The following is a 144,179-nucleotide window of genomic DNA, read 5'->3' as shown; positions in this document are numbered from 1 at the left end:
AGACTAACTGCAAAGTTTCATTCAGATAGCTTCAAAACTGAGAGACTAGTTTGCGTAGAAACGGACAGACGGACAGACTGACATGGCTAGATCGACTCGGCTTTTGGTCCTGATCAAGAATATATATACTATACCCGTCTTATTACATATGCACATATGGATGTGTACTACGTTGCAAGACACAATATTTGTATTTTTGTTTTTTTTTTAGGTAAAGGTAAATAAAATAATGACCAAACAGCCCTTGGCCTTTTGTAACGACTTTTCAGGCGCAAGAAATTGTCTTTTGGGTAATCATTTTTATGGGTGTTGTGCTGGTGGAAGTTAGTGGAAACTTGCCTTTAAACGACCAGCTGTCTGCACTTCATCACTGCTAGTGGCATTTCTATAACAAGTGCGCGTCTTTCTCTCTTGCACACTATGCTGTTCCTGATGGTATTGTTTTCCTGTGTGAGAAACAAAGGTGTCCCCGTCCCTGTCCTTATTCGGGCAGACTCCTTCTATCTCTCCTTCTATCGGTATCCCTGTTGCTGGCTGTCGGCTGGCTGCCTGGCGACGACAGGTGTGCAGCCGAGGAAAATTATTATTTATAAATTGCTGATTTTGTCTCTGTCGCACACAAGGAAAACCCTTGGAATGGCCCTTTGAATAAGTTTCATGGCCCAAGTACCACCCCAGTTGCTCTTTCTGAAGCTACCACCTTTCCATTGGCCTTTTGAGCCTATTGTCTGGTATTTGAAAGCATTTTGCACACCTTTAGTGCTTTGAAAATTTTGGCTTCTGTATCGCTATCTCATTTCAAATGCAGTCCTCCTGCTGCAGAAGAAATGCAGATTTATCTCCTGAATTTTCAATTTAATAAATAATATTACAAACAAGCACTTTGGGCTTTGACGTGAGCGATTAATAGTAACATGAGCCATTAATACTAGTGGAAACCTGTAGTTCCAAGGCTCAATACATCGCAGCTTAGTTTCGAAAACAGCTATCTTAGAAGACTATTTTATGGCTTTAAATGGAAGCCTTCTTGCGCTCCACTCTAACGGTGCTCAACGCCACTAGGCACTGTAAGCCAAAAATAAAATTTCCTTTTAAAATGTTTATATCAGAACAATTTCTTAATCGAACAGTAAAAGAAACAAAGAGGCCTATAAGAATATAAATATGGAATAGAAATGGATGAACTACATATATAATACATTTTTGTGTAATATTATCTCGACTGATTGTTTTAAAATAAGTTATTTAGCATCAACCAAATAGAAGGTTATTTTCTACATGTGACAATTAAAGCAGCATAAACAGATACGACCCTATTAGGGTAATGCCAATTTCCTGCTATTTTTCAGTTAAATTCCAAATCTTATATAATATGGTCGTCCGATTAAGCCTCTACCTTAATTGGAAGTATTTTTTGCCTCTCCGCCGATAAAGGACCGTCCGCTGTGCTACATGGAATGCCGTCCATTGTGATTTATCTTGCTAATGAATTTTCGTTTTATTAAGAATGAAACTCTGACAGGATAATATTGTTTTAAGAAAACTCCAACATATTTTTTGAATTTTGTAATTGGCCATCGTTCCTAACTCCGGAGCCTTGTTTGGAGACGAACTCTATCATAGTTTAAATGTTCAAGAAGTATGTTTCATATATATATTTTTTATGGAGGAGACCTCCACTTAAGTTTCCAAATTTGGGGTCGAGCATTAAATTCCAAATTGAATATGTATGTGCGGAAAGGACGGGAGCCGGATAAAGTTCGAGGATGAACGTCCACGAACCGAAGGAAACGAGGCGCACTCCCACTCGGCCCGGGGCTATAGTCCACGCTGGCGTGTCGTGGGCATCCAATTGAAATTGGCCGAATCCTGGCCTTGTCTGAACTCGAACAGCGAACAGGTCCAGGTCTGCATCAGCTGATGGCGCAGAGCAGGAGTCCTTGCTGCGTCATTATTGCTTGCATTTTCCGCATGAAATTGACGTTTCATTTGTTAAAACATGCACTCAGGCAACATTTCGATACTCATAAATATTTAACAGACATTCATCTGTTTGGAAATGCGATAAGGGAACCACTGCGCCGTCTGCATGGGGAGCTGTGTGAAGGCTTCGCCGTGTCGACTGGATTACAGCGAGCTGGTCGACTCCGAATCGAATGCGGCTGGCAGACGGTAATACGTGTGCTGGCACAGAATGGCAATATTAATGGAAGCACTTCCAAAAGGAGCACCAGATGAGGCTTCTGTAATAGACATGGCATTGACACTTACAAGAATGACCCCTGACCAAATGCAGCCAAGAACCGAAGTAGTGTGGCATGGAGGACAAGATATAAAGAAATAACCCACAATGCCGGTGGGCAAAAAATCTGCATCCACTACCAATGTCGCACTACCCCAATGGGTCAAACAAAATACATACATATGTAAGCAAAAAATGAGTCGGCCAATACGCATGATTTATTTTCACAATGTCCAGAGAGCGTAGTTGAACCATTTTTGTCGCCTCTCTGACAGCATATTCCAGTCGCATTATTATTGTAAAGTTTTCACGATCACTGAACGCAAGAAATTACCGTCCGAGACGATTTGCTGGCGACTTTCAACAACTTAACGTTACAAGAACAAACGCTAACTTAACAACGCCGAAGTTTGAATTCGCTTGGAGTTTGCAATTGTAACATTCAAAATTGATCAATTTTTGGCTCTCTCTCTCTCTCTCTGAACTTCTGTTGATGAACTTATGTTGATTTTTTCGTGTTCTCAAATAACCCCGTTTTCTAAAGTTCAGAGTAAGTTTTCTTGAACTAAGAAAAAATGTTGTTAAATTTAGGGTAATTAATTATGAATGAATGAAATGAAAGAGTAGCTACACCGTATCCATATGTATCTAAGAGTTGGTCAGCAACCGTAACTAATACCAGGGATGATAGCACTAGTTAGAAAATCTGTGCGCACAAATTTAAAGACAAATTCGCCACGGTTTCACGAATTGGATTGAATAACCAACCATCAAATCAAATTCGCCAGTAAATAAGAAAATAATCTAACTAAATAAAATCAGAAAAAACGACCTAAATATACAAATTTAAGAAATCAAACACTCAAAACTTTTATTTATGGTGGCTTGATTTTATGGTCCAGGAGACATGTATCTGGGAGAACTTGACGAAAACTGAAAAGGGTTCATCCCTTGAACCTTCCAAGGAGGAAGATTTATTAAACACTGTTCAAACTCCCTGCCACTTCTTACACCCATTACCCCACTTATAACCCTTACACTTTTGTAAATTTTCATTAAACTCCCCAAATTATTGTTTTAGTTGCTACACTACCGTTACACACAATAATAAATTAAATTCAATCTTAAATTGCTTAAATTCATGGGAACTTTTATAACTCTTGAAAAAAAAAAATGGTTTTTCGATTTAGGGCGATTTAACTTAAAATTGAAAACTATTTTTATGAGTGTATGTTGATAGTATTGGCTACAAAAGTATATAATTATATTAACTGTATCAGAGTGCTTCTACGGAAAATAATACAGCAATTGATTATAATTTCTATATGCTACTTGACTCCTTTTGTGCATACTAAATCAGCCCGGCATCTGAATCAGCAGAATCATCCACGATTGAGGGCAAAGGGTTCCAACAATGGCCAGCAATGCGAGCCATCATAAATACATACATATGTACGTACATATATGTAAGTATGAACAAGCATTTCAATTGCTTTATGATGCAGAATTCGGCGGACCACACACAAAAAAAAGAAGCACTTGATCAGAGGGAGTAAAATATTCAAACAGCTCAGTACTGGAACCCACAATAATACACAGAGTATTGGGCGATTTGCAGCGCGACTGTGGAGCATATGTCATCAAAAGGCACATGGAAACAGGCAAAATTTGCAGTGCATTTAACAAAGCCCACACACAACCATGGTCCTGTTTATGCTGCACACAATAATTCTTCAAAGCTCTTGAAGCGAAGGTTCATGTATCTATTGTTGAAATTACAATTCCGATTCATCAAAAATAGATTAGGTTTTCAATGCAACAATGCATACCTACAACGACATCGATACGCTGCAATCCACAGATAACCGAACACGGTCCGGGTTGTGTTTGCTCCCTCTACTTCCTGGGCGCGTATGTACATACATATGTATCTATAGGATATGTGTCAGCGGTCGGAGGTCGCAGTATCCAAACAATACGCGCTTTAAAATAAATAAAATATTCAGCTCTACCGGACTGGGGAGCCCAGGGCAGTGCCATTCGAGCTTCCTTTGGCGCCTAAAAATTCGATAATTTCATCGACGATGAATTCTCTTAATATGTAGGTGCTCGGCAGTTTTTATGTCACGACCGCGGCAGGCCTTAAATATCGGAGCGCAGGCAGTACAGCAAAGAGCCATACAATAAAATAAAAGGAGAAAACTTGAACTTAAATTTGTTTGACTTTGCCCTGCAAAAGTTCTTAAATAAAATGGAATATGAAAAAGTCAAGAAAAGCCCTGGTGGCAAAAGAGAGGGAAGAAAGGAGACGGAAACGGCAACAACTAGCACTCTATGTGCAACAGAAAATTCGCTGAAATAATGGCCCAGAAGCCGGGGCATTAAGTTGGCCTTAAGCGAGCAGCAGAAGCAGTCATCCAGATACGTACATATATGTATATGTGCTCTGTGCTTGCGAGAATGTGCATAAAATTGAATGCCACTGCCCCCCACTTGCTGGTAAGTTTTGCCAGCAGTTTCTGGAAGGAATATGTCAAAGAGGACGGAACATCCTCGACTCTGTTGCATTATGAATGCCGCATAATTTAAGCGCAAACACTGCAGCATGGCGCGGCACGAGAACTTTGCTCCAACTTAAAAGGGGCAACTTCGCTTTAAGGCGCCGGGCTGTCGCGTCTCGTTGGTATCCGTTGGACCAGGCTATTTGCAACTCATCTTGCCCCATCCAGAAGTCCTCCGAAGTGTTTGCTTGACGCTTCGAAATCTCTACAGGAGCACCCCGACCCTCTTGACAGCTGCAACTTGGAAGCCTGCTCAACGGAAAACTTTGCTTTCCGAGGCGGCCACAAGTGTCCTGCGTGCGTGCCGTGTCGTGTTCCGGTCAATCGCTTTGTAATGTCCTGCAGTTCGACGGGCAAGTGTCTGGAATAGAGTTCCAAGGACGTGCCTAGAAGCAGGATATTAAGTCCACAAGTGCGCAGTGTTGGACGGCAGTTCCGACAGCAGCGTAAGGGGTATCGGATCGTGGACGATCCTAATGTTTTTCGACGAGAATTCTTAATGCTTTCTAGTCGCAATTCAGCTTTGATTCAACGATTAAACAGATTTCTATTTCCCGTCAATCGGCTCTGGCTCCGGCTTGTTCCGCAGTGGCCCACATATTCAATCATCATCGCCGCTGGGAATGGCTTCGCACTTACTAAGGTACTCTCATTGACGGTGTCGTCCGTGGCACCTAGCCACCTCCTCCAGCGGCTGAATTCTGTGCTGACAGTTTTTCTCTAGTTTTACGCGCCGTTGAAAGGCATGAAAAAAAGGGCGCACGTGTGTCTTTTGAGGGCTCCGGCTTAGTACCAGCATCAGTATCTATGGCCGTCTCAGTTACTGCCGGCAGCTTTGCATACTAGTTTGCTCAGATACCACGGGTTTGAGCACGTGCTACACGTAAAAGTTAAAAATGCCGCAGCACCAGCTGCCACCCATTTTTGCAACTTCTCGGCAGAACAACAGCAACACTGCTCTGCTCACCAAATGCAGCTGTTGCTATACACAAAAAAAGGACGAGTAGTTGGAACATTTATAGCGATCCATAATGACAAGTCACTTTTGTAACACTGTAAATCACTTACACATTAAATAAAAATTCAGTTTTGATAAAATTTCAGCAACATTTTGTTTTCCCACTCTGGTGCCCAAGAGCGCCTCTAGACGTGAAATACGACAGCTCGTTTTAAAGTTAAGATTGAGAAAACTTTGAATTCGATTGATTTTGGCATTGATACTCATGATGGCGTGGCAACGCTTTCTAGCAATTAAAAGAGCTATAAATATGTCGTATTCTTTGTTTATGCTCCTGAGTTGTTACCCACAATTATAGATCTGAAATCTCGGCTTTTAAAAATGATGTTGAGACGGCCTACATACACAGATTTCTTTTACCGCTTGAGCTTTTTAAAAAAGCATCATACGCCATTTAAGTGTTTTATTTACTTTTAAATGATAGTATCATTGAGCGTTTTACCCAGAAAACAAATTTCTATGCTACCCAAAATGATTTTTATACAAATTTTTAACAACCATTTTGGAAATTCGCAAATTTTCTTTTGGCATTTTACATTTTGCGTCAGTTTCAGCGTTTGAAACATTTCAGACACACAATGTAAAAAAAATTCCTTTAAAAAATAAAGCAAAGTAATTTACTTTTAAACGATTCTAGTACTATTCTGATACCACCATGCTTCATTTAAAATATGGCCTATCATAACAAACATCACTTTAATGAGAAGTTTCTGGCAGTTCCGATGAGCTTTCTCCTATGTGTGGAAGGTAGAGGTGCAAAAACATGACTAAAAATTTCGATGAGTCTTTGATTTCTAAAGCGGTCTTCTAAGAAAAAAATAAATAAATTTAATTACTGTGATTGTACGAATAATAATAATTTATGGTTTTTTTATGGTTTTTAATACATTCAATTTATTTTGTATTTTTAACCGTATTATAAGACTTAGCAAAATTTATTCAATAATATGATCAACTTAAATACCTAACTTAAACTATATTATTAAAGTCAAAAACAATGTTTTTTTAATAAATATGCTGCTTAAGCATATTCCGGCCATAGGCCGTTCCAACCAAACCAACGCATCTGGCATATATGTTCCTGGTATGCTAAGCAAATCTTTACATTTTTCATCTAAGTTTTATAATAACAAAATATTAATATATATCATAATATACTTAATACTTACACATCCAACTTGTTTTAAAATATCGGTCAGCTGCTTTAAATGTATTAATTTTTAATTTGTGCTCAGCTGGCGTCAGAGAATATGTATAAGTATTTTTGAAAAAACATTTCTTTAATTTCAATTATGAGTTTTAACACAACAATATAGTTATGGTGTTTATTATACGAGAGTTTATAACTTATTATGGAAAACGACCTTGAGGCACCACGCAACCAAGCTACGCAAGTGCAAATTGTTGTTTTGGTGTGTCAAGGCTTATCAACCTTTTTTAAAATCCTTTTTTATAATAATATAGAGGTCTCGAAGATGTCACTACCATATGTAGCTTCCTTTCTTGTTTAACATAAATATTTATAATTTATATTGTATTAATTCCTAGTGATCGAAGTTCTTTATGCAAGCGTATATAAACTTCGCTGTCCCGAAGTTATCCTTCTTTCTTTTTTGAATTTGATATTTTCGCTCTAAACATTTGTGAGAAAAACATACCTTTTATGGAAGCAGAAAATAACCTATATAAGAAATATGTACATGTTTTAAAAAATCGACACTATCGATATTTAATTTGTAAAAACATCGAAAAACCGATAGTGGAAAACAATGGTTCCGTTCAGCAGAACAACATGATCACTAATCAATGATGGATCAGTAATAAGTATTCAATTTGTTCTGCTGAACGCTTGTGATCATTACGCTGTCTCAAAAATAATCTAATCTGAAAACTATCAGTATCGTTCGGCTTCCCGCCAATAGTTATTTGATATTCAGTAGAAGAAAAAAGCTTGGTTTTCAAGTTTATTTTTCCATTGCCGCAATTACAACACTATAGAAAACTAAGTTCTAAATATTACAACCTAATTATTACAAACTAACTAAGGATCTTACTGATTTTATAAGCAATAATTTATATTTCCTTTGGCTTGCATTCCTTTTATTCTATTAATAATATTAAAATAAGATTTTTTTCTCGAAAAAAAGTTGAATTGCAGTGCCAATCATAGCTCGGTGCCGGATCATCGGAAATCAAAAAATCCAAATTCATTCGTTAGGTTATAAAATACCCTAGGTAACGCTGTCAAGTTTTTAGGGAAAAATCGCCTAATTTGTCATTGTAATATCAAAATTACTCATAACTACGTAAATTTTGCGTTAATTGACTTGAAATTTTGACACAACATTCTTAAGGTATTATGCATTTAATTAAAAAAAACTTAATAACCTTACCTCATATACCCTTGCAGATAGCATTTCGATAACCAGGAATTAATACAATATAAATTATATATATTTATTTTAAAAAACAATGAAGTAATGCCTGCTTTAATTTCATTCATCTATACATATTATATTTACAGTTTTATATTCACAGAATTGCATTTCTTCTCTACATCTAACGGATTGTTTGTATGTCACCTGTATGATATACATAGATGTCCGATTTTCACAAAATTGTACACAAAATTGTAAAATAATATAAAGTGGCTATATCTCAAAGTTGATAAATGTTGGGAACTGAAAAAGTTTTAATTTTTAATTTTATGATTTTCTAGATCGTTTCTATGTCAGCTGTATGATATAGTAGTCCGATTTTTATAAAATTGTACAGCAAATTTTAGAAAAATTAAAAATGGCTATAGCTTAAATCAGATGATAATCTGTCTAGACGGACAGACGGACGGACATTACCCTGCAAGGGTTTAATAATACTTACAGCTAATAATTCATTTGCGGAAAGTTGCAGTAAGCCTGTGTCACAAATGACTTCGGAGTGCATTGTCAGAAGAGTCTTAAAGAAGGCTCCGTTCTGAAAGGCGCCTTACAAAGCAGCACGATTTGCAGGCGGATCTGCAATGGTTTGGGGAGCCTTGTTTGAGATAATTCAAAAGAGCAGACTAAAGTTTCAAAATCATCGATGTATGGAGACATCGAAGTTTTCGATGTTTCTTTCGTCAAAACATCGAAGTTTTAAAAAATTGAAATTTTTCTAAAATATTGAATTCACACTTATGGTTGTATTAAATAATTTATTTTAAGAACAAGCTCAATCCACGCGGGTATTGAGAATCCCAATCCTTTTATTCCCATCCAGTCAAATATATTTATTCTTTCCGTTTTCCTTGGATTTCGCCAGGAATTAATTAAAGAAACGCGTTTTCTTAGTTTCACGAATTCAACGAAAAGAATACCATACGAAAAAATATGTGATGTGATGCTATAAAAAATTCGGAAGACATCGATGCATCGAGATTTTTACCTTCTTCTTTTTGCACCTGTAGCAGAGACCCGGCCTTTTATATTGACCGATAATGCGATACCCTTCTTCCTATGCAAAAATATCCTTGATCATCGTTTATAGTATTTAAAGTATTAATGATGGACTCTTCCTTCTTCATCTTAACACTGATCAGAAATAAAACATATAATAAAATAAATATTAATTTAATTAATAAAATTAATATTGATTGATTACTATTGCCATCGTGCTTCCGTGACCTAAACCCAATTCAGACCATATATTTAAGTTAATCTATTTTACGTCAGTAACAAACAGCGAAAACCTCACAAATGAAGTTTTGGGTCAATGGTCATCATACCTAAATTTACTTATAAATCTAGTAATTTTAATGCCTATGAGACTTTTTGAGGTAGTAAAGTCTCAAGGCAGCCCTACTAATTATACAAAATTGTATAAGTTCCATTTTGAAAATAAAATATTAAACATATATAATAAATTGTAATGTGTCTTAAAGCTTTGATATAGTTTCAGGCATGACAAAAACCAAACTTGTAAACAAGGTCCAAGATGAAAACAAAGATAAGAACTTTATTATTTAATCTGCATAATTAGGCTTTCATTCCCAGTGGAGGAAGTGAATTTCAAAGTGTTGGGTTTAGCCATTGTAGTCAAGTCCTTGGGATTAATCAAGCTACATACATACATATGTACATCAAAAACATTGTTGTCTGAATTTATACCTGACAATTGAAGGCATTTTGGAGGAATTTAAAGTTTCTAGGAGGAAAGTGGTATAAAAAAGTTAGGAACTCAGAGCTACAGGTATTAGGCTTGCCAAATGCACAAAAAATTAAGAACAAAATAATTCTAGAACAAAACGATTTTTCTTCCCGCTTGGACAAAGGGGTTTTGATAAGTTCAGTTAATGCGAAGACCGTAATATGGGATATGGGAAATCGAATTATTGTATTGTGAAAGTTTATTTACGAAGATCAGCTGGAAAAGCGTGTTTGTGTGACCCTTTTCATAGGTTTTATTTAAATTTAAAATTTAAAATTTTTCCGAACGAATAAATATAGAAATTTGGTCCAACATTTTTAAAGGGAATTTATCTTATTTTACTACTAGTCTAATTGTCTAAATTAGTATATATATGTAGGTAAAAGTTGGATTTTATAAATTTTTAGTGATCACCATGAGCAATTATTGGATGACGTGCAGACTGTTCCAGAAGTAAAAGAAGATTCTGATAAACTTGTCAAATTAATTTTGAAATGGACAACTTGGAATACTTTTACTTTGTTTACCGTTAAAGAACGATATTTTAATTTTTATTTTGGAAACGTAAATCTCAAATCCCAAAACTTGTGTGCTCTGACACAGGTTGTATTTGCTTCACCGACTACTCAAGCATTTTCAGTCGTTTCATAGATAGATAAATTAAACAAAATGTTAAATCATAAATAAATTTTATATATTTTTGCCTTGCTAAAGAGCAGTTCCGAATCGCACGACTCGGTTGACATCTAAAATAAGACAATATATATTTAATTGAATATTTAAATAAAATATGTCTTAGTTTATGAACTTTTACCTCCGAATACGCAAGGGGATCGCACTGAATCTGCCCGAAGAAGGTAAAAACGAGTACGTTCCCCTGTTCCCCTTCAGTTCTTGCTGCAAAGCATTGGCCGCTTCTTCCAAGTTTGGCTGAGAAATACCTGCCTTTTAAGAAAGGATCAAGAATGGTGGCGATGCATGGAATGCTCCTTGTCTCATACGGAAATAATCCTTCCCGTAAACGGGTCTTCTTAAAATCCGAGGCTAGAATTCCGTCCTTTGTTTTTAATTCCAAGCCATGAAATTATTAATGAAATGAATACCTTTCAGGTGTTATATTAACACACTTACGTTTCAGGTTGTTTGGAAAGCCAGCATCGATGTTGGCAACGAAGTTTCTCCACCTTTAGCGGCAACGAAAAAATACTTGGTAGCTGTCGGCAGTTATTTAGGGTAGTAAAATAGATTTTCAAAATAAATAAAATGTGGGTAACGCATTACCAGGAAGCAACGCTATGTATGTATGTATGTAAACACAAGAGCATAGTTCTATCAACTTTTTCTTAATTGTGAAAATTGTATTGCAGTAACCAATTTAAGCTAATTTAGGACCACCTCAGCCGAAAGCCACAGAAGCTATGCATGGCTGATATTTATCCTATAGTTTAACTTATAATTAATTAGGTATACAGTGTAAAAATAATTTAGAGCCAAATGTACTTAAATTATAAACATGGTTTCGAATTACACTTTAATATGGATTTCGCTTGGTAATGGCAACTTGAAATTTAGCCTATTGCTGGAGAATTCCATTGATATTAGTGTAACATTTTAAATTGGTAAATATTACAATAAATTACTTTTAAATTGAATTATAAAATATAAATATAATATTACTTACATGTAATATCTGATTTTGTAATAATTGTTAATATGAACGCAAGAAGTTTAGATTAAATTGATAATAGGTATACTGGCATATTTGAAATAAAGTTGAACATCTGATAAATTATAAGTATATATTTCTAACATATTTTTGATGAGTGCTTTAAACCTGGCGTCACTGATCGTCTCATAGCTCATTGTGCAATGTACGGTAGAAGAGCGTCTCACGAATGGTTCATGAAGAGGCAAGGAACGAAGTCTGCTGCTCAGAGAGAGAACGAGGGTCTTTACGAGTTATGTTTTTAATCGCAGATATAAAAAAACTTACTAATTGATAACTGAAACACGATTAACTAAATTCTATTAACCCGTTCTCCTCAATTTGTATCCACCGCAAGGCATTTGGGGTCAGGCAAGTAAAAAGTAAGTAAGTAAAAATATTTTTGTCGCACAACTTACAAACCCCTAAACCTCTTAATGGAATTATCCACACTTATCGGGCTATTCGCAATGGTAGGTGACCGAAATTTCAAAACCGAAGGAAGTCTGTAACCACTCCCTGGCTCACTGTTCCTTGCCTTGCCAAGTGGCCCGCATGCAACCAGAGTGCGGACTATTTTGCGTTCCTGCATGGCACTCCCACCTCCCCTTCCTTTTTTCGTTGTGCATCCTGCGGAGGTTGCCACCGTAATTTACCAACTATATCCGCTCTGCTGCCTGCTGGCTGCTGCCTACCACCTAACCCTCTCCCGAGCCCATAGGCGCTGCTGCTAGCAAGAAGCCGTCTTCGCTGGCTGGGCCCGGATGCGGAAACGTTCCATAAAAGTGGCATATTTGCCGCATCCTGTTTACAATACCTGGTCCATAGATGTGCCCAACTCTTTCTTTCTGCCACTGCTGCAAACAATGTGAAACTTTTTGTGGTGGGCTGGTAACTTTGTTTCCCGCTTCTACGTAGCCTCTGATAGGTTTTAAGCCATTGTGGCAGGGGTCCTCTTCATTAGCAAGGACTAAGTTTGGCATGTGAATGAGTCAATTTGATACTCTGGTACTTTTGGCTTTCACCTTATAATGCCCAACGTATATTATTCTCTTGACAATGATTAATTTTTACTTACGGTAACACAATCTATAGGCTTTCCAATATTATTATTAAACCACAGTTTTAACATTTTTCCTGTCGTTCGTGCATCGTCAATCAATCAATGTTATGTTCATTTCAATTATTGTTGTTAAACTATTATCTTAGGGTCTTAACCTTCTTGCCAGCACTCTGCACAGTGTAAAGTTATGCAAATGGGAGGGCATTTAATTCAAATGCAATTGTATTTTAATACCCTTGCAGGGTATTACAATTTCAGTCAGAAGTTTGCAACGCAGTGAAGGAGGGACCTCCAACTATAAAAAGTATATATATTCTTCATCAGGATCAACAGCCGAGTCGATCTAGCCATGTCCATCTGTCCGTCTGTCCGTTTCTACGCAAACTAGTCTCTCAGTTTTAAAGCTATCTGAATGAAACTTTGTAGTTAGTTATATATATATATATAATATTTATATAATTTATTTATATATATATATATATATAATATTTATATAATTTATTTATATATATATATATATAATTTCTATTGCATTAATTCCCAGTGATCGAATTTCAATCTGCAAAGGTATACAAACTTTGGCTTGCCGAAGATAGCTTGACTTCTTTTTTTAAATGCCTCTGCAATGATTTTTCTTAAAGTTACTGCCTTTTGAAAATCATCTTAAATTTTGGCATATTTTTGATCCCTTGATTTTCCTTTAGTGTATTTTGCTCTTGTGCTACTTAGATACTATTATTTCTATAAATACCTTACTTTATTAAGTATAATAATAAGAATAAAATAGGAGTTAGGAGAATAGTTAAATTTAAATAATTGTTGCAGGTCTGAAATACTACAATGTATAGGATTCCTTAGGTAGTTCTCCCCAGTTTGGGTTTGATTTTATTTTTAGTTGCTACACGAAATACGCTTAGGCCTTATGTACATGTGGCCGGGAAGGTGGATGGAATACAGCTAGATTGGACCCATTTTCTAGTTCTTTTTTGCGTGAGAAATTTTCAATTAATATGCGCAATTGCAGACGAGCAGGGGCGCGATTGCAGGCATGAGAGTTTTTGCATTTTTCGCATAGAAATTTGTTGCTTTGCAAGTCCGCCTCACGATAAAGCTCACTGCATCCCCAATCGCTCGCTTTCCGCTTCAGGTTAGCAGTTGCGTGTCCTTTTTTATGGCTGGAACGACATATGCAACATTTCATATTCAAGTGTAAATTGCATCGCAGTTGCAGAGGCGATGGAAATTTCGAGAGATTCCACATTTTTAGTGGAATGAATGAATGCAAACAGAAAATGGAGAATGCCGGATGTTCTATTGGGCGGAGTGGAGAGCCGAATTGGAACGACCGTGTTGGGCCTGGTGCCGTCAGTATGGCGTCACATTTGACAAAGGAGCTCCCATGTAGTTTGCAATACTTGGTGAACACCCATCTAGCAGTCGCCTTCCATCCATCCAAACAGCCGGCAATCCCTTCATCTGCTTCGTCCGGGCAGTCTTTTCTTCGCCGGTACTTGACGAGCGAAATTTACAATTCAAAAAGCCGCACAATTGTCTTTCACTGCCACCATTGCTGAAGGACGCCATGCCGGCCTACGTATATTTGCAGCTGCCAGCGGCTGAATATTCCTAACCGCTCTCCGTAAAAGGGGCTGAAATGGACATGAAACGCGGTCGCACAGTGGGGTATTTAACCCAAAAAGTGGGCATCTTTTGAATGCATATTAAGTTATATAAACAAATTTATAAACATTATGAAAGGAAGCTATTTCTGCACTCCGAAGTTTGTATACCTTTTGTATAATTCTTGAAATGTATATTGTAATTCTCACAAAATGTTATTAATGTCAAATAACTATATTGTGTAAAAACTAAAAAAAATCTATATATAAAATTTAATAAACAAAAAAAAAAACATGAAAATAAAATATATTAATTTACAGATGTTTTCTGAATCTCAATTATATGTATGACCAGGTACTTGTAATAGGAACAATATTAAACTAAATTGAAAATAATTATTTAAAAATCTGGAAGAAACTATGAACATAATACAGTCGTCTGATTTAAAAAAAAGCGACTACCGTTTGGGAAAATGATAGCTACCCAACAGAATACTGGCAATAATAGTACGACAAATATTTCCTTATTCTTAAAAAATAAATGACCCCGTTCTAAAACAAAAAAAAAAATTCAAGGGTAATGAGGCTTCTTATAGGGCGATTTTAAGAAAAGGAGTTGGAAAACCATGAGAAAACCCATTTAGATTTATATTAAAATTTTTTAGGAAAGTACGAAATACAGCTGTACTTTGAAAACATTTAAGTTTTACTTAGTATATATATATATATAAATTTTTTGTTTAAGTGACGAGGTAAACATTAAAAAAACAATGTATTTTTACCGTAGCTTCACTGTAAACTATTCCACACAACGTGGTTCACCCGTAAATATTTTGAAATAGTCGAGAAATCAGGAATCAATTTCAAATAATTATACAATGTTTTAGGACCCCTAATTACTGTACCATAATCAGCTATTTGTAATTTTATACAAGAATCTAGAAAAATTGCCAATACCGTTGGTCTGGCCAAATGCAAACTGCAAGGCATACAAACATTGGGTTTTCACAGTTAGTTAGCTTTATACTACATTTTCCCTCCTACGAATTAGTCCTCTCATTAGAAGTGGCCAGTACCTGGTGTTTTAAATGTTAACATCCCGCGGAGATGCTTTCAGCAAAAGGACGCCACAATTTCATCAAGTTAGACCCCACCCTTTCAGACCTGGGTACATCACCATTTGTGTACAGTGTAATCACCTCAACAGCTGCCAATCATCATTAAAGATGAATGGGGTTGTGTGAGGGAGTACAAAAGTGTCGGATCCCGCATGGGTATCGTGATGGTGTTCAACTCCTCTCAGGTCGGCAGTCTTGCGCCTGTCGCAATTTCAAAGGAATTAGAAGCTTTAACTATAAAACCGCCAATTAGCAATGCGCTGCTAATAAATAATAAACAAGGTTTGAGAGCTGGAGAGCCTTGCAAACTTCACCCCAGGACCACTTCCAGCATCCGAATCTTTCATCAAACGTCATTTGAGCTGGATTGGACCCCGGGACTTGGAGTAAATTCTCTGGACTAATCAGGACCTCTTGAGAGCAAAGGTTTAGCGACGATTACAAATTTCGGTCCTCTGTATTGATATTTACGAGTCTCATCAAACTGCTTGAAATCATCGGACTGGAAAACAGACAGGACCAGCAGGCGGTTGAAAGTTTGTGAAATAGGTGCTCTGACTAGCGTCACTGAAAGGATTCGAGTTTCTGAAGTTTTCGAGGGCGCGGTTCAACTTTGGTGGCCATATGTCAATTTGCCGTACAAACTCGATGAATGTGGCTGAGCTAGAGAATGTATGGAGTAGGAAAATTCTTGCGGATTTCTCACTTCATTTTAAATTCGTGTCCGATTTCTGGTTCTGCCAACAACGGCGAGCAGACTGAAAAGTTTTAAACAACTTGGCCGGTTAAGTCAGGCCATAAGTGTTCCCATATTTTGGGTGGGTGGAAAGGACTGAATTCCATTTTCGTTTGTAATTTCTGCACAGGGCCTTTTGTTGTGATTCGAGAGACACGCAAGTGTTTACTTTCCCACTATTGGCACAGGCTCAGGACCCACATGAGTCTTTGCAAGATGGTTCATCTGTCTATTGGAAGGAGCTCACTGCCGGGGTGACTGGGCTTAGACTCGACTTGTGCAGAAAGTCAATAAAATGTTTGACTACTCACTGACTGGGGAGGATTAAGATTGTGTTTGTCAATGGTTTTGTATGACTTGAAAAGGATGCTGTGAAACCAGCCTCACATTAAAGTGTTAAATTTATAGACATCTTATCGTAAGAATATTATGCTGAACGGAGAAAGGTCCGCTGAAAAACCAATGTCGGGTAGTAAATTATACTCAAGAGCAGCGAACCGCTCATCGGTGCCCTTTTAAGATTATTTCTACAATTTATCGCTTAGTGGCACATGCAAGACAAACTTTTGCTGTGGCCATATATCTTTCATCACCAAAGCTTGCAGCGAAATAACCCGATTACAACGAATGAACTCCTTAAAGACTTCAATAGTGTAATGGATGAAACATGTTAGACCCCAACCCGGCCAGCGGCTCCCCGCCAACTTTCAAAGTTATTTTTTGAAAAACGCATTTCCACAAAACCGCAAGCAGCTCACAGACATTTATGGTAATTGTATGACGGCGATGATACGAACTTTACGGCCAACTGTTGTTAAAAATGACAATTAACTGCATGCCCCTCTTGAACGCGTAGTAGAGATGGAGGACTACCACGTCGTATGCGTAATTTATCATATTCTTACACGCATTTTTATTTGCATTTTCCGCCATGGTGAACACTTTTTTCATACTTAAAATTCGATTTATAACAATTTGTGGTAAATAAACTTTTTACATAAACTGCATTGGATATGGGCGTTGCAATGGGGAATGAGGACTGCAAATATTCATCTCTGTCAGACATTTTTATGTGGCTGCATTTAAGTTCAATGGACTTTTAATTTTTTTAATTGGTAGGATGCTGTTTTCTGGTTTAATTAAGTAAGAAGTGCGGAAAACACCGTTTTCTCTTTTTTATGCATTTATTATGTTCTCCATGTTTTTCTCATTTTTAGACAGAAGGCAGTTAATGTATGCAAGTTGAGTTCTGCAATTGTATCACGGCATTTACTAATTAACGTACTAACCTAATTTATTATCTATGTCTGGGAAATTTCTTGACAAATCTATCTTAATAGGAAATATTGAAAACATTGGGTCGTTTGGGATTCAGTACCACTTTATATAGCCTTGTTTATAAAGTTGGTTGTATGGAATGGATGATAGCAGTATTTACATTATCAATTGAAAGACCAACTTTCCAAGTCACCTTAAAACAGTCAGGCAAACGAGGGCTTAGCTGGGATATTATACAGGAGAAAAAAATTCGATTTGTGCTTTGCAACAACAGAGGGAAATTAAATAGAAATTCCACATACTATCAAAAGAAATTCGTGATTGGAACAGAAAAAAGAATAAAGGAAACAAACTAATGCCGAAGCTTATATACCTTAGCAGTTTCCAAAGGGATTAATTGAAATCGATGAACAAACATAAGAGATATAAAACTTATATTTTATATTTACATTTAAAAATGTGTGCGATTCGCATACAGTTAAAACCAGGATTAAAAAAAAATAAAAAAAATCTACGTTTCAGAATATTTAATAGATTGTCTAAAATGAGCAAGGTTTCCTTTTCTCCAATAATTTTCCTATGGTTCCTATGTCGACGTATCCAATAGAAAGTAGTTTATTTGAAAAGTTTTATTGAAATGGTACAAAATCTGAGAGACTAGTTCGCATAGTAACTGACAGACGGACATGGCTAGCTATCGGTTGTCGATGTTGATAAATAATATATACATACATATACTATATATTGGAAATAACTTCTCCTGCCCTGCAAGTCAAACATTTGGTCTAAATTAAAATACCCCGCAGCGGCATAGAAATTGTGACGCGAAATTTGTAACCTCTCCGATGTAAAACACATACCCAACATACATAAATGATGTTTGAGCAAGCTAGACTGAATAAAATAAATGTAACATGAATAGAAAACTTCAAGTGAATGCAAAAAAGAGAAAGTAATGGCAAAGAAGCAAAGCAAGTCTCGTGTAGCAAGGACGTCTGACAACGCAACCACGCAATGGACCCTTTGGGCAGGCGAAGGACAATGCAGTCGTGTTGAGTTCCGGGTCGCGTCGGGTCGGTTTGTTCATTTTCACACTTTCTACATACATATCTGCACTTGCCTTAATTAGATTGTGCCTTGGGTGCATATTTACTAGGAAAAAGGTCGGATAAAGGAGGAGAGTCGACACAAATGAGATAACAAAAGAATTTCACACGGTACAAAAAAAGAAATGGGACGGAAAAAGTTAAAAATACAAAAGTCGATGAAAGGTCCTAAGAAAAATAAAACTAATAAAAAGGGAAAAATCTCCTTAAATGTAAAGAAACAAGAAGGAAGCTAACTTCTGCACGCCGAAGTTTGTACACCCTTGCAGAAAGCAATTCATTCATTACAAATTAATTAAATATTAAATTTATATATCTGTGTTAAAAGAAATCGAAGTAATGCCTACTTTTTTACATTCACATTTAATACTATATTTACAGTTAAATAGTTACAGTTTTATATTAAAAGTTTTGCATTTTCATCTACATTTAACGATCTTATCTACGGCAGCTGCATATATGATATAGTCGACGGATTTCCAAAAACAATCCAAAATTCGAAATGTTAGAAGAATATAAAATTAGATGAAATTATGTTAAAAACAGGAAAATAAATACTTCCCATTGTTCCTATGCCAAATATATGATATAGTAGTCCCTATATACCTATATATGGGTGAGAGCATATCGAAGACTAACTGTTTCGATAAGATAGTTTTAAAACTAAGAACCTAAAAACGGACGGACAAGGCTTTATCGACTCGGTTGTTGATGCTGATCAAGAATATATATACTTCATATCACTGCGTTGTAAACTTCTAACTAAAATTATTAAACCCTGCAAGAGTATAAACAAATGAAAAGTTATAGGTTCTATGCTAAGCTTTCTGCTTTCTGTTTCTGTTTGTTACAATATTCTTAGTTAAAATTGCATGGCAGGCAACTACAAGAAGTCCTTAACCGATTTGAGTTGCCAACCTTTCTCTGTCAAATACTATTACTGATAAAGCATTTTTGTCAAACAAATAATACCATGGACCTTCTTCAGAACGAATGGAACTCAATCCGATCTTAAAGATGATTTCAAAATTTCCGTCTCTTAAAATGCATTTATTTCAAAAGAGCTCAGCAGAAATATATTGATGAAATCTATGCAATAAAAAATAAACAAATTATATTATCAAGCTTCGTTCACATGAGAAAGGAGTTGTTGATGGAGTTGGAGCACTTATAAAACGAAAAGTTTGATATGTGACAGTATCAACAAGTATTTTTTACCGGATTCATTCTGTTTTTATCAGCAGTCTATTATGTAAAGGGAGTAAAACTATTATATATATATGTACATATGTATATCTCTACAGGAGAAATTGGAAAAAAAAAAATTTTGAAAAATAAACGAAAAATGAAATATGTTCCCCTTTTTTCCGTTTTTCCATGCCATTTTTGCTTAAGCAGTTTTAAAATTCAATAGAATTAAAATTTAAAATGAAATCAATTAAAGCAAAAATTCGCCACCTTTACATTAATTTTTACTTTCCCTTTACGGATTGCTTTGGTATAATTTAACGCGACAAAAATATTTAAGGAATTTGGTCAACAACAAGAATTAGAACTAAAGGATCTTGGGAAGTGGAAATAATTGTTCGTTGTGTAAATACGTTTGACTATCTCTGTGTGAACTTCCAAGTCATATTCCAGAGCAGACTCACAAAATAGACAGCAGTTAGTTAGTACCATACCGAATTTCACAAAATTGTATTATTTTGCAATACACTTGGCCCTCGCTTAACACGGGGGTTACGTTCCTAGAAAATGTCGTGTTAAGCGAAATCGTGTTAAGCGAATCATGGATTCAGTACAAAATAAGGGGTTACGTTCTCAAAATTCAAAACTGGCAGCAATTAAAATTTTTGATTGTTCAAATTTGGTCGGTTTTTATTAAAGTTTTATTTTACAAATTACAAGTTAATATTTAACTAAAAAAGTGGCTTCATGTAATTAATAATTAATTAATAATAATAATTAAACTTAAAAATGGTAAAAACAAAGGAGATCATTTCATTCTATTAATATCATTCATTGTTTAAGCCAGTTAATTTTATTTTTTAATGGCTCTTTATAAAAAAAATCAGTCATTTTCGACTGTTTTGTAACCTTTAATGCTTCTTTATAGCACTCCTTATAAGGCATAAGTATTTTTTCCAAATCGTTCTTAAACTTAAGTCGTCGTTCGATGACCGGATCTGCATTTATAAAGCACGATTCTAAGTTACTAGCATATGCGAATCCTTCTTGGAGCTTTTCTATTGTTAAACTAGGAACGGTTTCTTCAGAGCTGCTGTCATCTGATTTCGAATTGTTTGCTTCATTCACAGCAATCTCAAGCAATGATTCGTCATCGCCTGATGCATTACTACACAGCAAAAGTGTAAAACGATCTTTTTGTGCCTTAAAGCCGGGAGCTACTTTTTCATTCTTTGATAAAAAAGTTCGACTTGGCATTTTTTTCCAGCAAAGTCCAGTTTCATCCGCATTAAAAACTTGGTCGGGCAGGAATTCCTCTTCTTTAATGAACCCCTGAATTTCTTCTGGGTATGTGGTAGCAGCTCCATCATCGGCCGATGCCGCTTCGCCCTTAAATTTGAGGCTATGAATGGAGAACCTTTTTTTAAATTTGTCCATTACTAGCAACAAAATCTATGCTGGAAGACGGCTCTCCATTTCGCTCGAGCAGTCCATAAATCCTGAGTGCCTTTTCTTGAATGATCCGCTGACTTAAGGGGATCTTTTTTTCGTAGCTGTCGTCAATCCAAATGCTAAGTGCTCTTTCCATTTTCTCTAAAATTGGTGCACGTGTTCTACTGGTAAATTTTGTAGAGATAGATAACCCAAGGCTCCCTGCACGTCGTATTTCAGTTTCATTCCTTTTGATAGTGCGAACTGTTGCCTCATTTAAATCAAGGCTTCTTGCAATATCCGTGGCAGTTTGCCCATTGTCTAAACGGTTTAGAATTTGTATTTTTGTTTCTATAGAAATGACTTTTCGTTTTAAAGGAGCCCTGTTCCTTTTTTCTGCCATTGTAAAAGCTGAAACTAATTTATTTTCATTGTGTATTCACTCTTTGATTTAATCAAGCTGTACTTACCACAAAATCTTTGACTTTTTATTTACGCGTCTGCAAAGCTCAAGATTTTTGCACCTACTACAACACGCGTACATCTGACAGATTATATGTTGGATTTCCCTTTTTCGACAAGTAACCCATGCGTATGACACAGGCACAAAGGCACTAACGCGATAAACGCAGTAAAAAAAATACATATCGATATTTTGCAATCGTGTAAGAACGAGGTTTTTAGCGTGTTAAAGGGGGAATGGGTGCAAATTTGCAACCGTGTAAGACCGAGTTAGTGCTAAAAGAGTTCGTGTTAAGCGAGGGCCAAGTGTATTTACAAAAGCAAAAAATAGTAATCATAATATTTACATATGCTAAGAACAAATTAAGTCCCCACGAATTCGCAGGACCAATCCAATTTAAATGCAAATAACTTAACATTTGAAGTTATCAATTAAGTCCAAAAATATGGTCGTATACTTTTTATAGTGCGTCTCTCGTAAATGTTTCATATCTTTGATAAAAATAATATTATTTAATTAGTTAGTAGTTTAATGTTGAAATGCATTAAAACCCCCCGAAGGAGATTTGCTAATTATTTCTGTAAGAAGTTCGCTCGGGTACAGAAAGATAGCAAATGTAATATTAATATGACCTCAACGTAAGTTTTTCGAAAAGCTCAGCTCGAATGGCTTAATTTGATGTAAAAAATTTTAATTGCATACATTGTGCAAATCAAAAATTTAAAGAGTTATATGTACGAGAAACATCTTCCCTCCTTCATTACTCTTGTTACTCTTTTGGTTCTGGTTGTTGACTCCCCGCGGGCAACTTGCTCTGATTATGACAGTCGGGCTTACATGCCAGAAACAATAAGACCAACATTTACTCTCCCGAAAAGGCATAGTTCTTGTTATTATGGCTTGGTCAATGACATACTTTGTCATTTGTCTTCTACAAGGACAGAAGCGCACAGAGCATTATCACATATAATTCCTGGGGTAATTCTCATGTTAAACCGAAGATACTCAAGAAATCATGGTCCTGTTTGTCTCAACTAACAATTTTCCCATTTAAATGCTGATGGTAACCGCAAAAGCACGACTTTGCTTTCCCCGTCGCCCCAGCTATTCCATTCCGACCTGGATCCCTTCACACGAGAGTGCGCCTTCTTGGCATGTCCTCTGGTAATTACTTGGGCAGTTCCTGCTGCTGGCTGGGGCCGTGATTGTTGAGTGAGAAGTAGTTGTTACAGTTGTCTGTAGCCTGCACGGAACATGTCAGCTTTTCCCCGAGGGAGGGTCCTTTACTTGCATCACCCCATCCGTCCCGTTGCTTCCCCTTCCGGGTTGTCAGTCGCTAGCTGACGCAACTTCCCTCAACCAGCCCTACTTGACCTGGGGGTCATCATCGGTCCCGCGGTGGCGCAGACGTTGTTGTAGGTTTCTGTGTTTTCGTGGCTGAAATGTTGTTCTAAATTGTTAATTAGGTTTTTGTATACTCGTTTTCTAACAGACATGTGGGACCCACAAAAACACAACCGCTGCGGCACTCTTCTAGTTAAAAACTTTAAGGTTTCGGTGTTTCAGCTCAAACAATAATCTCTAGCATTTTAATGCCCTTGAAGAATAATTCAAATACTACTCCTTAGCAGAAAAATCATTCTATTTTATAACCTTGCAGGGTATTATAATTTCAGTCAGAAGTTTGCATCGCAGTGAAGGAGTCACCTCCGACCATATAAAGTGTATATATTCTTGATCAGCATCGAAGTTCTATCTGCAAGGGAATGTAAACCTCGGCATGCCGAAGTAAGATCTCTTCATTTTGAAAAAGAATCAATTAATTTAACTACACAATGTGTACGTACTCAAAATACATTCATTATAATGTAAATGGATTAAGCTACTCAGATTAATACATTTTAAAATTTCAATAACATTTTCTCAAAGTTAGTTTTGCAAATAACTAAATGGGCAGGCAAAAGAAATTAGTTCTTCAACATTATTTGATTCAAAGTTTCCAATGTGTTTTTTAAGGAATGTGGTGAAAAGAAACTGTACTGTACATGTTGAATCTTTGATAGTTCCAAGAGTGATCTTCCAATCATGACATGGGATGTACCGTTATAAAGCCCGAACAATTAATTCTACGTTATTATTTATTTTTATCCATTTGAAATTCCCTTGACACGATGCCACAAATTGAACAGGAAGTTCGGAAAAAACAATTACTAAACCAAAAATCCTGTTTCATACAGAACATTGGCAAAACGTCACTAAGTCAGTGTTAATAGTGTAAAAAGCATTATTAACAAGTTTGGCGAGACTTTTTCTATTTAAGATTTTCCAAGAGTGGGAGAAAAAGAGGTCCAAGGGATGAAAGTGTTGACAATAAGGTATTGACCTTAATCCACAAAGACAGAACGATATCCGTTCGAGATTTAGCAAAAAGATCAACAATTTCAAGTCGAGTACAGAAAAATTAAGAATCATCACAATTTAACAACCGTTTGATACCGTAACATGAAAAAACTGATCCGAAAAAACACACACAAACGACGACAACGACTGTATACAATAAATTTAATGTATTAACTCGAAGAAAAGAAATAATTCCTACATTTACAACTGTCACCTATGTATATTTAATTTACAGTTGTATAATTACAGTTTTACATTCACAGTTTGCACTTTCCCTTATTTGTAACGATCGTTTGTGTGGCAGTATATAGATATAGTCGTCCGATTTTCATAAAATTTTCAGTAAAAATTTAGAATATTATAAATTTCCGATTTTTTCTATGGCAGCTGTATGACATAGACCTCCGTTCCGACATGAGTGTATATAAAAGACTAACTGCAAGGTTTCATTCAGATAGCTTAAAACCTGAGAGACTAGTTTGCATAGAAACGGACAGATGGACAGACGGGCATGGGTAGAACGATCGGCTGTTGATGCTAATCAAGAATATATATACTTTTACTGCACTGCTTACTTCTGAATGAAATTAAAATACTCTGAAAGGGTATTAAAATAGGGCTCTGTAAAGTTCAGTTCTAGAAATGTTAATTAAAAGACTCGTGTTAAGTCTATCGATTGTTAAAGTCATTGTTGAAGTCAAAAGGTAGGGATGGGAAATCAATATATCAATTATATAAAATAGAGGCCGCGTTCGATATTTTCGATGTTTTGACAGCTAAAATTCGATAGTATTAATAGTATCGGTGTTTGCACGGTTATTTATAAAAATTAAAGTTAAAGGCAATTTCGAATGTTTTTCCCCATATTTAATGGGTGATAATCGAGATCAAAATAATTTTATCAGTTCATAGGGAATTAAAAATTATAAAAATAACAAACAAAATGTTTACTTAAAAAGTAGATATTTAGTTTTTGTTTTTGCTTTTCTAGATTTCTACAGATAAGGCATTGCAGACATGTGTTAAAAACTATTTGTGTGTATCCGCCACCTCAACGGAAAGCAATAGAATGTTTAGGAAGGCACAACTGAAAAACAAAGCGCATTAAAATACAAAAATTTTGATAAATTAGCTTTTGTTAATCCAAATGAATGGATCTCATTTAACGCTTAAGTTATAGGTTTATTTAGTTTTCAGTTTTAAAATACATGTGTTTAGTTACTATAACGTATTGATTTACATGTTATAAGGTTTTAGATTTTGTATTAAATATTGTTGAAAATATATACTGTTTGGTTTTAATGGATAACGTGAATAAAAAAATTTGAAAATGCTAGTAACAGGTTTTAAAAAATTGCATGGCAAAAAGGCGATACATGTTTTCCCACACAAGCTTCGAAACATCGATGCAGGTAAACTTCGATGTTTTTCAGCTCTATTGCTCGTTTCTCAGACGCTTTATCGATGAGAAAAATAAAAACATCGATGTTAAAAAAAAAACATCGATGTTTTAAATGTTTTTCGCCGGTCTAATAAATATGATTTCACCGCTGAACTTTCAATTTAAAATGCTGGCTTCAACAACGTTTTTCTTTTATTTTTAAACGACTTATGGTTTATCGTTGCTCAGCCAATGTGGGTTTTCAAATTACGAAGTAAAATAATCGGAAATCCAACCTTCAATTGTAAATGGTGGCATGCCTGGCAAATCAAGTGAGTTACAAAATACTGTTGGAAAATTTTGAAGCTTCGCTGGCATCGCAAACTGTATCTATAGATTTGTATAATACCAAGCTTCCTAATAATTGAAGTCTAATTTTTTCAGTTTGCAAATATGTTTTATTGTGTTATTTGCAATAAATTTGAATCACTTTTTTAGTTGAAATAGACATTTTTATCTTGTCAAGGGAGAGCGGAACCACGCCCTTGTTTTAAAAAACTATTCAGTCTTCTGACTTAATATTATTGTGTAAAATATTCTAAAAATCGGACTACTATATCATATAGCTCCAAAAGGAACAATCGAGAAATTAATACAATTAAAAATTATAACTTTTTCAGTTTTCAACAGATTTTTATCAAATTTAAGTTACAGCCAGTAACTTTACAGTTATTATTCTACAATTTTGTGCCAAATTTTATGAAAATCGGACGACTATATCATATAGCTGCCATACAATCGATCGTTAGATATAGAGAAAAATTGTTAATATTTTAAGCAAGGCTTATAATTTAATCATGAATCGTTAAACAAACGAAGAATGTTTGCAAATTATTGAATTTTACTATCAAAAAATAAATAATAGTTAAAAAAAAAACTTAAAAAAACACGCTTTTATAAATAACAGAACTAAGAAAATAAATAATTTATAATTACAAACGAAATTATTAAATTCAGACCAATAGTATATAAGTATAAACAAGATCACTAAATTCAGAGTTAAAAGCGTGGGGGGCACCCGGAGACACGGTAGTATCTCGCGCCAAGTACCTGTTATTTTTTTTTCTTTAATTAATTATATCAATCATTTTTTTAACATGTATTCAGTTCGACTATTGCTATGAATTTGTCATTTGACTGATATACATAATGCTGTCCACTAAGCACAACGTTTAAATACATACGTGACGAGATATTCTACAGCTGCACTGTTTTTGTTAATCTAATAATTTTTTGTAAATATCAGAGATTTTCTTTTATATTTTATGTTTACAGAAATACATTTATCATTGTTTGTAACAATAGTTAAACATGTACTTGGCAAAGCATTGCACAGTGAAACTGTTATTTGTAGGATTTTTCTATAATTTCATAATTCCTTCCTTCCAGATATTTGTTCCAGATAGATGTTCCAGATAGTTGTCCCACGCTTTAAACTCTGAATTTAGTGATCTTGTTTATAATTATATACTATTGCTCTGAATTTAATAGTTTTGTTTTGTAATTATAAATTATTTTCTTCTTTTTAGTTCGGTTATTTATTTATAAAAGCGTGTTTCTTTAGTTTTTTAAAAATATTATTTATTTTATATTTTTTAGTGTGGGTACCTATAAACGCGTGTATATGTAATAGTTATTTTTCGTATTTTAGTTTGATTTATCAATAATCAATTTTTGCGGACATGTAATTATGAAATATCTTACGAACTATTTCGTAATCTCATTATTTCATATAAGGCCTCTTTGTTGGATGGGGATCGCGAGATAGCTCTGTCTCTCTTACTCCTTTAAGGAGGATCTATAAATCAGAAATTATCAATCCTGACGATCCTAATCAGGATAATAAAAATTTTTTATGAAATTATTGCATTGTTATCGGTCCTTGAGAAGTATGCAAAGTTTCAAGCTTCTCAGATACATATATGGAAACCATTGAAAATAGTGTTCTAAGATTCCGTTACATACATATGTATGTACATACGTCCCAAACTATTAAAAGCGTATTAAAAAGTGTTCGGTTTCCTCGAAGGTCGAAGCTTTCATTAGCGAGATACCGGCAGAAATGTTGAAAAAAGTATGCCAAAATTAGACTAAGCGGATGGAGCATTTAAGGCGGAGTCGCGGCCAACATTTAAATGAAATTATCTTTAAACATTAAATTATATTGACCATACTATCGACTCAAATCAAGATTTCATTAATTTAAATTTTATCTGAATTTTATGAGTTTTTTTTCTTTTTAAAGTGGGAAAGCTCTTAAAAAATCACCCTTTATTTTGTTTTTATACCCTTACAGCTAGTCACTATTTTGCAACGCAGTAAAGGAAACATTTTCGACCCTATAAAATATATCTGTATGTATGTATATACAGTCGAGTCCCAATAATACGAAATGGCAAAGGGATCACTTTTTTTACGAATTAGACGGGAATTCGATTTATCGAGATTTCTATTGGCCGGGGCTCAAAAATGAAAGAGTTGAATAAACGGGGCTTTTAATTAAAATTAAATTAAATTAAAATTAAACAAACATAAGAATAGAAGGAAAATAAAACAATAACATAAAATTATATTAACAAAAAATTAAACAATTAAGCAGAAACATTAAATTATAAAAAACAAAAATTCAAGCTTTAAAATAATTGGTAATTTTTGATTGCTTGGTGTTTTTTTCTTTTATTTTTTCCATTGCGTTTTCTAAACCTATTAGGTTGTCAAAGACACTTTTTGGCACATCATGGGTCGAAAAATAATGTTTAAGTTGAGGAATTAATGCTCTGGCTTGTAAATTCGTTAAAATTTCTTCTCCATCGGCGTCATCATCCTCGCCACTTTCAGAATTGTTGGGCAAAACTTCCTCCAAAATTGGCTTGCATTATAAACTCTTTTTTCTGTAGAATTGATGTTATTGTTGATGGAGCGACATCGAATTGTTTTGCCACCTCAATTTTCTTTGTTCCATTATCAATCGCCGAAATAATGTTTTTTTTTTTCGCGATTGATAACGTCTTTTGCGTACGTTTTTGTGACATTTTCACAGGACGATGTTACTCTCCGAAAAAAATCAGAAAACTTAAAGAAAACAGCGAGAGAAACACAAAATTCATAATTCATAGCGACATAAAGGCTACATAGCTGTCTGCAAAATCTAACGGTCTTTACTACAAAAAAATTCGCATTTCGAATTATCGAGATTTTCGATTAAGCGGGGAACGAATTATCGGGACTCGACTGTATATACATATATTCTTGATCAGCATCGGAGCATCAGAGTCGGTCTAGCCATCTCCGTCTGTCCGATTATATGTATGTATGTACATATGTATGTATGCAAGACTGGACAGTCAGTTTTGAAGCTTTATTTATGAAACTTTATAGTTAGTCTTATCACTAAGCAAGAAACACATAGAGGAGTCAAACAGTACCAAAAAGTACTATCACAAAAATGGCTGAGCCTGGAACCCCAAAGCACCGGAACGATATGTCTAGAACCCCAGAGTGCCTTCGGCTTTTTCGAGTTCGAAGCAGTTGTTCGAAACCGAGCACAACAAGAATTCACTTTTCAGTGTAGTGTTGGAGAAACATCGATAGTGATCACTATCGATGTTTTCGATAGTGATAGTTGAAAACATCGATAGTATCGATAGCTTAAATACAATTTTTTTTTGTTTACAGAGACCATTTATTTTCAATTAAGTCCATATTTTTGTTAATAAATAACAACATATTAACGTTTTTAGCCTTTAAAAGGCTTCGTTTTTTTGAGATCAGTTCCCCAGCTTTGCTGAAGCACCTCTCAGACTTCGCTGAGGTTGCTGGAATACATAAGTATTTCAGGCACAATTTTTGGAGCTCCTTCATATTGTCTGGATTTCTCTAAAAAAAATGAAATGATTAATTACACATGTTTTAATGTCGTAATAAACACTTACCTTCTAGTAATCAAGGGGGTCGGAGTTTTGCGCTTCGAGCGGCTTTTCAAAATATTGTCTAAGGCATATAATTGCATCGGCTTTATTTGACTGGATTTTCGCATCGAGTTTGCTTTGCATAAATTTAAACATGGCTGGTTGTGATTGGGGAAGCGAAGGCGTCTCTGGAGGAATTTTGGATTTCTCGTTGTAAACTTCAAGTTCCAGAGCCTTCCCTGCAATTTCAGCATTGGTACGCGTGGCGAAGCCTTCCTTTTTCAACCTGGGGTCCAATATTGTTGCCATTCGTGTACTTGTGCGTTGATCATATTGGCAAAGACGCTCAGGGAACCTTTTTTTCAAATATTCACACACTTCGATTGCAGCCTCCGATTTTAATTCTAATGTAGCAATGTGGTGCTGCATTTCACAGATTGATGGGATAATGAGCGACGAAGTGGCATATTTATTTCCAGAAACTTGCACTGTTACATCATGAAATGGTCGAAAAAGGTTCGACAGATCCTTTAGTATATCCGTATCTTCGACGGATAATGTCTGCGGCGCTTTGGGAGTGTTTAATAGAACTGCATTTATAGAGTCGAATGTCAATCAAATTCGATCTATCAGTAATAAAGCACTATTCCATCGAGTGGGCACTTCTTGAATAAGGCTGTATGGTTTTTCACAGTTCTGTGCTTCTTTAAATTTTGCAGTGGCCACAGTGCTACTTTTAAAAAAAAGTCAAAATTTTTTTACATTTTTCCAAAATGTGCGAAATAGAATGAAACTTTAAGGCATCTTGCACCAACAAATTTATGGTGTGTGCGAAGCAAGGCAAATGCTTTTTTTGGAGTATCTCGCACGCTTTCTTCATTGAGTTGTCATTATCAGTCACTACCGTCACAACCTTATTCAATATTCCCCACTCTGACAAAATTGATTTTAGCGTGTCAGCTATATTTTGGGCTGTATGATTTGTCGGGGTAAGTAGTTTCTCAGTTGAGAGTACAGCGCTCTTTAGCTTAAAGTTTGAATCGACAAAATGACAAGTCAGCGAGAGATAACCATCATTTACATTTGAGGTCCAACAATCTGTAGTAATCGAAAGGAACTCAACTTTTTCGAGTTCAGGCTTTAGAGAAGACTTTAGTGTTTGTTTCGTACATTTTTGTGAGCTCAACGTCTCGGAAGTAGGTTTTGCTTGGCAACACATATTTTGGATCCAAAGCAGATATGAGGTCTTTGAATCCTTTATCATTTACAACGCTAAATGGCTGAACATCAGTGGCAATCATGCGCATCACTTTGGCATTCAGCTCCATCTTTCGCGCAGACCCATTTGGGTACGAGTTTTCCGATTGGAAATATTTTTTTATAGCCGGCTCATTGTTATCTGCGTAATTTTTTAAATAATGCTGATGCATGCGCCTTAAATGATCATACAGGTTCGATGTATTGCCAGAAGTTTGGTATTGCTTACCGCAATATTTGCACTTAGCATGCTTCTTGTCATTTAATTTTTTGAAGTGCTGCCAAACTTCTGACGACCCTCTTCCCCTTTTTAGCGGTTCTAGTGACGGCTGATTTTCCTTTTCTTTTTCCTTTGAACTAACTGAAAATAAAAAAAATTACACATATTAAAATATATTTTAACTTAGTGTACAGCACAAGCAACAACACCACAACACGAGGTACAGAAGCCGCGACAAACAGAAGCGCGCGAATAACTTACACACACATTTGCATATACATACATACATATATGCAAATTCTCATGAAATTGCACTTATCTTTTACAAAACGATCAATTTTTAACTCCTCCACTGCCCACACAACCCTGCCAAAACAATATCTATCCAAAAGTTAATTATTAGTTTAAAATATTAATAAAATTAAACTTTATTACTTGTAATCCGACGCGAAGCTCTGTTCACTTTGGAGTAAAAACTATCGATAGCGAGAAACTAAACATCGAGGTTTAAGAAAATTAAACACTATCGATAGTGCCATCGATTGTTCTCCACCACTATTTCAGTGGCAGATCGGCTGTGTAAGGATGAGCAGGGTGCGTTTCTTTGTGCTGTGCTCTCGTTTCTTTGTATATGTGTATATGTGTACAAGCGCTCACACGTTTATATGCGTGTGCAAATTTCTGTTCGCAGAGTCTTTTTCATAGGTTTCGGACGGCCACAGCCAGTGGGCCGAAGCGGCGGCTCACTTGCTTATGACGTCACAGCAATACTTAGCGGCTAGCGCTTGCATTGGGGGACAAATTATTTAAGTTATCTAACTATAATTACCACTTATTTTAATTTAATTTTTTTTGTCAATATATTTCCCAAAAGGCATTTTTGACCGACCAGAAATTATTATTGCATTCCATATTGTATTAAAACATTTTTATTTGTTTCAGTACATTTACATATTTATAAAATTATAATAATTAGAAACTAATTGTATAATTAATTAATTAATTATAAACTAGAAAATAATAGATTTATGGTAAATTTAAGACATTATTTTTCAACTATGAACGGAACGTACTCACATACACTCAACCGCATATCTCTGCATACACCCCAAAAAATTTTCAAATTCAAATTTTAAACACACATTGTTTAATTAATTATTAACATTTTAGACAAATTTTAATTTTAATTCTAACATATTCTCTATTCAATTGTCTTCCATAACGTATTTTTTTTTAGAATTATGAAACAATGCTTTATATTTTATTTTTAATTTTAAACTTAATACTGTAAAAAATGACCCCGCAAAATCATAATATAATAAACTATTTTAAATTAATAATATACTTATTTTAATATCTGGTATGGTATCCATTCCTGGGTACAACCTCCGTAAGGCATCTCGGCATGGAATCCACCAGATTTTTTGGCTCCTCGCCTGTTATTTTGATCCTTTCCTCCACAATGACTTCCTTAAGTATTTTTTTCGATGTTATTGTATGTTTCCGGATCTTTCGCTCCAAGGGATGCCACAAATGCGCAATTGGGCTAAGATCTGGACTCTGTTGAGGTATTCGCGACTGATTTTTAACTTTTAATAGAAAGTAAAGCTTTGTATTATGTGCCGTGTGCTTCGGATTATTGTCCTCTTGAAACCAATATTAATGTTCCAACCCTAATTTTACAGGACTTTCTGGGAAGTTGTCTAACAAAATTGGTATATACATAGATACCTTGGTCCATAACAGAGAATTTCCCAAAACTTTTTCTGACGATACTGTCCTTCGTGTCCTAAAAAGGGCTGCATACCAAAGTAGAGTCGCCCGCAAAAAGCCTCTGATCTCGGTCAATAGTCAATAGTCAATAGGCAAAAGCCCCTAATCTTGGCAAATGAGCACATTACCAAGCCCCAGATTTCTGGAATAAGGTAATATTATCCGATGAAAGCAAATTCTGCATATTTGGAATCAAGGACATTGTCTTGGTCTGGAGAAGAACCAGAGAAGTCTTTAATAAAGAAAATTAAGTTGTCACAGTAAAGTATGGAGGAAGCAACATTATGGTGTGGGGGTGTATGACAGCAAGTGGCGTGGGAAAATTAACAATTATTGACTCCGTTATGGTCCAAGGTATCTATATACCAATTTTGGTAGACAATTTAATAAAGAATATGTTAGAAAAAAATTTGTCTAAAATGTTAATAATTAACTAAACAGTGTGCGTTTAAAATTTGAATTTGAAAATTTTTTGGGGTGTATGCAGAGATATGCGGTTGAGTGTATGTGATATCAACACCTATTATAATAATAAAAACCTAAGTTGAGTATACCTCACCTTACATGTTTGCATTCTGAAAATCTTAGCCTTGTTTTGTTGGTAGGTTCAAACACTATGTTCACCAAAAATTTGAAGCTAATAACAATAGGGGAAACAACGGTTTTGCACAGGGGTTGTTTTTGAGAGTACGATCCGTTTATAGTTGAAAAATAATGTCTTAAAAGTTTTTTTTATTTAAATTTGTTTAAACAATGTGTTTAGAGCCCTTTTGCTTTTTTAGTTCTCCTACCGGAATTATATGCTTATGGATTCATATTTGGAGATTGTGGTGGATACGTCATGAATTGAGATATTTTTTTTTAACATTTTACAGCAGAAAGACCCGTATTGCCGATCACTTCTGGTTTTTTTTAAATGCTTAAAATAGTTTAAAATGCGCATTTCGCGTTATTTCATCGATTAAAACTGAGCTACCAACTGTGGAAAATATAAATTTGGATTATATTTATTATATTTGCCGTTAATTAGTCGTGAGCGAAAACAATTTGCCGACCATTTTCTACAATAATTTTTTGATGTCCTGCTAAGTTTATATTAAGTAAGCAGACAACTAACAGAAATATTTCCAAAAACTTTTTGCTCAGAACTTGCCGATAATTATTTGTGGAAAAATCAAATTTGTTGTTCAAATTTTTAATTAAATATATTTTAAACAAGAAAGAAAGCTAACTTCGGCACGCCAAAGTTTATATACTCTTGCATATAGAACTTCTATGAAATGATATATATTTGTGTTAAAAAACAATGAAGTAATACCTGCTTTCATTGTATTCACCTATACATATTATATTTGCAGTTTTACATTCAAAGATTTGCATTTTTCCTCCACATCAAACGATCGTTTGTATGGCACCTATATGATATAATAGTCAGATTTTCATGAAATTTGACACAAAATTTAAGACTAATATAAAATGCCTATACCTAAAATTTAATGAAAATCAGTTGAAAACTGAAAAGGTTATAAATTTAATTGTATTAATTTCTCGATCGTTCCTATGGGAGCTATATATACGAGTTGATTTTCATAAAATTGTATCGATCATTCCTATGGCAGCTATATGATATAGTCGTCCGATCCGGCCCGTTCCGACATATATACGAGTGAGAGTATATAGAAGGCTAACTACAAAGTTTCATTCAGATAGCTTCAAAACTGAGAGACTAGGTTGCGTAGAAACGGACAGACGGACAGAAGGACAGACGGACAGACGGACATGGCTAGATCGACTCGGCTGTTGATCCTGATCAAGAATATATATACTTTATATAGTCGGAGGTGCCTCCTTCACTGCGTTGCAAACTTCTGACTGAAATTATAATACCCTGCAAGGGTATAAAAACATAAAGTTACCCTGCTAAGTCGATATCAAGTTAGCAGGACAACACCAGAAACCCTTCACATTTTCAAAATCCTTTACAACCAGAATTAATTAATTGAAAGAATTAAATTTGTAGCTTTATTTTTGTCGTATTTTTTAAAAACACAAGGTTGCCCTTCTACGTGTATATCAAGATAGCAGTTGCTAGCGCCTTTCCGTGTACATTTACATATCCCCAATCGTTAATGTGAAATTTTTGGTGAGTTAGACCGTAACTACGCAAACTAGTCTTTCAGTTTTAAAACTATCAGAATGAAACTTAGCAACCGCTTATAGAAGCGGTTTTTCCGATTTTTCCTATGGCAGCTATATGACGTAGTCGTCTGATCCGGCCTATTCCGACATACATATATACGAGTGAGAGTATATAGATATAGATAGAGTATATAGATACTCTCACTCGTATATATGTATGTCGGAATAGGCCGGATCAGACGACTACGTCATATAGCTGCCATAGGAAAAATCGGAAAATAATATATAATATAATATATATATATATATTATATATATATATATACAGTCGAGTCCCGATAATTCGTAATGGCAAGGGGATCACTTTTTTTACGAATTAGACGGGAATTCGATTTATCGAGATTTCTATTTAACGGGGTTCAAAAATGAAAGAGTCGAATAAACGGGGTTTTTAATTAAAATTAAACAAACATTATAAGCATGTACATTCATTTGTACGTTTTTCAAATTAAAGGAAAATAAAACCATAACATAAAATTATAGAACTAAAATTTAAACTATTAAGCATAAACATTAAATTATAAAAAACAAAAATTCAAGCTTTAAAATAATTGGTAATTTTTGATTGCTTGATGTTTTTTTTCTTTTATTTTTTCCATTGCGTTTTCTAAACCTATTAGGTTGTCAAAGATACTTTTTGGCACATCATGGGTCGAAAAATAATGTTTAAGTTGAGAAATTAATGCTCTGGGTTGTAAATTCGTTAAAATTTCTTCTCCATCGGCGTCATCATCCTCGTCACTTTCAGAATTGTTGGGCAAAACTTCTTCCAAAATTAGCTTGCATTATAAACTATTTTTTCTGTAGAATTGATGATATTGTTGATGGAGCGATATCGAATTGTTTTGAAATGCTAATGCATAGCGACATAAAGGCGGCATAGCTGTCGCATTACGATTTATAAGAGGTTACGAAACAAAATTACGATTTATAAGAGGTTCAATATTCATTGCGTTGCGCCAAATAATACGAATTAACGAGGGGACCAAAATGTATGGATTTTTTACGAATTAACGAGTTTTTTTCAAGGGGACAGAATTTTTTACGAATTATCGCGATTTTCGATTTAGCGGGGTACGAATTATCGGGATTCGACTGTAATATAATATATATATAAATGAAACTTTGTAGTTAGTCTTTTATATACTCTCACTCGTATATATGTCAGAACGGGCCGGATCGGACGACTATATCATATAGCTGCCATAGGAATGATCGGAAAATTTGTACAAGAAAAATATAACATTTTTAGTTTTCAACAGAATTTGATCAAATTTGTGATATAGCCATTTCATATTATTCTACAATTTTGTGTAAAATTTTATGAAAATCGGACTAATATATCATATAGCTCCCATAGGAACGATCGAGAAATTTTAGAGGAATGAGAATGGCGGTGGCTGTTGTCGAAAGACTGACAATCGCGGTGGCGATAACATTTTTAGTTTTCAACAGGATTAGCCATTTCATATTATTCTACAATTTTGTGTAAAAAAAATTGGACGACTATATCTTATAGCTCCTATAGGAACGATCGAGAAATTAATTCAATTAAAAAGTATAACATTTTCAGTTTTCAACAGATTTTCATCAAATTTGATACATAGCAATTTTATAAGAAATAAAAGAAATTAATAAAATTTAAGATTATAACTTCTTCAGTGTTCACCAGATTTTCATCAAATATGAGATATGGCCATTTTATTTTAATCTACTATTTTGTGTAAAGTTATAAAAAAAAACCCAACTACTATACAACATATAACTGCCATTGGAACGATCAAAAAATGAATACAATTAAAAATTATAACGTTTTCAGTTTTCAGCAGATTTTCATTAAACTTGAGATATAGCCATTTTATATCAGTCTTAAATTTGATGAAAATCGGACGACTATATCACATAGGTGCCATACAAACGATCGTTAGATGTGGAGAAAAATGCAAATCTGTGAATGTAAAACCGAAAATATAATATGTATAGGTGAATGAAATGAAAGCAGGTATTACTTCATTGTTTTTTAACAATAATATATATATTTTATATTGTATGGAAGGAATCCAGGAAGTAATCGAAGTTCTATCTGCAAGGGTATATAAGCTTCGGCGTGCCGAAGTTAGCTTCATTTCTTGTTTTTATTTGAATTAAGAACCATTTGCTATGGTAAACGTGTAAAAAAGTAACTCAGTTAATATTTTCAGCTACCCCGTAATCGATGAATAATAAAATACTTATAATAGCTTTTTTTATATATATAAATATTTGATAAATATATATAATTATATTTATCAAATATAAATCTATATATATAGATTTGAGAAATTCTCTTCCCTAATTTTACGGCAAATTTTTATCAAATCTAGTCCGACTCGTCTCGTAAACTACAAGGGTGGAGTGGAGGAATCCTAAATAAAGAAGTCTTGGGACGAGTTTACACATTTTCGACGATGCCACACCGTCAACACAACATCGCAAGCGAAAAAAGTCTGACATATGTAATTCCTTTCCAGGCTCCCCATGGCTTAAGAAATCGAAAATCCAATTTCTTAGTTTTTTTTTATGTGGGATCATGTTCTATTTAGTGATGCTATTTGAATAAGGTATAAAAGCAAAAGTTTTTATCATACTTGGACATCACCTGTTGACAAATTTTAGCTCAGTACCAGCTGGATCTTCCAAAAGAATAATGGTTCTGGGTACGCGGCGCTGATCGTAAGGTATTGAATTCTGTTGTACGCTCCCCGTAAAATATTTTAAGTATTATAGAGTACGTTGGGATATTTTTAAAAGAAAAGTTGAAAATCACGCAACAAGTAGGTATTATTGATGCTCATGGTGTCCCAACAAAGTATTTACTGTGTTCCTTATGCCACAACTGTGGTAGAAATGGACCCTCCTTAGCAATCACATTCTATGAAGCTCATATTCCTCGTCTTAACGACGACAGCACTGTCTAGATCTAGATCATTATGGATATTTTGTGAATTCTCCCTTACATTGTTCTATATAAAATTTATTTATTTAATAAACAAAGCAGTTATGTTATGCAATATGTGGAAATATGAAGCAATGAAATAAGGCTATTAGAGAAATAGCACTTCAACTACGCCTCGGATGAAGGACTTCATTTGAGTTGTCATGCCAAAATTAATTCACCTCCATTTAGCCACAGCTCACCAATCATTCATTCTTATAATTGGGAATTGTTTAATTTCGATAACTCTGAGGTTTAGCCTCAATAAACTCTCAAAGTAAGGATAACTGACTTCGGAAGGAAAATGGATACATTGTATACTAACAAAAATGTACCATTGCAATACTGCCACATCTGCTTCAAGGTTCTACTCTTAATTATTTCACTGCTGGGCGAACCCCGAACATAAATGTACATAAATTCCAACTGAGTGACCAAATATTATATCCCTCTCTAACGTCTCTGGAAACTTTTTGCCTGGCCCTTAGAGTTGCACCACTGTAGAACCTCCTTTGAACTGCATGGACCTCTTAGAGTATTATGTGCAAATTATAATGATTTGTACACATTAATCTCTAACGTAGATAGTCTTCCCAAACTAATAACTTTAATTCTAACCCACTCTTTTCTATATTTCCAATAGCGCCTACTAACACTTGGTTTCATACGGGCCACTTCAGTGTACTAACCGTTGTGCATCAACGTCCATATTTATTTAACTTCCATGTATTCACATGTTTCAGACATTATTTTAACTAATGTTTGTATGTTTGCTTTGCTATTATTAGAACGATTAATACAAGTCTTTAAAACAAAATGTCAAGAAAAGCTTTCCTAATCTTAGGCACCAATAATTTAGTGAAATCATTTGTGAAGATATTAAAACAATGGCACTAGAATAGCTGACTGCTATTGGAAAAGCTTAAAAAATCTTATTTGTGGCAATGAATGCTTTTCCTTAGATTTTTTTTTTTTGCTTTATCTTAGGGCATCATCAAATCTGCACTTCATTGGAAGAACAACCTAAAATGTTTGGAAATAAAACATAAATTTAAGTTAAGTCTCTAGAATGTGCTGTCTTCTTGTGAGAATTCCCAAAAGTCTTTTAAATATTTATACTTATCATTAAAATCTTAATTAATCAATTTACTTTTGGACACGACAATAAGAAACTAGAAAAGAGTTTTAGGATTATGTTATTTTTCATTAAACGAAAATTCTAAAATAATATAAAATGGTATATCTCCAATTTGATAAAAATAAGTTGAAAACTGAAAAAGTTATAATTTTAAATTGTAATAATTTTTGGATCTTTGATATGGTAGTTATATGACATAAAAGTCCGACTATCATAAAATTTAAATCAAAATAATAAGAACAAGAAAGAAAGAAAACTTTGACACGCCCAAATTTGTATACCCTTGCAAATAGAACTTTAATCACTAGGAATTAATTCAATATAAATTATTTGTATATGTTTTAAAATACAATGGAGTAATGACTGCTTTGACTTGATACAGATATAGATACATATGTTACATATAAAATAAAATTCAAAATTCTTGAATAATAAAAAAGAGCAACATCTCAAATTTTTTAATTGTATTAATTTCTCGATCGTTCCTATGTCAGAGATATAATAGTCCGATATTTATAAAATTCTACACAAAATTTTAGAATAATATAAAATGGATATATGGAATGCATTCAAAATAAAAAAAAAACATGTGCCAAGACTTTATTTTAATTTTAAACGTATAACATAGCTCTTGGTTAGCACTATTCACTAAAATTTACTGCATTCGCACGCGACAAAAAGAGAAGTTACATTTGCAAGAAACCAGTTTAAGCTCTGATTTCAGCGAAACGTGATGACAAATTTTGTTACAATAAATTTTAATTAAATTTAATTTTAATTAATTAATTTTAATTAAATTTAATTTTAGAAAGCGATAATTCAAACTAAAACTGTACGAATATTGGTGATCGTATATGTCCTTTTGCACTTTATATTGACTCTCTGCGTTCTCTGTGTGATATTAGAAGCAAAAGTAAAGCAAAATGCAATTTTTTACTATTTTTTTCGATGTTTATTTTAGAAAAATAATTCTTTTAACCTTGATCAATCTGACCAATTTTTTATGTAACCATGCTAAAAATACTAGTTTTTATGCAATTTTAAGTTTTTGACCGCGGTGGACCTTTCTGGAGAATTGCCCATATCTCAAATTTGATGAAAATCTGTTGAAAACTGGAAAAGGTATAATTTTTAATTGTATTAATTTCTCGATCGTTCCTGTGGCAGCTATATGATATATTTGACTGATTTTCATAAAATTTTACTCAAAATTGTAGAATATATATTTAGGCTATATCTCAAATTTGATGAAAATCTGATGAAAACAGCTTGGCTAGATTGACTTTTGATGCTGATATGGTGGGAGGTGACACCTTCACTGCGTTCCAAACTTCTGTCTTAAACTATAATACTCTGAAAGGGAATTATAATAAAATAATAATAATATACAAATTTATAACTTACATTTTTGTTTTAATTTATAAATGTATTACTTATACACGCATACGTTTATGTTAAAACCGGATATTTATAATATGTATAAATGTTTTATAAAATTCCTTTTTTTTTTTTTTTTTTGAATGCATTTTGAATGCACTTGCGAGCCGAAATTTGTTTTTTTTTTTGTGCCATGTGAGTTTCAAATGATTATCAAACACAGAGTCCAAAACAGTTTTTTTTTTTTTTTTTTTTTAGATCGAACTTTTAACTGAAACCAATCGAAGTAGCGCATTTTTTTTAGGTACCAGGATCTTACGGTTACCGAAACTTGTATTGGGGACCATTCCATAGTAGTGGTTCGACCGATAATTTAAACTCTTTCAGCGCATGAACCGAAGTCCGGCTGATTAGCTGACTAACCTTATTAACATTTCTCCTGTCATTTTCAATCGATATACTACAAGGTTAAACTGTCCTCTGCTGGTTACAGCCTTACTTACGATAGTAAAGAATCGCCTAGGCTGTGGTCTGAACCCTACGAAACTGCACAAGATGTAAGAGGAGACGAAAAGGAGAAATATACAGTACTTTGACTGAAACTGAATAAAAAGAACGCACACAACTGCAAATTACGCCACAAATTTATTTGGATTGGGGCTGGGTCAAAATTTAAATATTCCAGCGCGGCAGAGCGAACCACAGAAATGTATTAGGCGGCAACTTATTTTTCGACCAAGACCGATCGACTTCAATTCAATTCAGTCTCAGATTGGGATTGAGTTTTAGCTTCGGCTATTCGATCGTTATGCTTGAGTTGACATGTATCCGATCATTTTCTCTATTCTCGGTTACGGATACCATGAACTTTGTCTGTATATATGTACATACATATGAGCATATGTATGTACGTACATATTGCCAAATGCAGCGGCACCCTGGATGTCTCAGTCGATTGGTTCATCGGAAAAATGTTGGTTCAAATAGTTCTCAACATGGTCCGGATCGCTTCGCCACGTCGCGATATTTACACAACCGCTGGCGAACCCCCATCAAGGCATTCCCGGCTTTCGATAGCGCTTATTTTTATGGCCTGATTGAGTTGATTTGGGTTGGTGTGTGAGCTGCCTTCAATTAGGGTTCGTTTTCGGTCTTATCGAATGGGTAAGAAAACAAGCAAAAACGCCAACAGTTACGTTCGTTCATACTGTTACTTATGACCCCCTGGCATTGCCTCTTCTGCCTGGCGTTTTGACCTGAGTCAATATTTATTTGTTTTCTGTTTACAGCCAATATGTATGTGAATTAGTGATTAATTCTGTTGATAACTGAGCGAAGGAGGAGAACATCATATTTCCTAATGTACATACCTTCGTACGGAATTCGGTCAACAATAATTAGTCTTAACTGTTTTCAAATTAAGTTTAGAAGCAATAGGGAATAAGTTTACAATTCGAATTGTCTTTAAAAGAAATTAACATCAAGAATAAATACAAAGTTCAGGAGGTCAAAGCTGTCCTTGTAGTCAGTAATAAGAATATTTTGTATTCATAGGCTCTTGTTATTATCAACTTTTTTCATTTTTTTATTATTCTTGCTGCATCAGTTTAAAAAAGAAGTCTTCTTCTGCAATTGAATGACTTTTCGGAGTTGGACCTCATTCGACTAAGCTCCATCAGTCAAATCAATGGCATCCGAAATTTTATAAATTTATATAAAATTTATAGAAACGGTGGAATAATCCACTCAATTCTCATTGTGGCATAATTTAATCTTTCAACAAGAAGGGAAGCACGCAGAAGATTGTATACAGATTACAATTCGATCAATAATAATTAATACAATATAAATTATATACATAACATATATGTATACTGATTGGCATTTTCCTTTACATTTAACGATAGTTTTTATGGCAGCTATATAAAAAAGTCTCCCGATTTTCACAAAATTAAATCCGAAATTTTAGAATAATATAAAGCAGCTCTTTATCTTAAAGTTTATTAAAATTCAAAATTAGTCAAAAGTATTTACACAACGACACAGCCAAATTTCTTTAGTTTCCCCTTTATCACGTAGATTGATCTGTGCAGAAGCAAGCCAAAAAAGAATTCGAAAGTTAACGGTTCATAGAAAAATGCTATAAGTAAAATAATAGATGCATTTACAGTGTAATACTAACACATAATTTGTTTTCGTCTTAAGTTTAATGGTATTAAAATGTAATATTTTTTTAGCGACAATCTCAATCAATCTCGACTTTATTAAAAGTTTAAAAAATTTGCTTTCGTATCGATGAAGGCTTTCAATTGGTTAGAATCGAGTTTATTAAGCTACATACATACATCCGAAATAAAAAGCCAATTTGCTTTTGCTTTTAATATTGTCCCATGAACCGTTATCTTTTGTTTTCGTTTTCTGCTTGTTTCCGAATAGATCAATCTATGCAATAAAAAACAAGAAAGGAAGCTAATTTCGGCACGCCGGAGTTTATATACCCTTGCAGGTAGAACTTCTATGACTAGAAATCCATACCACATAAATTATATATATTTGTGTTAAAAAACAATGAAGTAATACCTGCTTACATTTCATTCACCGATACGTATTATATTTGCAGCTTTACATTCACAGATTTGCATTTTTCTTCTACATCAAACGATCGTTTGTATGGCACCTATATGATATAGTCGTCCGATTTTTATGAAATTTGCCACAATTTAAGACTTATATAAAATGGCTATACCTCAAATTTTATGAAAATCTGTTGAAAACTGAAAAAGTTATAATTTTTAATTGTATTAATTTCTCGATCGTTCCTATGGGAGCTATAGTTGCTAGAGCTAGAGCTATATAGTTGTCCGATTTTCATGAAATTTTACACAAAATTGGAAAGTATAATAAAATGGCTATATTATTAATTTGATCCAATTCTATTGAGAACTGAAAATGTAAAATTTTTTTTTGGAAAACTTTTCCGATCATTCCTATTACAGCTATATGATATAGTCGTCCGATCCGACATATATAGGAGTGAGAGTATATAGAAGGCTAACTACAAAGCTTTATTCCGATAGCTTCAAAACTGAGACTAGTTTTCGTAGAAACGGACAGACGGACATGGCTAGATCGCCTCGGCTGTTGATCCTGATCAAGAATATATGTAAATAATTTATATGGTCGGCAATGTCTCCATCACTGCTTTGAAGACTTTTGCATTTCTTTCTTGCATTTGAAACCGATCAACTTCTGTTAAATGAATAACCTAACACATGAGATATATAAACTAACCGTCACTTCTTCGATTCGATTCGATTTTGATAAATTTTAAAATATGATATTTATCTCTGAGGTAGTACTAGTGACGAACTGCAGTTTTGAAAATTAGCTATTATTCGATCCTAAAAAACAATATTGCATTCGAAAGGTAATGTTTAATGAAAATGTTGTATTTTTTGTTTCTCTAGAAATATCAAATGTGGATGAAAGTCCAAGGAATTTTGTGTAATTGGTTATACCAAATCCACCACTTTTTCTTGATTAGTTCTATTCTATTCTATTGTTTGCCTTAACTCTAATAACAGGGTGTAATTGTTTCAACTGACGATTTGACTTCCTCTCCTGTACATATCCATATATGCACATACATATGTATGTATGTACATATGTAAATGGCAGCTATAGATTTAATCGTCCTTTATTGATAAATTAAAAACTTTATCTGAGAATCTTATACAATATATTATTTTACATGCGCATTTTCCTGAAATGGTTGTATGGTTGTATGCAACCATCTTGGGTTTCTATCTGCCAACTTTGGTCCCTTAGGGTTCACCTAGTTGCCTGTTACATAAATACGACCTTCTGATTTGATTATGGCAATCATGAAATGCATGGCTCAAGTAGTAACTGATGACGACCAACAGATCAGGCCTCATAGCGGTGGCCCCAGCGAACTGCAGCGGGAGCGTTGTTGTCCGAAGGGCGGGGACCCGGGGCCGGGATCGCAAAGTTCCGTCAGAAAAAAGATCGTGACAATGTTTGTGCGGGCACGTTGTGCTGCCCCAAAACAGAATACATTAATTGACACTTGGCCGGAAATAGTTCATTAGGCATAAATTACAGACAAAGCGTTTTTATTCCACCGTTGCTCTCTCTGTTCGCGATTTGCCTCCCGAGCGGTTCAAATTGTCGATTTCAGCGGCTTAAATGAGCGGCTGCTAATGGGGACGAAATAGGGAACCTTAAGGCTCTTATCTCAGCTGCCACTCACACACGGACTGCGGCCTTAGGCCCTCTCTCTCTCGCTCTTTGGCAAGACCAACATGTGTGATCCAAATGTTCCCCTGTGAATATATACGAACGAGGAAATGTACATGTACATATGTATGTACAAATTGTATACATACATAGTATGTATATGAAAATGAACTGAACTTCGACTTTGTAACTGCAGCAAGCAAAGAAAGCGAAATGCAGAGGCCTCAAAATCACTCAGGCCCAACTGAAACGCAATTGTATGCAAGAAGAGTGTAAGAAAAGACTAAGAGAGAAACGGAAGAGAACCAAAGAGTAGAGCTGGTAAATAAATTTAAAATGCAAATTTATTGTTAAATATTTATATCATACAAAAACATCTCTTAGCTATAGCTAAAACAACACCTTCAACTGTAGTAATTTCTCATATTTCATCATTGTGGCATTTAATTGTAGCATAAATAATAAAAAAAATACAAAAATATTCTTATTAAGAAAAGTTTTAATTTGTTAAAGACCGATAAAATCTTGTTTACAGAATATCTTTTGTTGTCGGAGTATCGGATTGAGATGATTGAGGATTGTCGTTCGACGCATATTTAAGTCAAGAATACAAAAGCATTACAAATTCATTCAACGGCCCCATTAGCTCAAGTTTTTAAAATAAATACACACTTTCAGTTTCATTTCTCTTTAACCCGCTTTTAAATTCTTAGTATGCCGTTTTCAATAAGCTCTACAATACTATTTCATAAAGATCGGACTGATCGAATTAGTGTAGATTACCTGCAGTACCACATTTCATCAATTGGCCACTGTCATCAACAGTCATCTCGCGCCAACAGCGACTTCTACCGAGACGACGCTCTGCCGACTGCGACTTCTACCGAATCGACCCTCTGCCGACTGCGACTTCAACAACGACGCTCTGCCCACTATACAGTTACGGCAGTAGTCTAGACGGCAGTCGTCGGCAGTACCATGGCCCGGCCGTTGAGAAATTTGTTGATGAAACATCGATGTTTCATGGATGTGTCATGAACAAAACATCGATGAATTGATGATGAAATTGTTGATGAATTGTTGATGAATCATCGATTTATTATTGATGAATTTTTATTGATGACAGCCTAGGACATGCCCATGTTATTTAAATCAACAGTTTGTATGGGCTGTCATCGATGAAAAATCAACAGCACCCCCTTGACTGTTGATGAAACGTTGATTTTTTGTTGATGACGGTACTGCAGGGTAGGTACGTTCGTCACTTACCCGATTCGGATACGGTCGAACTTCGTATATAATATATACATATGTATGTACCTAGGTATGTATGTACGTATGTATGTGGTTGACTTCTCAGTATAAATTTTAAATTTCAAAAAGTCGCTGAAATTTCCCTAAACAGGACCCAATGCTATCAAATAGACCCCGCATTAATAAATACCCAGGTCTAGTAAAATGTGTAGCTGTGCAATTATTAAGTGCAATTCTTCACAATCAAAGATTTTATTATGGTTAATTTAATTTAAGTTTTTTTTCTAATGTCCTAGTACGAAAAGGGAAGATTTACATTTATTACACCAATCAAATTGGTATTCCCATAATCAAATTTTGTTGAAAAAAATAAAATGTTTTTGTAATTTAACTATTTTAATTTTACATTCATGGTTCTGAAAATGCGTGTAACGATACCACAAACATGTAAATCTGTTTAAAAGATAATCGGTAAACAAGATATGTAATAACTTCAGTCTGAAATTTAAAAAGTGAAGGCATCATTTCCGACCCTATAAATCATACACATACATACATATATTCTTAATCAGCATCAATCAGCGAATCTTTCAAGCAATCTCCGTCAAAAACTATTTTTTTCAAAAATCATCATTTTTTTTTTTTTTTTTAAGAAAAGGGGTTACATTTTTAAAGTTTTCAATAAATCATCAAAATTTTAATTTTTTTAACTGTCCAGATTTTTTGACCTACCAAATGTAGGAATGCTTTACGAAATGAAATTAATGCATTTTTGGCAAAGCTATGAGTTTTTTAAACTTCCTATTTCCAATAAGATCCTATGATACAATTACAATTGAATTAATCATCAATTAAATTCGGCTTTCCGAAATTTGTTTTCTGTCTTGTTTTCTAATGAAATTTCTGTAGGTTAAAAACTTTTGTTCTAACATTAAAGAAAAATTTAAAGCTTGTTAAATGCATTACCCATTTTTATACCCTTGAAGGGTATTATAGTTTCAGTCAGTAGTTTGCAACACATTAAAGGAGTCATCTCCGACCATATAAAGTACATATATTTATTATTGATCAACACCAACAGCCGAGTCGATATAGCCATGGCCGTCATTCCGTCTGTCCTTCTGTCCGTTTCTACACAAACTAGTCTCTCAGTTTTGAAGATATCCCAATTAAAATTTTGCAGTTAGTCTTCTATATATGTATGTATGTATACTAACTGGTATATATACATACACATTAAAAACGAAATATTGACCAATATTGATGCAGTTTTTGTTAATAAAGTTTATCTTGGCAAATTATTTTTTCCCCCTTTCTTAATTTTTGTCCTTTTTGACATTAGGTTATTGCCAAATTCATACATCAGTATACATATATAAATCTATGTGCATATATGTACATATATGTATTGTATAGGATCGAAAGTACATCCTTCTGCCTTTTGCATATGTACATATGTATGTACATATTTAAATACGTATGTACATACATTATTCTCGGTTTGCAAGAAGCGATTGGACCCTTTCTGTACCAGGAATACAAAATTTACATACATCCATGTACATACATACATACATATGTATAAAGGTATTCAAAAGTATTTACACAACGACCATTTTCACAACTAAATTTCATTGTTGTTATTTTTGTTGTTGTTGAACGATTTCCCCCGATTTCTTTATCGCGTAGATTGATCTATGCAGAAGCAAGCCAAAAAGGAATTAGAAAGTTAACGGTTCATAGAAAAATGCTATAAGTAAAATAATAGATGCATCTATAGTGTAATACTTACACATATGTAATTTGTTTTCGTCTCAAGTTTAATGGTATTAAAATGTAATATTTTTTTAGCGACAATCTCATAAGTTACTTTATTAAAACTTTTAAAAATTTGCTTTGGTATCGATGAAGGCTTTCAATTGATTAAAATTTAGTTTACATACATTTGTACATACATATGTACTTATATGCAAAATAATAAGACATATTGTCTTATGCCTTTAGCATTGTCCTATGAACCGTTATCTCTTGTTTTCCTTTTCTGCTTGTTTCTGAATAGATTAATCGATGCAATAAAAAAAATTTCCCGAAAATCTGTCAGCAACAAAAAGAATAACAACTAAAAAAGTTTGGCGGTGAAAATAATTGTGAATTTGTGTAAATACTTTTGACTACCCCCCATGTACATATGTATGTACTTTACTTACATGTAAATGCCTTAAAATGTTTGAAAATATATACTACGTGTTATTTTAATGTATGTATGTATGTACATACATACATACATATATGTAAGTTTGTATGTAAGTATGTAATCTCCGACCCCAAAAATTACAATCTTCATGAGAATCAAAAGTTAGTATGCACACTTCTTTTAGTTTTTTTTTAGCTTTGCAGATAGCCTTTTTATGTATGTACATACATATTCTGAATTTTCGGCGTACATTCTAGGAGAATTGACCGACTTTGTACAAACATACATACATAAATATGTATGTATGTTTGTATCATATGTACATATGTACATATGTATGTATGGATGGATGCATTTAGTTCTAATCCCAACCAATAAGCCGAAAGTGAACGGTACTTGCACGGTAGACGACAAGAAGGGCGAACATATTCATACATAAGAATGCACGTATGTACATATGTACATATGTATCTATACATGTACATATATATGTACATAAATGAGTGCTACTGAAAACCAAAGGAGAACGCGTCTACGGATTTTTATATTACACACATTTTCTTGTTTTGTTCTTTTCTTCTGTGCGTGTGAGTGTGTGTATATGGGCAATTGTGTGTATTAGCGTTGGAGCTGCTTTTCGCTCGCTTTTACTTTCCGTGGTTTGTGATTGCAATTAAACGCCGTTTTCCCATTCGAGCTCGAGCGAGAGAACCGCTCTCGGGAGTGGAATAAAGAGAGCGCTTGTGACCAGGCCTGGAATAACGTCGACGTCTGGGCCCGACTTGCAGATATCGTTTCAATGGGGCAGCGACGCCGGCGCAGATAACGGGAACAGTGCTGCCTAGGCAAGCCAAAAGCGAGAGAGGGTGAGAGAGCGCGGAGAGGCCCGAGAGCTGGCTCTCATGTCGAGTGCGCGTGATTTTCTGGCTCTGAAATGCGGGCTTGATCCCAACAGCGCAGCCGGCTGCGTCGTTGTCGCAGCGTCGCTCTGCCCGTGGCGGTGGTTGTTATTTTTTGGTTTTGGTTTTCAGTTTTTAGTTGCTGTTTAAACCTGGCCGTGAGAGGGTAGAAGACCCGTTTTCAGATTTTTCGTCACCCCGCGATCCCCAGCAAGAAAGCAAGAGTGAAGGCCTAACGGTCGATAAGTGCAGTGCAGTGACATTGGAGCTCAGCCAACCATCCGCCTGTGCCGCCCTCCAACGCATCCTGATGGCCCCCGTGAGTGCCGCCGCTTCCGTTTCCTCGCCCACCGCCACCCACTCGCTGCAGGACATGAGCGCCGCCGCTGCGGCCATCGCGCTAGACATGAAGCCGAAGGGAGAGTGCCATCCAATGCTCTCCGCCGCCGCCCTGCCCACCCAGAAGATCAAGAAACGTACGCACTTACTCACAGTTTTCATCCCCCACGGGAAAGGGAGTATTTACTTCCGATTCTCATGCCAATAATAAAGTTCAATAAGATCCCTTCGGCTCGTGTAATTCAGTGAGATACATACATAGACTGAATGTTTCCTATTTATAATGTGAACTCTTTTACAGTTAAAAAAAAAATAGAACCATAGAACCATTTACAAATTTTTTTATAAATTATTTATGAATATAGAAAATTTTTATTAACATTATATTAACGTGGAATTTGTTTAAATTGAATTCAAATAGGGCTCGGGGCAAAAATGTTTTTAAGACATTTCCGGATTGAAGTAAAAACAAATTTATTACTTTTTGCGAGAACTGTTTGCATATGTACATCCATATGTATGTACACATATACATATATATATATATATGTGTAAATATGTTTGATGGATTTTATTTACAGTTTAGTGATTGAAGACAATTCTACGCTAAATTGCTTCATCAGATAGTTTTATGTCAACCTAAAAGTGATTCTTATTGTATCCCCATTATTAACAGTGGTGCGCCGCAACGCCTCCGACAAGCTGAAACTCATCCAGATGGTCCATGATAATCCGATCCTCTGGGACTCCCGTCTGCCAAACTTCAAGGGTGCCGAGGAGGAGAAAAGCCGTGCCTGGGAGCATATTGGACGCGAGTTCAACGCACCCGGACGCCGAGTAGCACGGGCCTTCAAGTCCCTTCGAGAGTCCTACCGCAGGGAGCTGGCCCATGTCAAGCTGATGGGAAACGGGTTTAAGCCCAAGTGGAGCCTCTATGAAGCTATGGATTTCCTTCGAGATGTCATCAGGGAGAGAAAGTGAGTATGCATGGAGATAGTTTTATTATTTATTTCAAAAAAGTGAATATATTATCAATAATCATTCCTATGCTTTACACATATTGTATTTTTTAAATACATATTTTAAACTTAAGTTCTCTCCGTCTGTCCGTTTCTACACAAACCAGTCCCTTAGTTTTGAAGCTATCTGAATGAAACTTTCAGTTAGTCCTCATTACATTACAAAAACAATCATAACGTTTTCAGTTTTCAACAGAGTTTAATTAATTGGAGATATAGCCATTTTATATAATTCTACAATTTTGTGTGAAATGAATATCGGACTACTTATCATATACTCTTTCACTTTTCAATAGATTTTCATCAAATTTTCTTTATAGCCCCTTTATATTATTCTAGAATTTCGATTTCATTTTATGTAAATTTGACGACTATATCATATAGCTGCCATACAAACGATCGGAAAGTTTTTAGAAAAAAAATTCTTACTCTTCCAATTTTCATCAAATTTGAGATATGGACCTTTTATTATTATTATATTATTCTACAATTTTATGTCAAATTTTATAAAAAACGGACACTATATCATATAGCTGTCATACAAACGATCGTTAAAAATTAAGGAAAATGCAAAACTGTGAATGTAAATCTGTAACTGTAAAACTGTGAATATGTTTTTTTTACATAAATTTATATAATTTATGTATATTGTATTGATTCCTAGTGATCAACCTTCAACCTGCAAGGGTAAAAAAACTTCAGCGTGCCGAAGTAAGCTTTTTTTTCTTGTTTTATAATAACGTTTCCCATCGAAATTCTTGATTCATTCCTTTTCAAACCAACTATTTCAAATATTGCAAAAAAATTATGTTTACATATCGTGTTTGATCATTTAGCTTGAAAGGGTGTAATGAACACAAAGAATATTACTTTAAAATAATGCGCTTTTATGAATGTTACCACTGACATTACTCCCGTGAGTTATTCGTGTCAGGGAAACATTTTCCTACTAGTATTACATTGCGTTCGATAAGCCAGCAACTATCGATCGAGTCATAAGGGGCGGTCAAAGTGCAGCTCAATCTGTTATGATTAATAAATGGCTTTTTTGGCTCTGTCTTGGGCTTTGAGCTTGGACTTGTCACAGTTTAACGGTTGATTGAAAACTTAACTTAAGTCCAGCTTTTCCTTAGATGACTAACTCTTTCTGTTGTGGAGAACCCAGTAGCAGTGGTTGCTGTTCATATATATTGTAAAAATATCAAGCTGGTTTCAGTTTACTTTGTTTTCAGCTATCATCCTTAGTGCAGTTACAGAGTATTTCCAAGAATCTTATCAACTCAAGGGGGATTGAGATTTTCGTTTCGTGATATTTTAGGAGGCTTCCATCTTTGCATTACTTAAGTTTTCTTATTTATTTAACTAATTAAGCTTTGCAAACTTAATATTACATTACCGAGCACTGGCAGCGGTGGCCTTCGGCCAAAGGGTAGGATTAAACTTAAAAAAAAAAATCTTTTTACAAATGTACATACATATGTACATATGCATATATGTAGAAAAGATTTATTTTGTTTTGACCCAGTTCAAAACCATCTGAGTGAATTGGTCAAATATATATGTCAAACATACATGGTGATTAAACACATATTTTTTGTGTGGGCTAAAGTGGGCGTAAAAAGATAATACATACTTATGTTCATAAGAATAATTAAACCAACTTCTTGATCTTTTAGTCTCTGAAACCATGCAGATGGACATGGTTAAATCACAGCATGATGATGCTGAATATATGTCCATACATACATATGTACATATGTATGTATTTGTTTTATGGGGTCTAAGGTTCTTTCCTCTGCCTGTTATATATGTACATCATACATACGTATGTACGTACCCTCTAGGTCGCTAGTAACATGGTATCATACACTATGAGTAGCAGCGGGTATAAAAATGGGCAGTTCCTGGCGATCTGCGGCGGATATAAGGGGGACCCCTTGGCCCTGTCGATTTGCATAAGAGCAAAGGAACTCTAACAAATCTCAGTCCTGCTGTCTGAGAAAAACATCTGCCCAGAGGAAAACAATAACAAAAACAACGCACAAGGGCATATGGACACTGGAAAGCGGTAATGTGGAAAAAACCAATGCGAACAAAGGAATGACCGCGCTCGAGACCCGCAAATGGTCTGAGTCGAGAGTCTGCCCCCGACCAATGTTCTGGCTCATATGGAGCCGTACCCGCGCTCCGCGTCTATGTGTGTGTGTGTGTTGTACTTTATGTACATATTTATATGAAATAAGGCCATTTCCTTTCAATTGACTGTACCCACATGGGCAATAAGCAGTCGACGGCCCCGACACATGCCCGCACGCACACACACGCAAACAAAGTAGTGACTGTGTGTGTGCATGTATATATTTAAATTTTTATTATTTCGAGCTGATAACAGACATCGCAACGGGCCCGGCCATTCGGACAGCGCTTGAGCCGTAGCCGGAGCCAGAGCTATGGCCACAGCCCAAAGCAGCCTGAGCCATAGCCATAAAACAGATCTCGCCAAGCGGCAAATATTATACGGCGGTGCGGCATCATCGCCACTTGAACCAAAAACAAAATTGAGGGAAGCTGCAAATGCTGGCTGTTCGCCAGGAGAAGGGAGAGGCGGCGAGAGAGCGAGAAATTAATGAGAACACCACAAAATGACAATCAGCAAAGAATACGGATCGCGACTCGCGCGAGTGGACCAAGTTTAGAAGAGAGAGCGGGAGCGAATGCGAGTGAGAGAGTGCAATACTTCGTGAGTGGGTTGGGGGAGAATGAGAATGTGTCTGCCTGAGCAATTGAACGTAGCGCTTGGCTCGGCTTCGGACGGGGTTAAAAATATGATCACGACCATTAGCTACAGCTACATCAGTCGGGCTAAGGGGTTGCTCCGTTACCGCCTGCGCCTCTGCCTTTGCAGCCGTTTTGGGTCTCTGTCTCCCCTCGCCATTCATCGTTTTGCTCCTCCTCTCGCGATCTGGAACCCACATGCATACATACACACACACACACACACACACCCTGGAAAGAGAGCGAATGTACGTTGAGCTGGTCTGTGTCACGCTTATGATTTAATAAGCAAATGAGCTGCGAAATTGATGAAATTGTTGCGCACCCCTTGTTCGTGAACACCCCATACCATCCGCTGGCCAAGTCCGGCACCACGCCCAAAATCATCGCCTCGGACTAATTCCACCAATGCGTCACCGAGAGCAGTGCCAGGTTGGGGTTCAGGGTCCTACAGCATAAACGTGTACAAGTAATTACAATAACGAAATGCCAAATTTTATAGATCGAGATTAAGAAATACTTACATATGTTACACCCAAGTACTGTGTTGTAACAAAATAACAAAGTTAAAGAAGGATCTGGGGACCAATCCGTCCAAATTTTCCCATTTTCCCTTCTTAGCTTTAAAGATATCGAAACTTTACCAATCGTCATTCTATTTATTAAATCTTATTTTAAATCACACGAAATTATCTTATTATTGATGTGCTCTAAAATTACTAAATACTATTATTAATTAACTTATGTTGCATAGTTATGATCTTAGCAATAGATTATAATTTTTTTCTCTATCTACCATGAACACTGTTTCTCAAAATATGTATTTTTTATAATACATATTAATTTTTTCTGAAAATGAATAACAATTAACTTCCTATCTATTATGTTTTTATTAAACTCTGAAATAGTCGTTTTTTTTAATATCCACAATTAAATAATTTTCTCATGCACTATAATCATATTTCATATTTCTAGTACATATTACAATCTTTTGTGCGCCCGTGTTCAGCCACCATAGCCATTCCCAAATCATGATCTTTTTAGTTTGGCCGCAAACAAAATAACCATATCGATAAGCACACACAGCCCTGAAATATCTGAGACACAGCCGCAGACTAGGAAAATGGCTTCAGGCCTAAGCCGTAGCGGAAGCAAATATTGATAAGGACAGCGACTCAAAACCGAGGAGAAACCAGACCAAGTGAGGGACCTCAGGAGCAGCAAACAAGCAAATCCGTTCCCGATTGTGGAGCATGTGAAAATGCATTTAATTGTGATTAGTCCTGCGAGAGACGCATATCGCTTACGAGTTTTCCTGTTGTCAAATACCTGAGACGGCTTCGTGATATATTCGAACAGCGGGAGGGATGAACGCGTCGTGGCCAAGCGAACTGGGCCAAGCTGCGGCATTTGGCAAACTCCCTTTTAACACAAATGGGGAAGGCCAAGAATAGCAACGTCCTGTCTTGTTCGGGGATAGGCAGCTGCATTGTCTGGGAAATGCTCTTGAAACTTGAGAAGCAGTGACAGGAAACGGGTCCCGAACCAGGGGCATTAAAAATCTTCTCTTCATCTTCTTGCATTCTGTCTAACTTTCCTTGTGGTTTTGTTTGAGCACGTTTTCAATGGAGTGGTTTATCAACTATTTGAGATCAAAATATTTTTCAAAACGTATATTTGCTAGATTTAGCGTTTGACTTTTTTTTCTTTAAGTTTTAAGTTTTTTTTTTATTTAAGTTTTTTTAATGCATTAAAGGTGAGATTTCCAACCCCAATTTACTTATATAGAAATAACAGTTGAAACCTCTCTTAAGAGCATTGAACATTTTTAGAAATCTAAATTGCACTTAAATTTAGGTGATTTTGCGTTCCTTTCTCTTGTTTTCAAAGATTTTTTCTTTATACACACCAAATAACATCTTTATTGAAAAAACAAAATTAATAAAACTAGTTACTTTTGAAGCTTTTATATATGTATGTGTTCATGTTACAACCGAGTTAATTTAGTTAATTTACTTGAAAATCGATACACTTCGTTTTTAACTTTAAAATCCTGCAAAATACTTAATATCTGAGAAAGTTGTGCGAAAAATACTAAAGACAGCTAAGCAAATAATAAGAAATAAATAAATAATATATTTGGTAGAATAGGGTATATCCTCTTTAATTTTAATATGAAAATGTGTAATAAAAAATAGTTTTGTATGCATATTGTTTAAAATATATCCATATATAAACATATACGAGTTAAAAGTTGAAGTCCCTTATTTAAACAAAAAACGGTCAAATATATCAAGAGTATGCATGCGAGCTTTAGCTTGGTGAAACTACTTTTTGCATTTATTTATTTATTTAACAAAATATTAAATGGATCAAACCTTAACTACGAAACTTTCAGATGCGATTATAATTATACCACATAGCCTTTAGATAGTAAAAATGGTAAATATACTAGTATAAATAGTACCAGCTTGGATGCATGCTTTTGATAACGTAAATTTCATAGTTGAGTCGAGATTTTTATTTGATATTTTATCAAACAAAACGTAACGTAAGGGTATTAACGTTTTAATGTCGCCTTAAATTGCAAAAAAAAAATCGGATTTCAAATTTTGTGAAGAATAATGAACATTAAATTAAAAACATAACTTAGAAATAGGTCAACTAGTTTTTAATTCAACACGCTTGTAAAGTTCTTTTTAAGGCTAGATAATATTAATCTTACTGCCAAAAACAAATTATTATGAATTCTAAGTAACTCAAATTATTATATGTATATTAATAACATGTAATGCGGTACTGACTTATTCTCTATTTTGGCCTATTTCAGGGGCGCAGCGCATGCCACCGATCTGAGCTTAAGCGCATACGCTCAAATGCATAATAATAATAATAACAATATCAATAATAACAGCCACGGGGTCGTGGGAGCAGCAGGAAAGGCAACGTCCCTGAAGGTCTCATCATCGTCCTTTAACGAGTCAGCTGCAGTACTAAATCTCTCAAAGTGCTCATCGCTAAATGTGAGCGGTGAGGACTACTACTGCGATTATTACGTGAAGCCAGAGCTGGATCTCTCGGCGGGTGGCGGGGCTGGCAGCAGCAGCAGTGGCAGTAGCTCTGGTGGGGGAAGCGGCATTCCACCCACTTTGCCGCTTCCAGCCCACCAGCACCCGGCGCCCAACGACAGCCGGGTGAGCTCAACACGTAACGAACACCAACACCATCAGCATAATTACGAGGACATGGATGCTAGCTCACTGCGCAGCGGGGACGAGGACGCCGGCAACGGATCTGACGCAGTGGAGGAGCTAGACGCTATAGACGCTGATTTTCCCTATCCGCTCATTCTTGATTCTAATTCGCCGGTGGGCACAAATGCATGCGTCGACGAGGTGGGTCTGCCATGCAAGCGTCGTCGCAACGGCGACCACGACGGTCTGGAGGACGGAGATGGTGATGCCATAGTCGATGGGGACGATTACGAGGATCAAATGCTGCAACAACACAGGCATTTGCGTCAACAGCAAAGTTCTGGTGTCCCTGAAGGCCTAGATCTGCCACCTCCGCAAACTGTACGCGAGGTTCTCAACTCCAAGTTCTGTGGATTCATCTCGGCAAAACTTAACAGCATGGAGGACTCAGAGGCGGACAACCTAATGAACCGCATTCTCCTGTTGCTAGTGCAAATGCAGCAATGCGAGGGGGCTGCCAAGTAAGAAGCCTGTCGAAAAGTGTGCCGAAATCTCTGTGTGTAGTTTGATTAGCCATGAAAGGCTCATCATCATAGATGCAGCTGCTCAAAGCAAAATACGTGGAAAGTTTTCTACCCTTGCCCTTGCCATATAATATGTAAACCTACTTGCCAATACCAAATCAGTGCCATACCAAAAAGATCAATGAAGCAACTATAAGAATGGTTAAATCAATAAAAAAAAATCCTCTGCTCTCATTTACAACAAGGAACTTACATTTTAAGAAAAGACAACAAATAGAAATTAATAAAAGTAAGAGATTAAGAATAATACACGATAAATGTTAATTTCGTTTTAGTTCGATCATTCGTAGATCAGTCATACATAAACGGCTAAACGCCTCATCACATGAAACTATACTCTTACAACGAATACACTACGTATATGCTGATCATCTTGTAGATCTTATTAGATTTAAGGATTCAACCAAAACGAATTGTTTCGAATAAAACGGAAAATATTGGTTTGTGGTTAGTTTTATATTGAAATGTAAAACAACGCTTAAATTTATTCCATTTTGAACATGTTAATTATTCGAATTAAATAGCCATACTTTAAAAAAAAGGCTAAACTAAATACAATTAAAAAAATTAAAAATAAAAAACTGGTCGACCATGTGTTTAATCTTCCTCAAATTAACCAATAGGTATGTTCGAATCTATAGATATTACAATAATAATCAAACATTTATTTAGTTTGAAAAACCTTTTTTTCTTGTAATTAAGGGAAATTTTTAAAAATTATTCAACGAAGAGTATTGTCGCAGTGAGGGAGACATTACCGAACCCTTATAGTATTAATATTCTTCGTTATTTTGAATCGAGCAAGCTAGGGGTATAGAAAGCTATCTGGAAATACATATGTCATGCAGATCTTAAAAGCTGCGTCAAAGATAAGCCTTGACAGGATTCGTACTTTCCAAAAGAAGAGCTCCGAAACAATAAATGTACAAAATCCTGGCACAGGAAATAATAAAAGGATCAGGTATCACCAATTGATGGATTAGAAAAAACCAAAACGTACCAACAAATTTTTTATGGTGGTTTTGTAATACTATTATTAGGGAGAATATAAACAACAATTTTTTTGCACTAACTAAACCGCAAAACTTTCTGAAAAGTATATATATACATTATAAATGTATTTCAGTAGTTCAAAGAATAGTTCCTACTTAATTCCTTTAAATTTATGTTTTAACCTTTAACCTTTAGTAGACTTGACTCTAAACTGTTATTTTAAGATTAAATGCTGAAGAAGTAGCATACACATTCCTTTCATATTAATAGATTTTCATAAAACTTACTTTTAAGTTCCGAAGTAATACAAACACAAGACAGAAAGCTATCTTTGGTACGCTGAAGTTTGTGTACTCTTGCAGACTGCAATTAGGTCGATATATTTATGTAAAACAAGAAAAGAAGCTTAGAACTTGAGCATTACATTAGATCATTGATAATAAATATTATATAAATAATACATACATATTTATATTAAAAAAACATTGAAGCAATGCCTCTCTTCATTACATTCACCTATACAAATATTTACGGTTTTCGTTGACAATTTTGCATTTTCCTCTAAATTAAACGATCATTTCTATGTCAGCTATATGATATAGTCATTCGATTTCATTAAATTAAATCCAAAATTCTTAATTATTAAGACAATTGACTTATATACGAAAAGAGTATGTATATGGAGAAATATCATTCAGATAGATTTAAAACTTAGAAACTAATTTTTGCAGAAATGGACAGACTTCCGAACAGACGGACATGGCAAGATCGGCTCGGCTGTTGATGCTGATCAAGAATATATACGTTTTATGTGGTCTGAAATGTCTTCTTGAAATTATTATACCCAGCAAAAGGGTAAATTTACAACATAATTACAAGACTGGTATACATAAATAGCCAATTTATACAGACATATTGACATGTGAGAGGTTCTATATTATTATTTATGTATTTGGTGAATAAAATGTCCGCATTTCACATATGGGCAACTTAAAAATTGCTTAAAAACGAGTATTTTTAGCATGGTTACATAAAAAATTGGTCAGATTGATCAAGACTAAGAGAATTTTTCATTTTCCAAAATAAATTTCAAAAAAATCGATGTCAAACACGCGTAAACGCAAATAAAGTTGTTTTATAAAAAAAGTCATAAAAAATTCCATGTTTTGCTTTGATGCCAAAAGCATTTTGCTTTTACTTCTGCTTTCTAATATCACACAGAGAATGCAGAGTCAATATAAAGTGTTTTTGTCGCGTGCGAATGCAGTACATTTTAGTGAATGTCTTGAAAACGATTAAGGTCCCAAAATCGATCTTAGCACCAATTATATATTATACGTTTCAAATTTTGTAAAATTAAAATAAAGTCTTGTTACATGTTTTTTTTTTAGTTTGAATGCGTACGAATGTCGCATTCGAAACCAGAGAATTGCCCATATATAAAAATATTTTCGGTTAAATTAAAAATTGGCCAAATACACTTTATCTGTAGTTACTGTCGTCTATGTCATTTTATGTATTAGCACAATTAACATATAATTCATTACATAAAATTAAGAATTTACATTTATTTAATACTTCTTTGTGGGGTTTGAACCTTCCTTGCGTTAGCTTAAACCAGGTTATAATTGTTTCTATTTCGATAATTGACATACTATGTAGTGTTTTATTTTGACGGTATGATCCCATTTAATTAAAATTTTTACACAATTCTTTTTTTGGTACTGTTTTGGGTATTACATAGTCATGCTTAAAAAAATATGTAGGAGCATACTTTAAGCGGGTTAAGATGCCTTCTTCAGACTATTACGTACATGCAAACATACATAAGTACATCCTCGGTTTGCATTAAGTTATAATAACCTTGTACCCTATAAAATAGACATTGGTAGGGAACTAAATTTGTTATTTGCTTATAAATTAAACTGGATAGCTAAATTCAACAAATACATAAATACGTTTACAACTTCAAAACAACCCTTATTTAAGGATAAATTATTCGGACCATAAAACTCCGCAGAACGGAAATAATTGCCAGCCCAGCCGAAAATTGCAGAACAGCGCCACGGACAAAACTGGTTCTTAAACGATAAGATTCATTGATTCATTGTTAACCTGGTCCGTAAGGGATGCTGCCTGGGATATAGCCTAGAATTGGGTTCAATGACCACGACCCGTAGATGTAGTGAATAAAGGCGAACACGAGAGAGAGAGAGAGAGAGATAGAGAACCTTTATTCAAAACGTGATGATACGTATTAATGAAATAAGGCTTTTATTAGGAGAAAAAGTTGGCATTATAAGATACAAACTTCGATTAGCCGAAATTACATTTTTTTTATTTTATTAATTTCGTTATAATTTACTTTTTAGGCGCTCTTCATAAGTGTGTATTTGCGCGCATAAATATTTTTAATCCATGGTGAACAGTAAAAGTAAATAACACTGGAATATTGGAAAAAAAAAATAATAATTACAATTTTTGAAAAAACTAAATTTTGATCGGAAAATTGGGATTCGATGGTGGCATCAAACATTCAGAATACAAACAGAAATCGCTTAAAATATTTTGCACGATTCCAATCTTTTTGTTAGGAAATACCATTGAAACTGATTACCAATCCAAGTAATCCCAACGGTCATAAAACAATGAGGATCAAGAAAGGAAGCAAACTTCAAAACACCAATGTCTGTATACTCTTGTAATTAGAATTGCATCATTAATAAGCATTCGGATTAATCGTTTGGAAATTTATTTTTAAATCAAGTCTAGTTCGTTAAAAAAGAAGCACATATTAAAAAAAGAAATTCTTCATTTTAATACAGATGCACGAAAAAGAAGAAAAATAAAAAAAAATAAATAAGCCTTACGTCGCTCTTTCCACTGAGAATCACATTCTAATTATAATATTCTACAATTTCGACTTACATTTTATGAAAATGGACTAATTATGTATATCACAAAGCTGCTATAGGAACAATTATATCCACTGATTTTCAAAATATTTTTATCTACTCAGAGAAATAAGATAATTTATAAAAATTGTATGATTATTATATAGCTGTCATAGAAATAAAGTTAAAAAGGGTTTAAAGAAAACGAAACTTTTGTTTTCGTTTTTATATCCATGCAGGGTATTATAATTTCAGTCAGAAGATTGCAACGCAGTGAAGGAGGCACCTCTGACCATGTATACATGGTATATATTTGATCTTGATGTATATATATTCTTGATCAGCATCAACAGCCGAGTCGATACAGCCATGTCCGTCTGTCCGTTTGTAAGCAAACTAGTCCCTCAGTATTTTGGAACGGATCGGATCGGATGACTATATCATATAGCTGTCATAGGAACAATCTGAAAATTTTTTCAAAACAAATTTCAATTTTTATTTTTAACAGATTTTCAATTTCAAATTTAAAATTTTATAAAAATCGGACTTCTATATCATATAGCTGTCACAGGAACGATAGAGAAATTTATAGAGTTAAAAACTTTAATTTCAGTTTTCAACAGATTTCCATCAAATTTGAGATATAGCCATTCTATATTATTCTACAATTTTGTGTCAAATTTTATGAAAATAGAAAGACTATATCATATAGGTGCCAAACAAACGATCGTTAGATCTTCTGGACTGATGCACTACGGTCAATAAATTCAATTGGGAGGGGTATCTACGTTGGAGATTAGTGTGTACAAATCATTATAATTTGCACATAAGACTCTAAAAGGTTCATGCAGTTCGAAGGAGGTTCTACAGTGACGCAACACTAATGGTATATAGGATTTAGTATTTCTACATGGTACGTGAAATTGAGCTGACTCAACAAGTCAGCACTTTCCACATTACCATGGATAAGGTTATAAATAAAGGTTATTCCTAGCATGGTATAATTATACAAGGTAGTCTCGTCGGCTGTCATCGGCTTTTTGTCAGTGCGTTCTCGTTTGACAAAGGAAAAGGTTGTGTGCGGACGATTTTTTTTATTATTAACCCTTGTGTGAGATGTCGTTCTGCAATTTCTGTCGGAAGCACGTGCATGGAGTAAAATTGATAAAAGCACCAAAATGTTTAACGAAGTGGACATTGTGGGAGGAAATTAAGGAGATGGATATTGTTTTTTTATATATAGTTTCTGATTATTTTAGTACTACAAAAAACGTTAAGGAGAAACTATTAATAGCTGCTAAGAATATAAACATTAAATTAGATATAAGAAAATTTTACTTATAGATTCGCATATATTTTAAAATTAAGAATTTAAACAAAAAAATAGCTATACAAAAACAACGATTAATTTCAAATTCAAAACTTTTAAAAATTAAATTATAAAACACTTCAACTCTTTTTACTATATATGTATACCATGGACTATCTAAACTAAAAGCTCTTTTGTCGTTTCACTCGCACTTACTACGCAGACTCCTCTCACTCGCACTTGTTGTGAGTAATGAATAGGGGAGTGCTTTTGCCGACGAGACTACCTTGTAAAATTGTATCATGATTCTAGCATCGTTCTACGATTGGCTAAGGACGGTAAGTTTATTAAGAGGCGTCTATTTGAGTAGGAAGGTAATCTTTGGTTTGCATCCCAATTTAAACCGCGTGGAGCGAAAAGTAAACAGTTCTTTTGATATATATATTCGAAATTGTATATTTATATATACATATGCAGATATACATACATATATACTTAAATATATATATATTATATTGTAATAAATCCTAGTCATCGAACTTCTATCTGTAAGGGAATATAAACTATGGCGTGCCGAATTAAGCTTCCTTTCTTGTTTTTTATTGATACGTGGGTAACATTTTGGTTCTTCTTATCAGTTGAGAATTGGGCCTGTCGCCGGAATATATGTTTGTGCTGTAGTGACGAACTCCCTCAGAAAGGAGTCGTGCCCTGGTTTGCTTTAGCATGGAGAGCTTATAAGCCTGGGCGCCACCTTGGACACCCGATTTACCTTCGCCAAGCATACGCCTACAGACGCTCCTTGGAGGTTAGATCCAGAAGGCTGTACTGGCTGAATAAGCTCACGTCAATCTCAAATATTCTTGCTAAGAGGCTTCCATCTCGCGGACAGCGAAGACTTAAAAGGATTCATCCCTCGGACCTTCCAATGAGGAAGATTTATTAAACACTGTTTAAACTCCCTGCCACTTCTTAGACCCCATTACTCGACTTATAACACTATTAACACTTTTGTAAATTTCCATTGAACTCCTCCCCACATTATGGTTTAAGTTGCTACACTACAGTAACATAGATAAAAAATTCAATTCAATAAAAACAAGAAAGGAAGCTAACTTCGGCACGCCGAAGTTTATATACCCTTGCAGATAGAACTTCTATGAATAGGAATCCATACAATATAAATTATATATATTTGTGTTAAAAAACAATGAAGTAATACCTGCTTTCATTTCATTCACCTATACATATTATATTTGCAGTTTTACATTCACAGATTTGCATTTTTCCTCTACATCAAACGATCGTTTGTGTGGCACCTATATGATATAGTCGTCCGATTTTCATTAAATTTGACACAAAATTTAAAGACTAATATAAAATGGCTATACCTCAAATTTTATGAAAATCTGTTGAAAACCGAAAAAGTTATAATTTTTAATTGTATTAATTTCTCGATCGTTCCTATGGGAGCTATATGATATAGTAGTCCGATTTTCATAAAATTGTATGCAAAATTGTAGAGTATAGTAAAATGGCTGTATCTCAAATTTGATCCAATTCTATTGAAAACTGAAGAAGTTAAATTTTTTTTTTTTTTTAATTTTCCGATCGTTCCTATGGCAGCTATATGATATAGTCGTCCGATCCGGCCCGTTCCGACATATATACGAGTGAGAGTATATAGAAGACTAACTACAAAGTTTCATTCAGATAGCTTCAAAACTGAGAGACTAGTTTGCGTAGAAATGGACAGCCAGACAGACGGACATGGCTAGATCGACTCGGCTGTTGATCCTGATCAAGAATATATATACTTTATATTGTCGGAGGTACCTCCTTCACTGCGTTGCAAACTTCTGACTGAAATTATAATACCCTGCAAGGGTATAAAAATCTATTCAGTAAAGCAAAGTTTTGATGTTAAAAGCTGCAAGAAAATCTAAGTCATGTATGTATGTACATACATATGTGTGTATATGTATACAAATATGTATTCCCTGCAGTACCGCGTGTCATCAATAGGCCACTGTCATCAACGCGCCGACTGCGACTTCTACCGAGTCGACCCTCTGCCGACTGCGACTTCTACTACGACGCTCTGCCCACGATACAGTTACGGCAGTAGTCTAGACGGCAGTCGTCGGCAGTACCATGGCCCGGCCGTTCTTAAATATGTTGATGAAACATCGATGAATTGTTGATGAATTGATGACGAATTGATGATGAATTGATGATGAATTGTTGATGAATTGTTGATGAGTCATCGATTAATTGTTGATGCATTTTTTTTGTTTGTTGATAAATCATCGACGAATTTCTATACAAATTACTTATGAATTTAACATAGACATGTCCTAAACTGTCATGAACAACAGATTCAACAACATATCATCAGCATTTTAGGACGAACAAAAAATTTCTTTTTACCTGTTTTTACACTTAAAAAATATAATTAGCTACTTATTGAATATTTATTTTTTCGTTATGTTCAGATTTAACTTTTAGTTACTGATGACAGGCTTATGTGTTTCGGCCTTTGTCATTTATTGATATGTATGCATGTATTATGTTGAGTATGTTCGTTTTTAATTATCTTCAAACAGTTTTTCTTATTAATTATGTCTTACAATAATATACCTGCCCTAAGAATTCTAAAAGTTTTATAACTTAAATGATACAGTTTACAAATTTCTTGAAAGTACATACATACATAAAAAAGCTTACATTTTCGCAAAAGATTACTACTAAACCTTTTTTTGACTATTCCTCTTTCACGAATTTTAGCATGTTTTCTTCAGTTCCTCTTGTGTTAAAAATACGTCCAACGTTCTTGTTGTGCAGATCATTGAAAGTACTTGAATCTCTTTCAGACTCAATAATTTGAATTTAAATTTTAAACACGTTAATTGTTTTAAGTTTAACTTGTGTTAAACGGCTATTGCTCTCTATCTTAAATATATCTAGGTTATTAATATGTATATAATATTGTTTAGACAGTTTTCTTATACTCTTTTCCATATTCTTTGAAAATTCTGCTAGGTCCGTCTGATAAAACATTTTCATTGCCTTTTATAAGGGGCCTATATATATGCATGTATATATGTACATAAATATATTACAATTTTAGTCAGAAGCTTATAACGCAGTGAAGGATACATTTAAGACCCGATAAAGAATATATATGTATTCTTGATCAGGATAACCAGCCGAATCGTTTTAGCTACATATGTATGTATGTCCGTCTGTTTCTACGTAAACTAGTCTAGTTTTGAAGTTATCTGAATAAAACTTTGCAGTTAGTCTTATGCATATGTCGAAAAGGGCCGAATCGGAAGATTATTTCATATAGCTGCCATAGGAACGATCGAGAAATTAATACAATTAAAATTTAAAAATTCATACAAAATATCGTTAGATATAGGGGAAAATGCAAATCTGCGAATGTAAAACTGTAAATATTATATGTACATATATAATATGTAATATAGGTGAATGAAATGAAAGCAAGCAAATTATTTATTTATGATCGAAGTTCAATCTGCAAGGGTATATAAACTTCGGCGTGCCGAAGCTAGTTTATTGTCTTCTTCGTAATGATTTGTTCTTCTTATCAAGTGAATAAATCAAGGTTTTGGGGTTCTTTTTGTTTTTGTTAAATTACCAATTATTATTAGATTTGTTTGTATATGACAATAATAAATAAGTTATAGGTTTTTTAATTCTTTTTTTGAGAGTTATAGGCTCCGCGGATCTGTAAAACCCGAGCCACTGTGGATTCCCTAAGTGGAACGTTGTCAAAAAAATACAACAAGGAAAGCTAAACCAACTAAAAGTAAAAGTATGGAAAGCTTCCGTTAAAAAAACTTACAAAAGGCAGTATATTAGTATATAATATATTATAATAATTTTGGATTATTACCTCTTCATGCGACGATAAATAAGATCTTTTGATAAGAAAGCAATGAATCCAAATTGAGTTGCTTCGAATAATGAAGCGGTAGCGGCTCTTTAAACTATAGAACATTGACACTAAATTAAAAATACTGGTGCGACTCTATTTAGCAGACTTTAAATTAGAGATTTAAAATTAATGTACATACATACATATGTAGATAAATTAAAAAACTATGCTTTAGAGACAGCTAGCGGTCTTTTGGGAACAAATCCGTAGAGGAATTTGCTAGCCCCTGGGTATAATTATTGCACTTACGGTGCTGTAGTTGTAAGGTTTCAATTGAAGTGTCGGAGGAAGATGATTTATCATAAACTACAGATTTAAAAAGTCTACCTAATCTTACCCAAAAACTTCGCGGACTACAACAAATACTGACCTTAATAATAGATTATTACTCAGTTTAGATCCGTTTATAGGTCAATGAAGGAAAATCCATGTAAACTAATTATATAAAATATTACTTGTTTAAATTTTGTTTTTTCATAATTTTTTATTTTTTAGATCAATGATTTTTTTGTTTTTATTCATATAGAAATACTTATTATTATAAAATTATTTAATCGCGTTTTTTGGCCTGGTTGGTCCTTTTCTATTTTTTTTTAATCTGATATAAAGTGTGAGGTAAAAGTTATAAATCGATAAGTAAGATATAAATATTTAAACCGCCTTCCGACATTTTTTGTACCCTTAGATGGTATTATTATTTTTTATTAAATATTTGCATCGCTCAGAAGGTTTTTACTTTGATTTTTATACCCTTGCAGGGTATTATAATTTCAGTCAGGAGTTTGCAACGCAGTGAAGGAGGCACCTCCGACCATATAAAGTAAATGTATTATTGATCAGCATCAACCGCCGAGTCGATACAGCCATGTCCGTCTGTCCGTTTCTACGCAAACTAGTCTCTCAATTTTGAAGCTATCTGAACGAAACTTAGTCTAATCCAAGGACCACATAAACATTGTAACCAATCGCTACACTCACAAATAAACATTACATTCAAGTTGTTTGCTCGAGATCTGACCGCACGAAAGATATTTTCCGGCTTCGGCTCGTCGGCTATGGGAGTGATGGTCTTGCTCGGATCTCGGGTTGCCTTTACATAATTTTAAACATAAATGAATGCGTGCAACAACAAGCTAATACCGGGACAGAGATGCAGACAACACACAAATAAAAGTTGAGGAAAATTAATCTCTCTTTGGTTTACTTTCCCCTTCTCAGCACTCCTGGTGTTCTGGAGGCTCTAGTTCGCCCACCCTTCCTATGGTCGCTTCCATCCTCAGCGCTATATAGCTTGAGCGACCCCTTCTACAAGTGCTACCCTATATTACAAGGCATGCCAGCTGCGGCCACTTCTCGACAGTTTAAAACATTATAAGGATTTTATTTAAAACTAAAAGGTATATAATCATTCCTTAAAATAGAGAACGTAAATAGACAATTAAACAAAAAAACTAAACATACAAGTAATAAATATGTAAACGCCCTTCAACTCGATTTCAGACATTCACAAGGAATATTGGCAAGGACAATTTAAGGCAAGTCGAACGAGGATTTTATTTCTTGCTTTCCCTGCTTACGTTAACTGTAAATCAACATATGTATGTACATGTTACAACAAAAAAATCAATCAGATATGGAGAAGCATAAAAGCTTCTACCTTAAACAGCCTTAAGCGCAATCGCTTTATGTATCGGCGTTCTTTCCTTTTCCTCTTCCCTCTTCCCTCTTCGTTTTTCGCCGTTTGATCGGATAAATTTTCGTTTCTTTCTTTTTATACCCCTGCAGGGTATTATAATTTAAGTCAGAAGTTTGCAACGCACTGAAGAAGGCACCTCCGACCATTTAAAGTATATATATTCTTGATCAGGATCAACAGCCGAGTCGATCTAGTGTAACAATTCTGGCAGATGTTGCTAACCTAGGTCGGCGCACGCTTCTTGTCCCGGCTCGGGCTCGTCGGCTAATGGGTGGTATTCTTGCCTCACTAGGAAATGCCTACTAAACGAATCTCACAGTTTACATCAATGCGTGCTACGACGAAAAAAAAAAAAAATACATAACCAAACAATCACATACACAGAGTATCAACTGGTAAACACACTTGCGGGTTACTTAGGTCGCTCCTGATGGAGTTGAAGCGGCTTTGCCCTCCCTTCCATGGTCATCAAATCCAAAATGCCATTTGACCCCTTCTGAACCCTGATCAAGGCATCCCTAAGGAAAGTTGGCTTGCTGAAAACAAATTCAAAAAACTGCTGATAACCACATTATAAAAAGTTTATTCCTTACGATCTAAAATTTGCATCCATTAAAAACCGACAATATAAATTCCTTATTAACCATGTACCGTAAAACTTACATATATCCGAATTTAATCTATTTGGAAATTGAACGACAATGATGTTGGTTTAATCGCGAAGCGATATACAAATAACAAAATAATATATCCTCTGCAAACATTCGCACAATTTCTCTCAGTGTAGAGACCAAAAGCATAGGGGACAGATCGAGGCTCGCAAAGAGTTATGAACCTCTCAATTAGGTTTTAATTTTAGGCTTTCGATTATTATTTCCCTTTTTATACCCTTGCAGGGTATTATAATTTCAGTCAGAAGTTTGCAACGCAGTGAAGGAGGCACCTCCGACCATATGAAGTATGTATATTCTTGATCAGGACTAACAGCCGAGTCGATCTAGCCATGTCCGTCTGTCCGTTTCTACGCAAACTAGTCTCTCAGTTTTGAAGCTATCTCAATGAAACTTTATAGTTAGCCTTCTATATACTCTCACTCGTATATATGTCGGAACGGACCAGATCGGACGACTATATAGTATAGCTGCCAAAGGAATGATCGGAAAATTTTTACAAAAAAAATTAGAACATTTTTAGTTTTCAATAGAATTGGTTCAAATTTGAGATATAGCCATTTTACTATACTCTACAATTTTGAATAAAATTTTATGAAAATCGGACTATTATATCATATAGCTCCCATAGGAACGGTCGAGAAATTAATACAATTAACAAGAAAGGAAGCTAACTTCGGCACGCCGAAGTTTATATACCCTTGCAGATAGAACTTCTATGAATAAAAAACCATACAATACAAATTATATATCTTTGTGTTAAAAAACAATGAAGTAATACCTGCTTTCATTTCATTCACCTATACATATTATATTTGCAGTTTTACATTCACTGATTTGCATTTTTCCTCCACATCAAACGATCGTTTGTATGGCACCTATATGATATAGTAGTCCGATTTTCATGAAATTTACCACAAAATTTAAGACTTAAATTAAATGCCTATACCTAAAATTTGATGAAAATCAGTTGAAAACTGAAAAGGTTATAAATTTAATTGTATTAATTTCTCGATCGTTCCTATGGGAGATATATGATATAGTAGTCCGATTTTCATAAAATTTTATGCAAAATTGTAGAGTATAGTAAAATGGCTATATCTCAAATTTGATCCAATTCTATTGAAAACTCAAAAAGTTAAAAATTTTTAAAAATAATTTTCCGATCATTCCTATGGCAGCTATATGATATAGTCGTCCGATCCGGCCCGTTCCGACATATATACGAGTGAGAGTATATAGAAGGCTAACTACAAAGTTTCATTCAGATAGCTTCAAAACTGAGAGACTAGTTTGCGTAGAAACGGACAGACGGACAGACGGACAGAAGGACAGACGGACAGACGGACAGACGGACATGGCTAGATCGACTCGGCTGTTGATCCTGATCAAGAATATATATACTTTATATAGTCGGAGGTGCCTCCTTCACTGCGTTGCAAACTTCTGACTGAAATTATAATACCCTGCAAGGGTATAAAAAATCGATGTCAAACACGCGCAAACGCAAATAATGTTGTTTTTATCAAAAAAAGTCATAAAAAATGGCATGCTTTGTTTTGATGCCAATCTCTTAAACAGAAGCATTTTGCTTTGACTTTTGGTTTCTAATATGACATAAAAACCCAAAGAGTCAATATAAAATGCAAAAGGACATTTGCGATTACCAATAGTCGTACAGTTTTAATTTAATTTATCGCTTTCCAAAATGTTGCGTGCGACCGGGACTAAAATTGAATTTAACCAAGAAAGGAAGCTAACTTCGGCACGCCGAAGTTTGTATACTCTTGCAGAAAGAACTTCTTTGACTAGGAATCCATACAATATAAATTATTTATATTTGTGTTAAAAACAATGAAGTAATACCTGCTTTCATTTCATTCACCTATACATATTATATTTGCAGTTTTATATTCCCAAAATTGGTATTTAGTCGTCTGATTTTTATGAAATTTTTTAAGACTAATATAAAATGGCTATACCTCAAATTTGATGAAAAACAGTTGAAAACTGAAAAAGTTATAAATTTAATTGTATTAATTTCTCGATCGTTCCTATGGGAGCTATATGATATAGTAGTCCGATTTTTATAAAATTTTACACAAAATTGTAGAGTATAATAAAATAACTAAATCTCAAATTTGATGAAATTCTGTTGAAAACTGAAAATGTTATAATTTTTTTTTAAAAATTATCCCATCATTTCTATGGCAGCTATATGATATAGTCGTCCGATCTGGCCCGTTCCGACATATATACGAGTGAGAGCATATAGAAGGCTAACTACAAAGTTTCATTCAGATAGCTTCAAAACACAGAGACTTGTTTTCGTAGAAACGGACAGACGGACAGAAGGACAGACGGACATGGCTAGATCGACTCGGCTGTTGATCCTGATCAAGAATATATATATTTTATGTGGTCGGAGGTGCCTCCTTCTCTGCGTTGCAAACTTCTGACTGAAATTATAATACCCTGACGGGTATAAAAATAACTACTTAATATTTTTAAATCAAACAAAATTCATTATTAAGAGAATTCAAGGGTTCAAAATCGCCCTTAGCACCAATTATAGTGCTAACCAAGAGCTATACGTTTCAATTTTTATAAAATTAAAATAAAGTCTTGGCACATGTGTTTTTTTAGTTTGAATGCGTACGAATGTCGCATTCGACACCAGAGAATTGCCCATATTTATTTATTTAATTACTATTAGCTATTATACATAAAAATATTTATAATAAAGTAACTAATCATAGAGAGGAGTAACTAGCTACTGAGGCCTTCGACTCGATAATTAATATAACAATTTTTTTCAGTGGGGGCTTATGGCCTATCAATTAGTGAGTTATAACATGTCGTGCTGTTTAAATTAGGTGTATGATTTTACTTTTCGTTAAGAAAGATATTATTGGGTTTAATTTAGTAGTTGTTAGGGTAGCTAATAAGTTGGAGGGCAGTGTAAGCCCGAAGAGGTTGGTCCTATGTTTATGATAGTGTCTGCATGAATCTAGTATATGTTTGACTGATAGATCCTCCCCACAGTTAGGACAGTTTTACTGTCTTTCGCCGTTTAGTACGTGCCTGTGTGTGAGTTTTGTGTGTTCAGTTTTTAATCGAGTGATAATTGCGCATTTCCTTCTGTCTCACGACGCAGGGTATTTGGTATCTTTTTTTTCAGGGTTAAATTGTTTATACCAGTGGACAAATGACGGACAGTCTTCCAATTCTATGTCGAGCACTATCTGTTTGATTTTTTTCCAGATATTCTGCTGTACTCCAGGTATAATTGTATAGCACGGAGCCCTTTCGGATAACTTTGCTGCCTTGTCGGCTAACTCGTTTCCAGATATTCCTATATGCGCTGGTACCCATAGTATCCTAATTTTGGCACTATTATGTATGCAGAGGTGACGAATTTTACATAGAAGGTTGCTGTTATTGTAGAAGTTTTGGACTCCTTGCAGGGTGGAAAGACTGTCACTGCAAATGATATATCTTCCTTTTAGTTGGAGGGCAAGTTTGATTGCTTTAATAATGGCTATTGCTTCTGCAGCGAAAACCGAGTAGTGGTGAGGTAGTAGGCCCCACGAAATAATTATTCCGCGTTCGTCTACCACTGCGAAGGAGGTTGTGGCTTCTGACTTGGATCCATCCGTATAGAACCACTTCCGATCAAAGTTGTGACTGGTGTCCTAGATTTTTTCAGGACATGGAGTGAAGTGTCAATGGTCGTGGAGCGAAATGTGATAAGGAGGAAGGATCTTATTTAGGTTAGATGGCGCACACCATCCGTAGATAGGGAGGCCATACTCGATTTTGGATGCCATCAAGGCTCTCGTCGCTTGTATAAGTGTTGTGGAGTGAATTAATGAGCGCTTAGTTATTAAGAATTTAATAATGTTATTCCTATTGTTAAGTTTTATTCTAAGATCTATACACAGTTGTTTGAATGTGAGTCGTTTATTGATAGTCAGGCCGAGAATTTTAAGAAATGGTACGAGTTCTATGTCAATTTTATTGAAAAATAATTATGGATATGTACAGAGCTGTTTTTTGCAAATATGAAAGAGTTCACATTTATTTACAGCAAGGGTAGCACCGGAGGTGTTTCCCCATATTTGAATTTCATTAAGAATATCTGTGAACTTATGGTTGAGTGAATTGGTATTCTTACATTTGCTAAAAATAATGGCATCATCTGCATAGATTGAAAGGTTAAATTGCATATATCTTAAAATGATGTTATTTAAGGATTGGAAGGCAATCATGAACAACACCACAGAAAGGGGCGATCCTTGTGGGATGCCATTGTGGAGAGTATAGAACTTAGATAGAGTGTTGTTTACTCTTACTCGGATTGAACGGTTGATAATGAAGGCCTTCGCTAAGTTGAAGTTCATTTGACCTACCCCCACTGGGAAAGTTGATCCAGTAATGTATGCACCCCATGTGATCAAAAGCTTTTTCGAAATCAGTTGCCAGAATGGTAACATGATTTTTGGGGGAAAGGGCATCAGATGCATAATGATGGAGATGCACAAGAGAATCAAGGGTGCTACGCTGTTGTTTAAAAGCTGATTGGTGGGGGCTGATAAGTTTTTGTTTTGTAATAAACCACATAAGTCTTTTGGCTAACATTTTTCAAGGGTCTTGGTTAAACAGGGAAGGAGAGAAATGGGTCTAAAGGAAGATATTTCGTGGGTTGGTTTATTTGGTTTTAAAATTGGGATTATAATGGCGGATTTCCAGACGTGGGGGTAGGAGTCTTTACCAAGCATTTCATTGTACATTTCTAATAGGCAATACTTATGGGGCCCATCCACAGTAGAACATGTTGGCCGAGCCGCTCGTCGAGCAAAAATTTCATTTGCCACCAACTAGTGGCAACATGCTCGCAAACGTCATTTGCTGGCAGATCTTTGAGAAGCTAACATGGCAACGGACAACGACAACGCCACTATAATTGCACTTTTGGCAATTAATGCTTAATGAAAATAAAGTTTTCAATTAAAATAAATAAATTGTTTTGACATTTTAGAGCTGCGCTATCACGTGTTGTCGCTTCAAACGTTTGCTTCAAATGATGTTCGTGCCAACGTTGCCATCCATTGTCGAGCATGTTGTTGCGAACACATGCAAGATACATAGAATCATGGTACAATTATAATTATTATAATTGTATTATGCAAAGAATGATTTCTATTTCGTTCGAGCGGCTCGACGAACACGAAATTTGTTCGCGAGCACTACCAACATGTTGTTTTGCGGAGACTTCATCTAGCGACGTCTTATAGCTCAGCTGAATTAAATGCATGAGTCCGCTGTTTGTGCTTTGCGCAATGAAAATCAGTAACAGCCGACAATACAAGCTGATTCCACTGAAGTAACTTCCATAAAAATGGAGACCACCATGTCCAAAAAGTCATATTTGCTTATAAGAAATTTCTTTAAAAGCTAAATATGCTTCGCCTTATTTCCAAGCTTCCAAGCAAACCATAGCACAGTCCCGACCATAGGCCAAAAATAAAAAAATTGATTTTGAGTTATTTTACCGAAAACCGATACTATGATCAGTTAAGTTTCCAAACTTTGCTGTGCAACACTTTTTTCCCGATATTTTCACGGAATTTTCCAACATTGGAACGCAAAGATCGAATGTGTTTGTGTTTTGTGTGTTTTGACCAAATTCTGTTGAAAACTGAAAATGTTATAATTTTTTTTTTTGTAAAAATTGTCCGATTATTCCTATGCCAGCTATATGATATAATTGTCCTATTTGATTAAAATTTGCTAAGCGTATATAAAACTACACCGAACTTATACAAGTAGTCTGGAAGTTTAGATAACATACAGTGGATCACAGCTTATTTTTTGCAGAGGTAAACTTGAAATTCAAATTCTTATAGCAAACAAACGGAACGAGATATAAAAAAAATTTAAATGCTGTTTTGTAAAGTTTGATTAAGGCATTTATTAACACTTTTAATTTTTTGAATACCATTAGTTAGCTCTTAAATTAAAAAAAAAAAAAACTAAAAATACGGACTTTTTTCATGTCACAGCTTATTTCATGCAAGAACTTTAAGTACACTAAATTTTAATTTGTTAATCTAAATTAACTTATTCTTATTGCAATCTACTGGAGAAGATATCAGCTTGTATATTTTTCACGTTTTGGCGTTTAGTTACATTGAAAAAAAAAAATTTTTCTTTGATTTCCCAAAATGAGCTCGCGTACACCCATGGAGCAGAGCAAATTGGTCCAAAATCATTTAAAAAATGGAAAACCTAAATTTAATTTTGCTGAAATTATCAACCTGAGCTCTAGTACTGTCCAATATATCTAATGCTTCGATCGAGAAAATCTATTCGAAGGTAAAGGCCAAAATTCTCAAAATAAAAATTTTACAGATACAGAAAAGGCGAATTACACGAAAAAAACTAATTAAATTGGTTAATTAATCGCCAAAATTGGGCACCAAAACTTAAAGTAGATATTTAGCATGAAATGGGAAAAGGTGTCCTGATAACACAACTTTAATGACTATGTAGCCCGCAAAAAGCCTTTTATTGGGCAGAAGAATCAGAAGCACAGACTTAAATGTTCCAAGGACCATGTAACTAACCTTTATCGATGATGATGCGTGATGTTATTTTCATAGACGAGTCCAAGATAAACATTTTTTGTCAAAATTGGGACGGATGGAATGCATCAACTAAATACAGAGCTGCACAATAATACGGTCAAGCATGGCGGCATCCGGAGTTGGAATCTTGCCGTTAATCTAGGGAACTATGGACAAACATATACATATATGTAAGTACCTTCAATTATTGAAGAACAACTTTGACCAGGACGCCAAGAAATTGGCCTGATCTAAACGTCATTGAGAATTTGTGGCCAACCAAAATGAACTCAAAACAGCCCTCTTAGAAGAATGGTCCAAGATTCTAAAGGAATGAACAGAAAAATTGGTTTCTTCGATGGAAACTCGTTTTAAGGATGTAATTACGCAATATGGAGGCCAAACAAAATATTAAGTTTATTATTATAATTATTATTTTTTAAGATCAAGGTGTTAGCATAAAATAAGCTGTGGCATGAGAAAAGTATGTATTTTTTTTATTTTAGTATTAAGCGTTATATAATGGTATTTTAAAATAATGAATTGTCTTAATAAATGCCTAAATCCTACTTAACAAAACTGCATTTAAAATTTGTTGATATCCCTTAAAGTTCGTCAACTATACGAGTTTGAATTTTAAGTTTACCTCTGAACGAAAAAAGCTGTGAGCCACTGTACATATGTACCTCTAAGAATAAAAAAAAAATGTCTTACTATTGTAATTTTGTATTTATAATCGAACGTTCCAATATAATATAGACGTTCGATATGGCCCATTTTTTGTAACATATATTTATATTTTTTTTTTTTATTTTGGGGAAAATTTTGTTACAATAAAACAACTAAACCATTCCAGCCGAATCACTGTGCTTTGACAACTGCCGAACTGACTTCTGTTCTGACTTTAATTTATAGTAGTATTATTTTATTTATTTATTTATATTAATATTTATCATATATGTAAAGTATTGAGGTACAGTCGGACAGAGGATACACATTTAATTTCGGTATGAATGGAGTTCGACCGATCGAGAGAGCAGAATAGAAGTCATCAGAAGCAGTCGCATTTTCGGGTGTCGTTTTTGAATACAATTCTAATAGAAAGCTTATAGAAGTCGTTTAAGCTGAATATCAGTTGTCAATGTTGCTAAAGTCGTCTGAAGTTGTTGTTTAAAGTTTCCAATAGTTTATATAATCCCGCACACTTATGTTAAATTAATCTCAGCATACTAATTCTAAATAAACTATATAATACAAACTCTACATATACACATACACAACATAAACAAACTAAATCATAGTCAAATAAAATAAAATACTCTTATATAGAATTTTAACTGCACGAACCAAAATTAACAAAGGGAAATAGAAATAGAAAGCGGGGCAATAGATACAGAAGCTGGGCCTAGCAGAAGAGAGAACAGGGAACCATTTGAGCCACATATGAAAATCGACGGAATTGGAGTTACTGATTTTGATGTAGGTAGCGTAGAGGAACATGCCCATGAGGATTGTGATTTAAGAACATAATTAAAACATTTAAATTTAAAGCATAAGCCAACACGACCATGTGCCTTAGGTCTTCTTGAGCCCTTTTACAAATTCAACTGTTAAAAAAAAAAACGATATAAGTAAAATAGCTGGTGGATCCTATTTACATATCGAATTATCAAAGCAGTTAAGTAAAATGTCAGTATTTTCCCAATTGCCGGATGTACTTAATATCGATTTAAACATTTTTAAAAGTTCCCGGGCGCTGCTATGGCCCATTCTTATTCGTATTAATGATGTCCAAGGCCTCCCTGTTTTTTCAATTGGAGTTTTTTCGGGTCATACTAAGCCTTCTAATTGTGACACTTTTTAATAAAAATTTGTGTCCTAGTTGTCAAAAATGATTAACCATTTTAAATAAAATAATTGGTTTGGAAATTAGAGCCATCGTTTGCGATGCACCTGCTCGTGCATTTATTACAGGCACGCCTGGACATACTTCTAGCCATGGGTGTAGTAAATGCACTCAAGTAGAAAAAAAGTAGATTCTGTACTGACATTCAGCACTGGACGTGGTGAATTGATATCAGATGAAAACTTTTGTGAGAGGACTTACCGTCACCATCATAAAGAATACTTAAAAAACAGTCGGCTTAGAAATTACGATTAAAATGTTAACTTAAGTTCCTCTTGACTGCATGCACCTTATTGAATTGGGTGTCATGCGAAAATTTTTATTTAGAATTTTAAATAATGAAGTTAATCTATATATATACATATATAAAAATGCTCTGTTCGTGTCTACATCCTTCATAGACTCGAAAAGTTCTGAACCGTTTAAGCCCAAATTTTTACACAACATGCGTTGAGGTTCCAGCTCGGTTATTGACTACTTTTGATGTTGATAGCTTATCTGCGGTGGCGAATATATCTATTTTTTTTTGCGTTTCCAAGTGCCCCTACTGCTGCGCCATCTACAGGCAGCCAGCTGAATCAAAGCATTTCCTGTCAAACATTCAAAACATATTGAAAGAAGAAACTTGAAAAGTTCTGAACCGTTTAAGCCCAAATTTTTACACAACATGCGTTGAGGTTCCAGCTCGGTTATTGACTACTTTTGATGTTGATAGCTTATCTGCGGTTGCGAATATATCTATTTTTTTAGCGTTTCCCGTGCCCCTACTACTGCGCCCTCTACAAGCAAATCGAACCATTTCCTGTCAAACATTCAAAACATATTGAAAGAAGAAATTGGAGATACAAATTTTATTTTTTGTTCAGGTTCAGTAAGAAACGAAGTCATGCCACCAAAGAAGTCGAGATTGGGTCGTCGTATTCGCAATACAGAAGCAAAAAGACGTAAGATTACGAATATGACTGACGAAGAACGAGCCTCCATCCGAGAGACGCGGCTGCGCGATGAACTTTTACTCATACAGGTTAATGGTTCGGAGGACCGATTGCAATCATATATTGAAATGTCGTCAGTTGTTTCATCAGTACATTGTCGATATGTATGCAAAAATTGAAACAACGGTTGCTGTTCCTCCGATTGAATCAGAAGAAACTTCGGTCCGAGGAATATACCCATTTGCGGGATGCTGTGATGAATGACCGTAATACAACCAACGTTGGAAAGCTCACGATTTTACCATCCTCATACATAGGTAGTCCACGCCACATGCATGAATATGCTCAAGATGCCCAGGCATATGTTCGTTGCTACGGCCGTCCAGACTTATTTATCACCTTCACATGCAATCCAGCTTGGGACGAGATAGTACAGCTGTTATTTCCTGGACAATCATATAGGGATAGGCATGACATCACAGCCCGTGTTTTTAGACAAAAGCTCAAGTCACTGATGGATTTCATTGCGAAACATGAAGTTTTTGGATCTGTGCGGTGGTAGAATGGCAGAAGAGAGGATTGCCGCATGCGCACATACTGATTTGGCTGTATGATAAAATTACTCCACACGAAATTGACAATGTGATATGCGCTGAGATTCCACGGGCAGAGGTTGATACAGATTTGCATGCAGTTGTCATCAAGAACATGATCCATGGCCCATGTGGTACCCTCAACCGAAGTTCACCAAGCATGGTAGACGGGAAGTGTTTCAAGCGATATCCTCGAGCATTTACAGCCAACACCGTAACAGGGGAAGATGGATATCCTCTGTATAGGAGACGGTCAACTGAAGATGGAGGGACTTCGGCAACTTTAAACATGAGAATTGGTGATATTGAGGTAGACAATCGTTGGGTGGTTCACCACTATTGTCAAAATCATACAAAGCGCACATCAACGTAGAATATTGCAATTCCGTGAAATCGATTAAATATATCTGCAAGTACGTGAATAAAGGCAGCGATATGGCAGTTTTTGGTGTTCAGGCAGAAAATGGTGACAGCAATGCAGTACGAGTTGTCGATGAAATATCTCAATACCAGGCTGGAAGATACATAAGCAGCAACGAGGTTGCATGGAGAATTTGTTCGTTTCCCATTCATGAACGCTATCCAGCTTTAGTTCACTTGGCAGTCTATTTGGAGAATGGTCAACGTATCTATTTCACAGAAAGAAATGTGCAAGAAAGAGTCCTGAATCCGCCAGCGACAACTCTGACTGCCTTCTTCACCTTATGCCAGGAAGATGATTTTGCCGGAACATTGATGTATTCAGAAGTGCCCTCTTAACCACAATATGCCACAGAGAAACGTGGCAGGGTACAGCTAGTAATGAATATAAAGCTTCCAGGCCAAGTTAAAAAATATCAGAATGTTTAAAAAGGTACGTTAAGGTACGTCCCAGCCCAATTTGCTCGAAAGCTAATAACATTGAATGATTTGCCGCATTAGACAATTCCTTTTAAACACTGGCGTTGTAGCTCTTAGAGATACAAATTATTATGAATTATGAATTCCTTTTGTTACACTGCGCATGCAGGTCCAACATTAATACTGTCTAAAATGTGTTGGATCTATTTCTGACGAATTTTCCCATCGTTTTCTGGAATAAGTAGTGTGTCATACAATGTTAATGGCTTACTTCATGTAAAAGAGGCCATACAGCAAATCGGTGATCCGGTTTCAGGCTCTTCTTACTCATTCGAGGACTACCTTCAAACTCCTAAGCGGTTAGTCCGAAAGCCAACACAAAGGGACGTACACTCAAAATAAAAGGCCAGATAGTTTTTGTTATGTAGGAGAACAAATCCCAATTGAGTTAGATAGTTTTGGAGAGGATGCATATGGTATTTTTATTTTACGCAAGATATTTTTAGAATTGTATAGTTTATCTGAAGATATCTTAAATATGGCAGCAGATTTAGAGAGATTAAGGGTATCAGATAAGGTTAGAAAAGCAATAGCGATGCCATTTAAATTTACATTTTTCATAGATTTCCCTTTCTTAATTTTATTTTGTTTTTTTTCGGAGGTGTTTAGTCCGTAGGCGTATTTTTATATTTTTTATATTTATATTTTTAAATATGAATCTGGAATGCCTTAAGCGACGGCGCACAGTGGTTTAACTTGTAGTGAAGTGCGGAAAAAAATTAAATAACTTCCCAAAGTCTCAATGCATTGACACAAAATTGTTTAACTCGGGGGTTCTTGGGGTCGCCTGCAGTCGGATTAAAAAAATTCAAAATGGCGGATCCAATATGGCGGAAATTTTTATTTTTTAAGTGATCGGATTTACTTGAAATTTTATACATGGGCGCTTTTGGGATCGCTGACTACGATTCTGAAGTCAGATATTTTATTATTTTTTTTTTACTTTTTATGTTTTTATTTATTTTTTTTAATTTTTTTCTTTAAATTTGTGAGTGAACGGAAACAACTATACAATTTTTGAAAATAACTTAATCATCGTTACAGACTGACACTTCTTATATGGCCAAGCATGAGTTTCTAGCTTTTGGAAGTACCGACTGAGCATGTTCATATGTGTATAAAGCTGACCAAGTCTTTTTTATTTTACCAGCAAAGTTATAATTAACTTTAAAAAAGGTTAAAAATAATCTTTAAATACCTAGTTTATTTTTTTTTATTTATGTTTGAAAAAATATTTCTTTAATACGAAGTGCACAGTAACTCCTTGGCCTCGTCAGTCATAAGCAAAAAATTATTTTTTGGTTTTGGCTTTAAAGAGTTTATCAACGGATCTGAACATAAATAGATCAAGTGCAAGACGTCTTCGTTTGTCGAAATTCTGTAGTGTTTTCTAGTATGATATCTGCGAAAATACTTATAGTCTTTATTTCTGCATTATTGTGCTTCCTCTGATAAAGCTCCTACTGGGAAAATGCATTTTTAAAAAATGTGTTCTCCATGAACGAGGACTTTGTGGACGGTGGAAGGCATATTATACCATGGATATTTTTGAATATATAACTTGGCTGTTTCCATGGCATATTCTCCAAATTTTTTGGAATCGGCAGCTTCATTGCAGGTCATAACTTCTAATATAATTGCAAAAGGACGAATGAGTTATTCACTGACTCCAGTTATTTTTGAAGTAACAATGAAATCAGAAAAAAATCTTCTTGAAGTGTTTCCGTCATTTGTAGTTCCTGTTCCTTGTTTCCCTATGTCAACCAATATTTCTAATTCCTCTCGAAGTTTTGGTTGAATGCATTGTTTTCGTTCTTCTTTAACAATTTTCGTTGTTTCATTGGTCCGCCAAGATTTAAAAGGTAAATTATACGCTATATTGAAAATGCATTGCATGAATCTAATGCGTGCATGCAGTGGAATCATCCCAAATTTTAACGATTCTTCATTGACCTGCTTGGTTTATGTTAGGCTTAGCTTATTCATTTGTGATGTAGTACATCCACAAATATTAGTAACTGATTGCGCAGTTTTTTTTATCAATCATACTGAAAATAAGGACATGTTTTACCTTGAATGAACGATTGTTTTTAATAACTGTAGTCTCTTGCAGGTTACGAATGTCGGCATCTATATTTCGTTTGTTTTCGGAAATAACAGCTGATGTTTCTTTTATAAATTCAAATTTTAAGCATCTTGTTAAAGATGGGCGATCATTTTGCCATACTATATTTTCTCCACAAGTTATTTTTAATGGAACTACAGATGTTATGAACATGTTAGTATCTAAAATATCTTCATCAATAAATTTTTGATGGTATTGGATCTGGCTAGAAGCACCATCAGAGCCCCATTTACTGAAAAGGGTCAAAGATTCATCGCCAATTTCATTTATTTCTCGCTCATTTTTACTTTCGAATAGGCGGTTTGTTGTGTGGTTTAACAATTCCTGTAGAGTAACTCCTACCGAGCTCTCAGTAACAGTCATTTTTTCGGGTAGCATCTTTTTTTCTCTTCTAACAGTTTGTAGTACGCTGGAAAAATGTCATGCCCCTCAGTTTTTAGTACTTGCCTCAAGATCTCGTATTGTCCTTTGACAAGTCAGCCTGAACATATGTATAATGCCAGTGCCTTGTCCTCATCTAATACCGCAACTTGTTGTCCTTAGGTAGAATCATCATTTGTTTGTCTTTGATTTAATGCTGTTCGAATTTATTTTTTCTTATAACGTTTAGTACGACCTGAACATTCGTTATAAGATTTCTGAGGTCTGCCAATCTTTCTTTTTAGCGTACGGGATGCAGCTATATTTTCTTCAAGGGATACTTCGAATTTAACTGTTAGCCAAGCACAGTATTTCTTGTCAAACAATCTTTTATTTTTATAAACTTTTCTCCATATTTTAATAAAATGAAAAATAAATCGTTGCTGCACTTGATTCACAATTTTTTAAATTTGCGAGACACAAAGTATTGGGAATTCTCCTGAAAATAAGGACGCAATTTTTGAACATCTTGTCCATAAGAAATTAGTTCTGAGCACAAATCTTTATAAGGAATGCAACTTGTAGACATATTTGCAAATTTTTGACACCAGTATAAAAGCACTTATTAAATTATATAGTCTCCATCAAAACTTGAATTAAATAATTTGAAAAGCAATACTGTTCTCATTGTTTATCTCGGAAAGAAGTGCATCTTTTCTATTCGAGGCTCGTTCAACTCGCAGAATGCGAGCGGCAAGGATAAGTTCCACGCCTGAAGTTTAACGTTTGTATTTTTTCACCAATTATTTTGATCAAAAAATGGTCTTCACAGAAAACTTCTTTAGAGTTTTCTAAAAAATTTGTTCACGAAGCGTTTGAAGTTTTTGTCTATTTTATTTTGCAACCACTTGAATAATAATTTTACCTGTTGTTTAAAATAAACGCATCTACTTTTAACTGACACAGTCGTGACAAGCACACTTTAAGGAATATTCTTTCCATTTCCATTTGAGAGCGAGAGAAACATAAAAAAAAAAATAATAATTAAAAACGAGAAAATAATCGGTTATATATGTATATAAAAAATCTGAAAGGAATTAAACTTTTTCATAAAAAAGAAGAAATGCGGAATCTTATTTCCTATAAGAATAAGATATTCAAAAAAATAAAATTTTAAACTCGAATTTTTAGTGACCAGGGGCTAACATCCCCACCACTTTTAAATCTATGTCAGGTTCTTGCACGGGACCGCTCAATTACATATGGGCAATTCTCTGGTGTCGAATGCGACATTAGTACGCATTCAAACTAAAAAAACACAGGTGCCAAGACTTTATTTTAATTTTATAAAAATTGAAACGTATAGCTCTTGGTTAGCACTATAATTGGTGCCAAGATCGATTTTGAATACTTGTTCGTTTTCAAGATATTCATTAAAATGTACTGCATTCGCACGCGACAAAAACAAAAGTTACATCAGCGAAACGTGATGAAAAATTGTAGTACAATAAATTTTAATGAATTACGCAATGAATTCTCTTACTAATTATTTTGTTTGATTTTAAAATATTAAGTAGTTATTTTTTAAATTCAATTTTAGTCCCGGTCGGACGCGACATTTTGGAAAGCGATAATTCAAACTAAAACTGTGAGAATAATGGTGATTACATAAGTCCTTTTCCACTTTATATTGACTCTTTGGGTTTTCTATGTGATATAAGAAAACAAAAGTCAAAACCAAATGCATTTGTTTAAGAGATTGACATCAAAACAAAACAAGCCATTTTTTATGACTTCTTTTTGATAAAAACAACATTATTTTCGTTTGCGCGTGTTTGACGTCGATTTTTTAAAATTTATTTTTGAAAATGAAAAATTCTCTTTGTCTTTATTTTTTACGTAATCATGTTAAAAATACTCGTTTTAAAGCATTTTTAAGTTTTTGGCCGCGGTAGACCTTTCTGGAGAATTGCCCATATCTAAGACGTATGTGTAAAAGGAGTGTCTACGTAACTGTATATAACTGTACAATGCATAATGTTCATACATATGTTTATCCTGCTCTTGCATTTGATAAAACGCTCGCAGGTTAAAAATAACGGTATATTCGAAATGTATAGAAGAAAATTCTTTAATATATTTTCGTAAAATATAATATTCTAAGATCCACTTCATTATTAAAAATTAATTATAAAAAAATTAATTTGTTTTTTATACTTCGAGCGAAAATTAAAATTTTTTAAGTTTGTCGGCTTATATCGTCGAAACTACTGACCGAATCGAAATGTTTTAAGAAAATCATGTATAGATAAATTTATTAGCTTTCATTTGATACCAAATTTATGTAAATTGAATACTTGAATATGGAGTTATTACCATATACATATATGGAAATAAAAATTTAAACATTTTCCAAAGTCATCAGACATTATATAAAATATAATCTGAAATTGCAAATTTACGCAGCTGAAACTTAAATATCTTTTTAAAAACAGTATAATAAACCAAAAAAAAAAAAAAAACATACCATACCTTGGAGGTACTTGTAGGTAATTTTATAGCTCTACAAATTCTAATACAAAAAGTTAAGCATTTGATAAGTATATTGCAATAGCCTCCGAATTTTGATATTTTTTGTGAATTATGGCCTTAGTATATAAAAGAGTCTGGACAATATACAAAAAATGAGTTACAAATTATATGCACATTATAATTTGCAATAATCTGAAAGTATTAAATTTCACTACAAAACACTTTAAAGGCTTTCAGACCTTATATATGCATGTATCATTAAAATAATGTAATATTACATATTGGACAGCATAGATTACTTATTTTACGCGACAATCGTGTTTAAAAAACTTTTAAATTCACATTTTTATATTTTGAATTTTTTCCTTAAATTGACCACTGTGCGGCGCTTAAAGTATCTTTAGAAGATTCACCTTCCATTGTCCGATGACAAAAAAAGAGTATTTTATGCAAATAACATAAAAGAACACACAAAATCATAAATATGTACATATGTTTTTCTGTTTTGATTTTGTTTTAGATACGCATAAAATGGAGCCAGATACTTAAATTTAAAAGTTGGCGTTTGATGTTAAAGGTAAGTAAATCAATTAAAATTGAATTACTTTTTAATTGTTCCCCTTATTTCTTCTTTTATAGGATGATTTTTTAATACAGTCGCAGAAAGAAAAGAAAAATGCAATCGATCGCCTAGTTCAAATGTTCGAGGAGCTGGAACAGAAGGTGCAGGTCCAAACTAAGATTTTAGAGAAAAACACAAAAGCGCTAGAATCAATTTCAAAGGAGTTGGCGTCCATGCAGCACGTCTCAAGATTGACTGCATTGCTGGAGGTCTTCCTTAAGGGAAAGACCAAAAGCAATGCAGTCAACTTTGAGTTCCCTTAAAAGGACGAGGAGGCTTTAGTCGCCCTGGAGTTTAGCATAGATCCGAAGAACAAAGAATTATGTAATATTCATAAATAAAATATTTGTAAAATATATAGTATATTTTTGCAGACCACCGCTGCAACCAAACTGCTGAAGAGGATTACAATCTCAAAATCAATTAAAACTGCGCGGAACGCGGACCTGCTTCTCAGTTACAACATTAAAGGGGTCAGCGGAAAAAAGAAATTAATAGACTTCCCAAATTTCTTTTTTGTTTTAATTGGTATGTTTTTTTTTCATAATGTTCATAATGTAGGAATACATTAACCGATTTCCATTTATTTTCATAACAGAAACTATTTCTAGCTTGGAGGACCAGAGCCAGCATCTCTGAATTTTCCAACAATTCCTATTTGATTCCTAAGGGAAATCCGTTACGATTCTTTGGTAATTCCGCCTGGTTTTTTTTTGAGATTCGTATCTGATTCTAAATTCACCTACGAAAACTGCTTGATTCCGTTTGGAATTCCTGGCTGATTCCACTCAGAATCCTGTTTTAAATTCCCTTCTGATTCAGGGAGGACATCGAGTCGAAATGCACTATTTTGTTTTGTTTTAGTTTCCTGAAGAGTATTACATAAAAAAATTACAACTTTTTCATTTAGTTAACTTAAAAATGAAAAAATCTTAACATTTTGTTTCACAAACGTCATGATATACCTTTATAACTTAAACTTAATAGTTAATTTAAACCAACCAACCAAAGGCGAGTGTTTAAGGCCGTTTGTTTCGGAACATTAATTTTCTTTTTTAATTTCTTTTAAGAATGTCAATATACACTTTATGGTCCATTATTACATCAATAAATTTCATGTTGCCAACGCCTGCATTGCCAATACAACCCCATACCATTACTCCTCCTCCACCATGCCTTACAGTTTAAATTGTGTATTTTGATTTAAACCGGTTTAAAACGGCCATCTGATCCAATTATGTTATATTTTGAATCGTCGCTAAAGATAATATTTTTCCAGAAATAGACAGAATGATTCTTGTACGCCTTAGCAAAGTTATGTTTCAGACGGGCATTTTTTTCTGACACGTGTGGCTTTTTACGTGGTGTACATATGTACATATATGAGCCAAAGCTGAATTCTTTTATAGTTCTACGGATCGTTTCTGGACGGACATCCTTCTTCAGAGTTGTCTTTACGAATTCACTAATCTAAACAGCTCTTTGAAAGGGTTCCTTGACCACAATGTGTGTGATTGAGCGTTTATCTCCATCGCTTAATTTTGGTGGACCGACACTTCTTTGGGTATTTTCAACTCGACCCTCGTTTTTAAAACTCACTATGACATAGTGATGCAAGTTCGACGGAAAACCTCGATGTCGATGTCCGATGTTTTCAAAATTACCATCGATGCATCACTTAACATCGCACTATGGTCCAGAAGTTGATTTTTTTGGCATAAATTCGAAATTTTCATGTTTATATTTTGTATTTTTGATTTAAAATTATTAAAGTTAAAATATCAAACATAAACAAAACTAAGAAAATATGCTTTACAAGCTTCTCTGAAGTTTTTTATGAGCTTTCGAAACCACACAATCGAATAGCTGTTTGGTAATAAGAAATTGGCGGCAAATTGCTGTGTTTACTTTTTTACGTGAAAATAAAAATTCTTTGTCCGAACAAACTATTGATAGTAATGGAAATTGTAAATCAAGGTATGTATTTTTTACTGAATATAGTCTGTTAATGTGTAGTCTTAGTGTTTGTGTTTTGTTTAATGTTCAATTTATGTGTATTTTCTATAGAAAATTAACATGCGTCCCTTGTGTTTCGTGGAAAAAATCTAACGACCTGACGGCTGCTGACAAAAACTAATTACTTCAGTTTGTACTAAAATATGTCGTTCTTTATCGGTAATTAACAACTTTTCCCCGTTCGTCCCCCTTTTCACGCAATTCCGCAATATTTAGCGACGTTCGAATTTCGCCATAGCGATCTCTTCGATATTTGGCTCAGCAATAATCGCAAAATATCATCTGTGTTAGATTGCATTTATGAGAAAATGAGCCATTACCACGTCGAAGATGATAAAAAATTAGAAATCAATAAAAAAAACAAGTAATTTTGAATCAATTATTAAAAAAATGACTACCAAAATGCAACTATATGGTCGAACGTTTTCAGGAAAAAATGTATGCATAAATACCCGTGGTGCCCCATGTCACCAATGATTCACAAAATATTAGTCCACGGTTTTCAAATAAATAATTCAACGTTAGTTCCACTAAGATGCTTAGGCGAAAATGCTTCAGAAGCCCGCAATTAAATCTATAAAAAAGACCGACTCTCACACGCAAGGAAAAATAGCCGAATCAATACTATGACTGACATTTTCCACAGGGCGATCGATTCCTCGGATCCGTTACTATCTAGTGTCTGTTTAAGGGAAAGAGAACGAAAAAACACCAAAAAAAGCAATTCCCAAAGAAGTATTAAGCCTTCTGGAGCTGCCGTCAACCGAGAACAACATCCCATTTGAAAAGGAATTGCAATCTGATTGTGATTCGGATGACGACTTGAACGAAGGCAGCTCAATAATACTAGAAGAAGAAGAATAAGAATATAATGTTTAAGACAAAACCCATACATAACATATACATATGTATATATATAAATGTAAGTATATTGTCTGAATTCAGCTTCATACTCAATTTCTAATTATAATACTACGAATCTGTTCGTATGGGAGGCAATAGAGGGCGTGGTCTCACAGACTCAAAGTTTTTTTTTACATTATTGTCTTTCTGAAAAATTATAATGTGCAAAGTTTTAGATCTGTAACTCTATCTTTTGAATTTATGCCAAAAAAATTGACTTCTGGACCATAGTGCATCGGTATAAAAAAAAACATCGTAAAACATCGCTAATCAAAACATCGAGGTTATGAGAGGTGGAGAACTATCGATGGTCGTCGCCGATAGTGATAGTGATAGTCGATAGTGAGCGATTGTTTTTCTCAAACAATCGAAAGTGTCGATAGTACTTTCGGTAGTGTGATGCTTTTTAATTGTTAAATGTAAAAAAGCTATAAAATAAAATTTTAACAAAACTATTATATTTTTAAGTCTTTAAAAATAAAAAATACATTTAATTTGTTGCTTCATTATATTTTTAACTCTTAAGATTGCGAATTGGAAGCCCGAATCGACCGGCGACTTAAATTAATGTTGACAAATAATTTGGAATTTCGCTTAATAAATTCTCGTTGGTCCTGTTAAAAGGCAGACTAGGGATCCGGTTCGACAAAAGAGGCGGGGAAGAGTCCGGTTTTGGGAGTGCGCGCATGCTTGCCCTTGTACCAGCGGTTCTTCTGCTTGCGCTGCACGTAGATTATTTCGTCCACATGCAGCTCCAGCTCGATGTTGGGGTCACGGAAGAGGCGGGTGCTAGGGGTGGCGGTGAAGCCGCCTTGCTGTACATGCTACGGAAGGTGGCTGCATCTACGGATTGCCTTGCGCTGCGTTAAATTCCAATAGTTAGTGAGGTTTGTAGCCTCTTAGTATTACACTCAACGAACCAAATTAACTGCGGACGCTCCTTGTTGCTCTTAATGCGCTGGGATCCGTAGGAGACACTGCTACTGGTGGGTGCCGGCAGCTGCTTGGGCAGAAACGGTTGCTGTTGTCCTGCCAATAGAGTAGTTGCTGTCGTTGTGGCTGACTGTGCTGTAGTTGACTGGGACACGTTCCGGATCTGAAGAAATACAAAATTACACATTAACGTCAAATTGAATATGATATTCTGCCAAGCACTTACCTCACGTGCACTGGATGTAGTTTTGCTGTTGGCTTAGTTGTGATTTCAATATTGGGACTGATGGCTTCCTTCGGTGCTTGCTGCAATGATTCTGCCGGTGATTTTGAGCACGTTTTCATATGCGTTAGACTTCCAATCAGGCTTAGTACTTATGCTTAATAAACTATTTCATTTCAAATTAATAAACCATTTCAAAATAACAAACCATTTCATTCAAGGAATGGATTTCATTCATAAACATTTTCATTTGGAAAATAGATTTAAGTTGCTTCTTCGTAAAGCCATGAGTTCTTATTAAGAAATAATAACATATTAATGTTTTTCTCCTTCAGCCAAGTTCGGCGATCGGAGACTATTTGTCCGGCCTTGCTGAACATGCGCTCGGACTCCACTCCACTCCACACCACGCAGGGTACGCACATAAATTTGAGCATTACGGTTTTTATGAGCTCCAGGTCCGTTTCGTTCATCTGAAATTATAACCAAAAAACTGGATTTAGTTGATTAAGTAACTTAATATATATGAATGCTTACTTGTATCCAGATCAGAGGATCTGTATCCTGGGCTGCTACACCTCGTTCTAGGTATTGTCGTTTTACTATTATGGCATCACTTCCGCTGGTGGTTGTTTTTTCATGTGCTTTTATTTCCACAAAGTCTAAAAATATGTTTTTTTCTTTGAAGTTGTAGCTTCCAATTCCACAATAGGTTTTACGATTTGCTGAGATGCAATGACAAGCTCATTTTCCAGAAGAACGGATGCTTGCTCAGCGTTGTAATCATTGCGGAATCCGATTTTTTTGAACCTCGGATCCAAAATAGTTCCAATTCTGGTAATGCTCCTTTCCTCATATTTAAAAAGTAGAGGTGGAGAACTATCAATGGCACTATCGACACTATCGCAGCCCTGCACTATCGATAGTTTTGCGCGCGGCTTCTCACATCACAAAGAAAAACTAACCTCTTTATTTATGAGAAAAAGTTCAAAAAAACGCGTAGTGATTATATATTTCTATATTTTTTTAGATATTTAAAGCACAAAAACAAACATGTTAAAGACTATAAATAGGCACACAAACTTAAAAAGTAATAATGCTTTCATAACAGTCTTTTGATTTAGATGGAGACCATAAATAGGCAAAAACTTAAAATATAATAATAAGATAAAAAATATTTTGATTTAGATGGAGATTATAAATAGGCAAAAAAACTTTAAAAACTTAAACTTTCATAGCAGTCTTTTGATTTGAATGAAGAATATAAAAAGGCAAAAACTTAAAAAATAATAATACTTTCATAGCAGTCTTCATTTTGTCTTAGTCTTTTGAATTAGAGAAATAATATTTTTTGTTGACGCTTTTCAAAAATAAAATGCGGCTTAGCCGATCTGGGGCTGTCCTATTTCTTTTTCGTGTTAACACATTAGAAGCTGCTGCTACTCTTTCAGAGGGAACCGATGATCGCACTACAGGTAGGAATTGTAAAGCAACAGTATGCAAATTCGGATATGAATTTTTCATACCATCCCATACTTCCAATGGATTGCTATGAAATGGTGCCAATGGCATTCCCAGATAGGACATTATTTCAATGTCAATATCGCCATTGGAGCTGTGCGACTGTGCTAAATGGTGGTGATGGTTCCAGAACGAACTAGGATTGTTACTTTATGAATTTATCACGTTTTTCTTGACGTTCTCGGTGGCCATCGGTTTGACGATCGATTTTATTTTTTAAATTGAGGTTGCAGTTTCTTGAAACGCGGATCAAGAACCGTTGCCATTGATAGAATTGAGACCTAAAACAATACATCGAAAATAATTATTAACACTAAAATATATCAGATTTCAATCATACCTGCTCGATTGCGCCCATACTTTTATCAATTTCTTGTAGCAGGAAGTCCTTTACAACGATTGCGTCTGGCTTGTTCGGTGTAACATTAGCCAATTTTTTGTTCAAAATGTTTACCATTGGAATGATTGTGCTAGCTGTGCAATACAAATCTCCGCTAACTATTTTTGTTGCTTCTTCAATCGGGCTAAGCAGTGGGATGATATCATTGAGTAATTGCAACTCATTGCCGTTCAACATACACTGGTCGGCAAATATATTTTGTCATGGCGATGCCTCAGTTTCTTTTTAATTTTTTTTTATTTTAAAGAGTATTTTGACAAACTTGTTGTTTACATTGTAACTAAGTAGTATTTTTTATAAATTTATTTTAAACTGGAAATTAATAAAAAATGTATCCTCCTTTGTTGTCTATGACCTTTTCAAGGCGATTAAGAACGGAATCGATCAAGGTTTGAAGGTATTTTAAAAAAATCTCTCCAATTCATTGGGACCTCAGTGATGGTTTCAGCTTTTGTCCTGGTGATTTTATTTATTTTCGTTTTATAAGCGAACCACACATTTTCAATAATGTTGAAATCAGGACTTTGTGGTGACCAATCGAGAGTTTCAACCTGAACATCTCTTTAAAACCTATTAATCATTCTAGCGTTATGGCAAGGAGCGTTGTCCTGTTGGAAAATAAATACTTTTCCTATTAATTTTTCACCGGAGGGAAACTCATATTCATTTAAGGTTTCTAAATATCGGTTCTGGGCTATAAATCCGTCTATGGGAACCAAGTCTCCCACACCATTATATGAAACAGAACCCCAGAACATTACGCTTCTACCCTCATGGCTTACTCTTTGGCACACAGGAGCAATTTTTTACGATAATTCTTGTAAATTCGAACAAAAACTTTCTTTTGAGATTCGTAGAATTCAAATCTTCTCTTGTCCGTCTTTGACTCCGACTCCGACTTCGCATCAGGCTTAGTACTTATGCTTAATAAACTATTTCATTTCAAATTAATAAACCATTTCAAAATAATAAACCATTTCATTCAAGGAATGGATTTCATTCATAAACATTTTCATTTGGAAAATAGATTTAAGTTGCTTCTTCGTAAAGCCATGAGTTCGTATTAAAAAATAACAACATATTAATGTTTTTCTCCTTCAGCCGAGTTCGGCGATCGGAGACTATTTGTCCGACCTTGCTGAACATGCGCTCGGACTCCACTGATGTGCCGGGTACGCACATAAATTTGAGCATTACGGTTTTTATGAGCTCCAGGTCCGTTTCGTTCATCTGAAATTATAAACAAAAAACTGAATTTAGTTGATTAAGTAACTTAATATATATGAATGCTTACTTGAATCCAGATCAGAGGATCTGTATCCTGGGCTGCTACACCTCGTTCTAGGTATTGTCGTTTTACTATTATGGCATCACTTCCGCTGGTGGTTGTTTTTTCATGTGCTTTTATTTCCACAAAGTCTAAAAATATGTTTTTTTCTTTGAAGTTGTAGCTTCCAATTCCACAATAGGTTTTACGATTTGCTGAGATGCAATGACAAGCTCATTTTCCAGAAGAACGGAAGCTTGCTCAGCGTTGTACTCATTACGGAATCCGATTTTTTTGAACCTCGGATCCAAAATAGTTCCAATTCTGGTAATGCTCCTTTCCTGATATTTAAAAAGTAAAGGTGGAGAACTATCGATGGTTTGGCGCTATCGCACCGCCATCGATGGCAGCCCTGCACTATCGATAGTTTTGCGCGCGGCTTCTCACATCACAAAGAAAAACTAACCTCTTTATTTATGAGAAAAAGTTCAAAAAAACGCGTAGTGATTATATATTTCTATATTTTTTAGATATTTAAAGCACAAAAACAAACATGTTAAAGACTATAAATAGGCACACAAACTTAAAAAGTAATAATGCTTTCATAACAGTCTTTTGATTTAGATGGAGACCATAAATAGGCAAAAACTTAAAATATAATAATAAGATAAAAAATATTTTGATTTAGATGGAGATTATAAATAGGCAAAAAAACTTTAAAAACTTAAACTTTCATAGCAGTCTTTTGATTTGAATGAAGAATATAAAAAGGCAAAAACTTAAAAAATAATAATACTTTCATAGCAGTCTTCATTTTGTCTTAGTCTTTTGAATTAGAGAAATAATATTTTTTGTTGACGCTTTTCAAAAATAAAATGCGGCTTAGCCGATCTGGGGCTGTCCTATTTCTTTTTCGTGTTAACACATTAGAAGCTGCTGCTACTCTTTCAGAGGGAACCGATGATCGCACTACAGGTAGGAATTGTAAAGCAACAGTATGCAAATTCGGATATGAATTTTTCATACCATCCCATACTTCCAATGGATTGCTATGAAATGGTGCCAATGGCATTCCCAGATAGGACATTATTTCAATGTCAATATCGCCATTGGAGCTGTGCGACTGTGCTAAATGGTGGTGATGGTTCCAGAACGAACTAGGATTGTTACTTTATGAATTTATCACGTTTTTCTTGACGTTCTCGGTGGCCATCGGTTTGACGATCGATTTTATTTTTTAAATTGAGGTTGCAGTTTCTTGAAACGCGGATCAAGAACCGTTGCCATTGATAGAATTGAGACCTAAAACAATACATCGAAAATAATTATTAACACTAAAATATATCAGATTTCAATCATACCTGCTCGATTGCGCCCATACTTTTATCAATTTCTTGTAGCAGGAAGTCCTTTACAACGATTGCGTCTGGCTTGTTCGGTGTAACATTAGCCAATTTTTTGTTCAAAATGTTTACCATTGGAATGATTGTGCTAGCTGTGCAATACAAATCTCCGCTAACTATTTTTGTTGCTTCTTCAATCGGGCTAAGCAGTGGGATGATATCATTGAGTAATTGCAACTCATTGCCGTTCAACATACACTGGTCGGCAAATATATTTTGTCATGGCGATGCCTCAGTTTCTTTTTAATTTTTTTTTATTTTAAAGAGTATTTTGACAAACTTGTTGTTTACATTGTAACTAAGTAGTATTTTTTATAAATTTATTTTAAACTGGAAATTAATAAAAAATGTATCCTCCTTTGTTGTCTATGACCTTTTCAAGGCGATTAAGAACGGAATCGATCAAGGTTTGAAGGTATTTTAAAAAAATCTCTCCAATTCATTGGGACCTCAGTGATGGTTTCAGCTTTTGTCCTGGTGATTTTATTTATTTTCGTTTTATAAGCGAACCACACATTTTCAATAATGTTGAAATCAGGACTTTGTGGTGACCAATCGAGAGTTTCAACCTGAACATCTCTTTAAAACCTATTAATCATTCTAGCGTTATGGCAAGGAGCGTTGTCCTGTTGGAAAATAAATACTTTTCCTATTAATTTTTCACCGGAGGGAAACTCATATTCATTTAAGGTTTCTAAATATCGGTTCTGGGCTATAAATCCGTCTATGGGAACCAAGTCTCCCACACCATTATATGAAACAGAACCCCAGAACATTACGCTTCTACCCTCATGGCTTACTCTTTGGCACACAGGAGCAATTTTTTTACGATAATTCTTGTAAATTCGAACAAAAACTTTCTTTTGAGATTCGTAGAATTCAAATCTTCTCTTGTCCGTCTTCGACTCCGACTCCGACTTCGCATCAGGCTTAGTACTTATGCTTAATAAACTATTTCATTTCAAATTAATAAACCATTTCAAAATAATAAACCATTTCATTCAAGGAATGGATTTCATTCATAAACATTTTCATTTGGAAAATAGATTTAAGTTGCTTCTTCGTAAAGCCATGAGTTCGTATTAAAAAATAACAACATATTAATGTTTTTCTCCTTCAGCCGAGTTCGGCGATCGGAGACTATTTGTCCGACCTTGCTGAACATGCGCTCGGACTCCACTGATGTGCCGGGTACGCACATAAATTTGAGCATTACGGTTTTTATGAGCTCCAGGTCCGTTTCGTTCATCTGAAATTATAAACAAAAAACTGAATTTAGTTGATTAAGTAACTTAATATATATGAATGCTTACTTGAATCCAGATCAGAGGATCTGTATCCTGGGCTGCTACACCTCGTTCTAGGTATTGTCGTTTTACTATTATGGCATCACTTCCGCTGGTGGTTGTTTTTTCATGTGCTTTTATTTCCACAAAGTCTAAAAATATGTTTTTTTCTTTGAAGTTGTAGCTTCCAATTCCACAATAGGTTTTACGATTTGCTGAGATGCAATGACAAGCTCATTTTCCAGAAGAACGGAAGCTTGCTCAGCGTTGTACTCATTGCGGAATCCGATTTTTTTGAACCTCGGATCCAAAATAGTTCCAATTCTGGTAATGCTCCTTTCCTCATATTTAAAAAGTAGAGGTGGAGAACTATCGATGGCACTATCGATGGTTTGGCGCTATCGCACCGCCATCGATGGCAGCCCTGCACTATCGATAGTTTTGCGCGCGGCTTCTCACATCACAAAGAAAAACTAACCTCTTTATTTATGAGAAAAAGTTCAAAAAAACGCGTAGTGATTATATATTTCTATATTTTTTAGATATTTAAAGCACAAAAACAAACATGTTAAAGACTATAAATAGGCACACAAACTTAAAAAGTAATAATGCTTTCATAACAGTCTTTTGATTTAGATGGAGACCATAAATAGGCAAAAACTTAAAATATAATAATAAGATAAAAAATATTTTGATTTAGATGGAGATTATAAATAGGCAAAAAAACTTTAAAAACTTAAACTTTCATAGCAGTCTTTTGATTTGAATGAAGAATATAAAAAGGCAAAAACTTAAAAAATAATAATACTTTCATAGCAGTCTTCATTTTGTCTTAGTCTTTTGAATTAGAGAAATAATATTTTTTGTTGACGCTTTTCAAAAATAAAATGCGGCTTAGCCGATCTGGGGCTGTCCTATTTCTTTTTCGTGTTAACACATTAGAAGCTGCTGCTACTCTTTCAGAGGGAACCGATGATCGCACTACAGGTAGGAATTGTAAAGCAACAGTATGCAAATTCGGATATGAATTTTTCATACCATCCCATACTTCCAATGGATTGCTATGAAATGGTGCCAATGGCATTCCCAGATAGGACATTATTTCAATGTCAATATCGCCATTGGAGCTGTGCGACTGTGCTAAATGGTGGTGATGGTTCCAGAACGAACTAGGATTGTTACTTTATGAATTTATCACGTTTTTCTTGACGTTCTCGGTGGCCATCGGTTTGACGATCGATTTTATTTTTTAAATTGAGGTTGCAGTTTCTTGAAACGCGGATCAAGAACCGTTGCCATTGATAGAATTGAGACCTAAAACAATACATCGAAAATAATTATTAACACTAAAATATATCAGATTTCAATCATACCTGCTCGATTGCGCCCATACTTTTATCAATTTCTTGTAGCAGGAAGTCCTTTACAACGATTGCGTCTGGCTTGTTCGGTGTAACATTAGCCAATTTTTTGTTCAAAATGTTTACCATTGGAATGATTGTGCTAGCTGTGCAATACAAATCTCCGCTAACTATTTTTGTTGCTTCTTCAATCGGGCTAAGCAGTGGGATGATATCATTGAGTAATTGCAACTCATTGCCGTTCAACATACACTGGTCGGCAAATATATTTTGTCATGGCGATGCCTCAGTTTCTTTTTAATTTTTTTTTATTTTAAAGAGTATTTTGACAAACTTGTTGTTTACATTGTAACTAAGTAGTATTTTTTATAAATTTATTTTAAACTGGAAATTAATAAAAAATGTATCCTCCTTTGTTGTCTATGACCTTTTCAAGGCGATTAAGAACGGAATCGATCAAGGTTTGAAGGTATTTTAAAAAAATCTCTCCAATTCATTGGGACCTCAGTGATGGTTTCAGCTTTTGTCCTGGTGATTTTATTTATTTTCGTTTTATAAGCGAACCACACATTTTCAATAATGTTGAAATCAGGACTTTGTGGTGACCAATCGAGAGTTTCAACCTGAACATCTCTTTAAAACCTATTAATCATTCTAGCGTTATGGCAAGGAGCGTTGTCCTGTTGGAAAATAAATACTTTTCCTATTAATTTTTCACCGAAGGGAAACTCATATTCATTTAAGGTTTCTAAATATCGGTTCTGGGCTATAAATCCGTCTATGGGAACCAAGTCTCCCACACCATTATATGAAACAGAACCCCAGAACATTACGCTTCTACCCTCATGGCTTACTCTTTGGCACACAGGAGCAATTTTTTTACGATAATTCTTGTAAATTCGAACAAAAACTTTCTTTTGAGATTCGTAGAATTCAAATCTTCTCTTGTCCGTCTTCGACTCCGACTCCGACTTCGCATCAGGCTTAGTACTTATGCTTAATAAACTATTTCATTTCAAATTAATAAACCATTTCAAAATAATAAACCATTTCATTCAAGGAATGGATTTCATTCATAAACATTTTCATTTGGAAAATAGATTTAAGTTGCTTCTTCGTAAAGCCATGAGTTCTTATTAAAAAATAACAACATATTAATGTTTTTCTCCTTTAGCCGAGTTCGGCGATCGGAGACTATTTGTCCGGCCTTGCTGAACATGCGCTCGGACTCCACTGATGTGCCGGGTACGCACATAAATTTGAGCATTACGGTTTTTATGAGCTCCAGGTCCGTTTCGTTCATCTGAAATTATAAACAAAAAACTGAATTTAGTTGATTAAGTAACTTAATATATATGAATGCTTACTTGTATCCAGATCAGAGGATCTGTATCCTGGGCTGCTACACCTCGTTCTAGGTATTGTCGTTTTACTATTATGGCATCACTTCCGCTGGTGGTTGTTTTTTCATGTGCTTTTATTTCCACAAAGTCTAAAAATATGTTTTTTTCTTTGAAGTTGTAGCTTCCAATTCCACAATAGGTTTTACGATTTGCTGAGATGCAATGACAAGCTCATTTTCCAGAAGAACGGATGCTTGCTCAGCGTTGTACTCATTACGGAATCCGATTTTTTTGAACCTCGGATACAAAATAGTTCCAATTCTGGTAATGCTCCTTTCCTGATATTTAAAAAGTAGAGGTGGAGAACTATCGATGGCACTATCGATGGTTTGGCGCTATCGCACCGCCATCGATGGCAGCCCTGCACTATCGATAGTTTTGCGCGCGGCTTCTCACATCACAAAGAAAAACTAACCTCTTTATTTATGAGAAAAAGTTCAAAAAAACGCGTAGTGATTATATATTTCTATATTTTTTAGATATTTAAAGCACAAAAACAAATATGTTAAAGACTATAAATAGGCACACAAAAAGTAAAAATGCTTTCATAACAGTCTTTTGATTTAGATGGAGACCATAAATAGGCAAAAACTTAAAATCTATACAAATATTATAAAGAGGAAAGGTTTGATTTTTTGTTTGTTTGTTTGTATGAATTGAATAGGCTCCGAAACTACTTGGCAGATTTGAAAAATTTTTTCACTGTTGGAAAGCTACATCATTCCTGAGTGACATAGGCTATATTTCATTTTCAAAAAAAATAGGCATCCTTACTAAAATTACGATAACGTAATCCAAGGTGTGAAAAAAATATCAAAAAACTACCTTACATCGCGTGCGCTGCGAAAACTATTGATGATAGAACAAAATGATATACTAAATTTTTTTAGAACACACCATTATCTACAAAAAATCAGCGGCAGCATTTCTCTAACTATTACAGTCATGTCACAATAAGCGTTTTTTTTATTGAAAAAAAGAAAATAAAATACCACCGCTACAAAAAGCTCTTTATTTGTACCTTGGTATTAACCCTTATCAAAATAAATGATGTATTATTTAAGACTGCTTCAATATCTTTATATTACTTTTTGAATTATTCGATTCTGACAATCCATTCAAAAGATATCACGAGTTAAAAAAAAATTAAAAAATAAACTGTATTCGGCTAGCTATGCGTTGTAGACGTCACTCGGGCAGTGGTACGGGAAGGGGGTTAAGATCACGAAATAAACTTGCCGCGCGGCTCACTCGCGCGCTCGGCTCCCTACGTGATGGACGTGTGCGGAATTTACGCTTGATAATAATTCGTTTAGTAATAACTAAACCGATTTAAAAAGTTCTTTTCAGAACTAAACCCATTTATATAAAATATGATAATAATTCGTTTAGTAAGTAACTAAACCGATTTAAAAAGTTCTTTTCAGAACTAAACCCATTTATATAGAATACTAGCTCATATACCGAGGATACCGATGATCCCAACTGATCTGCCAATCCCATTTAAACGGCTTCAATTTCCGGTAAAAACATCTTTCGCATTAACAATTAACAAGTCCCAAGGCCAAACCTTCGAATTAGTAGGGATCGATCTGCGAAAGATATGTATGTTTTACTCATGGTCAACTGTATGTTGGTCTATCGCGAGTGGGAGCCCCTGAAAATCAATTTGTTTTGCTGCCACAAAATAAAACAACATCAAATATTGTTTACAGAGAAGCTCTAACAAAATAAATGTACTTTCTTTTAGGGTTATGACCTCAATAATTGAAAAAATAAACAACAAAAAATTAAAAAAATATATATAAAAAAAAGAAAAAAAACCCCAAAAATATCATATTATTATTATTATTATGAATGTGTTAAAATTGACAAATCTAAATGTAATGTTTAATGCCCGTGCGAAGCCGGGACGGGCCGCTAGTATAATATAAAATAAAAAATATTTTGATTTAGATGGAGATTATAAATAGGCAAAAACTTTAAAAACTTAAACTTTCATAGCAGTCTTTTGATTTGGATGAAGAATATAAAAAGGCAAAAACTTAAAAAATAATAATACTTTCATAGCAGTCTTCATTTTGTCTTAGTCTTTTGAATTAAAGAAATAATATTTCTTGTTGACGCTTTTCAAAAATAAAATGCGGCTTAGCCGATCTGGGGCTGTCCTATTTCTTTTTCGTGTTAACACATTAGAGGCTGCTGAAAATACTCTTTCAGAGGGAACCGATGATCCCACTACAGGTAGGAATTGTAAAGCAACAGTATGCAAATTCGGATATGAATTTTTCATACCATCCCATACTTCCAATGGATTGCTATGAAATGGTGCCAATGGCAATGACGCGGATCAAGAACCGTTGCCATTGATAGAATTGAGACCTAAAACAATACATCGAAAATAATTATTAACACTAAAATATATCAGATTTCAATCATACCTGCTCGATTGCGCCCATACTTTTATCAATTTCTTGTAGCAGGAAGTCCTTTACAACGATTGCGTCTGGCTTGTTCGGTGTAACATTAGCCAATTTTTTGTTCAAAATGTTTACCATTGGAATGATTGTGCTAGCTGTGCAATACAAATCTCCGCTAACTATTTTTGTTGCTTCTTCAATCGGGCTAAGCAGTGGGATGATATCATTGAGTAATTGCAACTCATTGCCGTTCAACATACACTGGTCGGCAAATATATTTTGTCATGGCGATGCCTCAGTTTCTTTTTAATTTTTTTTTATTTTAAAGAGTATTTTGACAAACTTGTTGTTTACATTGTAACTAAGTAGTATTTTTTATAAATTTATTTTAAACTGGAAATTAATAAAAAATGTATCCTCCTTTGTTGTCTATGACCTTTTCAAGGCGATTAAGAACGGAATCGATCAAGGTTTGAAGGTATTTTAAAAAAATCTCTCCAATTCATTGGGACCTCAGTGATGGTTTCAGCTTTTGTCCTGGTGATTTTATTTATTTTCGTTTTATAAGCGAACCACACATTTTCAATAATGTTGAAATCAGGACTTTGTGGTGACCAATCGAGAGTTTCAACCTGAACATCTCTTTAAAACCTATTAATCATTCTAGCGTTATGGCAAGGAGCGTTGTCCTGTTGGAAAATAAATACTTTTCCTATTAATTTTTCACCGGAGGGAAACTCATATTCATTTAAGGTTTCTAAATATCGGTTCTGGGCTATAAATCCGTCTATGGGAACCAAGTCTCCCACACCATTATATGAAACAGAACCCCAGAACATTACGCTTCTACCCTCATGGCTTACTCTTTGGCACACAGGAGCAATTTTTTTACGATAATTCTTGTAAATTCGAACAAAAACTTTCTTTTGAGATTCGTAGAATTCAAATCTTCTCTTGTCCGTCTTCGACTCCGACTCCGACTTCGCATCAGGCTTAGTACTTATGCTTAATAAACTATTTCATTTCAAATTAATAAACCATTTCAAAATAATAAACCATTTCATTCAAGGAATGGATTTCATTCATAAACATTTTCATTTGGAAAATAGATTAAAGTTGCTTCTTCGTAAAGCCATGAGTTCTTATTAAAAAATAACAACATATTAATGTTTTTCTCCTTTAGCCGAGTTCGGCGATCGGAGACTATTTGTCCGGCCTTGCTGAACATGCGCTCGGACTCCACTGATGTGCCGGGTACGCACATAAATTTGAGCATTACGGTTTTTATGAGCTCCAGGTCCGTTTCGTTCATCTGAAATTATAAACAAAAAACTGAATTTAGTTGATTAAGTAACTTAATATATATGAATGCTTACTTGTATCCAGATCAGAGGATCTGTATCCTGGGCTGCTACACCTCGTTCTAGGTATTGTCGTTTTACTATTATGGCATCACTTCCGCTGGTGGTTGTTTTTTCATGTGCTTTTATTTCCACAAAGTCTAAAAATATGTTTTTTTCTTTGAAGTTGTAGCTTCCAATTCCACAATAGGTTTTACGATTTGCTGAGATGCAATGACAAGCTCATTTTCCAGAAGAACGGATGCTTGCTCAGCGTTGTACTCATTACGGAATCCGATTTTTTTGAACCTCGGATACAAAATAGTTCCAATTCTGGTAATGCTCCTTTCCTGATATTTAAAAAGTAGAGGTGGAGAACTATCGATGGCACTATCGATGGTTTGGCGCTATCGCACCGCCATCGATGGCAGCCCTGCACTATCGATAGTTTTGCGCGCGGCTTCTCACATCACAAAGAAAAACTAACCTCTTTATTTATGAGAAAAAGTTCAAAAAAACGCGTAGTGATTATATATTTCTATATTTTTTAGATATTTAAAGCACAAAAACAAATATGTTAAAGACTATAAATAGGCACACAAAAAGTAAAAATGCTTTCATAACAGTCTTTTGATTTAGATGGAGACCATAAATAGGCAAAAACTTAAAATCTATACAAATATTATAAAGAGGAAAGGTTTGATTTTTTGTTTGTTTGTTTGTATGAATTGAATAGGCTCCGAAACTACTTGGCAGATTTGAAAAATTTTTTCACTGTTGGAAAGCTACATCATTCCTGAGTGACATAGGCTATATTTCATTTTCAAAAAAAATAGGCATCCTTACTAAAATTACGATAACGTAATCCAAGGTGTGAAAAAAATATCAAAAAACTACTTTACATCGCGTGCGCTGCGAAAACTATTGATGATAGAACAAAATGATATACTAAATTTTTTTAGAACACACCATTATCTACAAAAAATCAGCGGCAGCATTTCTCTAACTATTACAGTCATGTCACAATAAGCGTTTTTTTTATTGAAAAAAAGAAAATAAAATACCACCGCTACAAAAAGCTCTTTATTTGTACCTTGGTATTAACCCTTATCAAAATAAATGATGTATTATTTAAGACTGCTTCAATATCTTTATATTACTTTTTGAATTATTCGATTCTGCCAATCCATTCAAAAGATATCACGAGTTAAAAAAAAATTAAAAAAACTGTATTCGGCTAGCTATGCGTTGTAGACGTCACTCGGGCAGTGGTACGGGAAGGGGGTTAAGATCACGAAATAAACTTGCCGCGCGGCTCACTCGCGCGCTCGGCTCCCTACGTGATGGACGTGTGCGGAATTTACGCTTGATAATAATTCGTTTAGTAATAACTAAACCGATTTAAAAAGTTCTTTTCAGAACTAAACCCATTTATATAAAATATGAAAATAATTCGTTTAGTAAGTAACTAAACCGATTTAAAAAGTTCTTTTCAGAACTAAACCCATTTATATAGAATACTAGCTCATATACCGAGGATACCGATGATCCCAACTGATCTGCCAATCCCATTTAAACGGCTTCAATTTCCGGTAAAAACATCTTTCGCATTAACAATTAACAAGTCCCAAGGCCAAACCTTCGAATTAGTAGGGATCGATCTGCGAAAGATATGTATGTTTTACTCATGGTCAACTGTATGTTGGTCTATCGCGAGTGGGAGCCCCTGAAAATCAATTTGTTTTGCTGCCACAAAATAAAACAACATCAAATATTGTTTACAGAGAAGCTCTAACAAAATAAATGTACTTTCTTTTAGGGTTATGACCTCAATAATTGAAAAAAAAAACAACAAAAAATTAAAAAAATATATATAAAAAAAAGAAAAAAAAAACCCCAAAAATATCATATTATTATTATTATTATGAATGTGTTAAAATTGACAAATCTAAATGTAATGTTTAATGCCCGTGCGAAGCCGGGACGGGCCGCTAGTATAATAATAAAATAAAAAATATTTTGATTTAGATGGAGATTATAAATAGGCAAAAACTTTAAAAACTTAAACTTTCATAGCAGTCTTTTGATTTGGATGAAGAATATAAAAAGGCAAAAACTTAAAAAATAATAATACTTTCATAGCAGTCTTCATTTTGTCTTAGTCTTTTGAATTAAAGAAATAATATTTCTTGTTGACGCTTTTCAAAAATAAAATGCGGCTTAGCCGATCTGGGGCTGTCCTATTTCTTTTTCGTGTTAACACATTAGAGGCTGCTGAAAATACTCTTTCAGAGGGAACCGATGATCCCACTACAGGTAGGAATTGTAAAGCAACAGTATGCAAATTCGGATATGAATTTTTCATACCATCCCATACTTCCAATGGATTGCTATGAAATGGTGCCAATGGCAATGACGCGGATCAAGAACCGTTGCCATTGATAGAATTGAGACCTAAAACAATACATCGAAAATAATTATTAACACTAAAATATATCAGATTTCAATTATACCTGCTCGATTGCGCCCATACTTTTATCAATTTCTTGTAGCAGGAAGTCCTTTACAACGATTGCGTCTGGCTTGTTCGGTGTAACATTAGCCAATTTTTTGTTCAAAATGTTTACCATTGGAATGATTGTGCTAGCTGTGCAATACAAATCTCCGCTAACTATTTTTGTTGCTTCTTCAATCGGGCTAAGCAGTGGGATGATATCATTGAGTAATTGCAACTCATTGCCGTTCAACATACACTGGTCGGCAAATATATTTTGTCATGGCGATGCCTCAGTTTCTTTTTAATTTTTTTTTATTTTAAAGAGTATTTTAACAAACTTGTTGTTTACATTGTAACTAAGTAGTATTTTTTATAAATTTATTTTAAACTGGAAATTAATAAAAAATGTATCCTCCTTTGTTGTCTATGACCTTTTCAAGGCGATTAAGAACGGAATCGATCAAGGTTTGAAGGTATTTTAAAAAAATCTCTCCAATTCATTGGGACCTCAGTGATGGTTTCAGCTTTTGTCCTGGTGATTTTATTTATTTTCGTTTTATAAGCGAACCACACATTTTCAATAATGTTGAAATCAGGACTTTGTGGTGACCAATCGAGAGTTTCAACCTGAACATCTCTTTAAAACCTATTAATCATTCTAGCGTTATGGCAAGGAGCGTTGTCCTGTTGGAAAATAAATACTTTTCCTATTAATTTTTCACCGGAGGGAAACTCATATTCATTTAAGGTTTCTAAATATCGGTTCTGGGTTATGAATCCGTCTATGGGAACCAAGTCTCCCACACCATTATATGAAACAGAACCCCAGAACATTACGCTTCTACCCTCATGGCTTACTCTTTGGCACACAGGAGCAATTTTTTTACGATAATTCTTGTAAATTCGAACAAAAACTTTCTTTTGAGATTCGTAGAATTCAAATCTTCTCTTGTCCGTCCACAGGACATTACGCCAAAATGAGGCGGGCTTGGTGATGTACCTTTTCGCGAACTCCAACCGCTTTAGTTTATTTTTAAGGGTTATAAAAGGTATTGGCTTTGCAATATATGTTTTCACATCTGCTTCTATCAAACGCCTGCGTATTGTCCTCTCACTTATGGAAGTTGATGCAGTCTCATTCCACTTCAAGGACACGGCCTTTGGTGTTTTTAGATTATCCTTTTTAAAAGCACGGACGATTGGACGGTCTGCATCAGGTTCTGTCTTTAGATTTCTGCCATTACGGCGAACATTGATCACATCATTAAATTTTTTATATTTATTGATTTGATAATTAGTTGTCTGACGAGACAAATTATGTTCCTTAGCGATGTTTATTACGGAAACACCCAAGTTATGTTTGATCACTATTTCTGATCTTATTTTGGTGCTAAACTCTAATTTTGTAACCTTCTAATTATTAAAAAATCAAATTTATCCAATATTAATGAAAATTTGTAATAATATTTTTGAACCACACTTTCAGCTTGCCTAGAAATAACTAAATCACGCAATGATTTTTGTGGCTGCAAAAATCGTTGATTTCTGGCATTCTTATCAGCAGGACGAAAAAACAAAGGACAATTTTTGAAATATTTTGCATTTCTCTTTCATCTTCGTCTTCGGTTCTAACAACGCACCGGTACTTAGAGAGTCTTATGGTAAAATGAATACAATGACAAAATATATTTGCCGACCAGTGTAGTTAATTCGTTGCACACATTCAAAAAATATCATTTACAACGTTTTTGAGCTCCAAATAACGGTCGATCATATAAAACGTGCGGTTCCATATCTTACCAACGTCTTGTATTACACGCGAAGGTATTTTGTACCTTGGTGCAACCTTTTTCATAAAATTGATGAATCTCTTGTTGTCTACTATGGTAAACGGTTGCATACCTTTTGCAAACATATAAATAACGGCATCGTTTTTTCTTTAGTTTTTTGGCCATCACTGCCGAATTCTGATGCATTCTCAAAACTTTTCATTATTGAAATTTGGGATGCCATCCTTTTTGTTTCATTGTGGTCGATTTTCACGTCATCTTTACTTACTTTGTGTACTGCACGCATATGATCTTTCATGTTTGTTGTATTTCCGGACGTTTTTAACTCCTTTGCGCATATGTTACATTTAACACTAGTTGGGTTAATTTTTGTAAAATATCTCCAACAAAAGCTGGTCTTTGACGTTACTCTGGAATTTGTAATTGTTATATATATATCCATTTAAAACTAATAACTATACTTTGGCATTTCTAATATATTTTTTAAGGTTTTAACGAAGTTTTTAACATCAAACCAACTCGACACAATATACGCAATGTTGTGAAATTAGAAACCGATGTTTCAAGAAACATCGATGCATCGGTTAACATCGGTATCAACAAAAACATCGAAATACCTCGGAAAACATCGCTAAGGCAAACATCTATGTTTTCAGCATTACTACTGTCTACTGATCCACATTTGTTAGCGTTGGAACTGCAAAATCGCAACTTGATGGATAATAATTAAAACAAGAAAGGAAGCTAACTTCGGCACGCCGAAGTTTATATACCCTTGCAGATAGAACTTCTATGACTTGAAATCCCAACAATATAAATTATATTTATTTGTGTTAAAAAACAATGAAGTAATACCTGCTTTCATTTCATTCACCTTTACATATTATATTTGCAGTTTTACAGTCACAGATGTGCATTTTTCTCCACATCTAACGATCGTTTGTATGGCACCTATATAATATAGTAGTCCGATTTTCATAAAATTTTACACAAAATTTAAGACTAATATAAAATGGTTATACCTCAAATTTGATAAAAATCTGTTGAAAACTGAAAATGTTATAATTTTGTCTTAATTTCTCGATTGTTCCTATGGGAGCTATATGATATAGTTGTCCGATTTTCATTAAATTTTATACAAAATTGTAGAGTATAGTAAAATGGCTATATCTTAAATTTGATCAAATTCTGTTGAAAACTGAAATTTTTATAATTTTTTTTTGTAAAAATTATCCGATCATTCCTATGGCAGCTATATGATATAGTCGTCCGATCCGGCCCGTTTCGACATATATGCGAGTGAGAATATATAAAAGACTAACTGCAAAGTTTCATTCAGATAGCTTCAAAACTGAGAGACTAGTTTGCGTAGAAACGGACAGACGGACAGACGGACAGAAGGACAGACGGACAGAAGGACAGACGGACATGGCTAGATCGACTCGGCTGTTGATCCTGATCAAGAATATATATACTTTATATGGTCGGAGGTGCCTCCTTCACTGCGTTGCAAACTTCTGACTGAAATTATAATACCCTGCAACGGTATAAAAAACATGCAGACTCCAAAGACGCCGCAATCCGATGGTAAAGCGGCACACATTACCCTACCAAGATATTCCTGACGTTGCTGAAGTGGAGCCCTCATCGTCGTTGTCTTAACAAATATCCTGAAAAGCTACACTAATTGGTTTATTAGCGGAATACCAAAAACGAGAGTCGACAGGGCTGTTGGAAATTAAGTAAATAGATCCACAAAAGACAGTGCAACGACTTCCTTATAGGCTTGGCGAGGACGAAATAAACCTAGTGCGTTGTAAAATCGTTGAACTGTTAAAGGCTAATATTCGTCCAAGTTGCTCACCTTTCGCCAGCCCAATGATGTTAGTAAAAAAGAAAAATGGCACTGATCGTCTTTGTGTGGACTATAGGATGTTAACTGATAATATTATTGCTGATGGGTATCCCTTGCCTCTTATCGCAGACCAGATCGCCCGGCTTCGAGGTGCAAAATATTTCTCGTGCTTAGATATGGCTAGTGGTTTTACCAAATTCCACTACATGAAAATTCAATTGAATGAACCGCGTTTGTGACTCCAGAGGATCAGTACGATTTTTTGACCATGCCTTTTAGCTTAAAAAATGCACCTTCTGTTTTCCAGAGGGCAATAATAAAAGCATTGGGATCACTGGCACACTCATGCGCAGTCATTTATATTGACGACGTGTTAGTTATAGCCGAAACTAAAGAAGCTTTAAAGCGGTTGCGTATTGTATTAGAAACATTGAGTAAGGCGGGATTTTCATTTAATATAACTAAGTGCTCCTTTCTTAAAACTCTCATAGAGTACATAGGTTTTGAGATAAGTAACGAAGAAATTAGGGCAAACGCACGAAAAGTAAAAGCATTGTTAGATTTACCGCCTCCCCAATCTGTGTCGCAATTACGAAAATTCATAGGATTGACTCCGTATTTTAAACAGTTCGTTCCAAAAGTCTCGGAAACGCTTAAGCCTTTGTATGAACTCACATCAAAGAAAAGTGTCGATTTTGTTTGGCAACAGCAACATGAGCAAATAAGGACTCAAATTGACTATATTCGACCCGAAACATGCAATAGAATTACACGCCGATGCAAGTTCGATTGGCTATGGTGCTATATTGTTGCATAAAATTAATAACAAACCCTACGTGGTAGAATATTATAGTAAATGCAAATTCCTTTGCTGAGTCAAAATGTCAGTCGTACGAGTTGGAAACTCTAGCAGTAGTCTATGGTATCAAATACTTCCGCCACTACTTACAGGTTTGTGTCAATTTCAAACAATTTAAGAGTAATTTTCCATGAGGCTTCCCCATCTGGAGTCATAATACAATTTTTCATCAAAATATTGCGAAGCGATTTAAATAAGTAGTAATTAAATTTAGATAAGTTAAATAATTTGTCTCCCAATGCAAGCGCAAGCCGCTAAGTATTGCTGCGACGTCATAAGCAAGTGAGCCGCCGCCGCGGCGCACTGGCTGTAGCCGTCCGAAATCTATGAATAAGACTGCATACAGAAATTTGCACACGCATACAAACGTGCGAGCGCTTGTACACACCCTGCAGTACCGCGTGTCATCAATAGGCCTCTGTCATCAACGCGCCGACTGCGACTTCTACTACGACGCTCTGCCCACGATACAGTTACGGCGGTAGTCTAGACGGCAGTCGTCGGCAGTACCATGGCCCGGCCGTTGAGAAATTTGTTGATGAAACATCGAAGAATTGTTGATGAAACATCGATTAATTGTTGATGAAACATCGTTGAATTGATGATGAATTGTTAATGAATTTGTTGATGAATCATCTATTTATTGTAGATGAATTTTTATTGATGACAGCCTAGGACATGCCCATGTTAAATAAATCAACAGTTTGTATGGCCTGTCATCGATGAAAAATCAACAGCACCCCTTTGACTGTTGATGACAGGTACTGCAGGGCATATACACACATGCACAGAATCGAGAGCACAGCGCGAAGAAACGCACCCCTGTCCATCGTTCCACGGTCGATCTGCCACTGAAGAGTGAATTCTTGTTGTGCTTGGTTTCGAACGAATGCTTCGAACTCGAAACAGCCGAACGCACTCTGGGGTTCTAGACATTTCGTTCGGGTGCTCTGGGCAGTGTTGCCAACTCTTCAGGTCATGAAAAAGCTAAACCAACTCTTGAAAAAAGCTAGAAATAGCTAGAAAATTTTAATGATAGCTAAAAAATAACGCTAGAGTGTTGAAATGACTCCTTCACAGCGTTTTAAGCTTCTTACTAAAACGACAACAGCATGCACGGGCTATATGTATATGAAATTCCTTTAGCTCCCACCCCTTTACGGTTTCGTCTTTCTTCTCTTCCTTTTAAAACGCCAATATGGCGTCTCGTTCTCACTATCGCCCACTCTATGCTGCTAAAATGTTGTTTTCCTTTTGCTCTTCTCCTGGCCATCGTAAAACATAAAAATACATGAAGTTGGCACAGGTTTTTAAAAAGCTCAAATTACGCATTTTTTGCTTGGAAAATATCTATAATTCCCGCTAGCGGCTAGTTCACAATTAATCCCGCATTTAGGTTTTGAAAAACGCCAGATCTAGTGGGAAAATAGCTACATTGGCAACACTGGCTCTGGGGTTCCAGGCTCAGCCGTTTTTGTGATAGTACTTTTTGGTACTGTTTGACTTCTCTATGTATTTCTTTCTTAGTGCTTTGACATAGAATATGGAACTGCCAGAACATTTATTAAAATTAAGGAAAGGAGTTTTATATAGAAAGATACAACGAAATGGTAGGACTAAATGTTTGCCTGTAATCCCTAGGGCATTCAGATGGGCAGTGATTAATCACGTTCATGAATCCATCATGCATCTAGGTTGGGAGAAAACATTGGAGAAAGTCTATGGATTTTATTGGTTTGAAAATACATATGTCAAAGTACGTTCGTAGATTTGTTGAAGTGCATATAGACATAACAGGAAAGATGAGTGGAAAGAATGACTTAAAGAAATACGAATTTGTCTTGGTGGATGCGTTTACGACATTTGTTTACTTACATACATCACACCTTAAATATTGATACTGAGTCTACAATCAAAGCTGTTAAAGCCGTCGTGTGTTTGTTTCGTGTGCCTACCCGCATTATAGCGGATCAGGGTCGTAATTTTGCAAGCTCAGGATTCCGTGAATTTTGTTCCTCCCAAAAAATTAATTGCTACAGGTGCGAGTAGGGCAAACGGCCCGGTAGAGCGTATAATTAGCACACTCAAGAGTATGTTGACAGCAGTCGAAACCAGTCAGAGGTCGTGGCAAGATGCGCTAACCGAAGTACAATTGGCAATGAATTGCACCGCCAATAGAGTCTCAAAGTTCAGTCCATTAGAAATGCTAATTGGTAAAGAATCTAGACCTCTCTGTTTGTTACCAATAGAGGAAGAAGAGGATAATTTAATTGATAGAGAGTCTGTAAGAAAACATGGAAGCTAATGCTAGTTATGATAAACTCAGATATGAAAATAATAAAGCAAAGATAATAAAATATAATGTAGGAGGCCATGTGTTATTAAAAAACGGGGAACGTCCTAAATTTAAAGGTCCGTTCGAAATAATCGAACAACTGGATGGCGATAGATATGTTTTAAAGCCTTTAACAAGCAAAAGAACTTATAAGTATGCACATGAGTTTTTGAGGGCATTGCCCAATAGAGAATTAAGTAAAGAACTGAATGAAGAATTAGATGACTCGAGAAGAGAAGCATCTGACTCGCAAATGAGAAATAGAGATAAAGGCACAGTAGTTGCCTTAGAATCCCAAGAGGAGATATAGAGATCGCACCATAACAGATGGAATTGTTAACGCAGGGGTCAAAAGACCGCATCACAGCAGGACTTGCTGTGGCGGGGGTCAGTAATGATCGTACCATGACAGAAGGAATTGTTATGGCGGGGATAGGTAAGAATAACTACATGTCATAATGAAATTACAGAAAAGAAGAATTGTTAAGTTTGATTTAAAAGAAAATGTTATGAAAAAGTTTATGTGATGGTATTGTAAAACCAATTTGATTGTTTTGGATAGAAGTTTAAACTTTATATGAATAAAAGTTATTGAAGTAAAAGGAAAATAAAATCTGACGATAAGTCAAAATATCTTGTCCTAGATCTAACACACGAGGACGTGTAATTTGTCAGGAAGGCCGTGTCGTAGAATGGTAAATTAAATTTGTGTGGCAAATAATGGTTAGTTTGACCATTCTGCAGACATGTACATTTTGTGGCGTGGCGACAGGACGTCGCTAACGATTCTTAGAACGCACAGCGGTTCAAAAGAAGAGATCTCTGCTCTTACTCTGCTGCTGAGTAAGGTCTGTTCGTAGGGGCGTAAAAAAGAGACGGTATTATGATTAGCCAGAATTGTGAATTAGCCTAGAGTTTGTGTGGCGAAGTCAGTTAACGTTGTGTCACCGGGACGAACAGAACTTGCTGCGTAGTGAAGATGGAAATAAACGATCATTCTCCGACATATTTATGTTCAAAAACAATGATGTAATACCTGCTTTCATTTCATTCACCTATACATTTTATATTTGCAGTTTTACATTCACAGATTTGCATTTTTCCTCTACATCTAACGATCGTTTGTATGTCACCTATATGATATAGTGGCTAAATGGCTATATCTCAAATTTGATGAAAATCTGTTGAAAACTAAAAAAGTTATAATTTTTAATTGTATTAATTTCTCGATCGTTCCAATGGGAGCTATAAGATATACATATATACGAGTGAAAGTATATAGAAGACTAACTACAAAGTTTCATTGAGATACCATCAAAGCTGAGAGACTAGTTTGAGTAGAAACGGATAGACGGACATGGCTAGATCGACTGGGCTGTTGATTCTGATGATTTATATAGTCGGAGGTGCCTCCTTCACTGACTGAAATTATAATACCCTGCATGGGTATAAAAATTTCGTTACAATTGTCAAAACAGAACAGATGGGAGCCCGATATTTCCTAAGTGTATCATGACATTTGTGGAACAAATTGTAACAGAATGTTACTTAGATTCTTTCTCTTTATTTATTCCTAAGTTCCACATTTGTTCTTAAATTCTGATTTACACTTTTCGTTTGTTGTTTCTTCTGCTGCAGCGTGACAGCGCCGGACCAAACGAGAAATACCAATTTGGTCTCAAAAATATACTACAAAATACTATTTCATATTTTACAAAATACCACTATAAATACCATAACAAATAAATCGCCTAGAAATTCAAATTATAATATGTAATATGTAAAAATAATAACTGACTTATTATATATAGAAAAAAAAGGTTTTTCCCATTGTTTGTTTTTTATTTCTATTTACTAGATTAATAATATTTCAGTCCAACATAAAACTAAAACAATATGCATTCGCATTCAATTTCATATTCCAATATATATTTAAAGTCTTAAAACTAATTAAATGCTTTAAATTCATTCATAACATTTTCTTAAAATAAAATAATAGTGGAACTTTTTTGTCCAGTCATCGAGTAACATGTTCTTAAAATAAAATAATAAAGGAACTTCTTTGCCCAGTCTTGTAAGTTTCTTTTAAGATCAGAATATTACATTTCATTAAATTGACTAGTCTTCTTCGTCAGATCTGCTTAAATTTAATTTGTTGAGATCTTTGCACAACATTTGTTGTTCATCAATGATTATGGAGAACACAGGCCTTCCGGCTGCAGAAACGCACCGTTTCATGCTAGAGATCAGTTGCTCCTTCATCACAGGTGCCAGTACATTGTACCTTTGATTTTCCACAGAAGTACTTCATGTTGTCTTTATGTTTTTGGGTAGCCGCGTGCTGCTTAAGTGACGCCAGCCTACTTAAGATGTCCGTCTGGCACGCTTTGCACCGCGCATCCATCATATTTGCGCCCCTGCCCAGCCATTTTTGGTTCTCCGGCATAGTCTCCCACTCAGCTCTATATTTTTGTTTATTACTCATGATTAATTAAGACTTGTTTGGATTCAAGAAAAAGAGAGAGGTTGACCAAACCGAAAATACCATTTAATACCATAAAAACTAAGAAAAATGCTACGAAATACCTATATACCATTAAAATACTTTTGAGCAAAATCCGAGCTGATAAAATATCAAAAAGTATTTAAAATACCATATTCGGTCACGCTGATCTGCTGCTCGCAGTCAGCTTTTTACTAGAGAGGCGCTCTCTCATGAGGGCGTGACACCTCAATTAGTGTGGCCAAAGCAGATTAATACTAACTAGCCTGCTACAAAATGTTACGAATTTATAAGTTTTTTTTTTTAAATTTTTTAGTAAACTAAAAATAAAATTGTTTTTTTTTTATGTGAAATACTGTTTAGGAAACTGAAAAAAAAAAATCATTTTTGATTAAAGCTTAATAAAGAAGTATTTTTAAATTTAGTGGCACACTGTACCTAAAATGTTACTTTACAGTTTAGTGTATAGTCAGCTATTGAAGTCAGTGTTTAAGTCAGCTGTTGCAAGCGAACACCACCTGCTGTCTTAAAGACTAACCTTGCGGTGCATTTTCAAGTTGGCATATCACTGACAAAAAATCATTAAATAATCTAATTCATTTCAAAATGAATATTTATTCTTCAGGTTAGTACAATGTGTTGATACTAATATGTTGCGTGTTTCGTTCGTATTTTTCTAACAATTTGTATATTTAGAGAGTGGTGTTCCCTCGGCGTGCCGAAGTTTGCTTCCATTCTTGTTTGTTTTTTAAAATCTTAATATTTACATATAGTCCGCCTTTTGGTTCTCAACCGGTCTAAGACGATTCTGAATCGATTCCAACAATTTCGTTATTTTTTTTTTCAAGATAAGCCGTTTTTAAATCATTTTGAAATGCCTCGTTCGCGAATTTTTGATTCCAGTATTGACCAAAAATTGTCAATCCCATTAAAGTCAAGTGACTGAGCTGGTGTTTCATTACGTGGGGACATTGAACAATTCTCAAATTGTGCTTTTGGTCACTGACTTGGTATAATCGAAAATGTTTTTTATACACAATTTCTCGCACTTTGGAGTAAATTATCCTTAACGATATTTATTTATTGTGCTGCTTATTTCCTCTTGAAGCGCTGCCTTTCTTCGTTGGCGCTGTTTCGAATTTTCCGAGAAATGATTGTAGGATCTGGACATAAATCTGCCACAATCTTGATGAAAAATTTTACAAGTTTTAGAAATACATGTACATGTACTGCTGTAAATGGTCGGCAGTCTTCAATAATCCATACATTTATCGATGTCCTCTGCTTTGTCCAAAGGTGTTACAAGTTTTAGTGTTGGCGTCTGCTTAAGTTGTTTCCAGCAGTTTCATACATATGTATATACATATGTACATATGTCGCATTAAGTTTGATGTCTGGCTTGCAGTGTACTCTGAAACATTTGATCAGGTTTTCCAATACACAAAGCCCTCCAAATTAATTTTTTTCTAAACAAAGTTTTGGCCTTTGCATTGGGCAAGCAATTTGTAATTGTCATTTTTTATTTCTTTAGAAAACAAATCCGCCGCCAAATATTGCGACCGACTCATGCCGGACCATGATACAATTAATTGTAACATGTGTCGGACCAGTGTTGCCAGGTTAGCTTATTATAAGCTATTTCTAGCATATTTGAAACTAGAAAAGCTTGAAAAATTTCCATCTAGCTTATAGCTTGAAATATAGCTTATTTTAAAATTCATCTAGCATATTTTAGCTTTTTATGTATTTTTGACATCCACGGAATGTTTTTTACGAAAAATATGCTTTATAGCATGAAAATATTGGAGTTTGTTCTTTTTTTCCGATGGTTCTGTGCATTTTATGTGATCGTGAACTTATTTCTAATCGAAAGTGTCATCGGAGATCGATTTGTTGGCTGAAGTGTTACCACCAATAATTTTGTTGTGTTGTGAAAATAGGTAAAGCGTGTCCTCAAAATGCCGAAAGTTATATATAAACAGATTTTTCGGGATGCTTGGCTCCAAAACAACGAATTTAAGTGCCAGGAGAAGGAACCAAAGCATATTGTTGCTACTGTAAGTCGACAATATCAGCCAAAATTTTTTAAATCAGGCAGCATGCGGCATCGAAAAAGCACATTTTATCAATGAGATCAGTTGCTGAATCGCAAAAAATAAATTTTCCGGCTAAGTGTTGCAAGACTCAGGATCAGGAAGCAGCGCTTTGTTTGTTCATTGCCGAACACTCGGCGACGAACAACATGAAGGAATTGATGAAATATTAACTAATTTGTTTTAAGTGCTTACTTTAAGAACATATTTTTAAGACTTTCTTTAATAATAACTTATTCATATAATATAATAATATATATTATATGTTTCGTGTTTTCTCATATTTGGGTGTAGCTTGTTTTTTCGCATTTTTTAAAAATTGTTTAGCTTATTCTAGCTTATTTTTTTTTTTTAAATCTAGCTTATATGGGCGCTCATCACCTGGCAACACTGTGTCGGACAATTGATTATGTATATCGATATTGCCGAAAATTGTTAAACATCGATGTTTTTTCTGCAAACATCGATTAACGGCACTAGCAGTAATCGTGGGAGAGCCATGGATAAGTTTATTAAAAGTAATTTGAAAGAAACCTGAGCATATGTTGTACAAACCGCACGTGTGTATATGTATAACAAGTGCTCCAATTAACAAAGTGACAAAAATAAACGAATAAACGGGGAATATATTAATAATAATCGTCCCGAAAGAAAAAAGGAGTCATCAAAAGTTTGGCAGTGTTTTAATATGGGGTAAGGATCAGTTAACCAATCAGCTGTTTGCGCGGAAAGGTTTATAAGTCATGTGTTAGCACTACAAACTGAATACAACACCAAAAGACTGTGCACCCCGGATGCCTCGAAACGGGAAAAAGTCTAGTGTCTACCTCTCCATGTATAACGAAATTCCTGGAAAGCTTTAAAAAATTTAAAAATAGGTCTGATCGCAAGGCAGCTATTGATAGAGCTGTAATGAATATGATATTGATTTAATGAAGTGTGTGGATCCACTATATAAATTAACGAGTTATACTCGCAGATGAATACAGTGCCCGAAAAGAGAAACTTACCTATAAATTAAGCCAAACAAAATTTGTTGGCATAAATACAGACTGCTGTACGTCAAATGCCAATGAGGGCTACCTCACAGTGACAGTTCACTTCATTGCAAAATCGTATGAACTCTGTTCAGCAGTAGTGTCGACTGAAAAACTGATAACGCCAACCAGCCACTCAGCCAATACTATAGCGGCGTTCTTAAACAATGTTTCACGGAGTGGGGTCTGCAAAAGATAATAACTTCAGTTGGGATTGATAAAGATGCCAGCATGAAGAAAGCTTGCGATATATTATAATAAACATTTGCCATGTTTTGCTCACACTATTAATCTACTATTACAGGGTGTATTAAAACTTTTATTAGTGGCTACAACATTAGCAAAATGTAGGCGAATTGTGTTATTCTTTAAAAGTAGCACAATTGCCTACGAAGAGCAAGCTCAAGGTCAACCCTACTATAGTTTAATACAAGACGTGCCCAACCGGTGGAGTTCCGCACTTTATATGTATGGTGCAGCGGAGGAAGTTCTCGCATTAAAAGATATAGCAAATGTTTTTGAACCGTTCGAGTATGTTACAGGCTCTTCTCATGACAAGAATGTTACCATTTCATAAACAAAAAACTAACCTACTCCTTAGGTATTTCCTATCAGAATGCAAGAGGCTTACGTAGTAAGCTTCCTAACTTGTATTCTGATAGCCTTTCGTTTGCATCTCAGGTTATTGTGCTCACAGAAACCTGGTTAAAGCCGGAGATTCTGAGCTCCGAAGTTTTTCCAGCTGTGTTCACGGTATATCGGCTAGATCGCCCTATCAGACGCGGGGGTGGAGTTCTTATAGCGGTGGACTCCTCACTCATGTCAGAATTATTAACCTTCGAGGAATGCAACGATGTTGAACTCCTCTGTGTGAAGCTATCTATCAAAGGTAGCTCAATTTTTATTACCTATTCCTACATACCTCCACTGTCGGAACTTCCTATTTATTGGAATCACCTTTCCGCTATTCAGATGGTTTCCAGTAGACTTTTGGATAGAGACCAGTTGGTAGTTCTAGGAGATTTTAATATCCCTGGTGCTATTTGGTGCTCAAATAATTCCACCAATACTCTCCATACACCTACACAACATGACTTTATCGCTGGCTTGTTTGACATTTCGCTGTCTCAAGTCAACCATGTTCGAAATTCCTTACAGCGCTTGCTCGATCTTTGCTTCGTCTCTGATCCTGCGAGAGTCAGTTTAGCAAGGGTGGCGCCTCTGACGCAGCCCGAAGATCCTTATCATCCAACTTTCGATGTGACTCTTGATATTGGGTGTGACGTACAGAATATTTCTGATCGTCCAGCCAATAAAGTCCTATGTTTTCGCAAAACGGACTTTGAACGGCTGAATAATTTTATAAACGAGTTCAATTGGTCCGATCTATACATGTGCACTGACATGGCAGTTGCCGTTGATATTTTCTACAGTGCCATGAATTCATTTTTTACTGAATGTGTTCCGTTATATTATCCGCCAAGCTCGAATAAACCGCCGTGGTTTACTAAAGAGTTGAGCCGACTTAAAAATAAAAAATCTTCTCCGGTTCTCAATCTGCCCTTTCATTTTATTTATCAGCTCGGTCAAACTTTACCGTGCTGAACGCGCAGTGTTATAAAAACTATTTAACTCGTTGTAGGGCCCAGTTCTCACAGGACCCAAAACAGTTTTATAATTTCGTTAACACTAAACGTAAACCTGAAACAAATCCTTCCTCGCTTTCATTTGAAAATACTACCGCAAATAATGATCAGGCAATAGCCGATCTATTTTCGCAGTTTTTTCAAACAACCTATTCTAGCTCTTCGTATATATACCAGACTTATTCCTACGACATACCCAAATCGAACTTAATTTTCTGTCCTAGCCTAAACGAAAGCTCTCTTCTTTTAGATCTTCATCGTGTCAAGCCAGTTTATTCGCCAGGTCCCGACGGAATTCCTGGCTGTGTGCTCAGGTATTGTGCCGACGCCCTGTGCTATCCCCTTCTGAAATTGTTTACCTTGTCCTTAGAAACCTCCCACTTTCCCATTATTTGGAAGGAATCGTTTATTATTCCTCTCCACAAAAAAGGTAGCAAATTGGATGCAAGCAATTATAGAGGAATCTCTAAGTTGTCGGCCATCCCAAAATTATTTGAAAATATTATCACCCCTCATTTACAGCACCTTTGTAGATCGGTTATTTCTCCATGTCAACATGGTTTTATTAAGCGAAGATCAACAACAACAAATCTTTTGGAGCTCTCTTCCTATATTATAAAGGGCTTCCATAATAATTGTCAGACAGATGTAATCTATACTGATTTCAGTAAAGCATTTGACTCTGTTAATCATTCTCTCCTCGTTAGAAAACTCGATTCAATGGGTTTTCCAAGTGATCTTCTTAATTGGATCTCTAGTTATTTGAATGGCAGGACGCAAAAGGTCCTCTTTAAGAATAATTTATCCAATATTCTAAGGGTTACATCTGGTGTCCCGCAAGGAAGCCATTTGGGACCCTTATTGTTTACATTGTTCATAAATGACCTGCCCAAAGTCTTGACTAACTCCAGAGTACTTATGTACGCGGATGACGTCAAGCTTTGCGTGCAATACAATGACGTTGCCTGCCAGTCGGATTTACAAACAGATCTTAATAATTTTCAAACTTGGTGCCGTGTAAACTTATTAAACTTAAATGGCTCGAAATGCAAGCTAATGACATTCTCTCGTGTCGCTCCTAAGCTTGCTACTTACACGCTGAACGGCTGCTCTTTGGAAAGAATTAATACAGTTGACGATTTCGGCGTCCGCTTGGACCCAAAACTTGACATTATTGATCATATTTCGTCTATGGTGAATAGAGCCAGGGGTGTGCTTGGATTTATTAAACGGTGGTCGAAGGAATTCAATGACCCCTATGTTACTAAATCCTTATATACTTCCTTAGTTCGTCCTTTCCTAGAATATGGATGCTGCGTTTGGAGCCCTCAGTACGGCGTCCATAGTAAACGCATTGAGTCGGTTCAAAAGAACTTTTTACTTTTCGCTCTACGCGGTTTAAATTGGGATGCAAACCAAAGATTACCTTCCTACCCTAGTAGACTCCTATTAATAAACTTGCCGTCCTTAGCCAATCGTAGAACGATGCTAGGGATAACCTTTATTTTTAACCTTATCCATGGTGATGTGGAAAGTGCTGACTTGTTGAGTCAGCTTAATTTCCATGTACCATGTAGTACCACTAGATCCTATATCCCATTAGTGTTGCGCCACTGTAGGACCTCCTTTGAACTGCATGAACCTTTTAGAGTGTTATGTGCAAATTATAATGATTTGTACACACTAATCTCTAACGTAGATTCCCTTCCCAAATTAAAATCTTTAATACTAACACACTTAGTAAGCATGCAAGCTAACAATCTGGCAGCACGCCGGTAGTCAATTTTCCTCGTATTCTGTCCTATATTTTCCATCGCGCCTACTAACACCTAACCCAAACAGGCACGTGCCTGGTGTCATACGGGCCACTTGTATGTACTGACCTTAGTGCATCAACGTCCAAGAAAAAAAAAAAAAAATTAAAAAAGTTAAAAGATGTAAACAACAAATCATGACTGCAGAGGAGAATCCGTTTTTGATTATCTAATGGTTCGAATGCCAGAACAATTATATCATTATGAATCAAGAACTGTACCAAGAACTGCCACAATTATAGACCCCCGCTTTAAAAAGAATGGATTTATTTCCCCAACAAATGCAGAACAAACCGCCAAAGCCTTGGAGAACGAGTTGTGCAATAAATTGTCTAAAGTTCCCCAAGATAACAGAAAATGCACTTTTTTCAGCAGATATTACTTGTTAAAACAAAATCCGCAAGGACAAACGCTATCATTGCTATGAGGCAATATTTAAAAGTGCCAAACTCACCTGAGGACATCGACCCGTTAACTTTTTACAAGGTTTGTAATATTTACACATATTTTTTAAAACCTAATGGCATAATTTATAGATCAACCCTTTCTCAATGGACACATTCAAGTCTACTGCCAAGCAGTACCTACACTCAACCGCATATCTCTGCGTACACCCAAAAAAAATTTCAAATTCAAACTTTAAACACAAACTGTTCAGTTAATAATTAACATTTCGGACAATTTTTTTTCTAACATACTCTTTATTAAATTGTCTTTAATGACCTATTTTTCTAGAATTATGAAACAATGCTTTATATTTTATTTTATTATCTTATTTTTTATTTTAAACTTAATACTGTAAAAGAATGACCCCGCAAGAGTCGGCGTACAGCTGACGAAAAACTATTTTAACTTAATGATATACTTATTTTAATATCTGGTATGGTATCCATTCCTGTGTACAACCTCCGTAAGGAGTAACAGGCTCCTCGCCTGTTATTTTGATCCTTTCTTCCACAATGACATCCTTAAGCATTTTTTTTACTTTATTGTATGTTTCCGGATCTTCCGCTCCAAGAGATGCCACAAATGCTCAATTGGGCTAAGATCTGGGCTCTGTAGAGGTATTAGCGACTGATTTTTAACTTTTAATAGAAAGTAAAGCTTTGTATTGTGTGCCGTGTGCTTCGGATCATTGTCCTGTCGCAAACAATATTCATGTGTTCCAGCCACTTCTACGGCGTCGGAGCGAATACTTAGCAAAGCTAGTTAGCTAATTAGCGAGCGCAGGTGAAAAGCTGTGAGTAAGTTTATATTTTTGAATAAGAACCACCGAAATAATAAAAAAAAACATCTCGAAATAAAATAGATTTTGTTAAGCTAGAAAACAAAATTTTTAAAAACAACGATTAAATCGATTATAATCGATGTTTCCCTGCTAAATTTCGAAAACATCAATGCTAGAGAACATCGGGTTTTCCAGCTCTACTAGAAATACGATCAAACCAATCTAAATCGAAAAGTTCTGAACATAAACGATTATATACGATCAAAAACAACATTGCATCTGGCTTCGTACGATCACAAACGATCAACTCAGTGCTTTTGAACGGTCGCGATCAATCATGCGCAAGTTGCGAACGATCGCTAGTAGAGGTCTGCATGAATACAGTCAAAGCCGCATTTGGTACACTCACTCAAAGTTCTTCCTGACTGAGTGTGACATTGAGTAAAACCACTAAGCAAGAAATACATAGAGAAATCAAACAGTACAAAAAAGTACTATCACAAAAACGGCTGAGCCTGGAATAGTGCTGCCAATTTGGATTTTTCCCGTCAAAACTGGCGTTTTTTTAAAGGCAAACTGCGGGAAAAATTTGTGAATTGCGGGAATTGTGAAAAGCGGGAATTCTGGCTGTTTTGGAAATTAAATTGGCTTTTTCCCGATTTTTTTTTATGTTGTTAAAACTTAAGTACAAAATATGAAAAAGTGGAAGCTAAAAAGTTAGCTTTACGAATAAACCAGTTAATGTGGTGACGTATCGATTGTTTTTCTCGATATACGCTAATGTCATAACTCGCTTAGTGTTTCCATCTCTATATAAAAAGTGCGCGTAAATTGTTAGCCAGTTATAAAATGCCGAGGGAGTATAAACAAAAATGCCGCGAATTTAAGGCATGGATTCGCAGGGATGACACGGACCTGCAAAGGGTTTATTGCAACTATTGCAAGACTACTATTACAGCTAAACTTAGTGATCTGCGAGCTCACGCTGCAACAAAGAAGCATACAAGTGCCATGAGTGGCTTTACCCAGACGAACAAGCTCAACTTTGCAAGAGCATCCGAAAATTATAATGTGCAAATTAAGGAAGCATCACTGTGCCTTTTTATTGCACAGCATACAGTAGGGATGCAGAAACATCGATGTGTGCGTCAATCGATGTTTTCGATGTTTAAAAAAAAAACATCGAGTGAAACATCGATGTTTCTAAAAAAAAAAATTGAATTTAACAATATGACTAGATTTTATTCGAGATCTGTGATGTCAGGACTATCAATAGTATTATTGAAATGTGAATTCTTATTGTTAAATAAAAGCTTGTTCACAGAGCCATGTCCTGCGGTCACTAATGGTTTGTCCAGCTTTGCTGAACACTCTTTCCGCTTCGCATGACGAGGCTTGTATAGACAAGTATTTGGCTGCTACCAATTTTAAAGAGCAGTAATCAGTACTCATCTATAAAAAAATGGTTACTTAGCATTTTCCGCATAACAATTTTAAAGTCTTTCCTTCCAATATTTTAGAGGGTCTTCATTTTCTCCAAGGTTTTCTTTTTCGGAGTTGTGTGAAAAAACATCGATGGTGGTGACCCAGACATCGATGGTTCCGATGATTTGCAAACAAAAAACTTCTAGGTATGTATTATTGACATAATTTTTTAATAGCAATTACTTTTATTGAATTAAATATTTATTAAATTTATTTTATGAATGTATATATATATATATGTAGGTGTGGTTATCAATTATTTTTCGATGCGGCGGGGTGTATTCGTCTACGTTCTTAAGAATTGTAGCTTTAGAAAGTGGAAACGCCGAAGCAATTGTAGATACCTTCAAAATGCATTGCCTTTCTATAAATTAGATATTAAGAATCTCATTGGTATTGGGACAGACAATGCCAATGTCATGACAGACAAAAACCACACTGTTTTCACAGAGTTAAAAAAGGAAACTCCTTCGCTAATTTTGATAAGATATGTGTGTTTATAAATGTTTAAACGATGATAAGGTATTTCAAACTGTTGTTACAGACATTTGAATTTGTGTCTTAACACTTGTGTTTTTTTTTTGTTCTTTTAAGTGTCCGTTGGTATTTAGCTTAGTAACTTTAATGTTCCAATTATGTACTATTTGTTATGTGTGAATTGTCGTGCATGTTGTTCTTAACAAAGTGAATTATTGTTTCAATAACATTTTTATTGCATTAATTATAATTATGTAACTATTCAAATTATGTAAATTTTTTCCAAAAGATTCCTTTGAAAATACCCAGAGTCAGCGACACAAGATGGTTTTCGATTGAATTGGCAGTATCAATAATATTAGATCAGTGGGAAAAGCTGAAATTGCACTTTGGCTTAGCAGCAATTAATGAAAAATGGTTAAAGGCGCAAATGCTGCACCAGCAATTCAGCGATGACGTTAATTATCTGTACTTAATATTTTTAAAGCCAAAAGGTGAACAAATCATTTCAAAGCAAAAACGCCAACGCAACAGAATTGCTCAATGGAGTTTGCCATAAATTCTCTTAAAAAAGGAGTTATACCACCAGGAGTTGATTTCGATATATTTGAAACTGACGATATTGAGAGGTATGCGGATACAACTCTGCAGAAGGGCTACGATTTTGAGAAAAAGATAAAGTCCTTAAATATTAATAAAAATCAAGAAAAAGAAATTCGGGACCGCTGCACATTCTTCACTATTGAATTGATTAAACAATTAAAACAATTATAAACGACTAAATAAATTCGTTATTACTTTTAGGCTACCGGATAACTTTAAAATCCTTAAGCAAATTAATGTTTTTTCAGTCACCGTGTGCGCTGTAAACAAAATCATCACAGAAATTTTAGAGTTCTTATATTGCAAAAATAGTTCTGAAATTTAACGCGAATATAGCAGTATCAACTTGATAAAATGGGACCACATTAGCGAAACAAAAAAATTTTGGTTTGAAGTGCTCATTTTTAAATATGCTGGTGGAAAACGCAGATTTTTTGAGTTGGCAACTGTGGCCATTCAAATATTGTGTTTGCCTTGGTCAAACGCGGAAATTGAAAGAGTTTTTAGCCAGGTTAACCTTATAAAATCCAAATTAAGGAATTCGATGGGAATTAGCACGACTAACAGCATTCTAAGCATAAGGTAAGATGTTAATTTCAAGCAAAAGATATAGTGTATTCATTTGTATTGTAATATACAGATACGGATTGCGAAGGGTCGGGAAATGCTGCGTCGACTATGAAGTGCCAATCAAATATCTGCAGATGATAGGCACTATTAGGTCTTACGAAAATAAGGAAGACCATGAAGAAATTGATCAAATTATGGAAATCTTTTGAACAAAAATGAACTTATTAAATTGTTATTTTTTTTTTTATACATTTGTTTTCAGCTTTTTTTTTAAATCAATTTTTTAAGCTTATTTTTCACTCCCGACAAAAATAGCTTTTTTTGTTGGTCAAAAGTTGGGCTGAAACCCCAGATCAGTGTTGCCAGGTGATGAGCGCCCGTATAAGCTAGGCTTAAAAAGAAAAAATAAGCTTGAATAAGCTAAACAATAAAAAAAAAAAATGCTAAAAAACAAGCTACACCCAAATGAGAGAAAACACGAAAATTATTATTTTTTATATGGATGGCAACAATCATTGGGGGCTATATTTATGATAAGGTCTTTAAACTTAAATTTTAATTCAGAATTGATTGTTTATGGACCTATAATTTATTGAATATGTTATTATTAAAGAAAGTCTTAAAAATATGTTCTTAAAGTAAGCACTTAAAACCAATTAGTTAATATTTCATCAATTTCTTCATGTTGTTCGTCATTTAAATACAGTCGAATCCCGATAATTCGTACCCCGCTAAATCGAAAATCGCGATAATTCGTAAAAAATTCTGTCCCCTTGAAAAAAACTCTTTAATTCGTAAAAAATCCATACATTTTGGTCCCCTCGTTAATTCGTATTATTTGGCGCAACGCAATGAATATTGAACCTCTTATAAATCGTAATTTTGTTTCGTAACCTCTTATAAATCGTAATGCGACAGCTATGCCGCCTTTATGTCGCTATGCATTAGCATTTCAAAACAATTCGATATCGCTCCATCAACAATATCATCAATTCTACAGAAAAAAGAGTTTATAATGCAAGCTAATTTTGGAAGAAGTTTTGCCCAACAATTCTGAAAGTGACGAGGATGATGACGCCGATGGAGAAGAAATTTTAACGAATTTACAAGCCAGAGCATTAATTTCTCAACTTAAACATTATTTTTCGACCCATGATGTGCCAAAAAGTATCTTTGACAACCTAATAGGTTTAGAAAACGCAATGGAAAAAATAAAAGAAAAAAAACATCAAGCAATCAAAAATTACCAATTATTTTAAAGCTTGAATTTTTGTTTTTTATAATTTAATGTTTATGCTTAATAGTTTAAATTTTAGTTCTATAATTTTATGTTATGGTTTTATTTTCCTTTAATTTGAAAAACGTACAAATGAATGCTTATAATGTTTGTTTAATTTTAATTTAATTTAATTTTAATTAAAAACCCCGTTTATTCGACTCTTTCATTTTTGAGCCCCGTTAAATAGAAATCTCGATAAATCGAATTCCCGTCTAATTCGTAAAAAAAGTGATCCCCTTGCCATTACGAATTATCGGGACTCGACTGTATTTGTCATTTTTTTCTATGAGCATTAATTATTTCTCAGGAAAGGTATACACTAGTTGGCATAATTATTTTGACGAAACTCTTTTTGACTATTGAACTTAGAGTTGCATGAAATCGTCAAATAACGGTGTGAAAATGAGGAATAAAACAAAGAATCTATTTTTAGCTAAGTGCATGCCAAATTTCACTTCGTTCACCTTTTGCATTCTCTTTCTGCTGATAAGAATGCATGCAGACAACCTCTTTTTGCGTGGCACAAGTATTTTGACAGCATCTTTATTAAAATATTTTCACACTTTCAAGCACGCGGGAAGCAAAGAACTTCTGGGTTTATCTTTGACCAATATTAAACGTAGTTATTAAAATATGAAGTTATTAAAAATTATAAAATAACATGGGTAAAACGGCTGAACTATGTTTGGTTACCAGATCTTCAATGGTAGCAAAGTTTAACGCTGGAATAGCAGTCAAAGACATTGCCAAAGAGTATAATGTGTCGCGTCAAACTGTGCACTATCAAATTAAAAAGTTTAAAAAGCATAATGACTTAAGTAATTTAAAAAGATCAGGTGCTAAGCGCAAAACAGATCTCAATGAAGACCGAGTCCTTGTACGGGAATTAAAAAAAAAATATTTTTCTAAAGCCCCAATCCGCAGCAGATCAATTTAATTTAACAGCTAAGACACCCATTAGTGAGCGCACAGTCCGTCGGCGATTAAAAGAATGTGATTTTAAGACTTATAAGGCCAAGGACATTCCATATATAACAAAAGCAAACAAGCTCAAAAGACTGTCTTTCGCAAAGGAACATCTCCATAAGCCAAAGGAGTTCTGGAGAAGCGTTCTATGGACAGATGAAAGCTCTTTTGAGTATAATTCTTCAAAAAATAAAATTTTTGTAAGATTACCAATGGTACAAAGGCAAATAAGGCGGCCCGTTTGCCAAAAAGTTAGCCATGGTGGAGGTTCGGTGATGTTCTGGGGATGTGTGGCGTTTAATGGACTGGGTGACTTCGTTCCTGTCACTGGCTCGATGAACCAAGGCCAATATTTGCGGGTTCTAAATGATAATGCCTTTAGTTCTGGAGACAGGCTTATTGGACAGTCCTTCATTTTGCAACAGGATAACGCCCCATGCCACAAAGCCAAGATCATCACAAAATTTTTGAAGGATGTTGGTGTTACCACTTTGGACTGGCCACCTCAAAGTCCAGATTTAAATATAATTGAAAACGTGTGGTCTCTTATGAAACGTAAAAGAACAACATCGTTAAATAAAACCAGAGAGGAGACAATTTCTGAGGTCACTTCCCTTTGGGAAGAGATATCTCCAGAGATCATCAAAAATTTAGTCGATTCAGTACCGCGACGACTGCAAAAAGTTATTGAAACTAAAGGAAATTATATATTTTACTAAATACTTGTTTTTCCTTTAGGTTTTTTATGTTTAAATTTTGTTATTTATATTAAAAGGTACTTGTCAAAATACTTATGCCACCACATGAAAATTACATTAGCTTATATTTTTTTAAGTTCATATGACAAAATGTTGAATTGATTATTTCTAAGTTTGTATTACCACTAAGTGAAACTGAAAAAAAATTCATTGAGTTATATTAAACCATTAAAAAGTTACATAAAAATTTGAACCATTTGTTTTTCGTCAAAATAATTATGCCGACTAGTGTAGGTATGGCAACATTTCCCATTCCTGCGCAATCCATATCTGAGAAGTGGAAAAGATGTATTTAAAAATTGAAAAATTTTGATTAAACAAATATAGCAAACCTTATGCTTAAGCCCGTTCCACTTCGGCATTAGACCAAGGTAAGGAAAGCATTTGAATTCCAAATAAAGCAAGGGACTTAAATGGTTTATTATCTCCAGCATTAAATCAATAGCAGTTTATTCATACCTGTTACGGAGTTGCAATATTAATTTTTTAATAAAATAAGTACAGGTCTTACGTATAGCAGGAGCATTTTGTTGCCCTTCGTTTTGGAATATCTTGTTTAGTTTTTGCATATCGCTTAAAATTGGCTTTAAAAAAAGCAAATAAAGCAAATTTACGTCATCGCAATAAAGATTATGTAATATTTTTGCGTTGTGGCATTTTTCTTCAGAAGCTGCTAATGCAAAGTGTAACTTTAGTTCAGACCACTGATGTGCAATTCTGGATACTGCAGGCTCTATAGAAAGCCACCTTGTATTGCATACTCTAGGTAATTTTAGAGGACTCTGAAAGAATTAAGGTATTCATTCAGTATAACCAATACATTTTATTTCAATCAGTACAGAAGTTAAAAACAAACAACAACAATGAGTCTACAAGCTACCATTTATAACAAACACAGGGATTCGATTTTAAATCCTTTTGAACACATTGGACAAACACGATTTACAAATTTAGTTACACGTACATATGTAAATATGTATATACTTGATCATTATTAATGCACTCATACATTTTTTTTATAATTAATTTGGCGCTGGGAACTCTTGGAAAACCATAAATAGGTATCCGAAATGAGGAATTCCAAAGAGTCAGGCATACTATCTTTGCACGCCTGATTTACAGCCAATTGGATGGAGTGACATACACATTTGATTAAAATTAAGGAAGGGAAAGAAAGAATTAAGTTCTTTTTTTTTGAGCTCCTCCTTTAAGCTTTCGGAAATGGATATAGCATCACCGGACTCAATTCTTATTAAACTCAGTAGCGTTGAAACCATACACTTATTTTTAATACTAAAATAATTAATCACGATTTCTTAAAAGATTTAATAAGTAAACATATCCTAAGACAGTTAAATTGTAGACCAACACAAATATTTGTACAAAAAATAAAGAAAATAATGTTTTATTTACCAAGTAATTTTGTCACACTGATATCCGTGGACTCATCCAGCAATAAGCTAAATTTTGAATCTCCGATGTCGACGTGCAAGTCCTCCATAAAGTGCACAGCTAACACATTATTGATTATTTGCGTGCATTTCGTACGCCCCAGTTGAATTTGAGCGGCTGCACTACATTCTTTAAATTTAGTTGTGCACAACCGCGACAAATGGTCCACTGGCAATATTGCCGAGTGTTCGGCAATGAACAAACAAAGCGCGGCTTCCTGATCCTGAGTCTTGCAACACTAAGCCGGAAAATTTATTTTTTGCGATTCAGCAACTGATCCCATTGCTAAAGTGTGCTTTTTCGATGCCGCATGCTGCCTGATTTCAAAGATTTTGGCTGATATTGTCGACTTACAGTAGCAACAATATGCTTTGGTTCCTTCTCCTGGCACTTTGCGTAACCACGCCTTGAATTTGTTGTTTTGGAGCCAAGCATCACGAAAAATCTGTTTGTATACATATAACTTTCGGCATTTGAAGACACTTAAAAGTGTGAACGAAAGCACATTGCGCGGATTTGTGGCATAGTTTTACAAATTGTAATTTATTACAAAATGGATCGTTTTCTTCAAAAAGGGAAGATATTGTTATTTTGTTGTTATATTGTTATTTTTTAATGTAGCGGTAAAAGCAAAATTTTGTGTGACAATAACAAAAGTGCTACGTGAAGATGCTGTTGCTGCTATTACGTTTTGTTGTGAAATACATACACATACATGCGTTTCTTGTTCATATCAATGTTCGTGTATCTAAATAAAAATAATTAAAGTTTTTGATTAATTAAAGGAAAACGCCGAACATCATCAACGGCCATTACTTCCATTACGGACAAAGAGATTTGCGAGTGCAGAAGCACTGACAGTGAAGATGTTGCAACAGAGAAACCAGAACGCAAAAGAAATTCCAAAATTTCACGCGTATGGAAATATTTTAAAAGCTCTGAAGATAAGCAATTTGCAAAATGTCTTTCGTGTGGAAAAGTGTATAAGACTAGCGTGAATACATCAAACTTACAAGATCAACTGAAAAGATTTCACCCGAAATAAGATACTCAAGCACCGGGCAATAGTACCCGCACTTCAAACGTTGCAATTACATGTGACATATGGACATCATGCGCCAATTCAAGTTTTTTAACAGTGACAGTTCACTTTGTCCACGACTATGCTTTGAAAACAGCATCATTAGCCACTAAAAATCTTTTGGATGCTACTAACTATTCGGCAAATATTATATACTAGCTGTACCCTGCCACGTTTCTCTGTGGCATATTATGGTTAAGAGGGCACTTCTGAATACATCAAGGTTCTGGCAAAATCATCTTTCTGGCATAAGGTGAAGAAGGCAGTCAGAGTTGTCGCTGGCGGATTCAGGACTCTTTCTTGCACATTTCTTTCTGTGAAATAGACACGTTGACCATTCTCCAAATGGACTGCCAAGCGAACTAAATCTGGATAGCGTTCATGAAAAAAAAAGCAGCCTCGTTGCTGCTTATGTATCTTCCAGCCTGGTATTGAGATATTTCATCGACAACTCGTACTGCATTGTTGTCACCATTTTCTGCCTGAACACCAAAAACTGCCATATCGCTGCCTTTATTCACGTACTTGCAGATATATTTAATCGATTTCACGGAATTGCAATATTCTACGTTGATGTGCGCTTTGTATGATTTTGACAATAGTGGTGAGTATGGAACCACCCAACGATTGTCTACCTCAATATCACCAATTCTCATGTTTAAATTTGCCGAAGTCCCTCCATCTTCAGTTGACCGTCTCCCATACAGAGGATATCCATCGTCCCCTGTTACGGTGTTGGCTGTAAATGCTCGACGATATCGCTTGGAACACTTCCCGTCTACCATGCATGGTGAACATGGGTTGAGGGTACCACATGGGCCATGGATCATGTTCTTGATGACAACTTCATGTAAATCCGTATCAACCTCGGCCCGTGGAATCTCAGCGCATATAACATCGTCGATTTCATCTGGAGTAATTTTGATAAAAATCATACAGCCAAATCAGTATGTGCGCATGCGGCAATTCTCTCTTCTGCCATTCTACTGAATACATCCAGCACCGCACAGATCCAAAAACTCCATGTTTCACAATGAAATCCATCAGTGACTTGAGCTTTTGTCTGAAAACACGGGCTGTGATGTCATGCCTATCCCTATACGATTGTCCAGGAAATAACAGCTGTACTATCTCGTCCCAAGCTGGATTGCATGTGAAGGTGATAAATAAGTCTGGACGGCCGTGGCAACGAACATATGCCATGGCATCTTGAGCATATTCCTGCATGTGGCGTGAACTACCTATGTATGAGGATGGCAAAATCGTGAGCTTTCCAACGTTGGTTGTATTACGGTCATTCATCACAGCATCCCGTAAATGTATATATTCATCCGACCGAAGTTTCGTCTGATTCAATCGGAGGAACAGCAAACGTTCTGTTTCAATTTTTGCATACATATCGACAATGTACTGATCAAACAACTGACGACATTTCAATATATGATTGCAATCGGTCCTCCGAACCATTAACCTGTATGAGTAAAAGTTCATCGCGCAGCCGCGTCTCTCGGATGGAGGCCCGTTCTTCGTCAGTCATATTCTTAATCTTACGTCTTTTTGCTTCTGTATTGCGAATACGACGACCCAATCTCGACTTCTTTGATGGCATGACTTCGTTTCTTACTGAACCTGAACAAAAAAATAAAATTTGTATCTCCAATTTCTTCTTTCAATATGTTTTGAATGTTTGACAGGAAATGCTTTGATTCAGCTGGCTGCCTGTAGAGGGCGCAGCAGTAGGGGCACGGGGAAACGCTAAAAAAATTGATATATGCGCGACCGCAGATAAGCTATCAACATCAAAAGTAGACAATAACCGAGCTGGAACCTCAACGCATGTTTTCTTATTCCAAGTCCGATTCTTTTTTGTTATACCACGTTTTATAATGACTGACGTTTCATGTCAAGTCACACGGGAATGCTGTCGAACGGGATAAAAAGTATCCTATGTGCTTCTCCTGGCTCTAAACTACCTCCCTGCCAATTTTCAGCTAAATCGGTTCAGCCGTTCTTGAGTTATAAGTGGAGTAACTAACACGACTTTCTTTTATATATATAGATATACACTCATAAAAATATTTTTCTAGATTTAAGAAAACTCGCCCTAAAAAATAATCGCCCTTAAACTAAGAAAAAATTTCTAGAATTAAGAAAAGGTTTTCATAAATTTAGGGAATGGCACCATAAAATCAAGACAAGCCGCCATAAACACAATTTTTTAGGGTTAATTTACCTTTTTTTCTAAAATCTAGGGCGATTTTCCCTTATTTCGTTTGCTTAGCGTCTTTCTCAATATAGGGGCGAATCGCCCTAGTTTTGACGGTAAAATTTTCGTATAACCATGTCGAATTCGCCCTAGAACTACAGGTTACAGATTTAAGTTTAAAGGGTAATGCAAGAGAATGACAGAGAAGGAGATATTTTCGGTATTCTTCGGGAGGGCTTCGGGTTTTCAGTGCGTGCAAACAGATCAAAGAGTGAAGTTGCGTGTAAAAAGTGCAGCGATGGAGACATTTAAACAAAATTGAACGTGAATATGTTGCTCAACATTTTTGAAGGTATGTTTCTTATTATTGTTTACTTTAAGGAATTTATATACATAGATATATAATCTTAATCTAATAGAAGATGAAAAACAATTAATGCAACTTGGGACCAACTTCGAGGGGAAATTCCAACGGAGCTTGTTGGTGTGGCCGTTGAGTTTTATAATCTTGAAAAAACTCAGGCGTAATGTAAGTAATTCAATCAGAACCATATTATTTGTACAAATTAGCAAAAAACAAACATGTACATAAATATACATGCATATATACATATATATATATCATTCATATACATACATACATATATACCTACAAACGTGTTGGTGCATGATTGCATCATCTTTTTTTGACACATGGAACCCTAACCATAGACAATAGAATTTAAAATAAGCGCACACACACACACACGCACACACACACACACACATGCACACACACACACACATGCACACTTGGTCCCCTTATTCAAAGACATAAAAACTGGAGGAATATACAGTTACATACATGTACATATGTATATATACATATAATATATATAAAATTAAAAAATTTGTTAAACCAAAATTATATTTTAAAATTATATATTAATATCTGTACTTAATGAAAATAGCTAAGTGTAAATATCTTTATATAAATATATGTATGTAAATATTAATATAATAAAATACAAATAAAAAAAACAGCAACAAAAAAATTGTGTTTTTTTCAAGGCTTTAAAAATTAAAAATTCACCCCAAAATCAAGAAAATAGATTCTTATATCTCGGGCCAGTTTTCTTAATTCAAGATAGCTTGCCCTTAAATTTAGAAAAAAAGTCGCATTTTAGTGTTCAAATAACCCTAAAACTAAGAAAAATCTTTCTAAATTTAAGAAAAATGTACCTTTTAATACAGAAAATTTTTCACATACTTAGGGCAAGTCGCCCTAAAAACAAAGACATTTTTTCTACATTTAAGAAAAATCGCCTTAAATTTGAGGAAGTTTCTTTCCCGATTCTAGGGCAAATTTTTCTTAAATTTAGGGCGACTCGCCTTTGGAGCCATTTTTAGGGCGAATTTCTAAATATTCGGGCAAAAAGTGTACTTTTTAGGGCGATTTCGGGTTAACATTTTTATGAGTGTATGTGGAACGTCCTTGACAAAACAGTTTGCATTGTTACAGACAATGCCCCATCAATGCACTATGGTCCAGCGGACCACTTTTCTTGGCCAAAACCCATTTTTTGAAAGTGGTCAAAATAAAATGATTTTGGTCTCGATGGATTAGAAATAGAGTGACCATCAACGTGGCATACCCAAAATGTTCATAGGTGGCGCCACTCTAGCGGACGACGCCTTTAAAGTCAGCTGTTTGTTCGCAGGCCAACGGGTAGAGTGAAAATGAGTAAAAAATGGCAATTTTAAAATTACGAAAACTCGAAAAAAACAAACCGAACTGAACCAATTTTTTTTTTTCAAATTGAATAAGTAACGTTTGAACTACTTGTTTTGTAATGGGAAATGTTCGAAGCTTATCTGGTATTTTTGTTATTTGATGTTAAATTTTGTCTTCAAAAATATGTAACTTTTCATTAAAAACTTGTTTTTAAAAAGCTATACAAAGTGAGTTCCACCTAGTCCCACCTTGAGACCTATTGGGATTTGTAGGGAATTGCATACTTGTTCATTTGCATATAGTGGGAAATGCCACTTTTGACCACATTTCTTGGAATTCGCCTTAAAAGATCACCAAATTTTGTATGAATATTATTTTTTGTATGATTCTTTTAATGAAAACTATAGTAATTCGTTAACCGATTTTGATAAAATTTTGTTAGTATAGTTAAAATTACATTATTTTTATGTAACCGAAGTTTTATGAATTTATCTCAAAACATTTTTTTATCGTTCCTATGACAGCTATAGGATATAGTTTTCTGATCCGGACAATTTTTGTTCAGTATCATTCTATAAGTACTAAATTACGATTGGTAAAGTTTCAAGTCGATATCTTTTAAATTACCAGAGTTATTAATTTTGACCAACAAAAGTGGTCCGCTGGACCATAGTGCAATGCTTAAGACGTGTGATATTCTAATAATAAAAAATCTCCCATGCTTCGCCCATACTATCAACCTGGTTGTTCAAGATGGACTTAAAACGGATGATGATGAGGGGCTACAAGAGATATTCGCAAAGTGCAAAAGAATTGTACGCTTCTTCATGAAAAGTTCTATAGCAGGCGAAAAATTTAAAAACGCCCAAGAAAGCTTTTCGTATACGTTGCTCCAAGAAATACCTACAAGGTGGAATAGCTTTTATTTTATGATTCAACGAATTTTGGCATTTTGATGCTATTAATAATATGTTATTATCAACAAAAAACGCACCCTTTAATTGCGGAGGAAATACTAATATTAAAAGAAAACAAGAAAGGAAGCTAACTTCGGCACGCCGAAGTTTATATACCCTTGCAGATAGAACTTCTATGAATAAAAAACCATACAATACAAATTATATATCTTTGTGTTAAAAAACAATGAAGTAATACCTGCTTTCAATTCATTCACCTATACATATTATATTTGCAGTTTTACATTCACTGATTTGCATTTTTCCTCCACATCAAACGATCGTTTGTATGGCACCTATATGATATAGTCGTCCGATTTTCATGAAATTTGCCACAAAATTTAAGACTTATATAAAATGGCTATACCTCAAATTTGATGAAAATCAGCTGAAAACTAAAAAAGTTATAAATTTAATTGTATTAATTTCTCGATCGTTCCTATGGGAGCTATATGATATAGTAGTCCGATTTTTATAAAATTTTGTACAAAATTGAAGAGTATAGTAAAATGGCTATATCTCAAATTTTATCCAATTCTATTGAAAACTGAAAAACTTAAAAATTTTTTTGTAAAAATTTTCCGATCATTCCTATGGCAGCTATATGATATAGTCGTCCGATCCGGCCCGTTCCGACATATATACGAGTGAGAGTATATAGAAGGCTAACTACAAAGTTTCATTCAGATAGCTTCAAAACTGAGAGACTAGTTTGCGTAGAAACGGACAGACGGACAGACGGACAGACGGACAGACGGACAGACGGACAGACGGACAGACGGACATGGCTAGATCGACTCGGCTGTTGATCCTGATCAAGAATATATATACTTTATATAGTCGGAGGTGCCTCCTTCACTGCGTTGCAAACTTCTGACTGAAATTATAATACCCTGCAAGGGTATAAAAAGCAAATACTTGCGCTCTTTCAAGAAGCAAGTGAAAAGGTATCGGGCTTAACGTATGCTACTATTTCTTTAATAATACCCACGGCATACATTTTGCGCCGAAAATTGGAATGCATTACCCCAAACTTGGAGACTGTTTGGGACGCAATAAGAAAACGCTTGTCTATATACGAGACGTGGCAACTTCCAAGAATAGCAACTCTTATTGATCCACGCTTTAAAAGAAATGGATTCCAGAGCCGAAAAAATGCGGAGCAAGCATGTGACTAACAGGCCAATTGAAAAGTCCTCGGTCTACCATGGTAAAACATTTATTTTTTTTTTTTAATTCTTTATTATTCAAGGTAGTTCCCTTCGAGGGTGATACAGCGATTATAGCGGTCTTCCAACTTTTCGATACCATTTTTGTAGTACTGTTTGTCTTTTGCCTCAAAATAGGCCTCAGTTTCGGCGATTACTTCTTCATCGGCGCTGAATTTCTTTCCAGCGAGTATTCTTTTGAGGTCTGAGAACAGGAAAAAGTCGCTGGGGGCCAGGTCTGGCGAATACGGTGGATGTGGAAGCAATTCGAAGCGCAATTCCTGCAATTTTGCCATTGTTTTCATGGATTTGTGACACGGTGCATTGTCGATTGGACTCCGGAGTGAAATGATGGAGCCATGTTTCATCCATTGTCACATATCGACGAAAAAATTCAGGTTTATTGCGCTTAAACAGCTTCAAACACTGCTCAGAATCATTAACACGTTGTTGCTTTTGATCGACTGTGAGCTCGCGCGGCACCCATTTTGCACACAGCTTTCTCATGCACAGATATTCGTGAATGATATGATGTACCCGTTCAGATGATATCTTCACAATGTTTGCTATCTCCATCAACTTCAGTTTACGGTCATTAAAAATTATTTTGTGAACTTTTTTGACGTTTTCGTCAGTGACAGCCTCTTTTGGGCGTCCACTGCGTTCGCCATCTTCGGTGCTAATTTAACCACGTTTAAATTTTGCATACCAATCAAAAATGGTTGATTTTCCTGGTGCAGACTCTGGAAACTCTTCATTAAGCCAATGCTTCAATTGTATTTTTTTCCTTCAAAAAGCAATATTTTATCAGTGTTGGTAGGGTGGCCAAAGTTACCAGAAGCGGACTCACATCCTAGTCTCTGATTCCCTTCGATAGAATATACTAAAAAGGAGTAATCGGTTGTAGAAAAGTCTGGCATCTCCTCGCAAAGCCATTCGCTGCCAGAATCTCGTTTTGCTCGGACGTTATAAATTAAGAAAAGCTTAACCACGTTTTGTTAAATTAAGATTAAATTAAGTTACAAGCTACAAGTTAAATGTATTAAACAATATCATTAAATCAAAGCCGGTGTTACAACTTTACTAAAGAGGACACTGCAATTTTGGGGGCTCGACCGAGGATATTGCCCAGCATTTGACAACTTTAACCTTAATAAAATATAATTAACAAAACACTGTGCAGTGTGGTGGATGACAAATTGAACAATTGGGAACTGGTTAAGAGATCGGAAAAGCCACGCAATTTGGTCAACGAGAAACATTGTGCAGTGAGGTGGACGACAAATTTAGAACAATTTGGAACTGGTTAAGAGTTCGGAAAAGCCACGCAAATTGGTCAACGAGTGACAGAGACAGCAATAGACGCGCAAAGAATTTCATCACAAGGCGTAAAGAAATTCTTCGGAAGGCGTAAAGAAATTCTTCGGAAGGCGGAAAGCAGACACACACATGGGCGAGTGAGACGGATGCAGCGAGTGACGACGACGAAACCGAGTGGCAGCGTCCAAATGTAGATTGCATCGAATCAGGCTGGTAAAGAGCAAAGATTCAAGAAGCAGCGGATTGGCTGGAGAAAATAGAAGGAAGGCGAGGAAAGGCAAGACCCTTGGTGGCGTTCAAGGAACACGCAGACAAGAACGTGCAGGTCAAGATTGGACGCGGAGTTGGAGGAAGAGAGCTGGAACACGAGGATCAGCAGCAGATCAAGCTAGAGAAGAGTAGGAGTTGGACAAGCAGAGGCGAAGCGGAATAAGGTGCGGAGCAGGAGCAGTAGTACATCAGCAGAACCTTATTGGCCATAGCAAAGGCACATGGTTTTGCAAGTCTTCAGAAATTGGATTCCAATTGGAGGCATTGCGGAGTCGTAGGTAGCTGTGTGGAGAAAAAGAAGGCGGTGGACGTGAAAAGAATCGATACAGCACGAGGCGAAACAAAGTCGTCGCAGGCTATGTAACAGTCTGATTGTATGTATGTGTGAAGAAGAAGCAAAAGCAGGACTGTTAGTTTGTTTGCAATTGTATCGAGAAAGATTAGAGTTAAAACACAATTTTGTCATATTAACTGTAATTTTCAGCAGGATATTTTTGTTAAATGGAGAGAAGCGAGATTTTGGCATTGTGAGTGGAAGAATTGCGACGGATGCTGTCAGAGCTGCAGTTGAATACAACCGGATTGAAAGCAGAATTACAACAACGATTGCTAACTCATTTTGGGTTGATGGATGAGGGTGAGTCAGAGACGGAAGGTGAGCCCGTACAGTTTAGGTCAACAGTTGCCACACCAACCACCCACCACAACAGAGTAGACAATCAACATGGCCAAGTTTCCCAATATAGATCGTGGTTTACTTTAAAAGATGTAGAAGGAAGTGTTTCTCAGTTTTCTGGCTCAGGTGTCCCAAATATAGATTTGTGGATTGAGGAGATGGAAGATTGTTCAGCTACCGTAGAGTGGAGCCCTTTGCAGCAGTATGTTTATGCAAAACAGCTATTATGTGGAGCAGCCAAAATGTTTGTACGTAGCCAGAGAAACATTAAGGACTGGGAAAGTTTGAAGTTAGCTCTCCTACAAGAGTTCGGAATGAAGGTTTCTACAGCCGAGATTCATAGCAGGCTAGGAAAACGTCGTCAGCAAAAAGGTGAATCATTACAGGAGTATTTATATGCCCTAATGGAGATAGCTAAGCCTATACGGTTGGAAGATGAAAGTCTAATCGAGTACTTCGTAGAAGGTATACCAGATGCTAGATTAAATAAATCAATGTTATATCAGGCTAGAAATCTCAGAGTTGAAGTGGCAGATTGAAACATACCAGAAGGCAAGAAGCTCGTATTAGCCGGACTGCTTTCCAAAGCAGTAAGGTAGCTAAAGAGTCGGTCAACGAAAAGACAACAGATTCGGTTAGGAAATGTTTTAAGTGGGAAGATCCGTCTCATATGAAGAGAGACTTTCCAGTACAATCGAAATGTTTCAAGTGTAATCAGCCAGGGCATCGAGCAGTGCAGTGTAAAGTAGGTGCTCAAGTCAAAACGGAAGAAAGAACTAATGTGGTTCAGGCGGAAAAAATAATTGCGAAGCATTCTCGTGCATCTTGTGGTTTAGAAGTAAAGGTCCGTATTTTGTTCGAATATTCGATATTGGAGAAAGTCAGGTGCTGACTTTTGGCATCTGTTACGTAAATAAGCTAAGTTTAAGTTCACAGAAAAGCAAGTAGAAGCGTTCGATAAATTAAAAACAGCGCTAATCAATGGTCCTGTTCTTAAGTTGTATGACCCTTCACTCGAAACGGAAATTCATACTGACGCTTCAAAATTCGGATTCGGAGCTGTGTTGCTTCAGCGAGACATGGAAGATAGTTTGTGGCACCCAATTTTTTATATGAGCCGGAAGACAAAGCCGTGCGAAGAGAAGTACCATTCTTATGAACTCGAAGTCCTTGCAGTTATTGGAGCTTTGGTTAAGTGGCGAGTCTACGTTCTTGGAAAAAGATTTAAAATGGTCACAGACTGCAATGCGTTTGCCATGACTATGAGAAAGAAAGAGATTCCGCTCAGGGTTTCGCGTTGGGCAATGTACCTTCAAGACTTCGACTATGAAATTGAACATAGGTCAGGTAACAAAATGAGACATGTAAATGCATTGAGCAGGGTGTTTTGTTTTGTTGTGACAGATAGCTTAATCCACAGTTTGCGAGAAGCTCAGCTATCCGATGATTGGACCAAGGCCGTGAAGAGTGTTGTTGATATAAAAGAGTATGAAACCTCTATATATCGAATGAAATCTTATTCAAAGATCCGAATAGGGAGCTGCTTATAGTTCCATCGCTTATGGAAGACGAAATCATACGAAATGCCCACAAGCAAGGACACTTTTCATCAAAAAAGTCTCAAGAATTGGTCGAGAAGTCTTATTTCATTCCCAAGGTGAAAGAGAAGATAGCGAAGATTGTTGAGAGCTGTGTAGAGTGCATTTTAGTGAATACAAAAGCTGGGTTTTTGACGCTGATAGACAAAGGGGACAAACCCTTGGTTACATACCATATTGACCATATTGGCCCAATGGAAGTAACCAAGAAGCGCTTTAACCACATTCTCGTCATAGTCGATGCTTTCTCAAAGTACGTGTGGTTATACCCTATACGGAGCACTGGGGTTGAAGAAGTTTTGAGTTCTTTTCGGTAATCCACACAGAATTGTGTCAGATCGAGGTGCTGCATTCACTTCACACCTGTATAAAGAGTATTGCGAAAAGGAGAGAATACAACACTTGCTAATTGCGACAGGAGTTCCCAGGGGTAACGGACAGGTAGAGCGTATGCATCAGATAGTGGTCCTGCTGCTATCGAAACTGAGCCAGGAAAATCCAGGGTGCGGTTATTTGGATAGTGAGCTGCTCACATTTGGCAACGTGCAAAAATTCACCCATTAAAACGGATATTTCAACTGTGGAGAAAAACGACGACAACACGTAATTTTTTGATTTAATTCTAAATAATCAAGCTGCTAATCAACATTATAATGCTAAAACTGATTTTATTGTTATGAGACAACAGTATATGGAGATGGCCTTGGTTAATCAGGAATTGGATCCCTTATTATGGATCAAGGTAAATTTAAATAGCTAAGTAAATACGATCAAACATATTCCACATATTGAATAAATTTCCAGATGAACCAGAACGACTTTCCCGGATTGGAAATGATCTTTTTCAAATATTTGTGTATGTATATCCGCAACCTCTGTAGAGTCGGAGAGGGTCTTCAGCATAGCCGGACAAATTATTTCAAATAGACGTACAAGGCTTTAAGATGATAATGTTATTGTCTTGCTTTTTCTTAACCAAAATTATTGGTTGAAATAAATACAGAAATAGCAGTTACACTAAGCTCAAATAATACAAAATCATTTTATCCGAATAATAATTTTTTATTATTTTCAGATAAAGATTGGATAACCAATGACATACTTGTATACTTTAAATAAATATGGACTTTTACAAAAACTAATTAAATAATTTTTTTTAAATAGATAGATTTGTTTTTTAGATTTTCCTTGCTATCGTCGATAGCCGATATTTTATGGAAACTGTTAAGCACTATCGATTGCGCAGACTATCGATAGTTCTTCACCTATAATATTTATGTATGAACGCTGCAGTACCAGTCATCAGTAATTCATCAACGTTTCATCAACAGTCAAGGGGGTGCTGTTGATGATTCATCGCTGACAGGCCATACAAACTGTTGAATTATTTAACATGGGCATGTTCCAGGCTGTCATCAATAAAAATGCATCAACAATTAATCGATGATTCATCAACAATTCATCATCAACTTAGAAACAAACTAGGAGCACTGCTGCTTTGATCTCTTACAGGAAATCCAAATCCCATTTTAAATCTATATCTATATATATAAAAATGCTCTGTTCGTGTCTACATCCTTCATAGACTCGAAAAGTTCTGAACCGTTTAAGCCCAAATTTTTACACAACATGCGTTGAGGTTCCAGCTCGGTTATTGACTACTTTTGATGTTGATAGCTTATCTGCGGTGGCGAATATATCTATTTTTTTAGCGTTTCCAAGTGCCCCTACTGCTGCGCCATCTACAGGCAGCCAGCTGAATCAAAGCATTTCCTGTCAAACATTCAAAACATATTGAAATAAGGAATTGGAGATAAAAATTTTATTTTTTTGTTCAGGTTCAGTAAGAAACGAAGTCATGCCACCAAAGAAGTCGAGATTGGGTCGTCGTATTCGCAATACAGAAGCAAAAAGACGTAAGATTACGAATATGACTGACGAAGAACGGGCCTCCATCCGAGAGACGCGGCTGCGCGATGAACTTTTACTCATACAGGTTAATGGTTCGGAGGACCGATAGCAATCATATATTGAAATGTCGTCAGTTGTTTCATCAGTACATTGTCGATATGTATGCAAAAATTTAAACAGAACGTTTGCTGTTCCTCCGATTGAATCAGAAGAAACTTCGGTCCGAAGAATATATCCATTTGCGGGATGCTGTGATGAATGACCGTAATACAACCAACGTTGGAAAGCTCACGATTTTGCCATCCTCATACATAGGTAGTCCACGCCACATGCTTGAATATGCTCAAGATGCCCAGGCATATGTTCGTTGCTACGGCCGTCCAGACTTATTTATCACCTTCACATGCAATCCAGCTTGGGACGAGATAGTGCAGCTGTTATTTCCTGGACAATTATATAGGGATAGGCATGACATCACATCCCGTGTTTTCAGACAAAAGCTCAAGTCACTGATGGATTTCATTGTGAAACATGGAGTTTTTGGATCTGTGCAGTGCTGGATGTATTCAGTAGAATGGCAGAAGAGAGGATTGCCGCATGCGCACATACTGATTTCGCTGTATGATACAATTACTCCAGACGAAATGGACGATGTTATATGCGCTGAGATTCCACGGGCCGAAGTTGATACGGATTTGCATGAAGTTGTCATCAAGAACATGATCCATGGCCCATGTGGTACCCTCAACCCATGTTCACCATGAATGGTAGACGGGTAGTGTTCCAAGCGATATCCTCGAGCATTAACAGCCAACACCGTAACAGGGGATGGATATCTGTATAGGAGACGGTCAACTGAAGATGGAGGGACTTCGGCAACTTTAAACATGAGAATTGGTGATATTGGGGAAGACAATCGTTGGGTGGTTCCATACTCACCACTATTGTCAAAATCATACAAAGCGCACATCAACGTAGAATATTGCAATTCCGTGAAATCGATTAAATATATCTGCAAGTACGTGAATAAAGGCAGCGATATGGCAGTTTTTGGTGTTCAGGCAGAAAATGGTGACAGCAATGCAGTACGAGTTGTCGATGAAATATCTCAATACCAGTCTGGAAGATACATAAGCAGCAACGAGGCTGCATGGAGAATTTGTTCGTTCCCCATTCATGAACGCTATCCAGCTTTAGTTCACTTGGCAGTCCATTTGGAGAATGGTCAACGTGTCTATTTCACAGAAAGAAATGTGCAAGAAAGAGTCCTGAATCCGCCAGCGACAACTCTGACTGCCTTCTTCACCTTATGCCAGGAAGATGATTTTGCCGGAACCTTGATGTATTCAGCAGTGCCCTCTTAACCACAATATGCCACAGAGAAACGTGGCAGGGTACAGCTAGTACAAATCTAAAAGAGCAAAAAGAGAATCCTTTGAACGATTCACATCAAATATTAACCCTTTATCTTCTACTAAGAAGACATGGTCCTATCTAAATCGCCTAATTGGTAACTCCTCATATAGCCTCAGAACAATTAAATATAAAGATAAAGAGCTGCATCACTCTACAGACATTTGCGACGCTTTTGGGAACTTCTGGTCGGACTACTCCAAGGACGACAACTTCTCCCACCAATACAAGACCCGCAAAGTAGAAATTCTCTCGCAGGATTACACAGTAACCTATTTGTCCGCATCGGCTACTGATCTCGACTCTAATTTTACCCTTAGCGAGCTTGAATATGCCCTTCAGTAAGCGAAAGGTAAAACTCCCGGTATAGACCGGATCTCATACCCAATGCTCAAACATTTGCCCTCCGAAGCTAAGTATTGCCTATTAGAAATGTACAATGAAATGCTTGGTAAAGGCTCCTACCCCCACGTCTGGAAATCCGCCATTATAATCCCAATTTTAAAACCCAATTAACCAACCCACGAAATATCTTTCTTTAGACCCATTTCTCTCCTTCCCTGTTTAACCAAGACACTTGAAAAAATGTTAGCCAAAAGACTTATGTGGTTTATTACAAAACAAAAACTTATCAGCCCCCACCAAACAGCTTTTAAACAACAGCGTAGCACCCTTGATTCTCTTGTCCATCTCCATCATTATGCATCTGATGCCCTTTCCCCCAAAAATTATGTTACCATTCTGGCAACTGATTTCGAAAAAGCTTTTGATCGCATAGGGGTGCATACAGTACTGGAGCAACTTTCCCAGTGGGGCGTAGGTTAAAAGACCTTCAACTTAGCGAAGGCTTTCGGTATCAACCGTTCAATCCGAGTAAGAGTAAACAACACTCTATCTAAGTTCTATACTCTCCACAATGGCATCCCACAAGGATCGCCCCTTTCTGTGGTGTTGTTCATGATTGCCTTCCAATCCTTAAATAACATCATTTTAAGATATATACAATTTAACCTTTCAATCTATGCAGATGATGCCATTATTTTTAGCAAATGTAAG

The 144,179-nt window shown here is 35.2% G+C and overlaps 1 protein-coding gene and 3 long non-coding RNA genes across 6 annotated transcripts; 2 read left to right on the top strand and 2 right to left on the bottom strand.

Moving 5' to 3' along the window:
* Positions 1–10,707: 10,707 nt before the first annotated feature.
* On the bottom strand, positions 10,708–12,903 carry LOC147643033 (uncharacterized). 2 transcript variants are annotated; one of them, XR_015272658.1, is made up of 4 exons: positions 11,688–12,903; positions 11,138–11,220; positions 10,821–11,063; positions 10,708–10,752 (listed from the first exon to the last, which is right to left on the bottom strand). It is a non-coding gene; the product is annotated as an uncharacterized LOC147643033 (long non-coding RNA). The 2 variants fall into 2 exon arrangements; XR_015272657.1 differs by lacking the exon at positions 11,688–12,903 and having other exon boundaries at positions 11,138–11,672.
* Positions 12,904–29,212: 16,309 nt separating this feature from the next.
* LOC147643032 (uncharacterized) lies at positions 29,213–30,593 on the bottom strand. The gene is made up of 2 exons (XR_015272656.1): positions 29,487–30,593; positions 29,213–29,430 (listed from the first exon to the last, which is right to left on the bottom strand). It is a non-coding gene; the product is annotated as an uncharacterized LOC147643032 (long non-coding RNA).
* Positions 30,594–44,564: 13,971 nt separating this feature from the next.
* Positions 44,565–57,499, top strand: Mes2 (Mesoderm-expressed 2). Its single transcript, XM_020960291.2, has 3 exons — positions 44,565–49,483; positions 50,023–50,323; positions 55,971–57,499. The coding sequence occupies exons 1-3, from the start codon at positions 49,318–49,320 to the stop codon at positions 56,857–56,859; spliced, it is 1,356 nt and encodes a 451-aa protein (XP_020815950.1). The 5' UTR covers positions 44,565–49,317; the 3' UTR covers positions 56,860–57,499.
* A 9,803-nt stretch (positions 57,500–67,302) lies between these two features.
* LOC147643031 (uncharacterized) lies at positions 67,303–85,447 on the top strand. Of its 2 annotated transcripts, XR_015272654.1 has the most exons (4): positions 67,303–67,475; positions 84,946–85,002; positions 85,065–85,371; positions 85,422–85,447. It is a non-coding gene; the product is annotated as an uncharacterized LOC147643031 (long non-coding RNA). The 2 variants fall into 2 exon arrangements; XR_015272655.1 differs by lacking the exon at positions 85,422–85,447 and having other exon boundaries at positions 85,065–85,403.
* Positions 85,448–144,179: the final 58,732 nt, after the last annotated feature.

This window comes from Drosophila serrata, unplaced genomic scaffold, assembly GCF_035046125.1.
Source record: "Drosophila serrata isolate PLE 108 unplaced genomic scaffold, ASM3504612v1 contig_301, whole genome shotgun sequence".
Lineage (NCBI taxonomy): Eukaryota > Metazoa > Arthropoda > Insecta > Diptera > Drosophilidae > Drosophila > Drosophila serrata.
Note: the sequence above shows the minus strand (reverse complement) of the source record. Positions and strands in the feature narration are given on the sequence as shown.

Coding starts and splice junctions, on each gene's coding strand:
- Mes2 (XM_020960291.2), top strand. CDS start 49,318: ATGGCCCCCGTGAGTGCCGCCGCTTCCGTTTCCTCGCCCACCGCCACC. Junction 49,484..50,022: donor CACCCAGAAGATCAAGAAAC/GTACGCACTTAC, acceptor CATTATTAACAG/TGGTGCGCCGCAACGCCTCC. Junction 50,324..55,970: donor GATGTCATCAGGGAGAGAAA/GTGAGTATGCAT, acceptor GGCCTATTTCAG/GGGCGCAGCGCATGCCACCG.